Source organism: Apostichopus japonicus, chromosome 21 (genome assembly GCF_037975245.1).
Source record: "Apostichopus japonicus isolate 1M-3 chromosome 21, ASM3797524v1, whole genome shotgun sequence".
Classification (NCBI taxonomy): Eukaryota; Metazoa; Echinodermata; class Holothuroidea; order Aspidochirotida; family Stichopodidae; genus Apostichopus; species Apostichopus japonicus.
The window spans coordinates 6,582,106-6,686,496 of NC_092581.1; the positions used below are offsets into that span (position 1 = coordinate 6,582,106).

Consider the following 104,391-nt stretch of genomic DNA (forward strand, 5'->3'; position numbering starts at 1 on the left):
AGGGTCAGTTTAGGTGATCAGTGGTCAAAACCGGACAAAAATTGTAAGCACATTACTCGGGGTAAATTTTGGACGGAATTCATTGTAAATATACAATTCAGCACCTGGGCGAGTGAAAAACAATTTTGTCGTGGAAGTCAAATGTCCTTGAGGACCTTTTAGACACGGTAACTCTGAAATTTGCATACGCTAAATACTTGTGGTGGCGCTCCGCTCAGATAGTGTCGAAAGCGCCCTTACAGACCATTTTTGCCCCCCCCCCCTCCCCCCGAACAATACCCCTAGCTCCGGCACTGCCCATAGCCAACAGCTTTTGGAGCTTTGGAAATACCTCAATCGTCTCCGCGGTAAAACAAAACTCAAGTCGCGCCATCCCCTAAGTTGTGCGTGTGGCATGCATTTTATTAAGGTACGTTTTTACACTTCGAAATGTTTGCCTCTCCAGACCGTCTCAGTCCACCCATCCCCTTCCTAGTTGCAGAAATGAGGGAAATTTTGCAGAACAAGAAAAATAAGTAACAAAAATGAGGAGGATAATCTAACCTGAAGTGAGAACATTTTTTAGTCTTTCGTATACTTTATATTAATGGACACTATAACTTCCGAAAATAACAATTTTAAGTAAACTTACTGGCAGAAAGTTTGAAAATATAAGATGTTCTTCTTTTAACTAGTACTAGATTTATTCTACCAGGTTTTAGTTCATATATTGCTATATAATGGTGTATACGTACGTGTCTAGTCATATGCTGGAATGCAGACGACCAATGGAAATGTTTCGGAAGAAGCTCATAACCTCAGAGTTTCTGTCACCTTTTTGGTAGACGTGAATTATAGTCCTGTAGAGTTCCAAATGTCAAAGGCCCACAGCTCTGCCAATTAGTGACTTGCAGTTTCATCCACACACTACACAGGGCGTCAGTAACTTTCGACACATGGGTTGAGTATTTTTTCTCCGACAAAGAGTTTTTTTTCCAACAAAATCTGAAACTTCACAACACCACCAAATCTCCCAAAATGATAACTCCTGAATGGTCTTTGCGCTGACAATGCACTATGAACAATTGATCCCTTTTAATTCCCATTATCAGCCTACTAATAGTTAAATGTCAATGTTTTGTCAAGACATCAAACTTTCTCGAAAAGTAATTAAAAATGTCGAGACAAAATGTCGAAACTTGGAGATCAAACATAAAAATTTCGAGATCAAACATGATTAATTTGACACACGTTTAAGATGAATTTCGAGATAAGATATCAACTTTTTTAGAATTATTTGAGTGGAGCCTCTTGCAGCTAGGCTCCCGTAATAGCCTACCAAATAATTTCCCCATGGCTGTTGATTTCAAGATGATTTCTTCTCTCCCTGGTACAATTCTAAGTTCAATTAAACTCTGTAAAATTATTTTAATATACTGATTGGAAACAATAATAGGTACAAACTATTTGGCCTTAATAGTAGTACTGATCGTGAGTACTCGATGATTCCTTTGCCAGAAATAATTCGCCTCTATAAAAACTGCATAGAGGTTGCAAAGACTTGGGTCACACGTGATGGGGAATCTGATCCATGATTGGTTCAATATTACCTATACTTCGGGACAGCATTAATATTCTTAAATCTATCACTAAATGAACAATCTTGGGTGAGAAAGAAAACAACCCATAGTCCTAATGTTTGGTTATGTTGTTCGTTGTCTGCAAATACGGACTCCTAAACTAGACGTCTGACAATGGACCGAACAGTTTCTTATGTATATCTACATTAGGAAACCGTTGGAATTAATAGGGGAAATTTGAAGGTGAGAAGTGCAAAGGTTTCAATACCTTACAGGAGTTTTTATTGGAACTAAAAGGGGGCATAATACATCACTTCATGACATAAGCACAGTTAGTCGGATAATATTTCCATGTTGTGTATGATAAGGATTTTACAGGATTGCTAGAGCGGTCTCGGGCTCGAGACTTCGATTCCTATATGGCACCCGAGATCGAGTCATTCGCATTCGAGACCAAGACGAGCCAATCCAAGATGGAGACTGGGTGGTGAGTCGGTGTCCGCCGGATCGACTGCGACTGCTAGAACACTTCGTTGCTGCACATTGGAGATCCATTATATAGCGTCCCCAGACGAAAGTCGGTACGCGCATGGCCTCTTTCACAGGGGCGTCGGAGCCGGTACTGCAGGTCCGGCGAAGGCCGGACCAACATATACACAGCGCAAAAAAAGAAAAAAGAGTAGGACTAAGAAAAAAAAAATGGAAAAAAATAAAGATCCAAAATGAAACATACTTCAAAAATGTGTTTCAGAAGTTTAAGCGGGCTAAATGTGACTACTCTGGCATGGCAGGGGTCTTGTTTTCAAGCTCGGGAAGTGCCATTTCCTGCAATCTGGGAGGCATTTTTCAAAATTTTCTTCATTACGCTACGCGCCAATCATGGTGGCGCGTAGCGTTGTTTGACCTACCAAAAGTCCCCCCGATAATTATGATAGATGGCCACACTCTGATCTGCCGTACCAATCCCAAAGAGCTTCCGATGCCCCTGTTTCACAACCACAGATCGAGGGAGAGTATGCACCATAACACATTTATTGTAGTTGCCATTTGTCATTCTCCTAATATGTTTCCTTGTACACGGTAGACTACTGGATGCGATTCAGATACCATGGACTCAAACATTCAATTTAGTAACGTTGCTTCATCTCATGAAGGAGAATTACCCGTAAAACACATTTAGTCATCAAGGGGTTCCGTAGCAAACTCGTTTAGGAATGAGAAGAACTCCACACTATTTAAGACTTAGCTTATGATTACATACTTTATCATGAAGCAATATAAAGGTACATCAACAGGCGCGTATCCAGGATTTTGTAACCCGGGGGCGCGAATTACTATCTAAGCGGAGCGCCACCATCGGTTGGCGCGGAGCGTACAAGAAAATTTCTGGTTTTGATACCCCCCAGATCACCGGAAATGGCACTTCTCGGGCTTGAAAATGACCAACCTGATGTACACTTTTGCCTGAGTACCAAGTATTTCCCAAAAGTTTTTTTTTCCATCCATAACATTTTTGAAGATTGTCACCAGTCACACATCATGTTCGATCTCATTGCATGTCCTGTGGATCATTCATTGTTTTTGTAGCTGATTCTACGTCACGGCCCACAATATCCGAAAGCCCCACTTTTCATGGTTTTAAGCCCATTATTTGTTCAGAATTTGAAAATTCACATTTTTCGTGAATAAAATCACTTGAAAACATACCCATAATGTTGCACAAAATTCAATCTATGGACAACCAATATAGAAAAAAAACCTCCTTGAACCACTAACAGACAGGTCAAAATTGCACGAGTAGAGGGAAGTATGATGAAGAATGTTGGTCAGGAAATTTTCGAAAATTCAGACACAGGTAATTTATTGGTGTATAGAAATATTAAAACCTGTTATAACGGCTATTATAAAACTTGGTTGAAGGAAATGAAAAATAGCAGATATTTCCGATATCAGATAACCGAACACTACACACATAGGCGTAGGAGGCGGGGGCTGCAGCCCCCCCCCCCCCCAACCAGATTTTTTCCCCTGAAATTCGGGCAATATGCTGATAATTTTTCGGGCACCTACTGAAAGAAAAAATTAATAGCAATGGTGTAGTTTAAGGAAATGAATAGTTCAAAAATTATCTCCTTGGTAATTAAAATAAAGTCCTAAGCTTGGCCGACTAATTCGCCATTACCACTGTAAAAGAGGGTTTTGACATAATTGGACCTGTATGCTTTTTCTCCATAAGACATTTGGTTGTTTACATTAGCATCCGGCGGTATGCTGCGCAACTTTCACGGACCGTACGGTACACGATGCGATGTAATGACCGATGCTTGCTTATACGATATTGACACTAACATGTTGAATGCGCGCGAAGCGCGCGAAAAATTTTGGTTATATTTTTCGGGCAAGTCGTTACAGCCCCAAGTCCAATTGGGCTCCTTCTACACACATAGACAGTTTTGAGGCTGTTCACCCTGGAACATTTTAATCAGTGAGCATTTTCATGCTCACATATATGATGTGATATCTGCTCTTTGCTTTGCCAATGGAGGGGCGAAGCCTGTAGGCAAACTATCTAAGCGTAGCGCCACTATGAGTTGGCGCGAAGCGTACAAGAAAATTTTGGCCGAAAATGCCTCCCAGATCGCTGGAAATGACACTTCCCAGGCCTTGTAAGTTGCATCTAAGCATTGTCTCTTTTGAAATTACTAGCGATATCATAAAGAAAATTTGCTCGGGACGGGGCGGTCGCCCCTTCCCGAAATGCGTCATGTTCCCCGACGACTCGGTTGAGTTCAAGACCAGCCACAGTTGGTTCCATAGCACAATTGTACAATTGTTTAAGGCGTCCATACACACACACGCGTTATGATAGACCATATATAGTATATAGATACATTAGTGAAAGAGGAAAAATGGAAACGTCAAAAATGGAGTTGTCGGTGTCAAGGGTAGGGTGAGGCGCACGACCCCTCCGTAATCCTTGATCTGTCACTGGCTACCCTGTGTTTATTATAGGGGTCAGCGCTGTAATTATGACTGTTCCTCTTTCTCTTCCCGAGGTCTTGGCGTTTATCTTCTACTCCCTCCTGTTCTCCTTTTTTTCTCTTTCTTCTTTTCTTTTCTTTTCCCTTCCTTCCCTCCTCCTTTTATTTTTTCCCCCTCATTTTCCCTTTTTTCTTCTTTTTTTTCTCTCCTCTTTTCCTTACCCGGGGGGCGCGCGCCCCCAGCGCCCCCCTGGATACGCGCCTGATCAAGCTGGCCTTCAATATAATTATAGCTGGTTCCCAATGCTTAGATACTATGTCATACGCAGGAGTCTTTCTGCGCCGAGTTTGGGATGGCGTAGTAAAAATGTTGATATAAATATGTGGATTTTTTTAGATGATAGGTACAACAGTTGATTAATAAATTCAAATTTGAAAGAGTAAATCGAAATTTCCTGTGACAAATCATTGCTGATATAACGTAACGTAGAGAAAAGCTCGATTTCTAGAGATACTTGGCGAAGTTTTCACGAACGAATCGAAATTTCGAGATAACAGTTTTGAAACAATAAAACAGAGGACATTTCGAATTTTCATATCAAAACAAAAATCAAGTGCACAATCGAAGTTTCGAAACTAGACTACCTTTAGTTTTAGTTTAGGCTTTAGTTGTCGTTTTTAGAAATTGGGCGTAATTTCGAGGAAAGAATCGAAAATTAAACTTTAACTTGTTGGAATTTTTAATCTGTTTCATCGTAGTATCTAAAAATTTGATTTTTTTTTCTGGACTTTCTGCCACCGGTACGTGAGTCACTTGTTTTCTGATATCTCACTCATGTTACGTATAATGTTCAGTGATTACACTATAGTCATAGGTTCAGTGGCGTTTGGTATATGTAGTAATAAAGAGTGATATACCCCCAGCTGGATACCGAATCTGGTGGCGTATAAGTTATTGATTTTGATTAGAGTGAAGAAATCAATAAAAGGCCTTTCTTCATTTTCTTTCTATTGAGGACTGAGAAAGGAGTTGCTTAGCAGGATCAAGAAATAAGGCGATCCGACAACTGTACGGTGGTTGATTCATTCGAATCACTAGTGTTCGATATACCGTCATGACGTGTGATTAAAATACTGCCATTTATAACTGTTTTGTGACTGGAATCATGGCTGTTCAAGCGGCCCGAAGAATATGAATTTTTGCTGGAGTGCTCAGTGAAGCTCGTTATTGGGTAACCGAGTTGTTGGATCATTTTAGCGTTGCTGCAACATCAGTGGGATGGATTCACAGCAATATCACAAATTAGATACCGTAATATGTTTCATTAAACGTAAAAACATCATAGTGAAAGGAGACTGCCAGCGTGTTCGCATATTGACTTCATTTGGTCCAAGGTGAATAGATGTTACACGGGACAGGCATTTCGATATTGAAGGATTTCGCAGAGACAAACTGAGACACGGATAGCTTATCATTTTTGCTCTTATATACTATCAAAAATACGGAAAACTACGCGACGTTCCTCTTCATTGGTGGAGTGTCTCTTGTGCATGCAAATGATGGGAACTTGATATAGGATGGTTGACTTGTATAGTTAATTAAATATATTTAATTCATATGAAATAGCCTATATACATTAAAATGAACAATAAGAAAGGTCAATCAAGAAGGCGTCGTGCCAGCGCCCCAGGAATTATGTCTCCTGCAATGGCCAAGGTTTACGAGGTGAATCGAAATGAAGAATCCCGCCTTGTATTTGACATTGATAAGCTTGGAAGAAAGCATCATTTAAACAGCATAAGACATTATACGGAGGTAAAGGCAATTGCGAAAGAGCTGGCGAACTTAGAGATAGAAAGGGACAATCTGTCTATCACATTTTCCAAGAAGGAGCTGAAAGAAAAAGACGTTCCTTTGTTAGCTAGGAAGAAAATGACATTCAAACGGCCAAATTCCAAGGTAAGACTAAGCGGGAAGAAACTACTTCAGGGACAGGTTGGAGAAATTAAAGCTGGTTCCAATCAAACATTAGCACGTTCCATGTCGAGTGATCTCTTCAAAACGACAGAGTTAACAGAGACTGGGATTGCAAAGTCTCCTGATAACGAAAGGTTTCCCCCAATTTGTGACAGTAAGGTAAATCCTAGACAGAGACAGCGTTCGATTGTGCAACGTCGCCATTCTGCATTTCCACGTATGGTGTCCGACTCCAAGAAGGTAGCGGAGATCCCCACCAATACACTGACCGGTCAGCGAAGATTAGCAACTCCTGATACAGAAAGTGGAGTGCTTACTGGACCCTCAAACGTGTTAAGCATTTCTCCAACAACTAAAAAAGTAGGCTCAAGTCACGAAATTAAAGATGAGTCTGGTGACGTCACCGAAGAGTTCGGTCAAAAGACGAACGCCTTTCAAAGTCCAAAACGAACGCGTCACACAAAGAGTGAAATAGAATTACACGAGAAACATTTACAAACTAAGATCAACAATTTTTTACATTCGCATTTACCTGGTGAAAAAGAAAACCTTTGATTACATTACTTGAAGATCACATGTCTCTTTTGAATACATTTTTTTCTGAAAGAAAGTTCAGTTTGCGCGTAAGTGTAAAATTGGTAGGCCACTTGAAAAATGTCGGCTAAGCTTGAAAATTACAAACGAAACTATTTGAAAAGATTGAATTATGAGTAGTCCGAAATCAAATAGAAGGAAAACTACCTGGGGAACTATTATATAAAGGAAATTATGAAAGAGCAAAATTCCTTTGCTCCTTCAACTGGAAATATGTTTAGTGCTAACGGCATCAATAGAACTTTCTAACTGTTAACTCTACGTTATCCGGCTGTACAGTAATATTATATACTGTTCTAATACCTAAGTGAATGAGATATCTGTAAGTAGGCTTTTATACTGTGGTTTTGAAGGTATTACATGACATCATTGTCAAATTTCGAGTTGCTGTGCTGCACGTACAAAAAAAAAAAGATAAACTTTGAATATAGTTTGATACTATTTTGCTAAGATATCATTCTATAGTAACTTGTCAAGTCGACAAATTTAGCGTTTTTTACTTGTTGTCAAGTTACAGGCAGTGCAACAATTATGGTGAAGATGTCACGTTATCGTTACTTGCCAACTCGACAAATATCACATTTGCATGGAGTGTTGTGAGATTATAGAAAGCAGCGATCGCTCTGAATTTTTGACAAACCCAAGATTGTATGTGAAAGAATCCAATTTGGCATAATAATTATGCTAATTTCTTCTTAATCAGAATCCACAATCTGGATGAGCCAAAGAGAACACAAGAAAGTGTCATTTGTGGAGAATTTTCAGATATCGATTTCTTGTACACAAGACGATTTTGCTTGATGGGTATACGAGAAACTGACACATACAATCAAAAAGACATATACCGGTTTCAAGACTTCTGTAACATCTGTTAACTTAATCTTAAACAGATTACTGCTATTCTTAATGTGGAAGGGGAAAGGATTGTTAATCGGACAGTAACGATCATTTTGTTATGGGTTCGAGAAAATACAAAGTTAGTGATTAGACACTTAATACGACGTCACTAACTTAAAAGAGTATAGGTACGACCAGGGACGTAGCTAAGGCCTGATGATTGGGGGGGTGTAGTGGCTGAAATTCCAACTGGATGGGTTTTGGAGTCAAAAAATTCCGACTGCTGCCTTAAATTGTACCCCCCCCCCCAACTCATCGTCAACGATACGGTCAGTGTCAGTTAGACACCCCATATTTTGCGACTGCACTTTTGTTCCGAACTTTTTGCAATACATTTGTACCTTATGGGGCAAAGTTTTTGCTTATGTTGATGGCACTTTTAAACTTCCGTAGATTAGCATTGCGTGTTTTAATTGTATACCATAGAGACAATGTATGACCCACCGTCGTAGCCAGGAATTTGAGAGGGGAAGCACTTTTTGCGATTGATATGGGGGAGGGGTCTCCCCTTTGAGATTTTTTGAACAATTGAAGGTCCTTAGATGCGATCTGGTGCAATTTGTTGCCAGTTTCATCATTATCATATGATATCATACTATCAGCAGATTTTGTTTCCTGTTTGAATTCTTTTACATGTTCTTTTACATAATATATCAGAAAGACAAACATAGTGCTCTTTTACAATTTTTCCAGAAGGATGATTCTTGTTTATTGTCCAATGTCTGGACTTAAATACATTTGACGAACTTAATTGATGGACAATATAAACTTTCATATTTTGTAAGACAGCCAGATTTGCTGTGGCCTAAAAAAATATCGTTATCTCCATGTATTAACAGTGTAATAATTATTTATAGGAAGTGCGTATCACGTACGATTGCTAGCTTAGCTTCATAACATGCTGTTCGTGCAACAACTTAGGACGAATCATATAACGGATGAGAACGAACTTGTGCATACGGTTCGTGACATTCCATCTAGTGTGGTTAGGTAGGCAATATGTATTTTATTACGCAGTGGCCAACTGCAGGTTTGAAATAGGCTATAGGCTAAATTTATCTAATTTCATCTGCCAAACTAAGTAAGTAGTTGAATCAGTAGGCCTGCATGTTATTACGATTATAACCGAGTTAACGGAGCTGACGAGTATTCAAGATCAAAAGAGCACTGACAAAATACTATGCTAAAAAAACAACAGTTTTTAAACAATTTTTTCGACACTCAAAGGGGGGAGCAGTCGCTCCCCTGCTCCCCTGGCTACGTCCCTGGTATATCCTGAACTTACTTTAAGGTAGCGAACAGGGTCGACGCACCCAATAGCAAAATTAATACAGACATTTTCCGAATTGAAGCTGGCGAACGTTGTATTTTTTTTTAGAAGTATTCAAAATCATACGAAGTTGTGTATGGTGGAGTATAAGGATCGCGAGATACAATTTCTCAATGTGACGAGGAAACCGTGCTAAATATGACTGATTAAAGGTCAATTTTTCTCGAAAATTTTATGTCACTCACAAATTACAAGAACATATGAAAATAAGAGTGCGGCAGTCAGAAAAATTAGAGCGCGACAGTCGGAAATTCCGACAGTCGGAAATTCCGACAGTCGGAAAATTCCGACTGTCGCACTCAAATTTTCCAACTATCGTCATTTTTACCAAGATTGGGGGGGTGAGACACCCCCCCACACCCCCCCTCTAGCGACGTCCCTGGGTACGACCCTTCGTTGGCTTATTCAGATGGAAGGCTTTATTTGGATGAAATTGTCAAAGCTCAAACTTTCCCGGACGGTTAAACGGATGAAATAAAGATTAGAATCATCGAACTTATTAAATGCGGCAAAATAATCGTTTGGATTTAAAATGACAGCTTAAAGGAGACACAAACCTAACCATCCTTATTGACCTGTAAGTGAATAATGTCATGAACAACTTCCTCAAACAAATACGAAAGTCTGGTTTCTCTTGAAAGATATCACATATCTGAAATTCCCACAAACAAGGCAGAAGAATTGATCAAGTCACTATATGGCATCATTGAGCCACATATGCTTCAATTCTTTGTTTTTCTCTATTACAATGTTTATTTTCTGCAACTGAGAAGGATTTGAGAACTGCTGAACTGTAATTTGAACTTCATGTTTGCATGAGCTAATGATGGCACTGGTTTTATTGTCAATAGTGTTAGCTTTCTACGATAAAACGAAATCTCCCGGGCAGGACTTTTAAACTACGATATCTCGTCAACAGAGCATGACTTTTGTAGCTGTTTGGGAAGATGTTCTTCACAAAACTCTAGCTTAACAAGATGGTTGGGTGTATATCCTCTTTAAATGTAGCTATTTGTCAAGTTCACCACTCTTTGCCCCTCTTGAACGTTAGTTAGGAAGCTCTAGAATACGAGAAATATGAATTCGCAAACTTGCCCGTCCGCAAAAGCGCCAACTTTCAGTGGGGGCATATTGATCGTTTTTTAAATGAAGGGTAGAAGACACGCAAGTACTTGGCAACGTTATCACAGAATCCTTAATTGTCATATTGATTAGGCATGGTGAAGAAACACCAGATCGATCAACGTCAAATTATACAATGAACCAAGTCTGATATAGACTACCCACTCTCTTCTATTGACGTAAAGGTTCGACATCCATGGTTGACTTGCAGCAAAGGTTTATAGATAAACATGGCTGCCGTACTGCACCCCCCCCCCCTCCCTCGCAGAGAGGGGTTTAGTTTTAAAATGAAGAACAACTTAGATAGTTAGAAACTGGAACCGTTAACTATGCCATTGATCAAACCAATACCATAAAGTCAAACCTAATACAGGTTTAAACAGGAAAGTCTTAAGTGTGAACTCACCCTCCTGCTTCAATAATTGTATGGCTTTTTTTAACAATTTCATTTATGTCAAACTCTCCACCCGACAAGTAGGCATCATTCATAACAACCACATTCATTGCTTCTGAGGCTTACAAATAAGGAACACTCGTGGACTCTTTAAATCTGCTGTTGTCTGAGATACACACGGAATTGGCTAAATTTACCAAATCTGGACATTGCGTTACAGAATGATGTCCAGGATCGCACACTTGTCTTTATTTACAACTGTATGAGTTATCGGGAGTAGGCAAACCAAACAAATTTTAAGACTACTGTAGGACCAGAATGAGACGTTAACACCTCGGATGGAGAAGCTGGTCCATGAATAACATTGTATAGTTTAGTAGACCTATCTTGTTAGAGAGAATATCCTTCCAAGTCAAGAAGCAAGCACATATTGATTTCATCATTATAATTGAATCTGATTAAGATCTTGGATTAGATTCATTACTAAAGGACTGACAATCGATATAATCTGTTTGCTGTTATTTCAAAGATCTATTAGCCAGAAATCCTATGAGAGATCCAGAACTAGAAGTCACCAGGACAAGTCACGTCAACCGTGATTCAGCTGTCTGAAAGTGTAGGGAGTTAACTTACATAACTGCAGGGACGTCGCTAGAGGTGGGGTGTGGGGGTGTCTCACCCCCAAACTTGGTAAAACTGACGATAATTGGAAAATTGGAGTGCCAAAGTCGGAATTTCCGACTGTCGCACTCTAATTTACCTAGGCCTATTCCCATATTCCTGTGATTGTGAACGACCTAAAAATTGACAAATTTCGGTCAAAATTGACCTTTTAATCGGTCATATTTACCACGTTTTCCTTGCCACTTTGAGTAATTGTATCTCGCGATCCTTATACTCCACTATACAAAACCAAACAAACGTATGATTTTGAATACTATACACAAAATGCCTCACAGAACTACCGTTCCACATTTACCAGCTTCAACTCGGTTGATTTATGTACTAATTTTGCTATTGGATTGGTCAACCCTGTTCGCTAGCTTCAAGTAAGTTCAGTATATCAGGGACGTAAGTGGGGGAGGGGGGGTAGTGGGAGCAACTGCTCCCCCTGTCAGTGTCGAAAAAATATTAAAAACTGTTGGTTTTTTTGCATGGTATTTTGTCAGTGCTCTTTTGATCTTGAATACTCGTCAGCTCCGTTAACTCGATTATAATCGTAGTTACATTCAGGCGTCAAGGGCGGCGGAAGCACTTTTAATCTGGGGGGGCACCGACATCAAAGGGCACTTTGCAGAAATTCGATTGCACTGATGCAGCCTTATATTTAGTACCCTTTATAACTCTTATTGTATTATCTTATATGCGTATACACATCACTCCATCAAGGCCCCCCCCCCCCCCTCAAAGAAAATATGCATACTAGTACTGCAATATCCAATGTGCAAATTGGGAAACAAGTTTTGAGACAAAATGAGGTGATATCATGCTTGTTGCTAGTGTAGGAATCTTCCAAATTAGACATTATTTCTTGTTTATATCTTAACAATATTTTTCCATTCGAAATAGCTTTGAGTTTGACCCACAGTTATTCATTAAAAGTCAGGGGCGTAGTAAAGATTTGCAAAGTTGTATGCACGACTATCTGAGCGGAGCGCCACCATCGGTTGGCGCGGAGCGTACAAGAAAATTTTTGGTTTTACAAACCCCTAAGATGGCCGGAAACGGCCCTTCCCGAGTGTTCATTGTGGTTCCCTAGCCTCTTGCTAACTTGAGACACCTCAATTTTTATGTAGAAAAAGGGCACATTTTTAACCTGAGGAAAAGTGGGGGGCACGTGCCCCCTGTGCCCCCCCGGTTCCGCCGCCCTTGTAGGTGTAAGACTATTTTGGTCAAATTTAGACTAGAATATATTTTATAGGAATAGTTCAGTTGTTACTTTTATTCGCGGAATTGGGCCCACAAAATATTGTAGAAGTGATGACCACAAAAAATAAAAAAGTATGAGTTTACATAAAAAAAAAACTAAGGTTTGAGCAGTGAAAAAAGTGTTCGGGGATTGGCCTGAAATTTAACTTCTTGATGATTTCCTTTATTTTTTGTTGTACAAATTATATTCTTCAAAGTATCAAGTTTTCCAAATTCCATTAAGCCCTAGGCTAGGTTTACTACTAGTTACAATTGATTATCTCAATTGTACAGTGGCCGAGAAATCCATGATATTGAGGTTGCACTTTCTTTAGAAATTATTGGGTAAATAATTTGGTATAAGTAACATGTGGGCGACACTTAGTATGTTCCTTAACCAGGCGCGTATCCAGGATTTTCAAACCCGGGGGGCGCGAATTACTATCTAAGCGGAGCGCCACCATCGGTTGGCGCGCAGCGTACAAGAAAATTTCTTGTTTTGAAACCCCCCAGATCACCGGAAACGGCACTTCTCGGGCTTGAAATGACCAACCTGATGTACACTTTTTGCCTGAGAACCAAGTATTTCATAATAGTTTTTTTTCCATCCATAACCTTTTTGAAGATTTTCAACCCGGCACACATCATGTTCGACCTGATCGCATCTCCTGTGGGTCTTTGCTTTTGTAGGTGATTCTACGTCGCGGCCCACAATACCCGTCAGCCCCACTTTTCAAGGTTTAAAGCCCCATATTTGTTCAGAATTTGAAAATTCACATTTCTCGCTTCAAAACATACCCATAATGTTGTACAAAATTTCATCTATGGACAACCAATATAGAAAAAACTTCCTTCAACCCCTAACAGACCGGTCAAAATTGCACGAGTAGAGGGAAGTGTGATGTAGAATGTTGGTCAGAAATTTTCGAAAATTCCGACACAGTTAATTTATTGGTGTAGAAATATTAAAACCTCTTATAACGGCTATTATAAAACTTGGTTGAAGGAAATGAAAAAATAGCAGATATTTCCGAAACCGAACACTACACACATAGGCGTAGGAGGCGCGGCGGCAGTGGCGGAGCTAGGGGTATTGGTCAGGAGTGGCGAGAATGGTCTGAAGGGGCGCTTTCGACACTATCTAAGCGGAGCGCCACCACTGGTTGGCGAGTAGCGTACAGAAAATTTTTGAGTAAAGATACTCCCTAGATCGCAGGAAATGACCCTTTCCGGGCCTGGCTAATTTGCAGATAAACGAAGAATAAGGTGTCATCGCCAAATTACACCAACAAAATGTGACAAATGTCAATAAGTAGATGAGAGCGCAATAAAAAAGTCAATAATCTAGAATAATTAAAAAGTGGTAAAGAGCTGAAAAAGGCGCCAGCAGTCCATTTGAGTCCGTCAGGGGGGGCATCCACCCCCCTGACCATATGGACGCTCCGCCACTGCGCGGCGGGGGTGCAGGCCTAATTCGCCATTACTAATGTAAAAGAGAGTTTTGACATAATTGGACCTCCATGCTTTTTATACATCTACATGAGACATGTCGTTGTTTACATTAGCATCTGGCGGTATACTGCGCAATTTTAAAGGACCGTACGGTACATGATGGCATGCGATGTAATAACCGATGCTTGCTTATATGATATTGACATAAACACGTTGAACGCGCGCTTAGCGCGCGAAAATTGTTGGTTATTTTTTCAGGCAAGTCGGACAGTTTTGAGGCTTTTCATCCTGGAACGCCATTTTCATGCTCACTGATATGATGTGATATCTGCTGTTTGCGTTACAAATTCGAACAGGCGCGTAGCGAGGAACTGCCAAGGGAGGGGCGAAGCCTGTAGGCAAATTATCTAAGCGTAGCGCCACTATAGGTTGGCTCGAAGCGTACAAGAAAATTTTGGCAGAAAATGCCTCCCAGATCGCTGGAAATGGCACTACCCAGGACCATTTGTTAGCGCGAAGCGTACAAGCAAATTTTGGCCGAAAATGTCTCCCAGATTGCTGGAAATGACACTAATTCCCAGGCCTTGTAAGTTGCTTCTAAGCACTTTCTATTTTGAAATTACTTAGCGATATCATTTAAAAAATGCTGAATGGGGGGGGGGCGGGCGGTCGCCCCCATCCCAAAATGCGTCATGTTCCCCGACGACACGGTCGAGTTCGAGACCAGCCACAGTTGGTTTCATAGCACAATTCTACACACGCGTTATGACAGACCATATATAGTATATATATAGATCAATAGTGAGAGAGGAAAATGGAAACGTCAAAAAATGGAGTTGTCGGTGTAAGGGGTAAGGTGAGTCACACTTTTACGAAATCATTGATCCGTCACTGGTTACCGTTCAGCGCTGTAATGATGTCACTGTTCCTCTTTCTCTCCCCGGTGTCTTCGCGTTTAGCTTTTACTCCCTCCTTTTCTCCTTTTTCTCTCTTTCTTCTTTTTCTTTTCCCTTCCTTCCTCCCCTTCTCCTCTTTTTTCTCTCTTTTTTTCCTTTTTTCTTCTCTTTTTTTTCCTCTTCTCTTTTTCTTACCCGGGGGGCGCGCGCCCCCAACGAACCCCCCTGGATACGCACCTGTTAACTGCATCCTCCACGCCCTAGGCATATTTCCCGGCTACAGTTTCGCAATGGCAGAGTCAGACTGACTAAAATTGAATATTAGCAGCGTTTACAGCTATTTTATATGCATATGGCTGCCAAGAAAACACTACTTTTAGACACGGTCAAGGGCGTAGGAACCGGGCGCCAGCCCCCCCCCCAGTGAAAAATATGGGGGGCGGAAGTATCGTTCCGCCCCCCCGCTCCGCAAGTCAGAAAACCCCTTTTTCATTTCCAAATGAGAAAAAAAATCTCATTTGAAGCACCAAATTGCATCTAAGGCCAGGTGAAAATGCAAAATTCTTTACAAAATGGAGTGGGTGTTGAAGTGTGCTATATTGCACCAAATTGCATCTGAGGCCACCTGGAAATGCAAAAAAATTCCAAAGGGGAGGGGGACACCCCCTCCCCTTAGACCCCTCCCCAGGCCGTCCATCAGTCTCCCGCCCCCCCCCACTCAAAAGTACCTTCCTACGCCACTGGACACGGTTGTAGTTGTTTCATTTGCAAACTTTGTTTATTCATCTTAGAGCAGAGTTAACTATCACGTTATTAGGCATATTATATATCGCCACCGAATTTGTCTATATCGAATTTATATATAGGGCTACGTGAGAACCGCAACCACTGAAAACTGTATGTTTTACAGTATGTTTTTATACTTATTTCTAAAAACTCTATTGGTCCTTGACGAAGATGATAAGCAGATTGTTCCTGTGAGAGATAAGTAGCCCCCCGGCCCCTTTCCCCCCCACCAAAAAAAAAATAGGCGCGCTAAGAAAAAGCACTCTATTTTTTGGTAATTCACTATGTTGTCGAATATAATTTGTTGAAAAAAAGGTTTCCCCTTTGTTACATTAACGTAGCATTTGTAGTCAGTAGTCTATGTAGCCTTCAAGCGTAAAACTTATACTCAGTTGCTAACTTGCTTACCCATAGTGATTAATAAGTTTGTGAAATGAGGGCCAGTAGGTACAAATGTATCTAAAAAAAGTTTGGAACAAAAGTGCAGTCGCGAAAGATGGGGTGTCTGACTGACACTGACCGTAGCGTTGACGAGTAGCAGGGGCAGGGTAGGAGGGGGGGGGTGATACTAGGCAGCAGTCGGAATTTTCTAGCTTCAAAACCCATCCAGTTGGAATTTTCAACCACTACACCCCCAATCAGGCCTTAGCTGCGTCCCTGCATAATTGTATAGACATTGTAAACAATGCTTTGACCTTAGCATGTTTGTTGAATGACAGTGCTCAATATGACCCACTGGGTAGCACTAATATTGAACAACTGTGGTGTATGTCTGTGCAATCCAGTTTAAGAAGAAACAGTTTGTATGATTTTATAAAACAACTCAATTACCCATACATAACAAATGAATTTAAATTCCTGAAAATAAAAACTATTGTCTCTACTTCACAATGTGTGGGCAACTTTGGGGAACGTCCATGAAATTCAAAGCAGAGGCAATCATGTTTTTCCAACAACCATCTTTGGTCTGCCTATCAAGGATCATTTTATTCAGTTTACATTAATATCAATGAAACATCACAACAAGAAGTGTTGCCAACATGTCTACTCTACTGCCAACATGTCTGTCAATTGCAAAGACCTCACTTGCAGATGGCAGTCTTGAGAAAGGTTTCAACTTCAAAAACTAAAATCATTCATGTTTATATTACAATGACAATGTTTCCTATTAACCATAGATTTTGGAAGGAAACATAACATAGATATGTATAACATAATACCATTAACAAGAAACATAAGTAATTAAAATACAATGCACACTCTGGTCAATTTAGCTGACCCAGCATATCTGTTAGATGAACAATATCTCTATGTCGGATGTTACCGTCTTGGTGGTAGGAGAAAACTGTATACTTATATTACATTAAAACTCTATTAAGATTCCACTGTTGCTTCAAATGAGAGTGTGACACATCAATACTACATACACTAAAATACAGTGCTCTTTACAGCCTGGGAATAATACAGTGCTGTTTAAAAGGGAATAAAACACTAACTCAAAATTTGAGCTAAGTACAGAGTACAGTGCAAAAAGCTTACAGTCTCTCTCAAATTGTACTGTAGAATGGTAAAATATAATTCACAGAAACACTTTATATGAAAATTGCATCAACATAGAGGCTTGTGAATGAAAGGGCTCGTGTTTGTTTCAATAATTTCATTTATAATCAACATCGTGACATTGTGTGAATGATTTGCACTTTTAAAAAAATAGCTATTTATCATTTACATTACAAACTTTGCAGTACTCACTGTTTATTTATTTGGTAAGAAATAAGGAAATGAATTCAGCACACCACAATGTCTGATTTCTTTTATTTAATTTGATAACTATCCATTAAGCAAGCAGTTGATATATATTTAATTGGATTCTGTAAAAGGTAGAATAATCTTCAACCTACAGCAAACCTACAGAAACAAGAAGACACATTTGTTTCTGAGAGTCATTGATGAAGCTTCAATTGTATTAATAAGAGTTCTTAATCTCCTCTACTGAGGCTGCTTTTTTCTTTCACTTGGTTAACTGTACGTCTTCCATGTAATCAATCTCTCCTCCCTGACTGAATTGTGACAAGGATCTATCAGTTGTTAAGTCATCCATCTGTTGGATAAGAAAGACACCATAAAAAGTTATCTACTTGACATTCTAGTTAAACTCAAAATGTTTGAAATCAAACATATCATGTTATTACGTGAATGATTGGTTGGTAAATGAAAACAAACAGTTTAGGAATTCTCACATAGTGCATTTAAATCCAAGCAGAGTTAATCAATAAGAGCTTCTACTGCTAGTCCTCCCTGTACCCTGCCTCATACAATATGAATCATTCATGCTGGAGCTCAACTGAATTGCTTAGACTGTTACATATGTAAGTGAGCAAAACAAAGCCACAAGATTTAGTGCATGTACTAAAAATTGATGCACATCCTTTAATAATATTGATCGTCTTAGAGAAATCATAACCATGAGAGGTGTTAAAGGCATCATAATAAGAAGCTTACCCTTTCTTGACTACTGGCTAAGAAATCATCGTCTGCTGAGAGTTCCTCTGGTATTTCTTCGCTGATACTATTTTCCATGGACTCACCTCTGCTTTTATGACTTCGTCCTTCTTGGCTAGGACTACCCGGTGAACTGCTGCTCAAAAGGAAAATATCCAATGGAGTTATACATGAGCCCAGAATCTATGATTAAATACTTGTAAAATATTCAATGAAGCTAAATACACTACCTCTCTGTTGAAAGTTGATATTCTTCGTCATATACACACAGAATGCACACATATGATGGTCAAACTGTTTGAAACTGTTTCAATTTAGAAAGCTGAGTGGCTTGAACCTAAGTTGACCAATTACTTAACGATAGCACATGGTTACTAACAGGGACCAATTGCTTCTTGCATATGTGGATTTCAAAATAATCTACAAAACTATCCTTGTCTTTTACCTTTGGAAATCATCTTCATAGTCATCCCCGTCGTCTTGAGACTGAGATTTCTTTCCATTACCATCTCCAGGCGTTCTCTGTTCTTCTGATTTATTCTTTGGTTCATCAAAGTTAAGGCGAGAAATTTTACTGTCCATTTCAGATAAGTCTTTCCAGTCTGGACTCTTGGCTATTAAGTGATTGAATTAAAATGAGAGTTATCTGGCCTTACAGCAATATCGGTACCATAATCACTGAAAATTAATTAATAAAATATTTTATTCAATGACTAGATCTATAAATATATTACTTGTAAAAAGTAGAACAGGTGGAATTGTGATGAGTAGCTGGTGATATGCATAAATACAAAAGGGGTTATCTGTACAAGGGCACAAATTTTAGGCTCATGACCCAGAATCTGCCACAAGACTGAGCCACGACCCACCAGGACCCTCACCTTACTAACCATTATCAGAGCGCATGACAGCTAGCTTGTAATATAATCTTGATGTTGAAACAAATAACAATTGATCTTCCTCAGCAAGCTACGAAAACTGCAGATATTATTCAGACATTTGGAAAATCCTGAAAGCCCCCAAACTATTTTATGGCCCACTTTTGGAGAACGAAATATTTTGTGGACCATTATGATAAGGTCCACATGTAAATTCCCAGTTGACCTGAGTAGCATGTACTAACTCCCAATCCAAAAGTTGCAACGGATAGATTTACACGTCAATTACTATCTGTAACAGGACAGGATGAATTGTCAAGAGTAGTTGGTGCTATTCATAAATCAGCGACTATGTGTACTAACTACTAAAGCATTGCATGTTAAGTCAAATGAAGCACCAGGCATATACTATATTCAAAATCCAAATGTGGGAAACCTTTCTTTTTTGGTATTACTGCTAAAATGAACCAGTCTATTTAACTTATGTTATATGACAACTCACTACCTGTACTGAAGGCTATTAAGAAAAGAATGTCTTGGAAAGAAAGAAGACCAAATTAGACAGCTGTACTTCACTATAATTGAGAGGCAAAAGAGTAAAGTCTGACCTTGCTTGCCAGTGATTGGTGGTGATCCAAGTAGTGATCCAGGTGGACCAAACAAAGAGGGTGCATCTGACAAAGAGCTAAGACCCCCTCCACCCTTTGAAGGACTCCTTGGAGGTGAAGACACCGGAGCTTTCCTTCTGAAAAGAAAGGAACAAGAAAGAAAGACATAATTGATAGGTTAGTTTACACACAGCAAGCTTATATATCCTGTCATGAATTTAAATATTTAGCTGCCAAATGTCCAACATGTATTCCCTCCAACAACTTACATCTGTTATTACAGCTGTTATTACACCAAAGTCTCTTTGTGAAAGGTTACAATCAAACTGTGAACAGCAAACAATGACATCATATATGAAACTAAAGTAAACAGTTGCAACCAGAGGGTACTTGAACTTCATTCTGCTCTGTATTAACAGATCTCTCTTCATCTGATAAATTAAATAAAACTTGTTATTTCTTTAAACATTGATTCTCTTCTATTATATTTTCATGAGTTGCAATGTTTTGTCTCTCACTATTCCAATAACATAATTAATGTTGCCTCCATTAGGCAACAAGTTACCACAAGTGGACCACATGGTAGAGTATCATTCTAAGTATAATAAATAACTGACAGTTACATACATTCAAATGAACAAAATGATTTCTACGGAGAAATGAACAAAGGAACAAAAGATCACAGATCAGTATCAAGACTTTCAAATGATATGTTCAAAGATTTTAACATACTACTATCCTTCTTTGTTTTTGATCTTCTTAAGTTTCACAATATTGGAACAAAAATATATGTGACAAAGCTCATATTGGTATCAATTAGTCTTGATGAGAACAAAGTGTGTTAACCCATCGATTTCAAGAGCTACTTCATTCCCCCCCCCCCCTCCCATTTTTCTTATACCTAAGACCTGTAGACTTACCCAAGTCTGAGTCCTGTTCCAGAGCCAACAAAAGGATCATCAAAGAAATCATCTCTTTCCTCTGAACTGGATCTACTTCTTGACTGTGGAAGTGAGCTCTGGTTTTGATTTTTATTAGCAGATGAAGTTTTCTCTAAGTTTGTGGAACCATTAACCTTTGGCCCTTTCATGTCACTCTGCAATAATGATCATCAGTGAAAAGAACTGCTCTAGGAGGAGTTGAACAATGCAACACAATCAAATATGGAGAATATTTCCTGCTTTTAAGTTATTTTCAACTTGAGTTGACAATTGAGACATCGAAAAGGTAGATGACATAGAGCAGTAATCATATCAGAATAGTATTTGGTTCAAACCTATGAAAGTGATTTACTTGAGCATAGAATCTTTAAGACTAGAGAAGTAAACTGAACAACACTTTATAAATATTTTCAGAAACATTGATAATACAGGCCAGTCGATACCTTCCAAGCAGTTTAAACCTGCACACTTAAGATTCAACTTCAAACATTATTTACACTCTTCCAAAAAGTTATCAGGGGAATCAAGTCATATTCAAATTTTTCTTTGAACTTACCTATGAAAACTGTTAGAGACCACAGTAATTCAGGTTTGATAGTCGATACTTTTTTTTTGGTTAAAGAGCAACGAATCTAGGCTGAACAATTGATTGTGTAGCATTTTATCTTACCTGAGCAGATCCTATGGCAGGTGTCCTCTGAGCTACCGGAACCATGTCACCCGCATGGTGTGCTATGACTCCTCGACATAAGATAAACAACCTCTTGTACATCCCAAGGAACTCATCAAACTCAATACCTAGAAAACAAACATATTGATCAACATTGCTTGCATAGTTTACAACTAACTAACAAAGACCAGCAAAATCTGCAAGCTTCCAACCAAAGCTTATTGATCCAACTCACAGCTACATTACTTGCAACAAAGCTCATCGATCTAACTCACAGCTACATTACTTGAACCATAGCTACACAGCTACATTACTTGCAACCTAAACTCATTGATCAAACTCACAGCTAAATTACTTGCAACCAAAGCTCATTTATCTAACTCACAGCTACATTACTTGAACCATAGCTACACAGCTACATTACCTGCAACCTAAACTCATTGATCCAACTCACAGCTACATTACTTGAAACCAAAGCTATCTAACTCACAGCTACATTACTTGAACCATAGCTACACAGCTACATTACTTGCAACCTAAACTCATTTATCTAACTCACAGCTACATTACTTGAACCATAGCTACACAGCTACATTACTTGCAACCTAAACTCATTGATCCAACTCACAGCTACATTACTTGACACCAAAGCTATCTAACTCACAGCTACATTACTTGAACCATAGCTACACAGCTACATTACTTGCAACCTAAACTCATTTATCTAACTCACAGCTACATTACTTGAACCATAGCTACACAGCTACATTACTTGCAACCTAAACTCATTGATCCAACTCACAGCTACATTACTTGAAACCAAAGCTTATTGATCCAACTCACAGCTACACTACTTGCAACAAAAGCTCATTGATCCAACTCACAGCTACATTACTTTCAACATAAACTCATTGATCCAACTCACAGCAACATTACTTGCAACCTAAACTCATTGATCCAACTCACAGCTACATAACTTGCAACCAAAGCTCATTGATCCAACTCACAGATACATTACTTGAAACCAAAGCTTATTGATCCAACTCACAGCTACATTACTTGCAACCAAAGCTCATTGATCTAACTCACAGCTAATAAACTTTCAACCTAAACTCATCAATCCAACTCACAGCTACATTACTTGCAACAATAGCTCATCGATGTAACTCACAGCTGCATTACTTGCAACCAAAGCTCATTGATCCAACTCACAGATACATTACTTGAAACCAAAGCTTATTGATCCAACTCACAGCTACATTACTTGCAACCAAAGCTCATTGATCCAACTCACAGCTAATAAACTTTCAACCTAAACTCATTGATCCAACTCACAGCTACATTACTTGCAACCTAAACTCATTGATCCAACTCACAGCTACATTACTTGCAACCAAAGCTCATTGATCCAACTCACAGCTACATAGCCTGCAACCAACTTCAGGCAAAATTCGTAAGTCTGATGTCACACTGAGTTTGGTTATTTCATCATCAGTGTCATCATTAAAACCATATCTTCCATATGTTAATAAGAAGCTCCTTGAGTAAGCTGTTGCTTACTTCAAGCTTCTCTTCAAACATGTTCCAAAGATGATTGCTGCATTTCATTTTACTTTATTGTGGTTACTACATAATCTTCAGTAACAAGTTTCACGTTGTGGTGAAAAGAATACGTTCACTAATATATTAGTATTCATAATTGCAAAACAGAGATTTCAACGTGAAATACTTTAAATCTATAAAGTTATTGCAGATAATGTGAGCCTTAGCAAGCCTCTATACACAGGTTTGCAACATTATTTGTGCAGCAAAGAAGTAAAACTCCCACCACTGCTGAAGTCACTATCACCAGCAGAAAACTCATCGTTGACGTATCTCTCCAGCATGTTTCTATTGGAGAAAAAATATTGCATTAATAATAAATCAAAGTTACAGTTTACCATGGTTATCTAATGGATAATTTTACATTTCTTCAAGTACGTTAACTAATCTTATCCCACCTTGCTAACATTTCTTAATAATGGTGAAATCAGTTGCATGCTACTTCTCTGTGCAATAAAAAATGTCGCAGTGATATTGATTCTGATCTATCATACGAGACTGGATTACATGTCTTGAAAACTGAAAGTTATAATTAATTTTTTATTCTTCAGTGACAAGAATCACATATTATTCTAACACCAAGAAAGTACATGAACTTATTGCATATTATGTGTATTTACTATACTCAAACATATCATTCAGTCTTATATGATTTCATACAACTACCAATTTTACTTACTTATGAAAGTGGGGGAACATGTCCATAAATAAATTACGAAGTTCGTTTTTGTCTATAGCACCAGATTTATCCTGTTAAAAAAAGAAATCTTGTTTTAAAACTTACAGCATCGAACAAGTCTTAATAATGGACATATGCAGGGCTCCCTTGCTGTTTGCCGAGTAGCCCCTGCAAAAGACAGCAAAAGTTTGCAAGCCCTTCATGCTTTGCCTTTGGAGCCCTGTACATTGTGAGTAGTACACTCAGTTACACTAAAGGGTAACCTAAATATCTTTGGGAGATTTAGTTTGATCAATCTCAGGTGCGTAGGGAGGAATTTGCCAAGAAAAGGGCAAAGCTTGTAGGCAAACTATCTAAGCGTAGCGCCACCATGAGTTGGCGCAAAGCGTACCCCAAAAATTGGCCGAAATGCCTCCCAGATCGCTGGATATGGCACTTCCCAGGCCTTGTAAATTGCATCTAGCCATTTTTTTTTTGGAAATTACTAGTGATATCATAAAAAATACCAAAAATATACTCATGGGGGGGCAGTCGCCCCCTTCACCCCCCCCTCCCTTGGCTACGGGCCTGATCCATCCTTTGCAATGCAGTAGCCTGATTAGGCGAAAAATACATACATATCATTGAGATCGTTCTTTATTCTTCCTTCGCAAGGACTTTGCTCTTCGACGTTCTTTTTACTTAACTTTTTAAGTCAGTGGGACTTCTCCATTGAGTTAACTGTATGTGAGGGAAATCACACTGACTTTGTTGCGTGAAACTTGACTTGCTCTAGTTGATTTAGGTTCTGGTACCGTTTCATAAATTGTTAATACGAGAACCCCTTCATAGAAATAGTAACCTCCACTTTGGAAATGATATAAGTCAACAATTGGTTGGAAAAAGTAGTGGTGTACATGTCATATGGCACCTACCACGTAAAGAAAGGGGTGATTGATTACTTACATGTACTTACAGGACTTTCAAGGTAAAAGTATTTTTGCGCTGCACGCTGTATGCTGAATATCAACCACATGAGCATTAAACAGTTTTGGCATGTCACTAAAATGATGTAAGAATTGCGTCGACCATAAATGCCGTCAGTGCCCTTCCTCAGATTCAGTTTGCCGTTATGCCCTTCCCATTTGCAGTGATCCCTTCACAATTGGAACCTACCAAGGGCATTTTTGCCATGCCCATTTTGAGGCTTATGTCAAGCCCTGCATATGCATCTTAATTTCTGTAATAATAGCCTATCACTGCTATAAAAGTACACAATGCATGTACCAGGAACTTTAATGCCTTTGCAACGCCATGCAGGCATGTAATTTATTATACAAAGCTTTGCTTGTGTCGGAACAAATTAAGAAGGGAAAGACACTATTTAAAGAGTACTTGGTTTATACAAATCCACTGACTTAAGACTACCACAGGTTTGTGAATATGAACAAACCTTGTCATAATGTTCAAACTTCTGCTTTGCATCCTGAATTTGAGCTGCTGACAAATGCTGAAAAGAGAATTAAGATCATTTGGTGATTTTTCAGTTCACTAAACCTGGAAATATCTTATCGGTGCAGGGAGTGAAGAGGTGCTGATTATGTATGTATGTATGTATATGTGATCTTCCCGCAAGCAGGAACTCGCGAAAGAAGCCATGGAGGCTTGTAGACTCGCAAGCTGACCGAAGCCAATCTCTCGGCACACATCCATTTAACGTCCATGTCGGGAAGTTGTTATTGAACAACACCCTTGCCAGACGACACACATTGCTGTCGGCGGGGAATCGAACCGGGGATCTCATGACTGGGAGACGCCGGCGTTAACCACTAGGCTATACACTCCGCCCCTATGAAGTCAGAAGTGCTATAACTGCAGGAATAGCTTTCAACTGTGTACAGTAACCAGAAATCATGGTTTAATGTTCAGCAAGTCCTCTCATTTACATATTGTGACTTAGCATATGCTGAATATCTTAAGACAAGTTTATTCATCGCTTTTGGTAAGTTTTCAACAAGACTGGATACCTTGAGTTCATAACATTATTACTGAAGCTGAATGGGGATTTGTTGCACATCCTCAGAGCGTTCCACCATGCTAAATAACCTTGTGAAAGTTAGATTCTATATTTATATGGCTTTGAAGACTTTTACATTATGACCACTGCTGAACTGAAATGTTTGAATTCACTTAAAACAACACCAAGTATGACAAAATTTTCCATTTTGATATGCAGTGCTTACAAGGTTTCACTAACAAACACTTGTACAGACAAACTGATACACAATGGCCATTCAAGTACTGTATATAGGCTAGCAGACAATTTTCTGAATGCAGAAAGTCATATTCAAAGCAAAGTTTTATTGTGCATCGAAACAGCAAGAAAAATTACCTCAGGAATCTGCTGACCCTGATGTTAAGAAAGAAGAATGGAAGATAAAATTAATTAAGAGTGTTAATTGAAGAAATTAAGGAAACAAATTAAACAATTTGTGCAACCACAGTAATTAAGTAGGTAACAAAAAGAATGAAAGGTACCAATCGACTCAAAGGCAACAACAAAATCTACAACTATATGAAAGATCTCCTATTGGAGACTCTTTCTATTGACTCACTGCACAATGCCTACAGGTCAAATAGCCTGTCTTATAACAATAGTTTCATCCTGCAAAACAATCTTTCTTAATGCCTAGAAGTGAGCAGATATCTCAGAGTATTACAATCAAAAAGTACAGTGTGGATAGGAGAGTGTTAGTAAGTCATGTAAGTTAGCAAACATTTCTGCAACCACCCTACTAGTCTGAGTAGTAGTTAGCTGTAGTCTGAGTAGTACTAGCTGTAGTCTGAGTAGTACTAGCTGTAGTCTGAGTAGTACTAGCTGTAGTCTGAGTAGTACTAGCTGTAGTCTGAGTAGTGCTAGCTGTAGTCTGAGTAGTGCTAGCTGTAGTCTGAGTAGTACTAGCTGTAGTCTGAGTTGTACTAGCTGTAGTCTGAGTAGTACTAGCTGTAGTCTGAGTAGTACTAGCTGTAGTCTGAGTAGTACTAGCTGTAGTCAGAGTAGTACTAGCTGTAGTCTGAGTAGTACTAGCTATAGTCTGAGTAGTAGTTAGCTGTAGTCTGAGTAGTACTAGCTGTAGTCTGAGTAGTAGTTAGCTGTAGTCTGAGTAGTACTAGCTGTAGTCTGAGTAGTAGTTAGCTGTAGTCTGAGTAGTACTAGCTGTAGTCTGAGTAGTACTAGCTGTAGTCTGAGTAGTACTAGCTGTAGTCTGAGTAGTACTAGCTGTAGTCTGAGTAGTACTAGCTGTAGTCTGAGTAGTAGTTAGCTGTAGTCTGAGTAGTACTAGCTGTAGTCTGAGTAGTACTAGCTGTAGTCTGAGTAGTACTAGCTATAGTCTGAGTAGTAGTTAGCTGTAGTCTGAGTAGTACTAGCTGTAGTCTGAGTAGTAGTTAGCTGTAGTCTGAGTAGTACTAGCTCTGGTCTGTGTCGTACTAGCTGTAGTCTGAGTAGTACTAGAGCTGTAGTCTGAGTAGTACTAGCTGTAGTCTGAGTAGTACTAGCTGTAGTCTGAGTAGTACTAGAGCTGTAGTCTGAGTAGTACTAGGTGTAGTCTGAGTAGTACTAGCTGTAGTCTGAGTAGTTCTGTACTAGCTGTAGTCTGAGTAGTACTAGCTGTAGTCTGAGTAGTACTAGCTGTAGTCCGAGTAGTACTAGCTCCAACCTTACCAGTAAGTTAGTCCCTAGAGACTTTGGTTGTCCCTGCGATTGATTTGTCTTCTCCAACAACTCCAATATTAAAGGTTTCTTCTCTGTGGACTCAGATGATTCCAAATTTAGCCTCTTTCTTAGTTCCGCTCTTTTTTCACACTTGCCCTTCTAAAGAAAAAAAGCATTCCAAAAATAAAATCTAACATGTTGACACAAAAGCTATCAGAATCTTAGATGATAAACCTAAGAGGTCCAGCTACAAATTTCCCATGAAATAAGAATGGCAACATAAGTGTAGTGATGAGTGAATATGGGGTCAAACTAATATCTGACTGCTAGCAACCATGCAATCATATCTAACAAATGCATCATCATATAGAGTTTGAATCTCAAATACATTGTCACACAACATTAAAGGAAGGAGCCAGATCAGAAAAGATCATAACAAAGTTAAAAGCTACAAACCAAATTTGCCTCTGGATTGAACACAGCAGCAGTGAAATCCAGATTAAAAAAATTCAGAAACTCCAGAACGAGATTTGCAACAGTAAGACCTGAGCAAGATGAACAAGAGAAGAACAAAAAGTACAGCACCAAACAAGAGTAAACTTCATGTAGTATTGATTTTACTTAGCATTATATTTGGGATAATTGAGGGAGAAGCCTTAACTTGCAGTGAACTCATCCCATTTAGTTTATGAATTACATATGTGAGTATGAATAACAATGTGTCGAAATTGAATGAAAATTTTGTGAAAGTGTTTAGAGTATATCTTTTGTCAGTCAAAATACCTTTACCCTTCAAGGTGATAGCAAATCTTTTTACTGAAGCCGTTTACTGAACACCAAGACTGACATTTAACATGTATTACCATCTTTAGACTGAAGAAAGGTTTTCAATTCTTGATTGATGTATGAAGTCTTCTTCTGCTGATGTTGTTGCTCCTCCAAAGCAAGAAACACACTGGCCCGGAGTTCTGCCTGAATATATTAAAAAAGGCAAATGTTCACATACTGTACTATCCAAAATAGAACATGTTATGCAAATAGACTGTCATTAAGTTTATTTCTATAATATAAATAGTACACTAACACACAAACTGTACATAAGGTCAATAAGGTGAATAGAATGAGAAGCAAGACTTTAACAAGCATGTAACAGGGGACTGTTCGGCACAGGGTGACGAACAAACATAGAGTCGTTAATTACTTACTGAATTTGGCGGAAACTTTGTAACGTATTGATACCAAAAAAAAGGTGGTGTTTTTTGTTTGAATATCTACACTTAGAGTGACCATTTTTTCTCCAGAAAATTTGGTCACATGATATTAAATTGCTCCCTGTACTGTACGTTGAAAGAGAAAGGTGGCATTTTGAGGATTGACGGTGGTCCTTTGTTTCAAAGATATGCCCAAGTTTACAATACTTCATCCAGAAACAAATTTTCTGAGATAAAAAAATCCAATCCCAAAAGAAAATGGGACAGAAACTTGAAGTATCTTTATTCATCACTTTAGTATAACAGCAAACAATTCAACAATGTACTGTAGGTTGTCTTTATATGTGAGCAATGAATGTTTGCGGTTGTAAACAATCACAGCTTTATTTGATTCAAGCTGTCTCTAAGATCAGGAGGCTAAAAAGAGACAAATTAAAATTATTGTGAGCCTTTTTCAAATTTGAATACATTCCCGGACAGCACAGGTTTTAACCTGTTCCCCATAATAGTCCATCGGGGCAGGCTTGATATCGTTCACTGTCATTGCACATATTTAGTACCAAGGTTTGACCACATATTCTGGTGTGTTTTCATATGCTAAAACAATTCTGGATGTTGGATGGTTCTGGAAGTGTTATTTTAAGGGTAAACAGCAGTTTAAGACGGACTCATTCAGTCCGCTTTGCATTATTAGGACTTCTCTGATGCAGCAATTTTTTCAGTAAAGAGCTAATCAAAATACAGGTTGATACAGTATTTTGAATTGTCCTGTCGGTCACACTGTGGTTCACCCTTAATTGTTTCACTGGAACTCAACTGACTAATAAGCAATCTGATAATCCATTTATTTAAATTTGGTTTGGTTTGTTGCAGATGAAAGTGCTGGCCCATCGGCATCAAAGAAAAGGATATTTGCGGTGCTTTCTCTCCAGAGATTTCTCTGGCACAACAAAACTTGTGGAAAATCAGGGCTCAAGTTTTCGAAAGGAAGATTTCTTCCTAAGCCTGTGGCTTTGGGTGTTGGTCATGTTGACAGTGACGAGGAAGTCATATAACTCAGAAAGGATTGTTTGTGTATAACCAAAGCATAACCTGGTTAATGTTTTGTTTATGTTTATCATTTTCCATTTTTGTTATTCATTTGATCTTTTCCTTTCCTTTTCTTATTTTGGTTTATTCATTTGACAATGAATAACTTACCTTGGTAGATTGAGGAGTTCCCTAAAGTTTCCCTTTTTTTTCTAACTACTACAGGGCAACAGTTTGTGGTCTGTGTGACCTTGGTCACTTTTACACAAAGTAATTGTTTTGTGTGGTCCTTGTTTTCTAGGAATACATGTGGTGGCTCCAAGCCTCTATCAATATACAGTTTAATAGCTGTTTTGTTTTGGTAGGAATATTCTTGGTGATGGATGTGTATCTTCAAATTTATTTAAGGAAACTGATGAGACCCATTTATAAGTTTATAATTTGAGGTTAAGTAATGTGTTTGGTAATTATTTAGTAACTAAATTGACAGCTGATAGGTCAATGGACCCCAGATACCAGGGAGTGAAGAGCAAGCTGGTCTAGAGCCGTCCAGAAAGCCAACCTACCCTAGAGACGTCCCCCAACACAGAGAACCTGCCCCCGAAGTAACATAAGGAAGCAATTATATTTCGCGACTTTGTATTTGGTTGACCCGCGCCGCGATTGTGTTCTCATTTCGTTAGGACTTTTAAGCATTTTATTTTCCAATAAGTTCAGTGGATTTCTTGTTAGACGTAACAGCTCTGATAAGATCTGTTGTAGTTACCCATTAAATCATTTACATATTTCTTTTAGTTTTAGTGACCCCATTGTTTTTAATACAAGATTCATATGCACAGGAAACCTTCTATTTTTCCTTAATATGTTCATTTTTGTGTGAGCGTTACGCCTTTTCAAGTTGTCCCCAGGATCTCAGAGTTTACCGGCCCTACTCTCATGGAAAGGTGCTACTTGTAATTTTCCCAAACCTAAAATTATATATTTTTGCCCTGGTCACTGCGTTTTGACCAGCTACATTTGCGTTAAAAGGTGAGACTCAAGGCAGACTTCAGGAGACAGACAGTGTTTAAAAATGCATTTATTCAAACTATGTTTAAATATCACAACATAATTTTGTTGTTTTCTTCGAAAAATAACACTGCCTTAAGAATGCAACAACTCTTAAAATATTCTTTGGACATTCCTCTATAACTTCAGCTAAAACATCCTGGTTCTTAATACTGTATTTAATTATGTTATCATCTTGCTGTGACAATGAACTGCTCTGTTTTAATTTTCGTACAGTACTGTACAACGTATAAGAGTGACGTTATCTGGTTATTGTTTACTCCTTACATAACACCTCTCTTAGCACCCAACAACTGTTAAAATATTCTTCAGACATTCCTATATAGTTTTGAACCAACACTACCTGGTCCTAAACACTGTTAGTACAAGAACATTTCAATTATGTTACTGTATCATCTTGCTGTGACAAGAAACTGCTTTAGTTTCATTATCGTACAACATATAAGTGACATCATTTGTTTGTTTTTTACTCGAAAATAACACCTCTCCAATCATCTTGGTTCTAATCAGTTCAAGAGCATTTAAATGCCATTTTGATGTTGCTGTGACAAGGAACTGCTTTGTTGTAATTGTCGTACACCATATAAGAGTGACCTCATTTCTCATTTGTTTGTTGTTTACTCGTAAAGAACACCTCTCCAATCATCCAACATTGCGAAAAATGTTCCCAAATCCCAGGACATCCCTCTACAACTTCAACCAACAAACCTTAGTACTCAATATGTGCAACAAAACTTGTTTTTTAGGCACTTTTTGAAGCCTAACCCTGATGGACTATGACATCATATGTTTATTGTTTACTTGTAAAGTATTACCTCTTTTAGCATACAACAACTCTTCAAGTATTTTTTCTTTACAACATCCAACCAACAAACCTTGGTTCTAAATAGGTTCAGTAACATTTAAAAACTACTATCATGTTCAGTAATGTTATAAGTCCCACGGACGCAACCCCCTGAAAAAATTTGCGTCCCGTAAAAAAAGCTTGCGTCCCGATCGAAAACCAATTACGTGTACTTGTATCGTTTGCCCTACTGTTACTAATACTAGTGTAGTATCACTGCCTATACTTTGTGAATGTTATACACAATATATAGGGCAGAAATGCTCAGTGCTTTAGCTTCGCTGTTTTTTTAAGGGCGGCACAGCCCGCCCCTCCTTTCCACCACCCTGCCGTTTCAACCCTATTTTTACCCCCAGTCCCCCCCCCCCATCCTTCATCGGCCCTTCTACTTCCCTACTCGCCAACTCCGTAGTAGCTCCGTGCTTTGACCTTGCAGCGATTCCAACTACCAACTCTTCAAAAATCCCAGTACCTACAGTCTGCATATCTCTCGCTAAATTCCACAGTTCACTGTACTACTGTACTGCATGTACATGCCTGTTCGAGCTTCATTTTCAACTACACATGCGCAAATCCTTAAAATGTGATCCAACATTTATCCTGGGCTCTTAGCAAGCAATGATCTATACGAAAATTACAGTAGGTCTATGTAAATAGCTATGTAGATTTAATGATAAAATCAGTTCAAAGTTCTAAAGTACAGTAGTTTACACAAGAATGTTACGCCAAAATAACATTTACTGAAGCACATGCTTAATTAGACTGCAAAAAATTTTTGCAACAGAAACTACTGATGGTAAGAATGCACATTTAAACATTAGCAACTCTTAATGCAGAGAGAAGAATCATACTGTGAGCTGAAATATCCTGTTCAGGATCAGAGATGTGAGCTTCCCACAAAATTCATAGATTGTCTCCACTCATAAACATTTTCTGATCAAAACAATGATTCAAATATTACGTGATAAGTCTCAGAAACAATGCAAGTGCATCTTCGTTGTCAAAAGGTATACGTACTGTATGTGACAAGGCCTAACGTTCTGATATTGGAGTGCACACACATGATAGCCTATACCTCAAACTTCACTATCTCTACACAGGGGAAAGTAACGTTTGCAAGTAATTGTTGTTAAACAACATACTCGTGTTCATTGATAACTACAGATGCAAGAATTTTCACAGACAATGGATGGGGACTATTAACCAATGAAATCACAGGAACGTTGGAAAAGCATCATTGTCTATTTTTAGCATGAAAATCTCCGTAATGGGGTGTTGTTAACCCTGTACCTTGCGGTTGATCGTTATAACATATCTATTTTCAAACAAATTCAATGATCTGTAGGAGTAGGAGAACTTTTGGTTCTTGTAAGAAGAAGTTGTGTTTTTTTGAAAGAAATAATGAAAGATGTTCATTAAAAAATGTGTTTTGTTATGTTTTCCGATGACCTAGTTGTGAGTGTGTATATTTGGGGTTTGTTTCTCAAAAAAGAAAGTTTGCGTCTGCCGGACACAAGCAATTTGAAAAGTTTGCATCCCTGGCTAAAACATTGCGTCCGGGACGCTGAATCCTGCGCTTGTAACAATATTGATGTTGCTGTGAATAGTCGTTGCTGATTTTTAAATTAGCCCACACTTCGTAGTGAGGTTATTTGTTGTTTACACATAAGATAACATCTCTCCAAACATCCATCAACTCCTAAGACAATCTCAGGACATCCCTCTATAACTGTCAACAAAAACATTTAGGTTTTAATCAGTTCAAGAGCATTAAAATGCCATTTTCATGTTGCTGTGACAAGGAACTGCTTCTTTGTATTTGTCATATAAGAGTGACATCATTTGTTTGTTTTTAACTCGAAAAATAACACCTCTCCAGTCATCCAACATCCCTCTACAACTTCAAACCAACAAACCTTGGTACAAAATATGTGCAACGAAACTTGTTTTTTAAGCACTTTTTGAAGCCTGCCCCGATGGACTATAAACTACTACTATGATTGTCTCTAGCACGGGTACCTCCCCACCACAACAACTCTGTAGTGTTGTTCCCACTGGGTGCTAGGTAAATTTGTGGAACAAATATCAATATTCATTCTCTGAAATCATGGAGCATGTATTGACCTCCATTTTCATATTCTTTCCACCAACATTAATTGTTATAATGTATGGTCTCCCCTTACCTGAGGTGTAATTAATAATCTTGCCTACACTGTACAGTCCATACTGTACATCAGATGTCACATCATTGTTTAAGTGTTTACCGTTGACTTTGACAATTTTGACTCCTGAACTTGCCTGTTGCCATGGTGATCCTGAAATCAATGTTTGTGAGCAACGTCTGTAGCACCAATAGACCTAGCCGTGTTGTTGTTGCACGTGTTGGATTGCCCCGTCAATTCGTTTGCGATGCATTTCACTTAATTTGTGTCTTCAAAACTGAGATTTTTTAGTGCTAAGTAATCGTCTCTGTATCCTGGCCATGCTTGGATTTAACCTAGAAAACCAGTCTATCCGTGAGTGTCCTATCAAAAAGTCCCCAAAATACAGGTAGATGCAAGTGTTTTCAAGCATACAGTGTACTTAGATACGGTCTCTGAATTATCCTGCTATGATTATCGGCTCTGGTTGATCAGGCTGTGGTGATAAACTTATCAGATCTCCAGGTTGTACACTTTTCATTTAATATTTCATTCATGACATTAAAAATGTGACTGGAATTGAGTTACCCCTGATTGTTCTCTGACCATTGACAATGCCTTTGCCTTGAAACTGAAAGATAGCAAATTAGCACTTACATACAACTAGGCTCACTGTTTCCGTTCTATAATCACTACTGCAATGATCATTTTCCACAAAATCGGGCACATAAGCATTGCAATACTGTTTCTTTACCCGAAGATCAGATAAAGAAGCAAGAAAACCATCCTTATTTCCCCTTCGAATGGTTCATACATCATACCATGCATGACATTCACCTATTCGCATAACGGGTACCAAAGATCTAGGCTAGGCCTAGAACTAGCTTTGAATGGTCGCAACTTCCGACACGTAATTGTATCAAAGATTTTTTCAATTTTCAGGGGGAAAAAATTAAATTTCCTCACCCGTATCTTGCCTAACACTCCACTTGTCTCTAACGTCTGTGCGACGAGATCTCGAAGCTCTGTGTCCTCGTCAGCCGACATTTTCTTATAATTCGAGATGTACTTTTACGATTCTACTATTTACTAATTGGACCAATGTGGAGTTAGCCTAAACTGACATTTCTATCAGTTTGCCCTATGTCTATGGTAGGCCATACGGGCAATAATTGCTGGTTAAATGCCCGTACAAAGTAAAATTCTTACAGGTATTAATTCTATTTTATACCGGCATTAATTCTCAGCCAATCACCATGCAGCTTCACATGCCGGTATTAAAAAGAATGAATACCGACATTAAATAGAATTAATTCCGGTATTAAATAGAATTTATACCGGCATTAAATAGTACTAATACTGGCATTAAATGGAATCATTACCGGCATTAAAGGGTGTGAAGACTCGCGCAAAAAGAAACGTCTAATGCCGGTAATCTGACCTAGTTTCGAAATGAGGGTAACAGAATTGTTAGACACTACGATCGATCCCAGAAAGTACACTCACAGCTTGCTACCGTTGGTAATTAGACACTAGTGTACAGTCAGTACATACAGCTGCGGTCAATACCCACAGCACAGTGTATAAACGATACAGCGATGGACATCTCAAGTAATACATTTACATGTGGCAAGCACCTAACGCCTTTGGCGCACTGGTCTATATACTAGTATATACACCACTTCTTAACTATGGTAGTTTAGATCAATGGTTTAATCCGGCATAGCAGATATGATGAGCGTAGATCTGTTATAGCGTCTGCGCACTGCTACGAACAACATACACATACGTAGGCACGCGTTTGTGCTGGCGTCCGTTCTTAATTGTGGGTACGAAGTAAAAGACTATGGACGACCTTGGTCATCCATAGTCGCACATAGAAGATTGAGATTTTTCGGTCATGTAGCAAGACTCAAGGAGGACGCTCCAGTAAAGGTTGCTGTATTGAGACATACTGCTAAACCAGTAGGAAGGCCCGTGACTACCTTGCTTGGAAATATAAAGTCGCAATTTAAGGACACTAACATTAACAATTTCGAGGAAGCAATAAACCTTGCACAAGATCGTGAAACGTGGCGGAGGTTGATTACTGAGCATGTCGGATAGACGAGACTCAACTTACTACTACTAAGTATAAGAGTCAGACACCCTATACGATCAGCGATATACAACATCTTTACTTCACGTGGTTTATAGCTCAGTAATTAGTACTTGACACCTCCCTTCACCCGCGCGCGCATCCTGTATGAGAGGTATTTGCGTGAGCGCTACAACGAAATCTAAAAGACGCGACATCAACCAAAAAGCTCACACAAGGTAGCAAGTACTAAAACTATATGTACTCACCCCTTGTATACGCGCGCGCCCATTGTTTTTATACCTATTGTGACGAAGTAGTGGTACTTCACATCTAAGGTGACAACAATGGAAGAGTAAAACATATATACGACATATGTATTTTGCTATACAAGCGTTATATACGTACTTTCGAAAGCTTCAAGAAATCTCCGTGATTTTATCAAAAACATCAGAATGAATCAAAAACTTACTTTTGATTTGCTTCGCTTGGCTGGTAAGTAAGTCAGCAATGTGTACTCAATGTACATAGTTTTTACATGTAAATACAGATTTTATCAGCGTTTGGGTTAAACCTCAAGAAGAAAAATGTGTGGGTTACACCCCCCCCCTACCCCCATCCCACTCCACGTTAATGTAAAAGTCTGAAAAGATAATAATTTATAGTGTTTATTTAATATCAAGGACCAGTTGTTTCTTTAAGGATGTTTTTAGGCATATTACTGTAATAATATGTAAACCCACAGTAGATGTAACATGCAGCAGCATGGACGACAATTCCACGCTATAGCTACTGGGTGACAACCATAGATCAATCAATCATGAGGCCTATCATAAGTATATATATTAATGTCACCCCAGCAAATGCAACACAGTGGGTAAACTGTGATGTCATCAAGGGAAATGTTCCTTAAATGCTTGTAATTAGGTCCTTCAAAACTGATGTATGGAATTCATGTTGAGCTATTAACGATTTCATGCTTAATATTTTTATTAACAAAACAGTTTCTTAAAAAGACACGTGCTCATTTTGAAATAACTTGGTTTCAACATACATTTAAGGGGACGATGGGGTAGGAGAGCCTGGACTACAGCACACTACGAATAGTGTTACTTAATTTAATTTTTATTCGACACTGTTTTATGTTTTCAGGTTTACTTGGCTTCTGTAAGGATTCAAGAAACCGTCATGTTGGAAGAGAGATAGACTCAGTGTTTGATACACTGGCCATGGACATGGGCGTCAGCAGGTTTCAGAAAGTGAGGGGGACAATATACTATCTAAGCGGAGCGCCACCATTGGTTGGCGCGTAGCGTACCAGAAAATTTAGGGTACATAAGACCCCCTAGATCGCAGGAGACGGCCTTCCTGAGTCGTTTTTAGTTACATCAGAACCAGATCTGTGAGGAGAAATTTTGTCTCACAAAACTAAATTCCGACAGAAAGTACTGGTAGAAAGATGCCGTTCTGACACCAAGGGAGACGAATTACACAGCGTCCATCTCAAACGAAATATTGAAAAAGTGGCGCCGTCACCTCCGGGATGAGTGGAGTGGTATATATAATACATGCATGTAGGTGCGAGACGTCAGTTGTTATGTGCCCAGGTACTTTAATAATAATAATCAGAAAAAGGCACCGCGCGCAGAGCGTGTGTAGCGCCTAGCCGGCACTCAACAATAAAGATCTACCATATCCGGCGAATACATGTAGCCTTAATTACTTAACCCCAACCCCCTATTCGTCCGTCCAGTCCAAGGGACTGGAGGTAGTGATATGAACATAGTAACTCATCACCATCTACCTGTATGGCTTACCTAATCCCTTGGAACCCATACAAACAACATGTGTGCAAGATTCAATACACTTTCGAATGGTCTCCCCCCCCCCCGAACGAATTAAATGGGCAGATTTAGGATATTGGGAGAATGGGAGATAAATGACGGTGCAAGTGATAGATAGCAGGGGCCCAGGGAGTCCAGATTTCTTGACCTTAAATAGAAAATCGCGCATATGCATGTGATTTTTTTTAATAACTACTCTGAAAAGTGGGTGGGACAAATTATATGATATCCCCTCCACTTTTGAAAGTGGGGGGACATGTCCCCCCCCCGTCCCCCACCTGTAGACGCCCATGGCCATGGATGACAGCTCTTTGCTGAAGTAAGTCAAGACATAAGGTTACGAGGTAGCTACTTGGGTGGGAGGCTATTCGCTGTGAGAAGGAAATGTGGACATGGAGTACTCTACCATTTCAATTTACTAGTAAATATAATCAATCTGCACCCTCATGAGCAGCGAATAGAAAAATATTTAACTGAAAAGCTGAATTGAATTCTTCACCCCATAAGTTATTAAACTTGGCTATCTTTGCAGATTGGATGACATAAAACTATTATTGATCATCTCTAGCGCTAATTCAATGCTAGAGTAAGCTTAGTAATATACATGGAACGCCAGGAGATTCTTCTTTACCAATTTGATCTCAGCTTATAGAAAGCCACTGTATCAGCATTTTAACATTTTAACTTTCTTATACAGGAGCTACAAGGAGGTTGAAGATCAAAATCTCAAACTTGAACAAGATCTTCGTTTCTGTCGTTGCCGAGGACCAATGGCCGGTCCTAACGGACAAAATGACAAGAAAAGAAAGGTTTGTTTATTATAATAGCTCATCAGTTATTACTTCGTTCTGATTTAATGTCGAAAATAATAACAAAGGCGTATACTTGGTGGTTTACAAAAGAATGGAAAATAAATCAAACAAAGGTTGATGAAAGAAAACATTAAAAAAATATGTCTACAACTTTCATCAGAAATTGTAGTACCTCGAAATTGACACATGAAACTGAAAGTAAATGTCTTACAAAGTAATTCATAATTCTCCCAGTCAAATTACAACACCTCTTTTTGTGAAAGTTACATTCTACAACCACTGCTTTCTGTTAACCAAGGCCTCTTTGTCTCCACAGAGGACTCGTAAGAGTACGTCAACTAGCAGTGGAGGAAGCACCAGTTATGGTAGCAGCGGTAGGCCTAGTAATACTAGTAACAGCGGCGGTGCTGTTGGTTACGGAGGTGGGAATACTGGTAACGGTGCCAGTACTCACAATAATGGCAGTCGGGCTAGCGGTGGCAGAAGCAGTACCGGTTCCACTTCTAGTTCCAGTCGACAGGTGTCAGTACCACGTGACAACATGGCCATGGTCAAGGCAGAAGTGCGAAGATCCGGTTACGAGCTTCTTAATGATCAGCTTGGTAGAGGTGGTTTTGGTTTGGCCTACAACGGAAGACCTCTGAACAACTCCGGTCAGGTAAATAATAGATTTTCTAAGAAATCTGTCTAAATTTGGATCCTTAAAGTCAAACTTAACGTAATGTGCAGTTGGGCATTTAATTCCATATGTAGTTTCGATATTGTTGTTGGCTCGATATTTTTAACGGTGTTTTTTCTTATTACATTGATATTATTTGAAAATTAGCTCATATTTTCAATATTACTTAATTAGCCTTCTCTTGTGATGTCTTTACAGGAGGTTGCCATCAAGCTTACCTTATGCGATGATATTTATTCGTGCACCAATCTCCCAGGTCAGAATGATCAGATACCTGTAGAGGCAGCAGCTCTTAACGCACTGGAATCTGTGACCAGTGTTGTGGATCTTCTCGGCTTCGGTGAAGTCTCCCTGGGCTGGGATGATGTGTTCTTCTTTGTGATGGAGAAACCAATGGGATGCCTCTCGTTCGATACATATTTAAGGCAACACAAGCCCATGCTTCCGTTTGTGGCCTTCTCCTTCCTCAAACAGCTCGTATCGATGGTGTTGGCTATTCATCAATGTGGCTGGTTACATGGAGACCTGAAACCCAGTAACTTGTTGATGTGTGCTCAAGACCAGCTAAAAGCCATCGATTGTGGTCTAGCCAAGAAGGTCGTAAATGGTAAGTGTATCGTAACATCAGCTGGCGGTACAAAGGTATGGAACATGGCTCCCGAACGACGTAACGCTGGATCGTGCGACTTGGTCAAGTCTACTGTCTGGTCTGTGGGTGTGATGTGTTATTACATGATCTTTGGACGGCTACCTTTCTCTTCTCTGAAGAAAGCACAAAAGAAGCCTCTAAAATTGCATTGCAACATCCCCATTGGAGCTAAAACTATTCTACAGCGTTTATTGGATCCCGATCCGAACAGACGAGTAGTTATTGAGGATTTAGAGCAGCTGATCCAGACACACGCTCCTCTTAGTAACATCTGATAAGTTGTAAAGAGAACGTCATTCCTGTCACCGACCCAGGAGCGAACCTTTTAGACAATTGACTAGAGTTTCTATTCATAAAACTTCCAATCCTATTATCAGAAGTGAACTATGTTTTCCTCCAGTGAAGAACAAATTGATCCATTCTGCAGATTTTCTTGGGACTTGATCCGAAGAGACGTTGTTGGGGATCAATAAGAACTGATCAAGGCACACTGCACAACATGGTTGGTCGCTTGCCAAGAAACTACTTTCGAGCATTTGCCATGGTGACTTGATATTCATGGTGTTCGCTGCTACTTTTGTGCATAAATTATACATTGTCTTTCCTTAATGAAGGATAAATACAGTAATTAAATTAAGTAATTAAACAACATCTTTGTCCTTTTTATTCGTCGAAAACGGGATGAATGGAAGGGGGAATTGCATTCTCCATTTGAACTAAATTGGCTCGGTGTAATTGTTTCCGTGGAGGTGGGGTGGTTGCGTGGACATGGCGGGGGGGGGGGGGGTCGCAAACAACACTGTACACGAAATATCTCTATATCCACTTCTCAGATCGACACGTGACCTAATCGCCTTCTCCTCGCCCCTTTCCCTTCTTTAGTTTGATATTCCAACTAACTTGTCTACTAATTTCTCACCGATCATCAAAGTAAGGGGAAGTATGACCTTCATTATGTACCATGAGTCAATGAGTAAATGACACCCCCTCCCCTGCTACCATGCCCAAACCGGAACCCACTATCTGTTCGTGACGATTGTGTCCAACAGCGATGTTTTAAATTCTGGAATAAGAAAGACATTTCGGAAGCTTACATCGATGTTGGTGACTAATGGATTTTTTTGGTAACAATTTAAAATTGTTATTTTTTTATTGAAGGATGAGATTTAGTAAGGGAATGGGATGTTTTTGTGACCTATATTTCTAATAGTGTAGTGGAACAGGTTCAACAGGGATGGCATCGTCAAATATACCCGCCACTTTTCGTGGTCGCCAATTTTCGTGACCGCCACACTTTGGTTTGCACTGTTGCGTAAGCATTAAAATATTCACCATTTGGTAATAGCAGAATTGTTTAAATCTTAGTAAATTCAGTACATATTTTGATTTTAATTCCGTCTGTGGTTGAAACAGCCATCCCTTGCTTACAATTGATATATTTGTTATGCCGGCGATAAAGTTCAAGGTCTGTTATATACCGAACAAAAACGTTTTTATAATGCACAGATATATGTCTACCACGTTTTTCTTGTAAAGACATTTTGGTTACAACCATGAGATATGAACAGTCATTATGTCAACCCGGGGAATTATTATTGCTATGTGCATGCTACTGTAAAATATAGCGGAAATTAAGTAGATTTTTACCGATATAGATGTTTAGTTGCTGAAATTAAATTACCTGAAACGAGTAATCGCATCTCAGAATTGGGAAAACTTGGTTAAATCGATGTCCCCCTGGCCAACTTACTTGGTAATTATATTGCTCGTAAATATCAAACATAAGACATAGCAAGCATCATATCGTTTTCTCCCTTTTCTAGTGCGAAAACACTTGTGAAGACACAGTAGGTTAGTGTTGGCGTAGTACATATGGTCGAGACCTGACCTTGGAACCGATAAAAAAAACCTGTCGTGATCACATATCGATACTTTCGAGGCAACAAGTCGACATTTCGACTTGATAATTATATTTTATTTTCCAATGTCCTCTCTGGGCCACCGTAAGCATCTCTACAAGGACATCAAATTCTGAATGGAAGGAAGACCTGATGTGTTTCAACAACATGTGCATGTCTAACAATATGATACACATGTATGATACACGTGTATGATATAATATGATACACGATCAGCTAGATCGGCGGAAGCTTCAGCCACATCAGCCAGTACATGTACCTGGCGTTTCATCGTGTAGAACTGTCACGGATACATTTAGCAGAAGGGTCGGGCAGTTTCATGCATTTTGTTCAAGGCTTCATTCCGTGACTACCGTGATGTTGTGAGGACACACTGCTTTCAAATCAGAATGAATAATTTAGGGGGTGGGGTGAGGGGGTTGTCGTTACTATCGTCCGAGACAACTCCCTATTATGTGCACATATATTTTGTTATACTAAAGAGTGTCACTATTGTATAATGTGCTACTTATTGCTAGCCTTGGGTACGGTAGGCCTAATGAAGAATCCGCAAGTCATTTGATGTCAACCAGTGAACGTTGCACGAACAGATTCGAGGAAATTCGGATGTCTTTGCTTTCTGTCGAATCAGTTAGTTCGGTAGTAAAGTTGGCTTCGTCCATCACAGTCCTGCGTCTGTATTTGTCTTGCCATATTGTCTTTATTAATTGATTGCATCTTTACAAAATATGCTACTTGTCTCAGGTTTCCATAATTGAGTCTAAAATAGTATTAAATCGCACCGTGAACTTATCGACTGTCTCATGCTGTCATTTATAACTGTAGAAATTAGTGAAATAGAAGAAAATAATTGCGGACTGAACCTCTTACAGACCACATTAGATTTAGATTTGGCAAGCCTTTAGTATCAATCGTATTTAGTGAGAGGAATGTAAAACTGACATGCTCATATCGGTAATGCATTTAATCTTACATGTGAAAGGTGCTTTAATTTCAGTCCATTAATCTGTATTTTCAGACGCTATTCACGTGATATTTGGTATTGATGATTCTGAGACAGCAGCTAAGTAATATATATCATCAATTTTTGGGTGGAAGTGACAGCTGACGATGCAATTCTAAATTCGTTAGTTATATATTAATGGGGCCTTCTTTTTGCCTGTAACATCTACAAACATTAATTATGCGTTCATATATTTCACTCTACATAATGACATATATAATGGATTTATGAGGAACACCACTGCATACTGGCATGCGATTTAAATATGTCGCATTGACATGTTACAAACATTGTTTTTATTTGGTATAGGCGTAGGAGACAGGAGGCTGGGGCTGCAGCACACCCCCCAGGGCCGTCTTAAGAGATCACCGGGCCCTGGGCCCGGCAATGGAGCGGGGCCCCTCAATCAAGTGAGTTCGAAAAAAGTTGCGTGAAAAATTGACATCCTTGACAATCGCTCAAGCATAGACATGCCTGCATTTACCACCCCTCCCTATGTCGCGCATAAAGCATAAAATTTGAGCTGAATAACATACGTGATATATCTAAAAGCTGAAATACATTATAGAAGAGTAATCTTCCAGTTGCCCTCCATCCCTTCCCTAACAATACTGGACTCACCATTTGTAGCACCCTTGTGTTGAGTCTTTCAACTGGGGAAACTAACGGAACTTGCGGCATTTCTTGATCGTAAACTGTTGTATGATTGGCTGAAAGTCAATCTTTTTGAGGATGTCGCTTTCTATGCACATGAGAGAGAGCCTATTAAGTCGCTGTTGCCCCATTCTGTTCCGGAGATTATTCTTGATTAGTTTTAACCTTGAAAATGAACGTTCCCCATTACAATTTGTAACCATCATGCATAGGACAATTCGGAGGGCAATTTACCGGATATATTCTCCTGGGTGAGAATTGCATTGAAAAAATGACTGGTGCTCGGACCGCGGACCCGAGTTGTCTGGTGTTGTAAGCCTTCGGGGCATTGTATATTCCAGGGTTGCCAACTCAGATTCGAATATTTAATGTCAAACTCTCAAGTGTTTCCATAACAACTCCCTGGTTTCACCAACTCTCGTCACAAGTTGTCAAGTATCGAATTCAATCAGGCATAATGGCCTATTCAATAAGTTTTCCTCCCAGATTAAGACATGGGGTTACTACGATTGCGAGGCCCCTGACATCGCGGGGCCCTGGGCCCTGGCCCAGTGGGCCCATGCGTTAAGACGGCCCTGCCCTCCTCCCCCAATCAAATATTTTTGTGAATTTTTTTCGGGCACCTACTGAAAGAAAACTAAATTGAAATGTGTTTTTAATGGTTAAACTGATATCATTATCATCATTATTATTGTAACGATTTCCCAAAAATGGTTATAACACGGCAAATGATTGTATGTAATTGGCATGCGATGTAATAACCGATGCACGCATATATGATATGTACAATAAGATGTTCAACGCGCGTATGGAACGCCATTTTAACATTTATTCAATAATTACGGATATCTCTAATTCATTTCCGGATGTCTCTAATTCATTTTCAGATATCTTTAATTCATTTCCAGATATCTCTAATTGAAACATATTTGAGATATCAGAAATTGAATTCGAGATATCTGGAATACAATTAGAGATATCCAAAATTCAATTACAGATATCTGGTGTACAATTACATATATCTGGAATACAATTACAGATATCCAAAATTCAATTAGAGATATCTGGAATACAATTAGAGAACCCCAAAATTGAATTAGAGATATCGAAAATTCGAATTAGAGATATCCAAAATTCAATTAGAGATATCCAAAATTCAGTTTCCTGTGGAAAGCCATTTTAACATTTATTCAATAAATACAGATATCTCTAATTCAATTTTGGATATCCCTAATTCTAATTCTTGATATCTCTAATTCAATTTTGGATATCTGGATATGAATTAGAGATATCTGAAAATGAATTATAGATATCTGTAATTATTAAACAAATGTTAAAATGGCGTTTCATGGACAATGGAACGCAATTTTAACATTTATTCAATAATTACAGATATCTGTAATTCAAGTTTGGATATCTGTGATTCTAATTCTTGATATCTCTAGTTGAATTTTGGATATCTCTAATTGTATTCCAGATATCTCTAATTGTATTCCAGATATCTCTAATTCGAATTCTTGATATCTCTAATTCAATTTTGGATATCTCTAATTCAATTCGAGATATCTTAAATAATGTTTCCTTTTTTGATATCTTTAATTTATTTCTTGATATCTTAAATCAATTTGAGATATCTTAAATAAAATTCAAGATATCGAAAATGCAATTTCTGATATCTCAAATTGAATTGAAGACATCTTCAATAATTAGAGATGTCTTTAATTCGAGATATCTGAAAATAATTTAAGAAATCTGTAATTATTGCATAAATGTTAACATGGCGTTCGATACGCGCGCGGAGCGCACGAAAAATTGTGGTTATATTTTTCGGGCAAGTCGTTACCCCCCCCCCCTCCCCCACCCAAATCAAATTGGGCTCCTATGTCTATTGGTTAAATACAAATGGAACCACCGAGAAGCAGTATGAGAATATTTGTACATTTGTCATTTTTGCAGTAAAAGGTCATAAATCAACGAGATCGAATGCTTTTCTAAGATCCAGTAAAATGGATCTTAGAAATGGATCATGGATGGACCATGTGCCCTTCTCCAATAACTTCTTATCCATTTATCTACCATTTTAGCATTGCGTTTCGCATGAGTGATTAGCCCTAAAACCAGTCTTAGAATCTGATATCTTTCAATATATTCATATAAAGCTTTAGGTACGCTTTTCCAGGATTTTGGATACAACCGGTAATATGGAAATAGGTCAATAATTGCTCATATCGAGAAGAAAACCATTTTTAAAAATAAATGGGAACTAATTTGGCTGATTTCCAGTTGGATGGGAATAAATTATTACGCCTGCCTAAGTTAATTACATGCGGAAACTTGGAGCAGTACATGGAGCACCCATCTTACGAATATAAGAACTAATTCTGTCCATACTTGGGCCTTTGTGACGTCTAGACTGTTCAGATACTTTCAACGAACTCTTGCGATACGTCAGGAATATTAAAACAGATGTCGCTTGGTACTTTTGAATCAAGATAACTTTAGTTTTTGTGATTAAGTACTTGTTTGCCAAATAGCTTTGGCATAGTCTTGCATCCTAGAACTAACATTTCTAAAGTTATTCCTTTTAGAATGTCGAACAAGAGCTGTGGTTTTGTTTCTCTAAAACCGATACACCTGTGGTTCTGTATTCTTTGCATCATCTCGGTTTTAAGCGCTGATTTTATTTCTTCACTGAACCATTCTGATCGGAATTTCTTTGAAATCTTTTGTTGGCGCGTGTTATTGAATGTGCTTATTAACAATACTCCCATACTTTTTGATGATTACCTATGCTACAGTTAATTTCAAATCCTCTCCTGATAAGCTAGACTTCATAAAACTGGTATAGGAAGCTACGACTCTGGCAGAGGGAGGGTGGCCCAGCGACTAAGACCAGAGGGGAGGGTGGCACATTGTTTAGGAAACCGGTAGTTAGAGGGCTTGTGAGTAAAACTCCGGTAGTAGGCCTTAAAGTTACATCCGGGGGGAAACCCAACCACCGCGGAGATTTTTTTCTTTTTCTTGGCTCGATATTCCTGGGAGAGTGGTTTTGCCAGAGCTGGGCAGCTTTCCCTTCTTCTTGCTGGTTTTAGTTGAGTTTTTTCGCTTCCATTCTGGACGAGAATACTTCTCTACTTTGCACCTCAGTTTTCCCTGTTCTATTCTGCTTTATACTCCCGCCAACCTGCAGAAGCTGTACATTGCACAGCTCGATTAGGCTTGTTTCCCTATCACAATATGATATATTGCAATATCGGTCATTACTGTATGTAATGACTAAGAATCGTAACTTTTCCAAAGAGTAGTTTTACATACAGTGTATGCGGGCTGATTCCAATTTAATATTATTCAAAATAATTTGTTTACTTATATCTACTGGAAAGAGCAATTGAGCTGTTTTCTTCTTCATACGTCGCTCTTTATGAGATTAATTGAAGAAACCATTAGTCAGGAGACGTGCCATCTTTGACAGATTCAATGAGGCCGCACCCCGTCTTTAAAGTACTCTCGTCATTTGCGAAATAAACTGAAAAACCTCGCGATTATAGTTCGGAACTGTAGTCAGAAAAGGTCGCGATTTGGAGGTAATGCGTGTATCAAACGGCGGCATATTTTTAAGCTTGGCACGCACAAGATTAACAAATGTCAATCCATATCAATTAATGATAGTTCATTTAGCTGACCATTTTTTGACGCAATTGTTCATTCGTATTTTTTTTTTTAACTTTTAAACTAAAACAGCAGTCTGAGCGTTTAACGTCATACTCCCAACTTGAACCGCCACCCTTTAAAACCACTTAACACATTTACTACTACAACTCCCGCGCATTGTAAACAACAGCAGTGATTTTCGAGGACATTGGAATACAATAAAGCGTGGTATTATTAACGCACGGTGATTTTCAGAATATCGTCTAATTAAAATGCTTTAAAAGCTTTCTGTTAAACGAGATTGAAGTTATTATCGATCCCCGTCTCCGATGTGAACGAAGATTGAACAGGAAGTTTAATAGCGGAAGTTATCTTCGATGGTTATTATTGAACATAAAAATGAAAGTTGTAAATACGCGCTCGTTTTACTGTACTTGTGAGCGAATCGATCGATGGCGACTTTCTGATCTACAGTTTAGGTTACGAGTTTTAAGCTGACATTCTGGTGGCTTTCATCTAGTTATTTGCTGGATTATACATGCCAAGACTTTGGCCCAGTTACATTCAAAATGTCAGAATTTTCTTCCAACGATTTTAGTTACCACAATTTTACAAATGACACCACGACGAATCATAACTGGGTTTTAGAAGATGGAACCGACGGTTTCATGATATTACCAATGTTTCTCTTCTTCATTTTGTTCATCGCTACGCTGATTACTGTAACTGGTAACTCACTGGTCATTGGTGCTTTCATAAACGACGTAAGGATAAGAGAGAAGCCATCTAATTTATACATTCTAAATTTATCGGTTTCCGATTTGATTGTCGGAGTATTTGTCATGCCTATTTATCTCATCGATAAGGTGCTCCCGATTCATACTTTATTTCCACAATGGGATGAATTCTGTGTTTGGTGGCAGCTGTTAACATTATTTGGACTGCTTTGTTCTTTCCACTCCATTATTATAATAACTTACGACCGATACAAACTGGTCCGCGATCCTTTTTCTTACGTAACACACCAAACTTATCAAACAGCATTCAAATTTTTGACGGGTAGTTGGGTTTTCAGTTTACTGGTTATCATCGGATACTTTCTCTTTCTATTGCTACAACCTAATGAAGCCCATAAACATGAAGCCCATAACGCATGCGGTGTCTTGCATCCAAAATTTTTCGAGCACTTTATTTTGAGGTACGGAACGGTTATAGAGCCTGTTGTTCTTAGTTCTACTTTGATCGGCTTAAATATCGCTATTGTTGTACATCTTTACCGACGCTCAAAGGAACTTGCAGCTTACAATACCGACGAAGCCACGAGCAATCCGGTCGAAACCTCACTGCAACAGCAGGAAATGATGGGAGATAGGTCAAGTAAATCGGAAAACAAGGCTGAACTTGTTTCAAGAAAAGAGGACACTTTTGCCAACAAGGATGAAGGCTTTTTGGAATCGACGAAACACATCGGTCCGCGAAAACTAAAATTTGGCAAAAACGATTGTATCAAGCATTTGAAGAAAAGTCGGAAAGCTATCCACAAATTATTCATTTTGGTATCTGTTTACAAGATATGTTTTTTCCCTTGGTTTATTGTCACCATCCTTGAAGCTTTTAGTTTTGAAGTCAACTTTACTATAATCGAGATTGCTAACATTTTCATGTGGTTAAACTCGATGGTAAACCCATTCTTGTATGCAAGTACCAATATTCGTCTGCGAAGAGGAATGCGAAATCTTCTCAGAGGATAAATACAAGAAGGGATATGAAAGTCTGCATATCAGAAGTGGTCGAAACCAATAAGCCCTGCGTGGACTATTCAATCAAGATGAAATCGTAAAGAATATTAATTTCCGTCTTAGTTTCCAAGTGTTCCTTAGTAGAACTTCACATCTGTAGTTGGCTTGTATTTTGGGAATGGATTACGTGTAAAGAAAACAGCAGAACGCAAACAACACTTGAAGGGATGCCTTGTGCACCGGTATTTGATGGAGCATGGTTGGGGAGGAGGTGGTTAGGGCGACTAAATAAGCTTAAACGGATGTTAGATGTTAATGGAATTATGGATAGTTTGACATCAAAATTACAATGGAGTAATCGTTTTGATGTACATAATGCGATGTAAATTATATGTAAAATATTAAGTCTTAGCTATTAAGCCTTGGCTATAACATCCTGTTTAATTTTGTATAGGGGTGGGGGTAGGCATCAATTGGTCAAGTGACTGATATATGTTCTTACATAGACTCCAACTATGAAGAACTCATCGAATTACATGTTCTGGGAGTCTTGCTCAAAAGTAGGAAAACGTATCATGTGACTTGCTCCCAGGTGCTCCCAACATGTTATTTGTCAGTTCATGTTTGATAGACCAGAGAATGCCACTACAACAGGCCTCTATGGTAAACTTGAGAATAGTTGCATAGGTTTGGATGATAATGATGTTGAGATTTACTGTCTCTGTGTCAGAATACATAGACCCTGCAGGCTACTATTCGAACATCTACTGTCAGAATCTTATAGATTGCTTTCCATGGTCACCACTACCATATGGCAAGGAGACTTGCTAAGGAATAATTAATTCTCTCATCTGCTTCTCATGTCTATACATACCACTACCATATGGCAAGGAGACTTGCTAAGGAATAATTAATTCTCTCATCTGCTTCTCATGTCTATACATTGTGCACAGTTATGAAAAACTATGTGCGTTCCAGTTTGATTGTTCGAAAGAAAATACTCAATATAACAATTTTTGAATTGTAAATTGCGGTATACATTGGGAAAAAGGTACCATTTAGCTATATTATATTGTTTGCTTAACTTCACAAGCGATGTGGTAGCTATGAGATGACTTATATTGTTGTCGAGTGATACTAAATAGAATTGAATGCTACAGGGGATCATGTCACATGACCTCCATGGTTGATATGTTTTCTGCACATCTCCTTATTGGCCTAGTCTGTCCAGATTTATAGATACACTGATGACAGAATTTTAATGATGACATTATTTCTAGGGCTATATATTGAGATGCAAATCTAAGTATTTAACGTATTGCACAATATTCAGATACAAGGTCAAGAAACTTATGAGATTTGAATATCTAAATATGTTAACATTATGACATTCACATGAGATGCAGTATCTAAATATTTAAAATTTGTCCTTTTTGAGACGCTATATACTATTGAGATATGTCAGAGGATCTGGAGATCTTAAAATAGTTGAGATATCCAGCAAAATCTTGTTATCTAAACCCGGGGAGTCAATCCCAATTGAAAAGTGGGGGGCGGGGGTTTTGGGGGACAAAAACAACTGAACATGGATAAAACTAAAGGAGTGCCTTGGAGCAAAGCCTTTATGGGGTGGGGTCCCGGGTTCTGCCTTAGGACCCCTGATGGGACCCAGGGGTGAAGCCCCAGCAGGGTGGACTCACATGAGTCACATCTACAAAAAAGATACTTGCAGGCCGTAGTTTGGGTAGAATATGTAGGGGCAGTTGAGGAACATCGGAAACATTATGTATCATCCAAATGTTACATAGTGATGCTTTGATGTGCATATACAAAGGGGCCTGTTTTAGGAAATTTTTATGGTGTAGTAGTCTAACATAAATAGCAGTTAAAGTCACTGTGGTGTAAAAAAAAATTTCAGCTTCAGCCACTAAATGCTAATGGTGATGAGTAACAGCATTATTGTTATTTGTTTTGTAATTTTATGTTAACATGTTTTTTTGAAAATGAATGTGCTAAGAGATTGTAGGGTAATTACCTTTTCCTTGAAATAAGCTAAGGTCTGCAAAAGGAAAACTTCAAACACGATACCTCTTTAGGTAAGAAAGAGAGGTGGCTTGAATTTGTATAAGTTTGGTTTGTCTCCTATTAATTTATATAAGTTTGTTTTATCTCCCATTAAGTGTATCAAGCTAATACAAGTATATGATCGAACCATCATTTTGTTTGGGACGAAATGTAAACTTGGTCAGTATCTTGACTTCACAATTGTTTGTGATGGTCAACTGATTAAGGCCAAACATTCTGTTGTTTACCGGTCTGGAGTTAAACCAATACCTTGATGGTGAACAAATTGTTCTTGGCATTATTAGTAAAGCAAATTCTCGACTCAAATTCCTCTACAGGCAAGCTAATTATTTTAATCAAAATGTGAAAAAGACCATCTGTACAGCCCTTGTTCTTTGTCTGTTCGATTATTCCATCTCATCTTGGTATGGAGGTATATCTAAGTACCACGCTCGTAGATTACAATGTGCCCAGAACAAAGTTATCAGATTCATTCTGGGTAAAGATTTTTATTATCACATTAACCATGCTGACTTTAAAACTCTTGGTATTTTGAACATCAACACTAGGGCTGAACAGCTTCGTCTTAATCATGTTTTTAATGTTTTCCATGGTACCTCTCCAGTTTATATGAGGGAGAGTTTTATTAGAGTAAATAGTGTTCATAGCCATAACACAAGAGGTAGTATTTTTAATTTTGAACTTCCCAAAATTAAAATGCACAGTGCTGGGTCTTTTTATTACAATGAATTAAAAACTGGAACAGGCTACCTGAAAACATAAAATCCATCCTGCTGAAATATAATTTTAAAAAAGATGCCAAAGCCTACCTTTTAAATCATATGAATGTCTAGCTTGTAAATATCTTTCTTTTTTACAGTGTTTGTATGCATGTTTTAGATGTTTTAATAGTTTATTTCTTATCTTTTGTATTTTTATGGTTATAAGGACCCCTTTGGAAATAAGCTTTTAGCTTAAAGGGTTATCCTTGGCATGTTATTTTCTTTTTGATGCATTTAAGTATATTCCCATCTTGTATTTTAAATGTTTTTCTTTATGTGCAATTTTTGTTTGTATGTAGATGAAGAATGATATCTTGCCGAATAAAATCAAATCAAATCAAATCAACAATATCAAAATCACTTTCTCAATTATAGTGACCCACAAATGTCTTACCACAATGTCGATTTATAATACAGATTACAACATACAGCAGAAAACTGTAACATGCAGAATTGACTTCATTCCAAGGTTACTGGTCAAAACCAAAAAAAACTTATTATAAATGCAGACAAGGTGGATACGGCACCTCAAAAATTATGGGCAGAGCAGTAGTCAATAATTATTTAATTACAACTACATAACTTCATGATGAACTCTTCTCTGAGTTAATAATATAAGTAAAACGTTGTTTGAGGCTCAGGAAGGCCCACATTTGTACCTACAGGTAAAAATATCTTAAAGGAAATACCAAAACTAAACATAATTAAAGGTACTCCTTTATTTACAAGTCACAATTTTCAAAAGACTTAACATAAATAACATAACAAAAATTGCTTGGTTCTGTGTACATTGAAGTCTGCAACATTATCCTAAAGAACCACAAAATCTAAACTCAGCCATCAAAATAATACTTCTTAAGCATTTGCTAGCTTGGGACAGCCAAAAATGTCCCTTAAATCAAGTATGGTATCAGGTGCGGATCCAGGGGGGGGTCCAGGGGTCCGGACCCCCCCTGCTCTTGGCAGAAATAAAAAAAAAGATAAAAAAAAAGAGAGAGAGATAAAATAATTAAATTAAACGCCAATTTTAAACATGTAGGACGTCACAAGGCGGTTATCCTTACAAGTCAGCCAGGTGTATCTTTTCCGTCAAATAAACTTTAGTGTGCACGCGTGCTACACGTGCAAAAAATGCCTAAAAATCTCAATTTTCAGACCTAAAAGTTTCAAAATTGAGGTGGTGTTCGAATTGTTTTGGGCGGTGAGGTGGCAGAGCGGTAGGCTGCATAGGATGCGCCGACGAATTCTTCATGAGAAATCGTTTTCTGCGGTGAGAAGGCATAAAACTGTTCTCCGATCAACAATGGGCAAGGAACGTCTAACAGCTCTTGTTCTCATGAACACGTATTATAACACTCCTATCGACACTGACGAAGTGGTCCGAAAGTTCATTGAGAAACATCCACGGCGTTTGTTCTCTCCAATCTACCATGAATAGATCATCAATAAAACTAGCTAACTCGTACTGATGCAGATACATTTCGAGTGAGTTTTTGTAGGTGCTTTGAATGGCTAAATTGAAGGGGGTTCCCTGTTGTACTTAAATATCCAAGAATTTCACAATGGATAGAGGGAAACCCACTCCCTATAGACCCTAGGATCACTGGAGGCCAAACCCCTCACCCTTCCAGAATCCTGGATCCGGCCCTGCATCAAACAGTGGTGACGGAACGGGAGGGGGATTGGTGGCTAAAGGCATTATGATTTTTGTATCATCTCAACTCATCTGATATGTATTACCATATTTCATAGATTGTTTTTTTCTCATCAATTGAGAAATTGCAGACATGAGATCCATATTTTCAGGCTAGGTACATGCAGCTTAGAATACTCGGGAAGTGCCGTTTCCGGCCATCTGGGGGGGTTTGTAAAGCCAAAAATTTTCTGGTACGCTCCGCGCCAACTGATGGTGGCGCTCCGTTTAGATAGTCTTTCGATCAGGCGCGGCTGGACCAGTCAGACCCCCCCCTGTCAAAAATCCTGCATCCACCCCTGGGTATGAATATTATAATAGCAAAGTTGTAATGAATCATGTGGAAAGTACCATGATGTTAACTGAACACGATGATCCAAGTGTATAAGGTCCGATACTACTACCCTTGTAGTTTGATAAGCGTGACTGGATTGGTTTTAACATTGGAAGTCAAGTATAGGTTTGTACTCAACATTTTCAATTGTGGGTAAATAAGCCATGTCTAAGTCAGAGTTGACATTGTAAAGAGACTACAATTCCCCGACCTGCTCTTTCACTTTGACCCATTTTACTTTTTCAGACCATTCTGTTCCTCATATTATTGTAATGACAAGGTATTGATGCTAAGGGCACAAAGTTTTCTTGTCACTTCCTTTAATTAAAACATATAGAGATGTAACATGTTCATAAGTTTATGATGACAGTGTTGACATCACATTGTTCCCTTCAGTGACTTCAATGTGTACTTCTTGTTGTATTGAAGTGTTCGATGATTTGGACTTTCAGTGTCCCAATTCTAACAATAAACAACCTGATATGTTAAAAGATCTCCATCCAACTGAGGATATCTATGAGCTAACATATTGCTTTTACTTTTACTACTCATAACTGGCACATAATGGCAACGAAATGATGCCCACCGTTCATTTGTCTACTTTACACAATCTAACAGAAAGTTTCGTTTAGGTGTTTTAATCAAGTCTACTGAACTGAGTTAAAGTTTTTAGCATCAGCAAAAGCCTGCAAAATTGAAAATACTGTACTCATACGTTTGATTCTTCTTGAACTGAAGACAATTTGATGTATGTTTTATTTTATGATATTTATATATGTATATATATATATATATATATATATATATATATATATATATATATATATATACCCAGTTTTCTATGGCACTGTTAGAACCCAAACGACAGGGGCCTCTGCATAGTCGCTGAAGATTACAATTGTCAGTATTAGCTAATCTTCAAGCATTTGTAAAGTATAATTGTTATTAGTGTTCAACCGATTATGCATAACAGAAAATACCGATTACCGATTATTTTTTCCATAATCGTACCGATTCCGATTCCGATTATTTGAAAATGAGAAAATATCCCGTATATACGAAATCGGCAATAAAGTTTGACAGAAACAATAATTGTTGTGATTTTCCCCTGTTTCCTTTTGCTTCGTTGTTATACAAGGCTCTAATGTATGTATGTACCAAATTACCTCTGGAGTTTCTCGGAAAGAAAAAAAAAGTGTTTTTTTTTTTAAATTTCCAAAATACGGAAATATGACATCCTACCTAGTCAGTACTGTGCTAAGCGAATGGCCTAACCACCTCGACGTGAATGTCACCTGCTAATGGCTTGAAATGGGCTAAGAATAGTTACTCAAAATATCCATCTCAAAAAGTATCTCAGACAAACCATCCATCTTCAATCTTTACCAAAGTGTAAATTTTAATTACATGTTGCCTTCATTCCGACATTATTTTCTACTTATTTTCAGTATTATACTGTTTATGAACAAATAGAAATGTTACGAACTTCAAGTTAAACATACCTATTCGTTACCTATTTAACTCGGAGAAGGTTTAATTAGAAAATGTAAGCTTAGGCCAATCAAACTGAAAAGCAAATTGTACCATCGTAACTTGTTTAAAATTACTCTAAAATGTAATACCAGATTGATGTAAAGAAATAATAACAACTAGAAACTACTCCAATATAACATTCCCTCTGTAAGATATATCACTTACAGTACCTTCCAAACAAATGCCGATTTCCAGCAAATTGAAAGTTTGCTACGCATTTTTTTTTTTTGCAAACCGATGGTTAGGCTACATTTCTCATTGACTTAGTGTGGTTGTTAGGCTAACATGTGGTCGAAGATTGCAGTTTCCGTGGATATTTTTATTTTTTATTTGCGACACAACTAGAGCGAATTAACAGATGGCAAGGTTAGATTTCCATGCAGTTGACTTAGTGTGAAGTAAGACTACCATGTGGTCGGAGATTTGTGAGGATTTTAGGTTATTTTCGCTGATACTGAAATTGCTTCGTGCACGCCGTAATTTTCCACGGTAACTTCCCGGGGATTGTGCGCGACCCTACCGCACTGCTTCAAATTTGATGCGGAATGTGAAAACTGTTTGCGCGATTCGCGCTGCAACTGCAATTCCTAGCTAAAGCAAACGCATGTCACAATTAATTTTACACAGACACCTGATATAACGAGGGCGATTTTCTTATATTTCTTTTTCACACTCGTAATTGTGCTTTAGGAGGGCTTTTTAGCACATCGCTCCCGCTTATTTCCGACCCTGTCAAGCACATTCGTTAATTCGCGAAATTGGTATTGCTGCTATGCCTACTGTGCCAAGAAATTTGAAGTCACTAACCACGAGGGAAGCAAAATCGGCGACCCCGGCAGCGTAAATTGATGAAAGTATACACTGTGAAAGACGTATATAGAGGGTGTCTTATTTTAATATTTCGTAGTAAAAGAACAAACCTAATACATAAGCTGATATTTTCAACTTCCATATGTTTTTGAATAATGATATTTTCACCTTCCATATGTTTTTGAATAATCGGTATGAAATAACTGGTATTCCACGTAATTTTTACCGATTCCGATTATGTTCCGATTATGCAATATTCGTACCGATTCCGATTAGGTTAATCGGTTGAACACTAATTGTTATATATGTGTAATTGCTCCAATCCAAACAAGTGTGTTTTTCTCATGCCTCTGAGGATACTGTTCATGATTAATGCTACATAGTTTAACGATGATGGTTGGGTTTCCTCCTTTAAACACCAACTATGGAGACAATTTTTTTTGTTTTTGTTTTCCATTAATTTGGGAGTTTATATACCCATAATCAACATGTGTAAAAAATAATCTTCGAAAACCTACTACAACCCATCAAAAAACGACCACGAAAATGGACATTTTGGGTAGTCACATGACATGAACCTCTGGAATGTCTGAAAACAGAGATTGACGTCATTGTTGGTACACCATGAAAATCAAAGCTGCAAAAGGCACTGTTTATACACGGATAGTGAACAATTGTACTGTATTTGACTTCCAATTTCGAGCATTTGAAAAGTTGTTAGCGTAAAACAAGAATACATGAAGGTAAACAACTAGTTTTAAGACAATTTTAAGCAGAAAATTTAGCAAAATGGGTTATTGTATTGGCAAAATTTCCACTCAAATGGAGGCATCGTTTACGTAGCGGAGCTGAAAATAGCATCAAAACTGTAAAAATCCCCCAAAACATGTAAAGGTCACCAGAGGTCAAATTGAAGTCAAGGGTCACCCAGATGCAGGTCGACAATTGGATTACATTGAAGCAACTCCCAACCCTAACGGACATTTCGTTCTCAAGTTATCGCAAAAATACTAGTTTTTTATCATTTATTGACCTTTGTTGACCTTCGATCACATTACCGTTATGTTTGGAAATGATCCCTTACCCCATTCACAACTACTCCCAAAATATCAACCATGTCGGACCCTGTCAATGGGAGTTATTGCTGTTTTTAATATATTGGTTTTTGGCATCTAACTGACCTTTGAGGGCACCAAAAACAATAGGTATCTTCCTCTTACTATGGGCTATCCACCAGTAAATCAATGCTTAACCCCCACTGTACCTGTAACCAAGCAGTAAATAAGTGCCTACCCCCCTGTACATGTAACCAATAAGTAAATCAATGCTTAACCCCCACCGCTGTACATGTAACCAAACAGTAAATAAATGCTTAACCCCCACCCACCGCTGTACATGTAACCAAACAGTAAATAAATGCTTAACCCCCACTGTACCTGTAACCAAGCAGTAAATATGTGCTTACACCCCTGTACATGTAACCAAGCAGTAAATAAATGCTTAACCCCCCCACTGTACATATAACCAAGCGGTAAATAAATGCTTAACCCCCACCCACCGCTGTACATGTAACCAAACAGTAAATAAATGCTTAACCCCCACTGTACATGTAACCAAGCAGTAAATAAGTGCTTACCCCCCTGTACATGTAACCAAGCAGTAAATAAATGCTTAACCCCCCCGCTGTACATGTAACCAAGCGGTAAATAAATGCTTAAACCCCCCTCCCCCCAACTTAAATTACATGTAGCCTCTTGAGAATCTCTTATAAGCCTCACCAATGTTAACATACCTATCCAGGTTCCCACAACAATATCCATTTCAATTATCATAGCTGACACATTGCACGTTCTACCTTCCTAAAGCATTCTCAAATTAAGCTGAAGAAGCATTCCTCTCTGAGCAGTCATAACCTTAAAATCATAGGACCCTCTGACTTCACTCTAAGGAACTTTTAAAGTCAAGATGGAATGTTCAGCCCTAAAAAAAGCAATAGCAACGCTTACCCAGAGTGCTACCACTTTATCTATTGTTCTGTTATATTCAAAGATAAAAATCTGGCTGATGGAAGGAGCAATTACTACTGCTTCACAAAAGTCAGAGATAGGATGATATTTATTGTTAACATACATAGTTGAACTTGTACAAATTATATTGGCATAACTTATCAGCTTCTTGCTTCCTAATAACACCAATGAGCATTGGAAACATTCCACCAAACCAAATCACAAGTGCTTCCTTTTTTTCTTTTTTGGCATAAATTAAAGAATGGTCAAACTTTGTTATCATATTCCTTTGTGCAGAGGATTTTTCATGAATGTTGGTTTGTTCATGTCACTGCTCTCACCACTTTTCTTATTCCATTCTTGCTAGCTCTGCCATTCCACTTTCCCATCGTTTCCATACCTCACTTTTCCAGAGGCCACCAATTGTAGAGCTTCTGGATAAGCTATCCACTCCATCTGTCGTATTCTTGTTGTAAGAGACTCCTCAGAATCTTCAGGGAGAACAGGGACAGCCTTTTGAACAATGATGGCTCCAGCATCCACTTCCTCCTGTGAGATGCATGGAAACAACACATATAGCAACAAAATGTACTTAAAATAAGAAAATATTACTCAATGACCACATTACATGATTAAATAAGTGATTACATTAACATTAGCGTCAAACAGACAGCGAAACAAGATTTAACCCAGGGCCTATAAAATTCAGCCATTGTATGGACCTTTCAATTAAACATCGGCACTGTAGCTGCCTTTCTCTGCATTGTCCAATAATGGTTACATGTCGTCTACCATTTCCCAAAATATCTACTTCTGTCTGGAAAGAAATGATTCAGTTCATGAGTAAAAGACCCTTCCCTTTCTTAAGCTTGTGAGTCACACACAAAATTCCAACAAAATTCCAATGATAGCATTTGAAATGAGAAAACAATTCTTACCACTACAAAATGAACGGAACAACCACTCAATCGAACACCAGCTTCAATTGCTTGCTTCTGAGCATGCATTCCAGGGAATGATGGCAAGAGAGATGGATGAATATTCAAAAGGGCCCCACGCCACTTTCGAACAAATTCTCCACTCAGGATCCTCATGAATCCAGCTAGGCATATTAAATCAACACCAACATCACTGAGCGTCTGGTGTAGCTTCATGTCAAATTCAACTCTTGATTTGAAATCTTTATGACTGATAATCTGTAATGTAAAATGAAAAATTGTTACTATAGTCTATAACAATATAATATTCCACTGTTATCCCGGTAACCATAAAGGACCTGACAATTGTTACTATAGGCTATAACATTATAATATTCCACTGATATCCCTGTAACCATAAAGGACCTGACAATTGTTACTATGGGCTAGGTTCTCACTTTCTGGACTTTATTCATCTTTTTTATCAGGAAGGAAAATAAATCAGTGCGCTCCGCGCGCAGTGCTCACTTTTTTTTTTTTGCCTTGGGCTTCGGGCAAAAAATCTTTTGACCATCGTCAAAAACCATTTGACCATATTTTAATAAGTTGCTTCTCAACGTGATTCATTTCCCATTATTTTATATCAAATAATGATTCATAGCATGAACGTTTCATGACTATTAAAGTATGGAAGGTGTCAGTGCCCATTTAAATCTACCTTTGTTGGTATGCCAGCTCTCTTGGCTTTTGCCAATCCTTCAACTTCTGGCTTATTTGACATCACAAGACATATTTCTGCATCACATCTATTCATGGAATTCCTTGTAAAATCAATCAGTGCTTGAAGATTTGTACCTGGTAAAGATAAGGAAACATTACGTTGAGTTATTTAATATCACATCTAATTTGAAATTTAAGGCAAAGTCACCATTCTATGTAAGAAATATAACCCAGACTCACAGGCATTATTCGCTCAAGATAATATAGGTATTTCAATGTAGAAGCTCTTACTATTTTTGTACACTAGCAAAGACTTCAAAAATCAATATGCAAGATATTCTTTGCTGCTGTTTCTGTTCAAAGAATAATTTTTACTGTTCTTAGTCTGTTGCAAAATTGTTTCAACATGCACAACTTTACTAAACAACCACAATTCTTTTTTAAACAGCACCCTACTTGGTTAGTGACAGTGCAATGCTACTCACATCAATGGCAAATTCACATGCCAATTGTTAATTTTAACCTGTATCATCCAAACCAGGCAAGATGCAGTCTTATTTGGGCCAACAGAGTTCAATGCCAACACAATGCTTCTTGGCTTATGTAAGGCACATACTACTGCATAATGCATATACATAAATCATATTCAAGCATCACTCAAATTAAAGTTCATTTTATGATGAGAAACAGATTTAATATGAATTTATCAAAAACAACTTAAATTATAACATTGGGATTACAACCACTACTTATGTGATATGCACACTGTAGTAACCACTTCTTTGGTGATATGCACACTGTATTAACCACTACTAAGGTGATATACACTGTATTAACCACTACTTAGATGATATGCACACTGTAATAAACACTACTTAGGTGATATGCACACTGTATTAACCACTACTCAGGTATATGCACACTGTATTAACCACTCTTAAGGTGATATGCACACTGTATTAACCACTAATTAGGTGATATGCACACTGTATTAACCACTACTTAGGTGATATGCACACTGTATCAACTACTACTAAGGTGATATATGCACACTGTATTAACCACTCTTAAGGTGATATGCACACTGTATTAACCCCTATTAAGGTGATATGCACACTGTATTAACCACTAATTAGGTGATATGCACACTGTATTAACCACTACTACTGTAAGATGATATGTACACTATTAACCACTACTTAGGTGATATGCACACTGTATTAACCACTACTCAGGTGATATGCACACTGTATTAACCACTCTTAAGGTGATATGCACACTGTATTAACCCCTATTAAGGTGATATGCACACTGTATTAACCACTAATTAGGTGATATGCACACTGTATTAACCACTACTACTGTAAGATGATATGTACACTATTAACCACTACTTAGGTGATATGTACACTGTATTAACCACTACTCAGGTGATATGCACACTGTATTAACCACTCTTAAGGTGATATGCACACTGTATTAACCCCTATTAAGATGATATGCACACTGTATTAACCACTACTAAGGTGATATGCACACTGTATATTAACCACTAATTAGGTGATATGCACACTGTATTAACCACTACTTAGGTGATATGCACACTGTATTAACCGCTACTTAGGTGATATGCTCACAATATTAACCACTACTAAGGTGATATGCACACTGTATGAACCACTACTTAGGTGATATGCACACTGTATTAACCACTAATTAGGTGATATGCACACTGTATTAACCACTACTAAGGTGATATGCACACTGTACAGTATTAACCACTAATAAGGTGATATGCACATTGTCTTAACCACTACTTAGGTGATATGCACACTGTATATTAACCACTAATTGGGTGATATGCACACTGTATTAACCACTACTAAGGTGATATGCACACTGTATTAACCACTACTTTGGTGATATGCACACTGTATTAACTACTTATAGGGTGATAGCACACTGTATTAACCACTACTAAGGTGATATGCACACTGTATTAACCAGTAATTAGGTGATATGTACACTGTATTAACTACTACAAAGGTGATATGCACACGGTATTAACCACTACTAAGGTGATATGCACACTGTATTAACCACTTCTTAGGTGATATACACACTGTATTAACCACTACTTAGGTGATATGCACACTGTATTAACCACTACTTTGGTGATATGCACACTGTATTAACTACTTATAGGGTGATATGCACACTGTATTAACCACTACTAAGGTGATATGCACACTGTATTAACCAGTAATTAGGTGATATGCACACTGTATTAACTACTACTTAGGTGATATGCACACGGTATTAACCACTACTAAGGTGATATGTACACTGTATTAACCACTACTTTGGTGATATGCACACTGTATTAACTACTTATAGGGGGATATGCACACTGTATTAACCACTACTAAGGTGATATGCACACTGTATTAACCACTTCTTAGGTGATATGCACACTGTATTAACCACTACTTAGGTGGTATGCACACTGTATTAACCACTTATTAGGTTTATGCAGACTGTATTAAGTACACCTTGATAGGTTAGCATCTGTGATACCATACCACCCTCATAACATCAGTGATCCCATTTGTAATTTAACAAAGCAGGATGATTGACACATTTTACAGCTAATTTAAATACCAACAATATTACAATCTCATGCATTATTTTTTTTTTTTTTAATTCTGTTCACCACACATACAGGGCATCATACAAATAACACCTGCAAACAGCTACCAACTCACACTGTTCAATCCCATTAACAATGGACAATGGTAAAAGTAATATTTTATGATAAACCAGCAAAGCCAAGTGTTTGTCATGTTATCATATACATACAATTAAAGGCTCAGATCAACTAAGGCTATAACCAGGATTGAGATCTTTGAAGAACCCTTCAATGCAGTGTATATCCTAGTCACCAAATCCTGCTCTCCAATGACAAGATAATTTGCTACTTCAACTACGATAGCCAGGATTCTTACACATTTCACTACAAATTTCTTGATGCTTCTTTGCTTTCTAAGCATTAAGTAAGCTGAAGACATTTCATGATTTGATGCTGATATCTCTTTTTTTATAAGAGGGATACTGCTTCCTAATAAGGGAAAGGGAACCAGTGTTTTTTATCATCAAACGGTAAAGAATATCAAAGAAAATAAAGAACATCAGCCAAAACTAACTTACAGGAATACTACTTTCAGCCAGCTATACATAGCAGTGGACAAACATAACAAGATTTCTCTTAACATTCTACATCACATTATGATACAGTAAATATGAGAATGGATTGATATGTTTCTTCTTTAAAAACCAACACAAAGGCAATTTATTCCAGTAAAAGGGACATGATGGTTGGCTGATCAAAGAAATGGAAAGACTGCTTCTGATTTGAAAAAGTCTTCAAAATATTGATCCTCCATGCATATGAAGTTTCCCACTTTGAAAATTTGAAGAAAAATGTACCTGTGCCTGATATGAGAACTGCTACTTTAAGCTTTCTTCTTTCTTGTGACAATATTTGCCCCAGGTAACTTCTTTGCAAGGCCTGGGATAAGCCAGTGATAACAACTTGCTGATCTGGAAAACAATACAAGAAATTTAAAAGAAACCAAAGTACTCCTTTTGTAACAGTGTGCATTTCTATTATGGAATTACTCCTTTGCATTAAAAACCAATCACCCACTACCAGGCTTGGTGCACATGCTACCAAGCTTCGAAAACAGAAATTGTTAACTAAATTGTAACTAAAAAATCCAAATTGACTGCATACAGAAAAGTATTTCTCTTCACCAAGTTTAAACAATTTTTTTTGTAGAATACTTGAAACAAATTTGTTACAGTTATATCACATCAATGTATATGGACATGCAAAGACTGTTCATATCCATTCCTGATTATGTCTAACACTTAAGAAAATGAAAAAGGGATGATAAGGCCCAGTTACTTGAATAAACACAAAATGTATTTGTAAACACTCATAAAGGTTAACCAATTTCAATCCCTGTAGGGATCTTTCAGTGACAGAAATCATATTTACAATATACACATACAAACTCAGCATGGAAAGCATCCTTAAACTCAAAATATGAATAAAAAATAGACAAGAAAAGCTTGAATTGAAAGAATGGACAAAACTGACATTTCTATGATACAATTTGATACAGTATTTGAAGTTACACAAGTTGAGCAATAAACTATTAAGTAAACAATTAAATCTTCAAGTCTTTGTTCAAATTTAACATTTGATAAGAGGGTTTCATTACCATTCTTCGAACAAGATTTAACAGAACCAATTCTCCAAACAGTCTCAGAATTCACTTCAATCAGTGACTGGATTTCATTTGCATTCTCAGCTTTCACAATCAAAACAGCGCCGATGCCACAATTGAATGTTCTAGACATTTCCTGTTCTTCTATATTTCCTGATTGTGAGAGCCATCCAAACACAGCTGGAACAGTCCACTGGCTAGCATCAAGCTCTACTTTCACATTTTCTGGCAAGACACGTGGAATGTTTTCAGAAAGACCACCCCCAGTGATGTGAGAAAAGGCTTTCACCTTTCCACTTCTGATACTGGGTAGTAATGACTTGGAGTAAATCCTTGTAGGGGTAAGTAAAACCTCTCCTGCATAGCAAAGAATAAGCCATGAGAAATATTAACAAACCAAATTGATGTCTCTTTCCATGTGATGCATTACTCCTCTTCTTCTTAATTAGCCTACCTGCCCAGTGTCACGTGGTAATAACTCACATTTCGAGGCTAGTGACATTCTGTTTCACTTGTTATGATTAACTAGTGCATACATTTGACCACATTAATTAAAGTGAACTTACTCTTTTGTTGGTGGTTATTAAACAGATGTGAATAAAGTACATTAAATTGTGTCGTATATTTCAGAGGTCAGGGATGTGCTCACACTGGGTGGCTGCGCCCCGGCAGTTCTGAATGCCGCCCAGCACAAACAGTGTTTTAAACATTTTTGCCCAGCAATTTTTGATGATATATTAACAAATTTTACTGTACCAAAATCTGGGAGGAAACATGGCACAGAATAGGAAAAATAGCACCACCAAAGCACACTTCATGTGCAAAATTTGTCCAGTGGGGAGGGGGTACCCCACCCATAAGATCCCTCTCCCAGAGTGTGGATCACACTACCGCACAATCTGCCCAGCACTCAAATATTCCTGAGCACATCCCTGAGAGGTTAGTTAGATACTGGAATGTTTTGATTGTTCGTGGTTAACATGGAATGCCGTAGCTAGTAGGCATCAGCTAGGATGTGTCTAGTGTCATTTATTCGATAGTAGTATTCGCCTGACTGAGGTTACGCCAGCAAAAGGCATGTAAAGCGTTACCGCTGCCTGATAGGTAGTCATTGTGAGGCTGCAGTCCTGGATCAGTTTGCAGTCCTTCAAGTAGTATTACCTATGTTAAGTGAGGGTTGTTCCTTGTGTTCATAAACCGGACTTCTGCTGAGAATTCCGTAAGTTCATTCATGTTTTTGTATTAATATTTGGTGAATGTAAGAGAAGTAAACCCAACAATGTATATATTGAAGAACCTGATACCCGCATAACAAATGTATACATAGTATGTTTTGAAATATGTTTCAGGTTATTTACGTTTGTCTGCTGTTCTCAGCAGGAATGACGTTGCCTTTGGGGCGGATGGAATCCGCAAGTAGTAGTTCATTTGTGAAAATGTTAAACAACTTTTAATTTATATACGCTACCATGTATTGTATTGTAAATAAACTAAGAAGATTTATTTGATACATTTTCAGGGTTTTTGTTTCCGTTATGGTAATACACATTCTACACTTATGCACCGCCTTCTTCATCGTTTTTTGGCTCTGATCAACCCCTTGACTATTCGAACCTGGTGACATCCAGTCCTACGCTTTTTGCACCAATAAATTCAGTAAAAGGAGATGTATAATGTGCACACTGACACAAATCTACCTCTACATTACCAAGGTATTACAAGGCCATATGTAAATGAACAATTTAGGAATCTTTATTTATTGAACTGAGTTATTTGAGATTACCAATCCGAAAATCAACAGATGTTAATAATGTCCTACTCTCAAGGCGCATTGCTCATACTTTGAATGCTACGATACATACCTGTGTGATGAAAATATATTAGAAAATTTATATACCTTTACCAAATCTTTGTTTGTAACATAATCAGTAGTCTCTCCCTCCTTTGGATAATTCATTATTTTTTAAATACCAGAGTAATAACATAAACACAAGACATCAAACTTGACATCAGAATACTTCCTCATATATTGCAAGCCATAGGTGTCTGCACCTCTAAGGTAGAAGTGAATACCATACATTACTAAGAAATTAAACAGCACACTAGGAAAGGATATGAAATCATATTCATCTTAAAATTGCCCACATCAGCACTATGCCACATTTCTATTATCAAATGGAACATATTTAACATAGTCATGATCAGTGACTTAATTATTTCTTAACTTCTAATTTGTCAAAGATATGTTGCCCATAAATGCTTTGTTATTAAACAGCAACAATTGACCACACCACCAAGGTATGCATTCCACTTTGGCCTTTCGCTCAGAGGGTCTACGAGACACAAGTTTACATGGTGGTGCACCTTCCTACCAAGTTTGCAATTTTACAAGTAGTTTATAACACTAAATTTCTGATGTAACAGACAGACAAACACACACAGACAGCTTCTTACCCCTATACCTGATATGGACTTCCGACCACCCTCAATTACCCTACCATGGGTGACCTCCTGAGACTCACTACTCACGAACATTAACTATTACCATGGCAACTGTGATAGCTGCTACACCCTCAACTGACCAACCAACTACAATATCTCATCCTCCTCGTGGGAGATAACAATGACTGAAGAGTTTTACATACAGGGCTATCACAGAGCAAGAACACTACTTAATTCTTCACTTGACCTACTACTACAGAACATCTTTTAACAGTTGTAAAGCACTACAATTCTGCTGGATAAGATCTATAGCATTTATAACAAACTAGAGAGTCAAGATTAAGTTATGAGAGCTCACTGACTAACAGGAAAAAGTATCAGCCTTACCAAGTTGTTTATCTTCTTGGAATGGACATAGATCATTTAATGAAAGTCCTTCTTTATCAATGATCTTACGTACAAGGCTGAATCCATTGCTATGAATACCAGATGAACCAACACCTAGTACAACATCTCCTTCTTGTATGTCACAAGTACGTGGTAGGAGAGCTTCTCTTTCAACAGCACCAACAGCAAAGCCTGCTAGGTCATACTCTCCACTATCATACATCCCAGGCATCTCAGCTGTTTCTCCACCTGCAGAGAAATGCAAGAAACAAACACTCTATTAAATTATTCTTAATGGATGACACTTGTTTAAGTTTGAACATGTTGACACAACTTTAGTAGCAAAACAATAGAAACAATGATGCATAGAATGTCAAGATTGATATGTCTGTAGGGAGATAACCTATATTATGGGGACCAGTCATCCTCATACTATAGTTAAGCTTGCTGGTTTTTATAGTGGACAGTACTAATAATGCAATGTTTCACATTGTGTAAAATACAGAATTGTAAAGTCCCACAGCATTTACCATTCTTGTGTTGTGAAAATCAATTTGCTTATTGCATGAACACTTTTATACAATAACGAATAGCTGTTAGATCACGATAATTCGGAATCCAAATAATGGAAGGTTGGAAATGCTAGGCTTTATCTACATAATTATGTTTCACATAGCAGTTGTGAAGAAATTCAGGTTAGATCAGCAAATGCCTAAATTAAGCAATTTACTAGGCTAGTAAACAACATGAAACAGAATAGACTGATGATCCCCCTTAATTCTCCAACTTAAAAGGATTGTCTGGTGGCCCAAAGAAGTTACCTTAAAAAATAGTAAATAATTTTCCAAACATGTTGTCAAAGTATGAGAACGCTAATGTTGCGTTTGACAGAGAAACGATTTTTTAATCGTTATGGATAGACATTTCAAATATGATTTGAACAGTACAATACGTGACGTCAGCTCTGCCATAGCAGATTGCGTCATAACCCACCCTCCGCACAGTACCTATACGGTAATCACAACAAAAACAGCGTTTGTATACAGATAAATTTCTTCCTTAATTTCCGGTGAAATTTCTTAAAAATTAGATATGTTTTCAAAAACTCCTTAAGCCGCCATGTACTTGAGCGGTGGTTCCGTGGTATTTGTGTAACACAAGGTAAATTTTAACAGCAGACTCCGAGTTGTTCCGGCTATACATCGCGCTATCCAGCTCCAACGCGAAAAATGTTCGCATGTAGGCTGTACTCAAACGTTGACAATCGGACAGTTCTGCGAAGCCTAAGCTTCTCAGCGCTATATTCTGCTCTGACAACGATTCGATCAATTTCTTCAATAATTTCCGGTGAAATTTCTTATAAATTAGATATGATTTAAAAAACTCCTTAAGCCGCAATATATGTAGTAGATCGGTGTTTCGTGGTCTTTGTGTAACACAAGATAAGTTTTAACAGCAGGCTCTTGGTTGTTTATACATCGCGGTATCCAGCTCCAGCGCGAAGAATGTTCGCGTGTATAGGCTGTACTCTAACGTTTACAATCGGACAGTTCTGCGATGACATCGATCCCGCCAAGTTTCATCTTTCGGTTTAACGAATACTTTATAAGTTTCCTTTTACTGTTAATTTGATCCGTGAATTTTATTTCAGCGATTTCGAAGAACAGTTAAAGAACTGTGGTTTGAGTGTGAGTGTATTATGTGTAACGCTATACAAGTACACCAACTGAGCATCGTAGTATACGTTCGCGAGTATGTACGTTATATATATGAGGCAATTCAATGTGCTTACACGTGAGTTAATTTGCTGCGGAATTGGGAGTGCTAACTTCAAGTCGCCTGTTTTGCCTATCTGCAAGCACTACGTCAAACACCATATTGAAGCGTTCGAACAAACGGTACTTTTGGTGAGAAACTGGTGAATTTGAAAACCAGATTTCTACAAGAAGAAAACGTCGAATGGGGATAATTTTTACATGGTTAGAAAGAGAAAGATAATAACTACAAGGACAATGTATCAAAATCTTCCACCAGACAATTCCTTTAAAAGAATTGCTCTAATAAAGTAAGAAAACAATTGAGCAGAAGTTACATCTAATGACACGACTAACGAGAATGAGGATCAAATTGACAAATAAATCCTATCCACAAGAAGCAGCTCAGTGATTGATTAGACAAGCAGTTACAATGAATTACAAACAGGTCTCATGACAAAACCAGAGAGAAAAGAATCAATGATTCTGTCTTCATATCTCATCCATGGAGAACATGGTCGCATGGACAGATAATATTGAACAATATGACCTGTTTGACAAGCTTCTTTGTGGTACAATGTTAAGTAAAAAAAAAAAAAAAAAACTAACACACATAGTGCAACCTATTGTTTGGAAGAATAAGCTGAAGAATTGGAAATTGTATTGAATGGATTTTGTCTTGCTCCTATGAGCTATCACAAAAGAACACGCATGGAGATTGCACAAAGAGAACTTGCTGAAACATGCTAGGGAAACAAGTTTCCAATCAAATAATGAGAATGCATGAGAGAACTTGTTGAAACATACTTGGGAAACAATAGTTTCCAATAAAATAATGAAGATTCCACTAGAGAAGTTCTTGAAAAATGCTAGGGAAACAACAGTCTCCAATGAAATATTATACACAAACCCAAAACTTGGGGCAATTGCTTGTTTCATGGTTTGCTTAGTCAAAAGCTTTGTTTTATGAATTATTTGTACAAAATTATCCTTATTTAAACTTTTGACCTGGATGTAATTAGACAAAACTGCAAAGAAAATCAGGATTTCGTTTTCAGTAGCAATATAAAAAAACTGACATTAATACAAGCAGTTTGTTCACCTAAATTGTGATTGTTTCTTATGATTCAGCCTAGTGAATCAAGATAGTGTCACACAACCATAGGTTAAATGGTGGTATCATGTTAGTTTACCATCATGACATTATGGTAGGTCATAGCTAATATGTTGGTATCTCAAAGGAAAGATTCCTACCTAACAAGGCACACCCTGCTAGTTTACATCCCTCAGCTATACCAGCAATCACATCGGTAGCTACTGCCACTTCCAGTTTACCGCAGGCAAAATAGTCCAGAAAGAACAAGGCCTCTGCACCATGGGCCAAAATATCATTAACACACATGGCAACCAGATCTTGGCCAACTGTAGAATGGTTACCGTAGGACTGAGCTATCTGAAAAACATACATGAGGCAAAACATTTTATTGGACTGATTATCAAATGTTTCACAATGTGTAACAAATATATTACATTATTCCTCATGAGAGGCAGCTATTACTGACCCTACGGCAGCACCCTTCCTCTATGAAATACTTCATAGGCATCTAGCCCTCCCATAAAGATTCAGGTCACAACCTTAATCATTCATGAGAAATAATACAGTTTATCATTAATATAATATCACAATCTTGCATTTAGAGAGCTACATATATATACCTCAATTATGATCTAAATTTGCCTCAGAATACACCATTTGATGGCTAGAGGGAGGACCTCCAGAAACACCATTAATCTCCCCCTAAATAAGAATCCTTTGCTTGCTTCTGGTCCATTCCACAAAAAAAGTAAAGACAACTACAGTTATCAGTCAGGGTTACTTGCATTGAGATCTAATTATACATTTCAAAATTATTATACAAATATAACTCAGAATGCTCATATGATTTTTAAAAGTGTAACTTTTTTCAAGGGGAAGGACCCCCACACCCCCTTCATATGAGTGTGCTTCAATGACCCCTGTGCAGTCCCTTACTTTATGAAATCCTTCATTTGCCTCAAGTACTACCACAAAGTACAAATGTTCAGGCTCCTATCTTATCTGTTGGGGAAAATTGGAATCCTGTGCAGGCCACAGCAATAAGGGCTTAACAAGAACAAAGAAATGACATCTGAGCCGATCACCGAGTGGTAATTCAACACAGCAATACAATTTATTTCCTATAGGTGTATGAGTTTTGACAACCATCCTCTGCTATTGTATGGCACCTTTATTACTTGCTGCCATTCCACCACACAATTACCCCACCCTTCATCCACCAATTCCTATATCAGCATAGTGAAGCTTTATTTACTAAAGTAAGAAGCCTTGAATTTTCTGGTTCATGAGCTGATAACAATGTTATAATAAACAGAAATCTTCAAAGTACAGAACGCCACAAAATGTTATCTTCTTTTTTCCTACACGCAAATGCAAATATACTTCCCTGGAAATAAAGGTCGCGGACCAGGCTCATCTGCCACTTGGCAGTTCTGCAGTAATATAAACAGCATGTTTGTATGCTACTCTAGAATTCTATGTAAGAAACGGAATTGAAAGTAGGGGTCTCAACTCAGAAAAAAGAGTGCCAGGGCATACAGAAAATGTTACTCCAATCGTGACAATTGAAACCCCTAAACTCTGCTTTCCATTTTGCCATAGCAATTGGCTCCACAGCGATTCTAGCCATGTAGAAATTATGATAATGATACTGAGAAACAGAACCTGTATAATACAATATGTTATCAATCAAATCAATATTAAAATTAGTAATGTCACTCTTGGACCATAAAACGAGTCAGAGATTTTGTTGATGTCTACACATGGTATAAAACCACATTTATATACAGTTAATATAAAATCATAGAAATTCGAACAAAACTGCAGAAAATTATAGTTAACTATTGACTTTTTTTGTCTATGGGAGTAAAACGAAAACAGTATAGTAATAATCATTAGAACTTATATTTCTGCAATGGATTCACCACTATATGGTTAACACGTTAATGGCATTTGTTTGTTAAAGTCCTGCTTCTCATGCAATGAAACTAACATCATTGTGTGCAAAATCAACCAGTTGGGCTCCTACAATACCTAAATATTCAAAATGAGAAGAAGAGGTGGGAGGTTTTTTAACAGCTTGGGGACTAACATCAATATATTCTCTTCACTTATAGTTTTCTGTATCATCCTGAGTTATCCCTTTTTCTTTAGATTACTCTTGATATGAACCAGTCAGTATTAAACGACAAATGAATTTCATCATTCCTTTAACCATACAAAGGTCAGATAATTGACCTCTGCGCTTATAGTTATAAATACCACAATCATATATACCGTATAGAGGAAAACCTCAAAGTCTAAAATCTTGCCACTTCTTTTATATAATGGACTGCTTTCTATGTCAACAGTAGTATAGTGACCTACTTTTACAATTTGGAGTTTTGAAAGAATTATGCAGAGCTGGTACATTGAACAGATCTTTGGCCGTTTAATTCCAACAGACTTACAAATATGTCACAGACGTAAAGTGATGAAAGTTACATTTTAGAGATTCGTGTACTGCTGGAAAAAAGGGGATATCCCCTCTATTTTGAGAAATGGGTGATTTTGGTGGTATTTTTTTTAATCCAAAACATGTTATCGTTAGATTCCTTCTTTTATCACTTTTACAGTTCAAACATTGACAGTCCCAAGTCAAATAATCTTCTTCTTTTTTTGCCAAAGAACAGTCGGCTGTTTAATGACAAAGAGTCTAGGTATGAAACTACAATCTAATGTTGAATTTGGACTGTTAAAATCAACATTTTGAGAGGAAGTACCAACACTTCTGGAGATGACAATGATTTATCAAAGCCTTACATTTCAAATCTTTAGGACACTTTCTGATGCTTTGAAACATGTTCCGACATTTTGAAAGCACAAATTTAGGCCACCCTCGACATGGCGGCACTGTACAGTCAACAAGTGAAGTTTACCATTAGCTGGTCTTGTGTAATTGGATTGGGATAAAGTTGCTCTTACCTTTAACTTTGTTCCAACACCATCTGTCCCTGAGACTAGGAGAGGGTCTTTGTACCCAGCTGCATCCATGTCAAAGAGCCCACCAAAGCCACCAATTACAGACTTGCATCCTCGCCTAGTGGTAGCTGATGCCAATGGCTTTATGGCCTTCACCAGCTTGTTGCCATCATTAATGTTCACACCACTCCCTGCATAGGTTAATCTGTTTATTGACCTAAATTAACACCAACAGCAAGAGAAACACTGATCTATCAGCACTTTACAAAGAAATCACTCAAATAATCTTGAAATCACATCGATAATTTAGTAATAAAGAGATATATCATATCCCACTACATTAATGCTCATGAACTTTTACATCACAAAACATTAAACCCAAACATATTTCTTTAGCATTAAGTCTAGAAAAAATCAAACTTCAAAGACTTTAAATTGATGGTAGGTTTTACATTTAGTCAATGACTTTCTTCTCCAGGATAAATAGTATTGATTATCTATAAAGATCTATAAAGCTAACCTTTGTTCCTTTAAAAAGTCACATCCTCGTTTTGCAATATCTTTTCGATGAAAAGCACCGTCAAATTGAATTTTCTGAGCAGCATACAATGCCTTGGCAGCTGCAGATTCAAGATCATGTTCGGTGGACACCACTGCGAGCACTCTACCTCCTGAAGTCAATACCTTGTTATCTTTTAGAGAGGTACCACTATGGAATACCAGAATCCCTTCCTTTTCCACTTGAGGTATCCCTGAAAGGTATCAAAATAATTTTATGCATATTTAACATGTTTGGATTGGAAGGAGTAAGTATAGTTTTCTGTTAAGTAGTGAAGAATCATATAAATTGAACTTGAAAGACAAAGTTCACTAAAGCTAAAAAATGCCAATATCAACACAGTGATGGAAATAATTCAGTCAGAAGCAAATGATTGCAAAAAACTTAAAGCAGAGGGACAACAGCAATCAAGTAGAATACTGTACATGTTTTAAATGTTGATAGGATAATTGTCCCAATAAACTACCAGAATGCAAAATGCATAGTGGTTTCGCTGATGAAACATTCAGCTATTTTCTGCATGAATCTGACGTGGTAACGTAGTGAGGGTGCACAACCATGGAGGTAAAAACAGTTTTTGTTTTAACCTCCATGGTACAACATACTTGATATTAGTAATACAGTGAAAAGCAGTGCCATGTGACAAACAATAAATTCACAATGACACAGGCTGTCCTGAAATGACCATTGACCTCAACAACAAGCTTCTTGTACTTAATGTAATAGATACATCAACATATTCAATATGACATCAGTCCTTGTTGAAATATTGTGTAAAACATGGTTTCACAATCTGACCCCTGGTGAACTCAAACGACCATTGACCTCTGCCCACAACATTAAGGCTTCTTGTACTCAATGTGGTACAATAACATACCAAATATGCGATCTGTCCAAGCTTCATTTATGATATTATGGTTAGAAAGTTGTGTTAGTGTGGAGAGACAGGTAAGAGGGGAGTGATGTTTTGACAATTTGACCCCTGATGACCCCAAATGACCTTTGACCTCCACAGAAAACAATAGGCTTCCTGTACTTAATGTGGTACTTCTATACATTAAATATGAGGTTTGCCCCAGCTTCCCTTCTTGAGATATTGTGTATACAAGGTTTTCACAATTTGACCCCTAGTACAGTGACCTTAATGACCTTTGACCTCCACAGAATTCAATAGGCTACTTGTGCTCAATGTGGTACTTCTACACCCCAAATATGAGGTCTGCCCAAGCTTCCTTTCTTGAGATATTGTGTTTACAAGGTTTCCACATTTTGACCTCTGGTGACCCCAAATGACCTCTACACACTAAATATGAAGCTGGTCCAACTTTCCCTTCTTGAGATACCGTGTTTACAAGCTAGGCGTCACAAATGCACACACACACACATATGCCATCATGAATGCATAGGTAATACGATATTCATCGAAACCAAAAATGAGGACTTGTACCTAAAGTCAGTAAAGGTTTTGCAAAAAAAAAATAATATTGTGTACATACCATCTGCATATTAAAGGTAGGATGCTTGAAATGTGCAGCTTTTAACATAAAAATATTTTGATATATCCTAAAATTACACTAGTAGCAATAAGGTTTCATCATGCTCATTTCAGAGAAGCAACATATAAACAATGAAATCTACTGTTATTAATGTATCTCATCACCCCTTTATGAAACAATGAGGTATTGTAATCACCTGGTTATTGAAGCCTACAATGACTAGGATGCCAAGGCAACAGTGACCAAGGTAGAAATTAGGGCAGGTGCAAATTGCACTGACCTGATTGCAACCTGACACGGCAACGACCAGACAAAAAATCAATCAGGTCGCAGTCAGTTTTGATGAATTGCGTGAAAGTTTGCTCAAGACCTGACCAAGATCTGACAGTCGGTCCTCATCGTGACCGAATTGGGCATATCAAACATGTTTGATATTTGTTGTGGCATCAGGGGCAGTCCCATCACAGTTTAGTCAGGTCAAGGCAGTTGCAGCTGTCCACAACCCAACTGGGATCTGATTCTAATGGATAGCCAATGAGGAAGTGTTTTTGTTGTATTGACTGGAACTCCAATGGGCAACATTGAATTGAAACCTTAATATGTGTAATGGTTATGTCAAGTACAAGCAAAATATGTGGTTATAATGGAAACTGAGGTAAGAGAGCAAATGTATAACTTTAGTGCAATTAACCACACAGAATGTTTGGCCATAGGTCAATTGAAGCAAAAGTCACTTTTTACTATAAATCAGAAATTTAGTTTGCTAATTCACAAAATATCAATACAGCATTTTCTTTGAAGGATTATGTTTGAGAATGTAAAGCATATATGTGAGGAGAAATATTGTATAGACTTGCAACCTTTTATACCAAAATACAATAACCATTGAGGTAAACGCTCAAGGATAAAATGTTTAAGTGTAATTGCAGTATTTCAGGGGTAAATTAATGTTTCTTGAAAACGGTACCAACTAATCTGTAAAAGAGAAATGAAGGTTATCCTAACAAGTTAAGATATTTCAATTGTAAGAACATTCAAACGACATTCCGTGCCAAATCACGGATGGCTGTTGCTGCACCCTCCAAAACTTCCCAAATTAATTGGATGCTTGGAACACCATGAAATAAGCATATTCTGAGAAAAAAAATATACTGTATAAAAATATTGGCATCAAAACCCCTTCTTCATGCTGATTCGAAGCATGAAATAGCAACTGCTCTGCACAACTGGCAAATATATAATAGGAAAGCATTGTAATCATTTTTATGTATTGTGTGTACTAGACATAATAACCTCTGAAAGATTCAAGCACCCTGAATCAATAGTTTAGGAGCAATTTATCACTAAAAATTAGCACATTTTTTAGTGAAAAATACCAAAATCAAACATTTTGACACTTCTAAGTTCACCTAACTCTACAAGACAAGGTTCTTGTAGCCTCAAGTTTTTTATTCCTTTTCTATGGGATAGACTCTAAAGGCTGTAATAGAAAGGTAGTAGAATGTATAATTGCTCAGAAATGAGACCGAAAAAATTAAGAAAATGCCAAAACGCCGTCAAATTGCGGAATTTCAAAGTGTGATTAAATCGGCCAATTTTGAAGCAATGCAACTGAAATTTTCTGAATATGCTTATTTCATGGTGTACCAATCATATAATATATTGGGAAATTTTAAAAGATGTCAAACGACAACATACTCCAAACTTTGGTGATATGATATGGAATGACCCGAGAAACAGCTGCTAGTAAGGATGTGTGTGGAAGTGTCTACCTTTGATGTGAAACCCTTTCTTGTAAGATCCTGGATATCCTCCACTTGCAATGATAACCCCAACAGCACTCTTGTTTTCTTCAAATATTGGTACTTCTAAATGCAGTTGTCCATCCACACATGCCTTCATTGTTCGATATAAGTCACTTTTTAAGAGTGGAAGTAAAGCCTGTGTTTCAGGGTCTCCAAACCTACAGTTGAATTCCAATGTCTTGGGGCCTTCAACAGTAATCATCAGTCCTGCATACAGAATACCTTGAAATAAAAATAATTTCAGCAACTCAATCATGACAAAGCAACATTCTCAATTTCCAATTGCACATCCTTAAAATAAAAAGTATAATTAAGTGTTATATACGTGCACAACAGGTGAATCCAGAACACTACAATTTTTAGGAACCTGTAACTAGACAGAACTTGCAAAACTGTAATGTGACAACAAGCAGCTACATGGGCATGAAAAATCAATTAATGTCCCTCAAACAAATTTTTAGGTTAGCTTCAAACAATGTCAAATGTTTGTGATACAACAATATTTTCAGCTGCGGCAAACATTTTTGATATGAACATATATTGCAAATATCAGCTGATACCAATAGTGCATGCATATAATCAGCGCAACACTACTTTGTTCAACATAGATCAAAACGATTCCTAAGGAGGTAATCTTATTCAGACATGTAGTTTAGTCAACATGAAAGAAACTAGTCCAAAATCCAAAATAATATTTATAATGCCAACTTATTTACACTGTGCAAGCAAATGTCTTTGTTCCACCTGCAGGCCATTAGGCTAAGTGACGGCTGAAAACGTTTAAAAGAAATACGCATTGAAGCTAAGTTATTTTAATCCAGAAAATGAAAATGTTTAGAGGTTCTGATGTGTAAACATATTCAAAGTGTGGTAAGCCATACATTAGCGTTTACACGGTTCCAAAGATCGGGAAGCTGATACCCAAGAGCTGTTACCCGTCAGGTATCCGGGTACCCTGAAAAAAATTGTTTACCCTTGTGTATCACGATTTTCAAGAAATTACATATTGAATCACTTATAAATGAATTATATTATCTACTGACAATGTTTTCATGTTCAAATACATAGGTGTAAGATAAGATATAAAACCTTCCTCAATAATTTGTATTTGCTTTTGTTTCTTTCATTAACTTGTTAATAACTTCATATAATTACATCACTACTAACATCGCACTGCCGCCGCTGCTTATGCTTGCTCTCCACCTCTATTGGATCAGACCATAAATATCTTAAACAGTTGTTACTACTATTATCTATTATGAAGGCCCAGGGTTCACATTAGCCGCGAAATTGCGCAACGGGCAATTTGATCGCATTTGGAATAAACAAGTAAGAGCGAGTAAAAAAAAATAGTAAAAAGCCCCTTGGGATGATTATTTTTAGTTATCCTGTCTATAATGCATTAACATATTGCAAAATTCCTAGTCAGCCTTTCCTTCTATGAAATAAACGAATGAATTAATAAGAATTGTGAGAATTCTTTCAATTTCTTCCACATGGTAGCCTACACCACACTAAGTCAATGAGAAATCTAGCTAAGCCTAACCATCTGAGTACTTAACAAATCATACAACAAGAGTAACAGGAAGAAAAAACTTGTACACAGTTTCATGCATATCAACTTGGTGAAGAATATGATCATTCATTAAAAAACAGATTAGGACTAGTGTTATACAATATGCACATATATATTTACTAATTTACTAACAGGCTTCCGCAAATGAGAGTTATACACGTGGTTACTGTTTGTGAGTTGTGCAAACGATAATAACTTACAATAGCTAACTATAATTTTTAAACATGTATTAATGCTTGACTTAAAGTGGAATTTGTCCTTCATTCTGGCTGTTTAAAACTTTTGGTATTGGACTGATATCGAGATTGTAATATTGGATATCGAGGAGAACCGATATTGGTGATATCAGCACAACACTAGTAGAAACAACAAATATGTACTGGAATTTAATACACTTAAAGTAGGCTGTAAGGTGGGTAGTCTTACATTGCCTAACACATTGTTGAGAATCGTTTCTCCAGTACAATCACGACAATCTAACACCTTTGATCTACCTTTATGTTTACAACATGCTAGTTCTAAGTACAGATCCACCTTTCTGTTATGGTCTTCATGCTTGTTTAATCATTAATGTCTTTTTTATTTCAAAGTAGGTTTTGAACAGTTAATCATTATCTTACCAACATATTTTCTTCCTTCCTGTTGCATACCATCCACAGCTTTCTGAATAACATCAGTTTTTATCATTTCCAAAGTTGTCTGGTTCATCTGAAGAGTGAACAATAAATTCTTGAAATGACAAATAGCACTGATAGTTGACATGATGGAAAACAGAGGATAAATGTTGCATATTATTAGTTTTAATGGCTAACCTTCAGCCTGCAAGATTTCCATGTCTTGGAGGAGACTGCTGACAACTACAGCTATAAAATGTGCAACATGATATTTTACAATTAACTAATTTGGCCAATGGTACTTCTTCAGATACTTATTCTGTAACAGTTAGGGAGGAGGAAACTATTGCCTTATCTAAAACAACCAACCTACACACAACATGTGGAATGAGGCAACGTCAGGACCAAGAATTGAAACCAAGGTATTTCCTGATTCCAAAAACCAGAAAAAAAAACTATCACGCGGTTTCAAAGCTTAACTTGTCTTTCTGTTGGCAAAATGTTATACCAAACTGCAGATTCTTTGCTAGACAAAAATGCACACATGTAATGTTATTAATGTACACACACATACCATCCAATCCCTTTCCCTCCCATACTGAAGCATGTGTTTCAAAAAATCCAACAGGTGCTGTGCTGTATTCTGTACCTCCCATCCTCCCGCCCCCATCCGTGCATACACTGTTCCAAATTTCATGTGTCAATGTAACCCATCGTGCTTGTGATTGGCCGATTCGGCTTAAACCATTTTTGAAGGTGAAAACGCAAGAAACATATCAGTGTGTCCCTTCGTTGATCTTCTGTCTGGTACAGTACAAGCAACAAGTGCAAGGGCTAAGATTGTACAGCAAGAATGTTTACAGTTGGTGACTAGGGGGCATGGTAAGGTATACAAGATAAACAGTAGCAGTAGGAATTTCCTAGAGATCCTGTGCATTATCTGTGTTGGTATTATTCTTACCAGGTATTCAAGGTTTGTTTCGGATATACCTGGTACTTTTAGTATATTCGTTTATAACAGATTTCGATACTCTTGGTATGGGTATGTATGAAATACCTGGTATAGCTGGTATATCGATATACCGATGCAAGTTGGTAATTTCGGTTAGATTCGTCCAACATGGCAAGGTCTGAACGGTTTGTAAATGTTAGAACAAAATGTTCAACAGGTAGAATAAAATAATAAGGAACAAAGGAAATTGAACTTGGTACTATAAATTAGTAAATGTTAAATGTAATGTAGTTAACAGGTCTTTAAATGTTCAAATATGTCATGTTTGATACATAAATTGCTAACCCCACATACAATAGTCAATGTACATGAATCTTTGATTAGTACCATTATATGATAGGGGTCACATAAGTTGGCTTTAGATAAAAACATAACTGAAAATATATTTATAACAAAAATAACAGCTTGCACAGCAGAAGACGTATAAGGAACACACATATTTTTTACGTATTCAAAAAATTCCAAAAATGTATATTACATCCAACCCCTGCATTACGAGCAGAACCACTGTGACAAGCGTACGCGGTACGAATAAATCAGGTCAATGCATGTTAAGTCAGAGCCTTATGTTTTTCAATACCGCCCTCATTTGCAATCAGGAAACATTTCACATGGTAGTTTTGATTAGGGTATACATTAGTGTTTACAAGGGTCCAACAATCGGGAATTGAGTACCCGAGAGCCGAAAATTGTTTACCCTCCTATATCGCGTTTTTCAAGAAATTTTTGGAAGCTATAATGAATTAATTATATTCTCAATAGACAATGTTTTCATGTTCAAAGACGATCAGGTATAAAACCTTCCTCAATAATTTGCATTTGCTTGTTTCTTTCATTAAGTTGGTAATAACTTCATATAATTACATCACTACTAACATCTCATTGCCGCCACTGCTTATGTTTGCCCTCCACCTCTATTGGATCAGACCATAAATATCCAATTTAGCTCATAAACAGTTTTTTACTACTACTATCTATTATGCGATTCGATTATGTAATTCTTAAACGTTTAGTAAAGTCACTTGCATTTATTATTATTTTTTAGTTATCCTGTCTATAATCCATTAGTAACAACTTGTAAACTTCCTTGTCAGTTTTTCCTTCTATGGAATAAACGAATGAATAAATAATAAGCACACTAAGATGATGGGGAGATCTAGCCTAACCATCTGTTTATTCGCTGAAAATGTGATGCAGTTATATGGAATATACTTCCATTATTGCCGTTATCTTCGACCACATGGTTGCCGGACACCACAATAAGTCAATGGGGTAATCTAGCCTAACCATCTGTTTTATTAGCTGAATTTGTGACGCAGTTATAAGATATCCATGGAATCACAACAACGAAAAATCACACTTTGCAAAGGATTCGGGTAATAAATTAGGAACCAATACTATCGCATCAGGCTGGTACCCAGATACCCCGTGCAAACACTTATATTCTTCTTCAGCCGTTGTGGATCCACTGCTGGATGAAGGCCTCAGCATGATATCTCCAACTCTCTCTCTCTCCCTTGCATGTGTGTACCAATTGGTTTCATTCCAGAATTTCTGTATTTCATCTCTCCATCTCTTTCTTTGCCTGCCTCTGTTCCTTTTCCCGTCAAGCGGTGTCCATACAGTGGTTAGCGTACTCCATCTTCCATCTCCCCTTCTAGTGACATGGCCGGCCCATGTCCATTTACGATGTTACTTCCATTGTATCCTGTACCTTTGTCTGTTCCCTTATCCACTTATTGGTTTTGTGATCTTTGTATGTAATGTTAAGCATACTCCTCTCCATGTTATGTTGTGCGGCTGCTAACTTTCTTTCCGTTTTAATTGTTAGTGTCCATGTTTCTGATGCATATGTCATTGATGGGAGAATACATTGGTCATACATGTTCCTTTTTAAGCATAATGGAAGATTGCCCTTCATGATGTGGCTTGATCCTCCTCCTTATTTCATTATCTTGATTCCTTTCGGTGAGAGTGAACCTTTGTCCCAGGTAAATGTATTCAGATACATGTTCCAATTCTGTTCCATTAATGATGATTGGTTTGTGTTTAACTGATTGGTCTGCCATTACTTTGATCTTCTTCATATTCATTTTCAGTCCTCTTTTCCTGCTTGCTATGTCCAAGTCCTGTAACATGCTCTCCATTTCGTTAAAGTTGTTAGCTATGATGACTATATTATCAGCACAACAGAGGTGGTTGAACTTCTCCCCATTCACATTGATACCTTTATCTTCCCAATTGATGTCTTTGAAGATGTGTTCTAAGCATGCAACACTAATATGCATGCCCCATATCTCTTGACAAATGGTGCAGTTGTTGACCTTGACCTTATTCACCTTTGCCAACATTTAACCTCCATGACTAACAATTCGGTCTCATCCACTCAACTAAGGGCATCTTTGCATACAAAATATAACCTCTATCCAACTTCCTTTCTTGAGATATCATGTTTACAAGGTGTCACATTTTTCTTGAGATATCATGTTTACAAGGTGTCACATTTTTACTTCTGCTGACCTGAAGTGATCTCTGACATCCACTAAACACACTTACTTTCATTTATTTTATATTCAAAGCATGAGATCAAAGTTTTACTCTTGGGATGTTTTTTTTTTAAGTTTTTCACCTTTTGACATGTTGACTTCTGTACCTCTACCAAAACAAAAGGCCTTTTGAACCAAACATTGGGGCATTCACAAACAAACACTGGGATCCATCAAAGTTTCCCATGGAAAATATTAGGGAATTAATTATCACACATAAACATTGATATTAAAATTTACAATTACATCAATGCAGAAAGGGATTGCAGGAGGCTGATAAACTTCATTCAAGTATGTACCCTCCTTAAGTTCTAAATGAAAGTCTTATTAAGTCAGGCCAGCAGGGTATCACTCACTCAGGTGCTCAAAGCAAAGAAATCCAAGTGCTAAGAGGTTAAAATCCCTGATGAATAATCTATGAAGAACTGGAAAATATAACTGTCAACTTAAGCATATTCATCAGATATTTATTAGTACTGTGCAAGATGTACAGTAGTCATACAAGATCTATATTACAGATACAACAGATGAACCATTTACCTTTGGATAGGGACAGTATGCCCCCATGCCACCTGTATTGGGTCCTTCATCCCCATCAAACACTCGCTTATGGTCCTGAGCAGGTAACAGGCATGCCACAGTTGTCCCATCAGAAAAGGCCAACACCTGCAATTACAATTAACACACACTGTGTAGACGGTCATAAATACTGAATGTCTTCACAACCATTACAGCCAACATTAATGCTACCTTCAATCATTTAGTCTTTGCATGAATCCACATACCTAATATGACATAAATTATCATGTTCTCTTTCAGTAAATCTGTATACAAGCCAAGGGCAACACAAACAAACATACACCAGTTTGACAAATCCTTTGCACTGGGTACCCAGAACTCCTTATTCAAGCTACTTAATTTTATGGCCAAAACACTGTCAGACTACCAACAATCAATTTCTTAACTTCTTTGGACACATGGTAAAGTAATTCTCACATAGCAAAAGCGCCTGGATAAATCATTGGTAATGATGAGTAACAACCTTCACACCTTGAAACCCCTGCACATGTCCTACTGTTATTATTTTTGGTACTATTCATTTGACAGGCTGATCAGTTGTGTACACCGTAGAGTAATAATAATATTAAACCTCCCTCCGATTAAACCTCCCTCATAAAGCTGTGTGTACAATGATAACCAAGTATGCTAAAATACTGTCAGACAGCCATTGCAGTTGACACTGACAACCAATCAAGTCATAAAATAGTATCAATGGAATATTACCTGGCAACCAATCTCTGTAAATGTGACTGTAGTAATGTGTTCACCCCTGTGCAAATACAATGAGCGCTGCTGCATTATTACTATTTACATTGCTGTTTTATGAACATACATTGATTTAACACTTAGACCATATTATTGATATTAACTCCTGATGCTAATTACTTCATTATTGAATACATCTTTAACTAGAACTCTCTACTTTTGTAGGACCATGTAAAATGTTTAATTATTTTGGAATTCGTTGTGATGTTTGCCCTGTATGAGTTTTCTGCAACCTTGTCATCTAATGACCTCAAAGGGAATTTTAGTCTTCAGAATCAAAATTTTTCATCTCCAACGATCAACATGACCATTAAAATTAAATTTGCCATCAAAGGGAGCGTAATCCACCTATTTTTGGTAGGAAGAAACCGGTCAGGATTTGGCAATAACTATGCTTTAAGTTGGATGTTACATATTTATGCAACAATTTGGGCATTGCTTCCAATCTATAATCATTACACTGATACAAACAACAGGTATATAAGTACAAATATTTTAGGAATTGGATGATCTTACAGAAGTGTTACAGAAGTGGATGGACCACAATTATAAGAACTGTTCATGACTTGCTAACTGAAGAGTATTTTTTGCAAAGAAAAACATTTAGAGACTAGTCCTAGTTTCATCAATTGTATCCATGCTTTCATTATTTATTGACTAAGTCCAGAAATTTGTTTAAATTGATGATAAAAGTTCACTGTGCACAGTGAACTGTTTTTCTTGGCTTCACACAGATAGCAAAGTCAAATGTGCCTTCTGTCAAATGTGCCCATCTTTCTTCCAAAGAGAATGAATCTGAAGTCTGTCAAGCACACTGTATCTTATGATATCTGAGGGGCAACTTCACTCACCGAAACTTCCTCTCCTTCCAAAACTTCTTCAATAACTACTGTTTCACCAGCACTGCCAAACTTCTTGTCCTGTTGTGGGTGAAATTTTAAGTTACAGATTGTACACACATATAGGTTTTAGCACTGACAAAATCATTAGGACCATTCTCAGATGCTTGGTGCATTTTTACTGAACTCCGAAAAAACTGCATAGAATTCACCTTAGAGAGTTGTAACACAATTAAGGTGACAATAAAGTTTCCATATACAATATAAATACTGGTAACATGCACGAAAAAAAGAAAGTTCTTCTTAATTGCTCATTCTTTCCATAAGACTTACAGTAAGAGGCCCTTCTAAATCTTACAATGATATCAAGTTTCTGCATTCAATGACAAAACAGGAATTCAAATAAAACTTAGCATGTGACTGTATCCATCTATGAGTAGAGACTCTCATTTGGAATCAGGTAGTCATAATTAGAGGACTTGGAATGACACCAATGAGTCCAAAAGATAATTTAGCCTGCTGTATAATTTACTTTCCCTAAAATACAATTCATTAAGTCTAAAAAATTGGTCTTACGTGTTTAATTTCCCTAAGAAGTTACTCAGATTTTGCCTCAAGGCTGTTGCCGTTGCATTCCCTTATAAAGTCGATACATATAAAGTGCATTCTCCTATAAAGTAATAGTTCCATTTTTATCTTATTGCTCCCCTAGGGAGAATGTGATATTGTAGTTCCTTTGCCAGTTGGGCCATATACAGCTAGGTCAGTTGCGATAGCAACAGTTGCCATGGTTATGGTTTATTTTCCTGAGTAGTCACTCTTGGGGGAGTGCGGGGGGGGGGAAGAAATTCATGATGGGATATCCCAGTGTGACCAGAAGTCCATGACTGCAGAAGGGGTCAAATTGTGTCTTTGTGTGTCCAACAATGTGTCAAAAACTACTCCTAAATGGCTGGACTAATTATCTTCAAACTAGGTGGGAAGGTACCCTGGGTGAACCCTTGTGTCTCGCAGGTCCCCAGCACCAAAGGTCAATTTTTGTTGTTTTTTAATTACTACAAGGGGAAGATTGAATTGACACGGAACCTTCCTTCACAGGTAAATTTATTCATTTGAAATGAGTGTTTGCTGCTTCATGGAATGCCCTCTTATATTTTTGTTTACAGGAGTTGGAATGTATATAAGTCTTGAGGCCCAGGAATTGGGAACCATGTATTTCACTGTGGCCTGCAAAATTTCATGCCCATCCCTGGGTAGATCAACAATGTTGTCTGGTACAGGGAACAGTGCAATCGGTTGTACAATTTTGATCTAGATGTGTGTTCATTCCAAAATATTTTTTACAGCTAAGAAAGTAACCTACCTGTTATATATTCAGTGGTATAGTTACCAGCTTTTCCATGCTGGCAGTTGGAGTTGGGGGAATGGAAATTGGATGATGGGGCAAGCAGTTGGAACAGCATATTTCAGCATAAGATACATTTCACTACATACAGTAGTAACAATTTTTTTTAATTTTGACCTGTCATCCCTGCTCCTTCTTGTATTTCACTAATGCGGACATGCAATTTTAAATGAAACGTCTACGATACTTTTCGATAACAGTATTACTGATTGGAAGTTTGATTAGGTTGTTGATATAAATTGTTATTCCTACTGCAGGCCAAATCTGTTTTCACATATTTCTAGTAACGTATTGGAGAGTAAGGCCATTTCCTATTCAGTGAAATAGGAAGCAAAGTGGGTAGGAGGGGTGGATATAGTTGATGGGTGGGGGTGGAAAAGTACGTAAGGTTCTAAAACCTTTTTTTTCAATGGGTACACAACAGGCACTTAAAATTTTAGCAGTTATGTTTGTTAACCTATCATTTTTGTGCATTCTCTTAGATATTTCCCCCATAGGGGGTCCTACAATTCTACATAAAGGCTGAAATACTGTTGTGATGACTTTACAGGTTCCATTTTGAGTTAGCAAGCAAAGATGTTGTCTCTCTCAGTAATGTATATATGGCATGTTAGTTCTTCACATGTTTTCATTTGGACTGTATCAGTTTCGAGTGCTAAGCCGGTCCACAAAATCTTCAGACATTTCAATGTGACTGCCCTACATATCCACTGGAACGCAACAATGCATTACATTCCTGAAAGCTAGGCAATGAATGAAATATAACCTCAACACTGCTGTTATTCAGTTTAATACTTTCTGAAGAGCTTTCCAATGCAAACAAAGGAGAATGATTAACAATCAGTGCAGTATAGTTACTGCAAAACGGAGCACTGCTTTACACAGTTCAACTGTAAGAAATTAATTCAATAAAGTCTTGCTGCTGGTATTATTAGCTGTCACAAAGTACTGTTCTTGCTGACTGCAAAGGATATCATACTTTGATACACAACAGAAACAGCTCTCATATTGATATTGCTGATCTTACCTGAAGAATATCTTGGACAGCAGAGCAGGCTTCTTCTTTGGTCTTTGCCACAACGACACCTTTACCAGCTGCCAGTCCACTAGCTTTGACCACAAGAGCCTTGTAAGGAGCACTAAAATGCATTTTGAAAATTGACATTCTCAGCACACACTACTGGAAACATTTCCAAAAGGTACTTTAGTAAGGCCTAACAGAATGGATAGCATAATTTGGTTTTATTCTTGCAGAGTCAATTGGCTCAGTATTGATTTGTACGAGACACTATATCACAACTTTTCACACGGAAGCAACAGAAAATGCTTACAAACACAATGAAAATATCAAGAATTAGTGAAAGTGAAAATACTTCCTTAGTTTTTACAGCACTGAATTTGAGGCAGTTTGAGCAATGCAGTTTTGTGAGGTCCATAATGTTATGGAATTCTTTCCTTCCTAATACATACAGTACATGATGATACACATGCTGTACAGCAGCTTGTTATTGGTGAGGCAGAAGAAGAATTTACAAAACTATGCATCCTCTTACTTTCTGCACTATAGAAGTCTCTGTTCCACTGCCACTTGATGAAGTTTTATGAAAGTATATTGACTCTCAGATTAGGAAAGATGTAATGATGAACTAAACTCTCAGATGGCTGTTTCATAATTTTCATGAAAACTATCAACACTCACTTTGATGAAAATGGGAAAGTTAATTTCAGCTGATGAAATGATCATTCAAAGCTGTTTCAACATTTTCCACTGAAAAATAAATTGAATGTCCAGTTGCAGGCAACAAAAAGACAACAAAATAAAATAACTAAGACGGACCAGCCCCAATAGTCACCTCAAACTACTTATAACATACTGTAAATGGCAGAATCAAATTCTAAACGTGAACTATTATGTGCCTCTTTGGCTTGCTTCTTGATGTACTGTCATACCTAATGAAGAGCTGATTTACGTATTGAAGAACTGACAGACCTAATGAAGTGCTGACTAACTCATGTTGTACTGACATACTGAAGTGCTGAATTACCTATTGATGTACTGATTACCTACTGAAGTGCTGACTTACCTATTGATGTACTGTCATACCTAATGAAGTGCTGATTTACGTATTGAAGAACTGACAGACCTAATGAAGTGCTGATTTACTTATTGATGTACTGACAGACCTAATGAAGTGCTGACTAACTCATGTTGTACTGACATACTGAAGTGCTGAATTACCTATTGATGTACTGATTACCTACTGAAGTGCTGACTTACCTATTGATGTACTGTCATACCTAATGAAGTGCTGATTGAAGAACTGACAGACCTAATGAAGTGCTGATTGAAGAACTGACAGACCTAATGAAGTGCTGACTAACTCATGTTGTACTGACATACTGAAGTGCTGAATTACCTATTGATGTACTAATTTGCCTACTGAAGTGCTGACTTACCTATTGATGTACTGTCATACCTAATGAAGTGCTGATTTACGTATTGAAGAACTGACAGACCTAATGAAGTGCTGACTAACTCATGTTGTACTGACATACTGAAGTGCTGAATTACCTATTGATGTACTGATTACCTACTGAAGTGCTGACTTACCTATTGATGTACTGTCATACCTAATGAAGTGCTGATTTACGTATTGAAGAACTGACAGACCTAATGAAGTGCTGACTAACTCATGTTGTACTGACATACTGAAGTGCTGAATTACCTATTGATGTACTGATTACCTACTGAAGTGCTGACTTACCTATTGATGTACTGTCATACCTAATGAAGTGCTGATTTACGTATTGAAGAACTGACAGACCTAATGAAGTGCTGACTTACTCATGTTGTACTGACATACTGAAGTGCTGAATTACCCATTGATGTACTGATTACCTACTGAAGTGCTGACTTACCTATTGATGTACTGTCATACCTAATGAAGTGCTGATTGAAGAACTGACAGACCTAATGAAGTGCTGACTAACTCATGTTGTACTGACATACTGAAGTGCTGAATTACCTATTGATGTACTAATTTGCCTACTGAAGTGCTGACTTACCTATTGATGTACTGTCATACCTAATGAAGTGCTGATTTACGTATTGAAGAACTGACAGACCTAATGAAGTGCTGACTAACTCATGTTGTACTGACATACTGAAGTGCTGAATTACCTATTGATGTACTGATTACCTACTGAAGTGCTGACTTACCTATTGATGTACTGTCATACCTAATGAAGTGCTGATTTACGTATTGAAGAACTGACAGACCTAATGAAGTGCTGACTAACTCATGTTGTACTGACATACTGAAGTGCTGAATTACCTATTGATGTACTGATTACCTACTGAAGTGCTGACTTACCTATTGATGTACTGTCATACCTAATGAAGTGCTGATTTACGTATTGAAGAACTGACAGACCTAATGAAGTGCTGACTTACTCATGTTGTACTGACATACTGAAGTGCTGAATTACCCATTGATGTACTGATTACCTACTGAAGTGCTGACTTACCTATTGATGTACTGTCATACCTAATGAAGTGCTGATTGAAGAACTGACAGACCTAATGAAGTGCTGACTAACTCATGTTGTACTGACATACTGAAGTGCTGAATTACCTATTGATGTACTGATTACCTACTGAAGTGCTGACTTACCTATTGATGTACTGTCATACCTAATGAAGTGCTGATTTACGTATTGAAGAACTGACAGACCTAATGAAGTGCTGACTTACTCATGTTGTACTGACATACTGAAGTGCTGAATTACCTATTGATGTACTAATTTGCCTACTGAAGTGCTGACTTACCTATTGATGTACTGTCATACCTAATGAAGTGCTGATTTACGTATTGAAGAACTGCCAGACCTAATGAAGTGCTGACTAACTCATGTTGTACTGACATACTGAAGTGCTGAATTACCTATTGATGTACTGATTACCTACTGAAGTGCTGACTTACCTATTGATGTACTGTCATACCTAATGAAGTGCTGATTTACGTATTGAAGAACTGACAGACCTAATGAAGTGCTGACTTACTCATGTTGTACTGACATACTGAAGTGCTGAATTACCCATTGATGTACTGATTACCTACTGAAGTGCTGACTTACCTATTGATGTACTGTCATACCTAATGAAGTGCTGATTGAAGAACTGACAGACCTAATGAAGTGCTGACTAACTCATGTTGTACTGACATACTGAAGTGCTGAATTACCCATTGATGTACTGATTACCTACTGAAGTGCTGACTTACCTATTGATGTACTGTCATACCTAATGAAGAGCTGATTTACTTATTGATGTACTGACAGACCTAATGAAGTGCTGACTTACTCATGTTGTACTGACATACTGAAGTGCTGAATTACCTATTGATGTACTGGTTGCCTACTGAAGTGCTAACTTACCTATTGATGTGCTTACATGCTGCTTTTACATCAGCAAACGTTTTCCATTTTGCTGTTGGTATCTCATATTTGTCCATAAAGGCTTTAGAGAAGGCTTTGCTGGCTTCCAGTTCTGCTGCTGCCTTTGTGGGTCCAAAGCAAGGTACACCTGCAGCATTGAGCACATCCACCACACCAGCAGCTAATGGAGATTCAGGACCCACCACAACTAGATTAATTTGATTGGTGTGACACCAAGAAGCAAGCTGCTGGAAATCACCATCAGGTGCATCTGTAACAAGTATTAATTATGTAGTTGGTAAAAGTTATATAAAGGCAGATGCTAGGTTCAACATTTTGAAATTGTTCTATTGTAATCATGGAGCAATCAGGTACAGTAATATGCATTAAAGCAGCATGGTGTTATAGTCAAAGGACATTATTTCACTCCAATCTTATAAAAACTTCATTGGCTACCAATAAAAGCATGATTCCATTTACAAGGTACTGCTTCAGTGCTTTCCATCTTTAAGGTGCTATAAGGTAATTATCTTTAAGGTGCTATAGGTAATTATAATTAATTACCTCAATATAAAGCTTTACAAGCATTAACTAATAAGAACTCTGCCTGAAACGACTAGTTCTTGATGTTAACTGTTCATCGCATTATTAAACACACTTTATCCAGGGAAAGTACTTTTCCCAATTGCACCTTTCTTGTGGGAGAATATTGGAGACATACCAAACCTATCTGTGACCATTACCATGCTTTACAGCATACAATCAAGACATTCATTACTTTTATTTTTATAGTTTTAAAATATTTGTATTTATGTCATCTTCCTTCTAAAGTTCTAGGTGTAAAATACTTGAGGACAGACTTTCCCTGTTATGCATTGACTCCTTGACTGGTACCATTAAACCTCCTTTATCAAGGATCCATTACACAACCAGAAAACCAACAAGCTTTAATAGAGATCTGGTGCAACAGTTTATAAGAAAACATTCAATGTAGCACTGCTCTCAAGATTTGAAATATGACCTGAAATGGCATTAGCCTATTTGATCTGCAAAAACAACAACCTTCTGGTCCTCAAAGTTGGTTGACAATGAAAACTTTTGCCTGTGTGATTGGTGACATAAAAGGTCAAAAGTCAAATACCTAGAAAACAGTTTTTTAGGCATTACTCGCTGGTCAGTATGTTGCAAAAAGTCATTAAACCACAAGATATTTGAGGACGGGCAATTTTAAATTGTACTAATATGTGGTTGTTATGGGTCGAGTCGAACTTGGTGGGTCGGCCCCTGATCACGTAAACTTATGCCTGCAAGATTGATGACTGCATAGATGGATGACATCATATGTTCTAAGGTCAGAAGTCAAAACCTAAAATTGGTTGTTACCTATTTTCTGCTTGTCAATATGTAGGAAATGGCATTAAACCACACCACATGTAGAGAATGAGACCAAATTTAAAACAGTGGAATTCTGGTGTTTAGGGTCGAAGACAAAGGTTAATTTGGCCTAAATTGTGTGAAAAAGTGTGTCCCAAACTCCATGTTCAAGTTCAAGTTTATTTGTACCATCATCATTAATTTATATTTAATAACACGATTATTATTAAATTAATATACTGTACTTATATATATTAAATGATATGCAATAATCAGTATATACATATGATGGGTAGAGGAGTCAGAATAAGCAAAGCTTTTCAAGTCTGACCCCTTACAATACAGAAAGGAAAAGAAATAAAGAAAATAATTTGCAATGTGCTAATTACAAAAGAATAACAGCAACATTTAAGATTGGTTTAAGTATGCATTGTAAGTCAGATCAAGTTCAAACTTGGTGTGTAGGTGCCTGACCAACAAACCTTGTGCCTGCATGACTGATGACGCCATATGTCATTGGTTTTTAGCTAGATTTGGCGCATCATCATGTAGGAACCAGATAGCCAACAGGATTAGTGATTCATTACCTTATAAGTTTATACTGTTGATTGATAAAGGAACAGGAAAATGTACCAGAACATCAGAAAAAGACTTCCAGATATCATGAATATTGCAAAGGTACAGTAAGGTACAGTATTAACCTTTTGAAAGATGATGACCTATAACAGTCATGAGTGGAAAATCCTCTCAGGCAATTAAAAGAGAAAAGATCAAATCCTGACAAGTCATTCATCAAATATATGGTTACCCTGAAAGCAGCTTACAAGGTGTCCAGACTTTGATTGCTGTTGACTTCAAATGACTCCAACAGCACCATATTTGGGAAAATATTTGGACAATATCTGTCATAAAATGTACTTGTTGAAATAAGCAGTGATAAGGACAGCTGTAATGGGATTAGGTCAGTGTTCTGTGTCTAATAAATCCCTGAGGTCTTTAATATTGATAATTCAGATATTGTGCAGTAATTTCTGGCTTAACATAGATACTAATGACATCTTAAGCGGCATCTTAAACCAGTACCAAGATTACTAAAGAAGTATGATGAGAGCAAGGATGTCTACCAAGACAGTGAGAGCAATGAAATATTACACTGATGATGGTGTAAAACTCTCAAGAATTACTAATTAGGTTCATAACCAGAATGCAAAAATGCATTGTGGTTTCGATGATGTAACATGAGCAGTTTTCTTCATGAATCTGATGTAATACATAGTGAGGGTGTACATGTTTACAAGGGTTTCACGATTTGACCTATGATGACCCCAATTGACCTTTGACCTCCACCAAAAACAATAGGCTTCTTTAACTCAATGTGGTACTTCTACACACTAAATTAGAGGTCAGCTAAGCTTCCAGTATTGAGATATCATGATTACAAGGTTTTCACAATTTGACTCCTGGTGACCCCAAATGACCTTTGCCCTCCACCAAAAACAATAGGCTTCTTTAACACAATGTGGTAAGTCTACACATCAAATATGAAATTGGTCTGACTTTCCCTTCTTCAGATATCATGCTTACAAGGTTTTCGCAAATTGACCCCTGGTGACCCCAAATAACCTTTGACCTTCACCACAAACAAGAGGCTTCTTATACTTAATGTGGTTCTTCTACACACCAAATATGAAATTGGTCTGACCTTCCCTTCTTGAGATATCGTGTTTACAAGCTGGGCGTCTCAAACGGACTCACACACATACACCCCCACATATGCAGAACTGCCAACCTCTTGACACAAAAAAACAGACTGAATATCCTAAAAAATCAGATTTTGGAGAGAAAAATCAGATTTTCACAATAACTCGACACTACCACTGGCCCGTTGGCCCTGGGCCAGTAAAATGTCAGAAAAATGTTTTACTGGTAAGAACGGGCAAGTAAAATGTTTGCTTTTTCACTAACATTTAATGAGAAAATTGTAAAGCTGCTGATTCCGCGTATTTCCCGCCCATGTAGGCTCGTTGCTCAACGTGTTTGTCGGGGTTTGGGGGGTTACTTGTACATGTTTCTATGCGATTCCGCTTCCTTTAAAGAAAAAAAATTATTTCTATTGTTTATTTTTTTTTGAAAGATGAAAAATCGTATTTCAAGAAGCAACATCATATTATCGTATTTCACTTGTTTTATAGTACTAAATACGATAAAATCATACTGGTTGGCATCTCTGCATACGCCATCTTGAATGCAATGTCATTTGCCAATATAATATTCCATGAAACTGTCAATCTTATGATGCCATGCATGTTTAAAATTTTCAGAGTGTAACCTCAAATGGCACGTATCCTCCACTAAACACAATAGGGTTGGTTCTTGTTCTCAGTATAGAGAAGCCATAGCCATACATACCAGCTACTGCAGTTTTCTTCCTGGAAATACCGTTTTTACATAGTGTTCAAATTATTACACCTGGTGACCTTAAATTAATCTGACCTACATCAAATTGTGTATAAACTATACAACACACAAAGGCTATCATACCATGCATATGGGCTCCTTTCATATTCTAGTTCTGGAGATATAGCACTTTTAATATATTCACATATTGCCCTGTTGACCACAAATGACCTTTGACACACACAAACACATACACACACTATCACCATTGCACAGATTCCCTATGCTGCCAGCGAGGAATCATAAAGCAATTAAACCACATAATATGTAGAGAATGAAGAGACAAATACTAGAATATTTCCTTTTGGTTGTTGAGGGTTAGGCTGAAAGGAGTGTAGGTCAGAGGTGAAATTGACCAACATTTGATGCATTACATGAAACAACATTGATGGTTAGGTCATGGAGATAAAATCTGCAAATCCATGAACCCTCTTTGTTGTATTATTTGTAGTAAGAAAATGTTTGTTCTTGACAAATCATTGATTTTTGGGATGTAGGATTTGCATGATATTGTGAATTTTAGTTCTATTTTTCATTACATTTCCTGAGGTTTACTGCAGAGCTAATATTGTGTCAAAAAAGTCATATAAAAACAAGTGTTAATTTAACTTTAATTATCTGACTCTCAAAATGGGATAGCAATTTGTCTTTGCCCCTCACACCACAAAGTCTTGCTATACACCTGGGTGCATGTCAGGATTGTCATGAAAAATCTATGTCTCATCATGTACACGTCCATTTTGTTTTACCAGTATCTAATGTAGAAGCGTGAACATTATGTGGTGTACAGTAGAACAGTGAAGCAGTTCAAGCCATCACCAAGTTTTAATAATCCATTCATCTTAATTACTACACTTACCAACATTTCTGACTTTATTAATTGAAGCTGTACCAGCATTTCCTGGAGTTACCATGACCTCACCAACCAAACAAGACTGGGCAAGCTTCCAAGCAATGGCATGTTCTCTTCCACCTCCACCTAGAACTAGCACTTTGTCAGTCATGTTCCTCAATTAATTCTGTAGAAATTAAAGAAAATAGAGAAAAACTTGACTTACATCAAGTGTGCTCTGACACTATGTATCACTAGCTATATTATAGCTATGATGTGTGAAGAGTTGTGATGCAAACATTGATAGACAAAATTTATAATCTGAGGAGCCACATGCCATCTGTCTACTAGCCACTGAGAATTGAGTATCAGTGAGTCAAAAGTGACAGCAGACATAGTATACATACCAGGCTACCATATAAAGCATGATGCTGGTTTCTGTCTTTCCAGGGACACTGGATGGGACTTCACACAAAATAACTTTGATTAATTTCTAGCCAATTGCTAACATTTAAAGAACATTTTAACTTAGTAACCATTTTACTTAGTCTTAGATTGTACCCAGTCAGTTCCTTGATGACATGAAAATGTTTAATATCTGCAATATGACTGTCGTTTAGTACTCCAGTACATTGTCTGTCTTGAATACATAGCTGTACATAGCATGGTAATCATGTACTGACACTGATTCCTTTAGACATCTGCTCACATGTACAACCCTATGTTCCAACATGTGTACTTACAACATATTTGTTTTTTATGTCAAGTCAAAGAGTACATAAGCTTCCCTTGGGATATTATGTTGAGGAAGGCATGTTAGTGTAGAGAGACAGGTAAGAGGGTGGTGAAGTAAATGTATGGCATTTGTTGACTTCAAATGACATTTGAACTCCACCTAAAGCAATAATAGGCTTCTTAAATTTGATATGGTACATCAACAAACCAAAATAGATCTGTCCAGAGTTCCCTTCTTCCAATATCATATTGACAAGTCTTTTACAATTTGACCTCTTGTCCTCCACCAAAATCAATAGGCTTCTTTTACTCAATGTTATACACCTTCATATCAAGTATGAGATCTGCACAAGCTTCCTACATTAAGATACCATGTTTACAACATTTTCTCAATTTGACCCCAGGTGACCCCATATGACCTCCTTCAAACAATAGGCTTCTTGTATTCAATGTGAGGTCTGCCCATGATTCCCTTGAGATATCTTGTTTACAAGGTTTCCACAATTTGACCACTGGTGACCCCAAATGACCTTTGACCTACACCAAAAACAATAGGCTCTTTTAACACAATATGATACTCCTGCACACTAAATATGAGGTCTGCCCATGATTCTTTTCTTGAGGTATCATGTTTACAAGGTTTTTAAAAATACAGTGATTTACAGATATATATAAATACAGATAAATTTTAGACTTGAAAACTTTAGGATAATTAGTCTAAGTAATCTGCTATTTAACTATAACTATGACTATCTGGAAATAAATTCTTAAGTTTGTTACATAACAGCTCCTTATAGTTTAACAAATATGAAAGACAAATACCAAAACAATGGTGTTACTCAAGTGGCATAAAATTCACAGAGAGTTTTTCTACAAACCATAGGCATCACATAAAATGAAGGCAGTTCTGTTGTAAAGCAACTATAGTATACTTGTTGAACCTCATGATCAATACAAATGATCATTACATTTTGTTGGTAAGCAAAACACACATAAACTTTCCAATTTACGTGACATCACATAAGTTACAAGCAGTGGCAAAGGTGGAGGGCCTGGGGGCACGTGCCCTCCCAAAAAAAATTGTGCTCCCCAAGTGCCCCCCAGATGCAAGTTGTAGTGTTAATAAAATACTCAAAAACTTTTTTTTACAAAGAACGAAACATATTATGTTCATCAGTTAAACTTCTTTCCACCGACCATCACAATAACCAGTTGGCCTTAATTAGCAACTCACTAACAAGGTCACAGCTCTAGGCCCCAGCGTGAACCGCGAGTGCTTGCACTTCCCTACTACCCTGCTTGAATTTAAATTTAAATTTTCAACACTCTTCTTCAAGTTGTAACTTTCCCCAAACCCTCTTGATATATATGGAGGGGCTGACATATGTATGATTCCGCCCCAACTATTCAAGTGGAAAACATCTTTTTGCTCTCCAAATGGATAATCAACAGATAGCACCAAATTGCATTTTATGGCCCCTAATTATTTGAAACATTATCAAAGCAAAGGTTATATATCCTTTTTTTGGTATAACTTTTTTAATTAAAGACATAAATATCGCACAGACAAAGCCTTAAACCTCTTGATTATAAAGTTAAATGTCAAGTTGCAAAATATAGCACCAGATTGCATCTAAGGACCCTTAAGTAATCAAAAATTTCTCAAAAAGGAGGGGGACACCCCTCCCCCAGGATGGCATTCACAAATAATCACTGTGCCCCCTAAATAAGTGCTGTGCACCCCTGTGCCGTAGGAAGATTGTTGCATTAGTAGCCTAGTTTGATCTGTGCAGTGTATGTCAAAACTGTTGCAGAGTCACCCAAATTTGATTAGTACTTGTACAAGAAATGTCTATTCACATGATATTAGAAGATGAAAATGTTCACGATGGGCAAGGAAGGTACATGTTTGACAACAAGTTATACTTTACACTATCACTCTGTGACAATCCAAAACAAGCAGGGAAGGCCTCAATAATTTACGTGAACATTTTGATGAGGACCAATCACAAGAAAACTGTACATTTACTTGACTTGTAACACCAATCAAGAGAATATTGCATATATACTTGGATTGCAATATTTACCAATCATGTTACTAGAGCTGTAACAACAATCACAAGAAAACTGTATATTTACTTGACTTGTAACAACAATCAAGAGAATATTGCATATATACTTGGATTGCAATACCAATCATGTTACTAGAGCTGTAATAACAATCACAAGAAAACTGTATATTTACTTGACTTGTAACACCAATCAAGAGAATATTGCATATATACTTGGATTGTAATACCAATCATGTTACTAGATCTGTAATAACAATCACAAGAAAACTGTATATTTACTTGACTTGTAACAACAATCAAGAGAATATTGCATATGTACTTGGATTGCAATACCAATCATGTTACTAGAGCTGTAACAACAATCACAAGAAAACTGTACATATTTACTTGACTTGTAACACCAATCAAGAGAATATTGCATATACTTGGATTGTAATACCAATCATGTTACTAGAGCTGTAATGACAATCACAAGAAAACTGTATATTTACTTGACTTGTAACAACAATCAAGAGAATATTGCATATGTACTTGGATTGTAATACCAATCATGTTACTAGATCTGTAACAACAATCACAAGAAAACTGTACATATTTACTTGACTTGTAACACCAATCAAGAGAATATTGCATATACTTGGATTGTAATACCAATCATGTTACTAGAGCTGTAATGACAATCACAAGAAAACTGTATATTTACTTGACTTGTAACACCAATCAAGAGAATATTGCATATATACTTGGATTGTAATACCAATCATGTTACTAGAGCTGTAATAACAATCACAGGAAATATTGCATATTTACTGGAATTTTAATACCAACCATGAGAATATTGCATATTTACTAGAACTGTAATAACAATCACAAGAATATTGCATATTTACTGGAATTGTAATACCAATCACAAGAATACTGCATATTTACTAGTATTGTAATACCAATTGCTTATTTATTTGAATTGTAATACCAATCACAAGAATATTGCATATTTACTGGAAATGTAATACCACTCACAAGAATACTGTATATTTACTAGTATTGTAATACCAATTGCATATTTATTTGAATTGTAATACCAATCACAAGAATATAGCATATTGGCAGGAATTTGGGTGACCATCAACCAGTAATGGGTCAATGTAGAAGTATATTTTCATCTTTAATACTGGCAAAACTTTGCCGTAAAACTTTGTGATCAAAGACGTTGGCAATGGTTACAAAAGGAGAATTATTACTATTGTTTATTAAAACTACTTTGTGTTTTTCCATTTCTTGTTCTTCAACCTTCATTAATGTAGACAATGATGATATTCCTTAAGGAAGCATGAGAAGGTTATATCTAGATTAGGCTGTAAGTTCCATTCTTCATGATACTTCCTTTCAAGGGTATACATTGTTAGTGATGGATGATATAAAAACTTAAAACTAGCCAGTGCACACAAAGATTATGGCTTCTCTTTTCTTTCTTTCTTTTTTGTTGATACTTTCATGCACTTGGAAACTTTGGATAATTTGATTCAGTCAAAGCTTTGAAGTTAAATTGTAGTGTACTTGAACTTTTTAACATGCCAACTTCAGTGACTTAAAGCAGGTTTGGTTTTCTATGACATAAAAAATTATATGCTATTGTTGTAGATATTCCTCATCAATGTGGTATGTTTCTTTGTTATAATTGAGGGTTCAGCCTCTCTCACCAATAATTAACTTGTTTTGTACAGTTGCCTAATACTAGATTTACTTTTCTAACATTTAAAAGTATTGGGATTGTGGTAAGTTTGCACAAAGTAAAAGGCATTTCTCTATTCGCAGTTGCCATTATTATTATTTGCCTTGTATTACTCTTTGCACATCACTTTACTCTAACCTTGCAAGTTTTTGTTTCCCTTCATTTGAACTGCAATTTTAACATATGAATTTCCATTGATTTCAATTTTGGGCACAGGACATGTAAATGAGCTATTGATGTCATTGTCATTAAACACTAAACAACGAATATCTAAAAAAAATGTTGCCATTCCTGTTAAGTAGTTAAGAGCTTTCTACATGTAAAGACATGGGGAACATCTAGGCAAACAAACAATGAGCTCTAGACCTTTATATCCTTCACAACCAGTCAGAAAAATCATTTAGGCCGTGGCTATTCTTACGACGAGTCGTAACAATTATTTATAAACTATTCTTACGACAAAGGCAAATTCAAGTGCAGTAAAGTAAATAAAGCAACTGCCATGTAGTAGGGGTAACCCTAACCCTAAACATAACCCTAAACCTCAATCCTAACCCTTACCCTAACCCTAACCGCAAATTATTGTTACTCCTCGTCGTAAAAATAGTACTCCTGGTCATGAAAATAGCAACTGCGCATGCGTAGTCGGAAATTATTCTTACAACTAGTCGTAAGAATAGCCACTTTGAATCATTTAATCATAAAATAATCATAATTGTAATCATTATTACATGTCCAAGTAATCGTTATCAATTACTTTGATTTTTAGTTGTAATCATAAGAGCAAAAGCAATCAATTACATTTCACGTATAATCAACCCAAGCCTGTGGTAAGTACGAGTTGGCAAAAGCTTGGCCTTATATGAGTATTGCAGATGTAGGCCTAGCCAAATACATTTAGGCTAGTACTGTAACGTTAGTACGCCTAGGCATAATACTGAAATCAGAAATGTTAACAGGACGTTGCAGCTAACTTAGGCTAAGTAAGACTAGAGTAAGACCAGCATAAACTATATGCCTAACCAGTAATCATTGGGGAAAAACTTAGGCTAAGTCCAATATTATAGAATTCAGTTTGTAGAAAACTTAGTCTGCAATAAAACATGATGGTCACATTCAGTACACTGCTCGAAACGTACGATCTTGTTGATTCAGTAATTCCTGTGATTTGTGACTGCTGTCAAATAACCCCTCCGTATAATATTTGGTGTTACTTCTCACGTTACAAAATTCCCCGCGCAGTGGCCATAACATTAACAGCAAGTAGTTTCTGCGGTGGACATGTGCGTATCCTGTCTAAATAGCCATTAACTATGGAACGCCAAAAGGCTCAGGGCACATGTAAAGTGATACTCGGTACATTTAAACCGATACGTTGTACATGTAAACTGATACGTTGTACATGTAAACTGATATAGTTCACTTTAAAGACTTGAGAGGGGGCTATAGCGCTTTCGAGGGCTAAATCTTTTCGAAAACGACTAAGTCCGTGATCACTGAGAGGTTGACAAAGTTTCCGCCCCACGAGAAAAGAAACGCAACATCCTTTCGCTCCCAAATACATGGAGGTATACGAAATTTATCACAACCCCCTCACCGGGCTATTTACCTTTATTAAAGGTGCAAGGGGCCCGTCAAGCAAGTCAACTTTGCCAATTTTACACCCATTGACTTTGCACGTAAAACGATTATAAAAAAACCTTAAGTCCGTGATCACTGAGAGGTCGACAAAGTTTCCGCCCCCCCCCCTCCCCACGGGAAAACGGGACATCCTTTCGCTCCCAAATTCATACAACATGAAGAGGATGCACGAAGCTTATCACAACCCCCTCACCAAGTTAATTCCCTTGTTTTAAAGGTGCATGGTGCCCGTCAAGCAAGTCAACTTTGCCAAATTGAAGATATAAAACCTGTAGCATATTATGTACTGAGGGGAACTTTGCTATACAGGGAATTTAGGTGTAAAATTAATTGTTATAATTGTTATAATTACTTGTCTTATATGCCAACGCTTGATCTACTGCGTAAAAAAGGGGGACAAATGAGTGGGTGGGTCGTATATGGGACAGTGCCTCAAAAATCTTAGTTATAAGATCGTGGCACTGACATATAGGCTAACAATGAAACTGATAGGCTATATAAAACGTATAGACGTAATGTATTTATTACATTATCATTACATTATTAATCACATTAGACTGCTACACTGTTCAAAATCTGAGGAGTTCTCTACGTTAATTGTTGCAACCAAACTCGTGAAACCAAACAAACGCACGATCATCGCATCCGCGATCGTGCAAATACGTGATGAGCGGTTAAAATAAACCTTGTGTTTTGTTTCAACGCAATTCCTACAATGCGTGCCTAGAATCTTGAGGTTGCACATTACTGACTACTCAAATCAGAAGAAATTATAGGAACATTTCGCTAAAAAATAGTGCATATTGTCCAGCCGTTCACATTATCGTATTTAGGAAATCTCACAGGGACAGTTACCCCCCCCCCCCACTCCCCACCCGCACACCCGGCAGGCTATACGGCCCTGTACTTAGCATCAGTAGAACAGAACTACTAAACTAGATCTTGAGGTATAATGATTAACATGGTTTTAACAACAACATGACTAGCAGTTTAACACCCAAGCACCCCATTATCAAAACTCGTATGAAATATATAATTATCTCAAAAACACTTAAAACTATCATGAGTGGCATTGCTAACCAAACTGAATGTACAATATAATTAACATGTAGTGTTATATTGCTTGTACGTGATAATACAGCATAATATAAAATATGCAAAATAATAAACTGGACAGGAGATGCTGCGGGATTTATCTGCTGGCTTAGCATATAGCCTCAGTGGTGTAAAGGCGCGGTAAATGAAATCTGTAATTCTTATTTCAACCCAATTGAAAAGTTTTATATTTCTTCAGGGGGTTGCGCAGATGAGAATAAAATATTAATAACTACTTATCTCATAGGACAATGCTTGAGCTCCTTTTGGGATATAAACGAGTCATTATGAGCCCGATATGTCTAGCGCCTTCACAATTCAGTCACTTGATATCGTGTCCCACCCTTTCAAAAGGTGAGGGACGTGTCTGTAGTAGTATAAACAGACTCAGAAATGGTGTCAGTTAGATTCCTTTACACTGATGATATTCCAGTTTATTAAAACATCAACATGAAAACTAAAAATAGAAAGAGCAGAAAACAAAGTACATAAACCCGGCACATGCATATTACACACTGTTGATACAATCAGTGGCGGAGATTTCTTGTCAGAAGTGGGGGGTTGCAGGCCATTGATGAAATAAAAAGTCATAACTGCTGGCTCACTATCTAAGTGGAGCGCGACCATAAGTTGGCGCGAAGTGCACAAGAATCTTTTGGCAAATATTGCCTCCCAGATTGCAGTTAATGGCACTGCCCAGGCCTTGAAAAGCTGCATATAACCAGGGGCGTATGCAGGATTTTCTAACCCGGGGCGCGCGTATCACTATCTAAGCGGAGCGCCACCATTGGTTGGCGTGCAGCATACAAGCAAATTTCTGGTTTTGGTACCCCCGGATCACCGGAAATGGCACTTCTCGGGCTTGAAACTGACCAACCATATGTACACTTTTGCCTGAGAACCAAGTATTTCCAAATACTTTTTTTCTCATCTATAACCTTTTTGATGATTGTCACCAGTCACACATCATATTCGACTTCATCACATATCCTGTTGATCATTGCTTTTGTAGGTGATTCTTCATCGCGGCCCACAGTATCCGTCAGCCCCACTGTTCAGAATTTGAAAATTCACAATTCTCGTGAATAAATTCACTTCAAAACATACCCATAATGTTGCACAAAATATCATCTTTGGACAACCGATATAGAAAAACCTCCTTCAAACCCTAACAGACGGGTCAAAATTGCACGAGTATGATGAAGTATGATGGAGAATGTTGGTTAGGGAATTTTCGAAAATTCAGACGGCAATTAAAAAATTTCGTTGAAGGAAATAAAAATATACCAGATGTTTTCATAACCGAACACTACACACATCGACAGTTTTGAGAATGGGCGCAGATCAGTCTTGGATAATGGTGGGGACGCGTGTATGCTCTCTGATACTATCTAAGCGGAGCGCGACCATGGGTTCGCGCGTAGCGTATATTTTTTTGGGCAAATATACCTCCCAGATCGCCGGAAATAACACTTCCCAGACCTAATGATGCTCCTAAACCTCCTTAAGTTTTAGATCTCATGGCTGAGAAATTTAGTTTGGAGAAATACATGGGCGTCTGCAGAAAGAAAATCAGGGGACAAATAATCCAAGTAGACTTTTGTATATACGATGGGTCTGGGGTCCTCTCCCAGAAAACAAATATAGACTGCCGCAAATGCGATTTCCGTCCTATATTTAACAACTGTGGATAAAATACAATAAAATGAGAACTGCTGCATGTCATTTGCACAATGCTGGATCAAACTGCGCCAAAGTTCAATACAGGGGAACTTGAAATGCAGCTATTGGTCAAGACAAATTGGTGGGGACACGGTATATCATGTCCCCACTACTGAAAAAGTTGGTGGGGACGCGTCCCGCTGTCTTCACCAGGATCTGCGCCCATGGTTTGGAGGCTGTTTATCGTGGAACGCCATTTTCATGCTCACTGATATGATGTGATATCTGCTGTATGCTTACAAATTCGAATAATTTTGTCACTGTTCCTCTTTCTCTCCCCGTTTTCTTGCCGTATTTTCTACTCCATCCTTTTCTCCTTTTCTCTCGTTCTTCTTTTTCTTTTCCTTCCTTCACCTCGTTGAAGTTGGCAAGTGTATACAGTTCCAAAGCTATTCAACAGCAACAAAACGTTATTTTGTGTATGTCTGTTGTGGGGTGAAGTTAGCGCTATGAGCTACAAGTTCCAATGCGCAAGGTGGGGGAAAGGGGCTAGAAATAATGTGTGGGTCAATTCTAACTCGGTTTTCGGTCGTT

At 37.6% G+C, this 104,391-nt stretch overlaps 4 protein-coding genes across 7 annotated transcripts; 2 read left to right on the forward strand and 2 right to left on the reverse strand.

Moving 5' to 3' along the window:
- Window positions 1-16,841: 16,841 nt before the first annotated feature.
- On the reverse strand, window positions 16,842-34,891 carry LOC139962750 (centrosomal protein 43-like). Of its 2 annotated transcripts, XM_071963040.1 has the most exons (14): window positions 34,731-34,891; window positions 28,335-28,443; window positions 27,928-28,016; window positions 27,481-27,630; window positions 26,149-26,166; window positions 25,210-25,266; window positions 23,778-23,848; window positions 23,325-23,386; window positions 21,497-21,624; window positions 20,806-20,981; window positions 19,886-20,022; window positions 18,845-19,013; window positions 18,400-18,535; window positions 16,842-17,998 (listed from the first exon to the last, which is right to left on the reverse strand). In XM_071963040.1, the coding sequence occupies exons 1-14, from the start codon at window positions 34,809-34,811 to the stop codon at window positions 17,909-17,911; spliced, it is 1,473 nt and encodes a 490-aa protein (XP_071819141.1). In that variant the 5' UTR covers window positions 34,812-34,891; the 3' UTR covers window positions 16,842-17,908. The 2 variants fall into 2 exon arrangements, with proteins under 2 accessions (XP_071819141.1, XP_071819142.1); XM_071963041.1 differs by lacking the exon at window positions 26,149-26,166.
- Window positions 34,892-37,975: 3,084 nt separating this feature from the next.
- LOC139963155 (serine/threonine-protein kinase pim-2-like) lies at window positions 37,976-40,387 on the forward strand. The gene is made up of 4 exons (XM_071963700.1): window positions 37,976-38,004; window positions 38,383-38,494; window positions 38,814-39,155; window positions 39,375-40,387. The coding sequence occupies exons 1-4, from the start codon at window positions 37,976-37,978 to the stop codon at window positions 40,098-40,100; spliced, it is 1,209 nt and encodes a 402-aa protein (XP_071819801.1). The 3' UTR covers window positions 40,101-40,387.
- Window positions 40,388-47,382: 6,995 nt separating this feature from the next.
- On the forward strand, window positions 47,383-51,611 carry LOC139962596 (histamine H4 receptor-like). The gene has a single exon (XM_071962723.1). It carries the CDS (start codon window positions 47,622-47,624, stop codon window positions 48,801-48,803), a length of 1,182 nt encoding a protein of 393 aa, XP_071818824.1. The 5' UTR covers window positions 47,383-47,621; the 3' UTR covers window positions 48,804-51,611.
- Window positions 51,612-54,446: 2,835 nt separating this feature from the next.
- LOC139962595 (trifunctional purine biosynthetic protein adenosine-3-like) lies at window positions 54,447-100,700 on the reverse strand. Of its 3 annotated transcripts, none has more exons than XM_071962721.1 (17): window positions 100,523-100,700; window positions 94,888-95,047; window positions 90,198-90,468; window positions 86,788-86,899; window positions 84,368-84,436; window positions 82,731-82,856; window positions 78,639-78,726; window positions 76,410-76,664; window positions 73,103-73,334; window positions 72,586-72,799; window positions 69,780-69,978; window positions 66,772-67,020; window positions 63,937-64,299; window positions 63,137-63,250; window positions 59,649-59,785; window positions 58,952-59,209; window positions 54,447-58,562 (listed from the first exon to the last, which is right to left on the reverse strand). In XM_071962721.1, the coding sequence occupies exons 2-17, from the start codon at window positions 95,030-95,032 to the stop codon at window positions 58,377-58,379; spliced, it is 3,018 nt and encodes a 1,005-aa protein (XP_071818822.1). In that variant the 5' UTR covers window positions 95,033-95,047; window positions 100,523-100,700; the 3' UTR covers window positions 54,447-58,376. The 3 variants fall into 3 exon arrangements, with proteins under 3 accessions (XP_071818822.1, XP_071818823.1, XP_071818821.1); XM_071962722.1 differs by having other exon boundaries at window positions 100,514-100,700; XM_071962720.1 differs by having other exon boundaries at window positions 100,539-100,699.
- Between the last annotated feature and the right edge of the window lie 3,691 nt (window positions 100,701-104,391).

Excerpts from the sequence above, each read along its gene's own strand:
- LOC139962750 (XM_071963040.1), bottom strand. The coding sequence starts at position 34,811 with ATGTCGGCTGACGAGGACACAGAGCTTCGAGATCTCGTCGCACAGACG. Across the intron at positions 23,849-25,209 it reads AGTTTGAACATTATGACAAG|GATAAATCTGGTGCTATAGA; the intron begins GTTTGTTCATAT and ends TTTTTTTAACAG. Across the intron at positions 17,999-18,399 it reads TAGCCAGTAGTCAAGAAAGG|ATGGATGACTTAACAACTGA; the intron begins GTAAGCTTCTTA and ends CTTATCCAACAG.
- LOC139963155 (XM_071963700.1), top strand. The coding sequence starts at position 37,976 with ATGGCCATGGATGACAGCTCTTTGCTGAA. Across the intron at positions 38,005-38,382 it reads GATGACAGCTCTTTGCTGAA|GAGCTACAAGGAGGTTGAAG; the intron begins GTAAGTCAAGAC and ends TTTCTTATACAG. Across the intron at positions 39,156-39,374 it reads CTCTGAACAACTCCGGTCAG|GAGGTTGCCATCAAGCTTAC; the intron begins GTAAATAATAGA and ends ATGTCTTTACAG.
- LOC139962596 (XM_071962723.1), top strand. The coding sequence starts at position 47,622 with ATGTCAGAATTTTCTTCCAACGATTTTAGTTACCACAATTTTACAAAT.
- LOC139962595 (XM_071962721.1), bottom strand. The coding sequence starts at position 95,032 with ATGACTGACAAAGTGCTAGTTCTAGGTGGAGGTGGAAGAGAACATGCC. Across the intron at positions 84,437-86,787 it reads CTGTCCAAGATATTCTTCAG|GACAAGAAGTTTGGCAGTGC; the intron begins GTAAGATCAGCA and ends CACCCACAACAG. Across the intron at positions 76,665-78,638 it reads GGAAGGAAGAAAATATGTTG|GTATTCTGTATGCAGGACTG; the intron begins GTAAGATAATGA and ends TTTTATTTCAAG.